Below are 124,436 nucleotides of genomic sequence, written 5' to 3' on the forward strand. Positions count from 1 at the left end.
TAACAGCAGTGAGCACATATGTCAATGAATACACGAAAGGACACATTTGTTGAATAATAAAGTCTCACTCTTATTATCACTTTTCATATGTTAAATACAGACACAGAACTTACAGGGGTTTCCACTGAAAGTCAACCTTGGCAGACACTGAAGCTGAAGGATGTGGTTACAAATTCAAAGTCAGGACATACAGGACAAAGGAATAATCTGGGGCTTTTAGATCTAAACCCAAAGTAAAACCTCCCTTTTCATATTTCTCTTTCATCTGTACCTTTTATTTGTGGTTTCCCTTATAAATGAGTGCCACTAAAAGACCGTTAGCCCTCAGTATGGAAATATTCTGGATAGGCCATAGAATTATATTCAATTCTCTTTCTCCACAGCATGTCCCCATTACAGAAACATAACAGTAAAAAATGAAAAACAGCCTTCTGGAAAAGGGCTAATACATAAAGGAATGACCAGTAAAACTAGAAAAGGTCATCTATGCTGACAGAATGAGACTATATCAGTAAAATGTGCGGCAATAAATCAATGGCAGGTGCTGCAAATGGATTAAAAACCCAACGCTCTATGCAATCTGTCAAGAACCAGAAAGCCAAAGTTGGCAGCTGTGGCATGAGGAACCTCATAAATGTGGCAGTTCCTTATCAAAGTACCAAATCTTACACATCAGGCAAACATTAAGAGAAATACTTCCTACTGTGAAGGTCCTATTTAGTGTTTCCTCTTCTTAACTACTTCAATCTGCAGTTTGCCCGTAGTTCTAATTGTGAAGATTTTAGACTTCATATCTTTAGTGTTTGTAATAATGAAAAGGTTTAGCCATTGTACAAGAAGAATAACAAGGAAAGCAACTGGGTTCAGGTAGAGTCAAATAACCTGTTTTTGAAAACTACAGACAACTATATGCAGTGACTAGAAGATTACACATGATGCTGGTCAGCTTACTTTCTACAACACAGAACACATTGGTCAGCACTAAGGACAATTTAAAGGCTATTTTCTTATTCACTGCCACCTTAATGAAATCTACAGAGAGATTACAGTACATGTGCATGCATTTTCTGGAGGAAAAAAAAAGAACAAAAAACAATTAGGAATTTATAGCACTCAGCAATTTCTGTCCCCCAAGATTTTTAACACTTCATTGGCTGACAGTGCACACCAGTCTCACAGTATAAATAGGAAAGTGCAAAAGGAAGCTTACGTATAGTCCAAGCTACCAGAAATGTCCTCATTTCTTCATTTGTTTCACATGTAAGCAGATAAGAAGGTAAAAAAGAAACAATTAAGTGACTTTATGATTTACCAATTCACAGCTACCAAAATCATAAGATTTAATTGGAGACCCTTTACATGATTCTTGTAGTCAGAAGACAAATGACACTGAGTGGCTACTAAGGTTCTTGTTCCTAATCAGGTAAAGCAAGAATGCTTTGAGCCTGAAAAAAATATTGTGTGTACCAGATAAACAAAAATAAATTACTGCATAAGGTGGGAGAAGTTCATTATTGCCTTCCACTAATATTACAGAGAGAGAAGGAAAGAGTTTATCATGTAACATTATCAGTAGCTTTTTCTTCTTCTGTACATGCCAAAAACAAAAAAGAAAATAATCAACTGAGCTTTTGAAACCATCAGAATGGCTATAGCTGCTAGAAGCATAGCTATCTGACTTGCTGGTAAAGCCCATATGTTATTGTCATGCAAGGAAGGAGGCATAATTAACTGCCTCTTGAAGATCCATGGAGTAACTTGTACCTTGCACCTTGCACACCTTCATATCTAACAGCAAACCTCAGCTGGTAGCAAGATGCTGCTATCAGTAGTGATACATAAAAGTACCTCATAAAATGTACATTTCCTATGTGAAAGGGCACACAGGGAATGTTGTCCCTGCTCTTATCCATTTGGTACCCCCAGCTTCTTCCACTAGAGGATTTCAGGTGGACTTAGTGCAGTATCATTCCCACCAAGCATATGTGCATTGGTAAGGCAGTCTTCAGTCTCAGCAAAAATCAACAGCTTATAGCTGGGACATTAGGAAAGCTGCTTGTATGAAGCCCCAAGAATAATTTGAAAGAAATTACTTGTTCCCTGGTTTTAGGTTAGTGCAAATAATTTGAATGTCACACAAAGTTGCTGTATACACTTCCTTTAAACTGTAGTTTACTCAGAATTGGAAAAAAAAAATCACAAGGATCAATTAAGCTTTAAATATATTTAGATTAATTCCCTTAACACCTAAACTCCCTTAACTGATTCAGAGAAAAGTAGAATTTAGGAAAGGAAAACAATTCTTACTACAGATTAAATGGGGTTAGAGACAGCAAAATTCTAATAAAAGTGTGGTAGAAATAAAATAGAATCTCTTCCACTGCAAATCTACCAAGCATAAAATCAACTGAGAAGTACTATGACAATGCAGCTCCCCTCCTGTAATTGTATATTTTGAAGATATTTTCACTGATATAAAGTAGGAATTATAATATTTCCTAAATGAATGCTATTATGTCACGAGATACGATCATTTCATCTTAAAGCTGACTTTTTCTGTAACACTCACTTTTATCAGTATTACTGTGTGTATATGTGAATACATCACCATCCATACTAAATAAACTGTTAGATTAAAAATGTGAAAGAAAAAAAAAAGCTGAAATATTCACAATTCTATGCTTAGAATCCTTAAGAATGGTGCTTTCAAAGATCTTCATTTTAGAAAGAAAATTTTGTTACAAATAAAATATCTTTCCTTATCTGTGAAGATAATCAAAACAATTGATATTGCATCATATTTGGAACATATGAAAGAAAATAAGTATGCCATTTGAACCCATTTTCCATAGGGTCTCAACTTTTTCTGCCAGGAGATTTTAAGGTGTTTTTCTGTATGACAAAGGATGGACTCCGTTTGCAGCTAAAGTTTGGTATTAAAATCCTAGAAAGAACTTGGGGTATTTGCATGCCCATGTTCTTAAGGGTCCCTATTCAGGGGCTGGGGGGGATTTTTGTGTTTGGCACAAATTTCATTCAAATAGGAAAAGTCAAGTGTTCCTGAATTTATTCTAGTAAATTCCTCCACAAACTTTTACTTGCCTATTTTACCACATATTAGAATTTCTGTAAAATTTGAAACTAATTAAAGTCAGCCTTGTTACAATCAGAGCTGACTGGCAAAATCTGTTTATCCAGACAACTCACAGAGTTCCTACTTCCAAGAGCCTTCCATTTCAATAAACAAAACAAAACAAAACAAGACCCAACAAGTAACTAAACCAAAAAAACCTTTCTTATATTTTGTTGCATTTTGCCACTTTCCATGATCACAACTTGGGAGCCTTTGTCATTAGCTTCTTTTTTAAATAAACATAATAAAATAAATAACAAATACATATTTTATGTAGAAATGACTATGGATAAAATATACCAAATTATAATTTAAACAGAGATTATGAGAATTTAATACAATTGTCAAGAGAATTCAGTAGCCATTTAAGTAGATATCCCATTTCCCTAAAAGAGTTGATCTATCTCTCAGAGCAGAGGGCAACCCCTAGTGTCTTGGGAGAAGAAAGAGAAGAATATTTCCCAACACAATAAATTTTACTCATGCTGAAATTTTAGAATCCACCCCTACAGACTTTGGATTTTCTTTCCCATTTATTTACATGTAAAACTGAAATGAAAATATTTCCCTTTTATATCTTTACCAAATTTGTGCACCACACTGGAAATTCAGTGATGTCAGCCATAACTTGAAGAAAGTTTATTTTTCCATTGTTCTGTATAAATAGTTTAAATCACTGTCCACCAATATTCCTCAAATGGAATAAAATCTGTCATTGCTACAGAATATCACTGCTGTGTTTCTGTTCAAAATCACCACCCTCCATATAAGAAAGGAGCAAGGAGATTATGTATGGAAAAGGAAAAAAAAAAGTCAGAAAAGTAGAGACTAAAGAAGCAAACTAGAATAAAAGGATAATTTAATATACAAAATGATATAACAGTCAGTTGCAAAGAGCAATTGTCAGTATCAATAATTCAATAATAAAATTATTGGATTTTTTAATAGTGAATTTTATTGAAAGGAATTACTTAGTAAGGATACAGTGATTGCTACTAAAAGTTTTTAATATGTCAACAGCTATCATACTTTTCCAAGGAAGAAGTTACTGTGCCATGGATGCAGATGAATTAACAGCAACTCAGTGATTTCATACCATCAGCAACATGGAGTCATAGAATAGTTAGGGTTGGAAAGGACTTTCTAGTTCCAGCCCAGCTGCCATGGTGTCGTGGTTTAAGCCCAGCCGGCAACCCAGAACCACGCAGGCGCTCTCTCACTCCCTCCCCTTCCCATCTCCTCTACTGGAGGGATGGGGAGGAGAATCAAAAGAATGTAACTCCCGCAGGTTGAGCTAAGACAGTCCAGTAACTAAGGTATAACACAAACCACTGCTGCTACCACCAATAATAACAATGATAAGGGAAATAACAAGGGAAGAGAATAAAACTGCTCACCACCCGCTGACCGATACCCAGCCCGACTCGAGCAGTGATCTAACCCTTCCAGGTAACTCTCCCCACTTTATATACTGGGTATGAGGTGCTGTGGTATGGAATACCTCTTTGGCCCATTTGGGTCAGGTGTCCTGTCTCTGCTTCCTCCTGGCTTCCCCTCCTCCCTGACAGAGCATAACACTCAGAAAGTCCTTCGTCAGAGTAAACATTACTGAGCAGTAACTAAAAACATCGGTGCTATCAGTGCTGTTCCCAGGCTGAAAGTCAAAACCACAGCACTGTACCAGCTACTAAGAAGGAGAAAAATGACTGCTACTGCTGAACCCAAGACACATGGGGAGGGACAATACTTATGACCGATAATGTTCTTTGCTCCCACACTGTAAACTTTTCTGACTCTGCATGTATATTTGGAGTATTTACAAAATTCACATTTTCATGAAACAGCAATATGCTTTCTGTACAGGCATACCACAACTGCTGTAAATTACTGTTGCACGTCAGCTGCTACTGCACTTCCAAGTGGCAAACTGAAGATGGTAATAAGATCATAATTGTTTCTGTGTTGCTTTCAATATTCATTGTGCAAACAGACTATGTAAAAACCTCCAATAGAGACTAGCAAATTCCAAAGACATAACTGAGGTATTTTTTCATATGTTTTCTTCAGTTCTGTAAATGAGTAACTGGAGAAAATAATAACTATAATACTATAGAAAAAGACGTGTTTTTCATATCAAAGGAATAGTGAAAAGGTGAAGTACTGATAATTTAGAGCAAGTTGCCAACATATAAATTATACAATGACATTTTTCTGCTAAGAGGTGTATCTTTAACTGCAACAATTAGCTTCATATTGTTGTCATATAACTACAACAGCCTGGGAAAAAAAAAGAAAAAAAAAAAAGAAAGCCAACAAAGTCAAAATGTTAAGATAGTAACAACAAAGGTTCAAGACTCAGCAAAAAAAATTAAATAAACATACAGTAAAAAGGTCATTTCACTCATCAAAGAGGAATGGAATCTTAAAGAGAAAATACAGAAAGTATTAAGATATAAGATGCTTTATGTACTTATTTACTTAGTTAGTTATTTCTGTCTGTCTGTCCATCCATCTGACTGTCTTTCATCTTTTCCTTCCAGTAAAGAAGTGAATTGAAGCCTGGTCTTTTGCAAACAAAAGTCAAGTTTACAATAATGAAAGCTGAGTGCTTAGGACACATTGACATCAAACCTATGAATGTTTTTGAAAGGTTAGAGAACATAACACGTTATAAGGTTTCAAAAGCAGGCAAGGTAAAATAAGGAGTGTTAAATGCCACCGGAGTTGTATGGACATTAACAGCTATTTCATTACATATTAGGTGTGGGATATCTTTGGTAGTGAGATCTCCAAGGAGTACCACTTGCCTTTGCTTCTTCTGCCCTCTAAACCCCACTGCTCCAAGAAATAAGACTTAGGAATTTAGCCAAAATGTATTGATTAATCAGTCAGTTTTAAGATCAGTTCAAAAATCATGATTGAGAGAGCAAAAAAAAAGGCTTGAGGAAAATGGAATTGATAACAAAAACTAGTTCCACAAAAAGTCACACTTTCAACCAATCAGGTATATCCTGTGGGCACTTAAGTAATTATAAAACAAAATTCTACATTTTTTGGTGACATGGCATACAGATTGTCATTATGTTTACTTTATAAATTATATAAGAATTTGGCAAATGTCCTCTTTTACATTTCCTAACACAGTGTTAGGAAAACCCAACCTATATGAGGAAGATTAAAATTAAAAACTAATAATTTACCACACCACAAGCAAATTAGGAGAGACATAATCCTGGGTAGATTAGGAGAGACATAATCCTGGCTATTCTACCTTCGTTTAGAGCAAGAATATCCTAACACTACTCTACCCAAGCTGAAATCAATAATTAGCTGGAGAAGAGTTTTGTCCAGGCTTCACTGCACTGAATACATTTCTAGGTAAACAGGCAAAGCTTAACAGCACAGCTATGCACAGACATCAGAATATTGTTCAGTATTTAAGAAATATGAGCAAGAAAATAAGGGTTTGGATGCTGATATATTTCCCTATATCTGAAAGATTAACAGACTGTATGACAGAGTTATCAAGTATCACAAACTCAGAAAAAAACTTATTTGTTATTTCTGCAGAAGATTTAGGGGTCTAAAACCATTTTGCTCTCTACCTGTCTCTGGGATATCACCTGGGATAACATGAACATCCTTTATGCTTTCGGGCTTCTTCATGAGCACTAGCTGAGCTGGTTGGATTTTATAAATCATCAGCTGACAATGTCCTTCCACTTTTCATCCTGCACTAACAAAAATGTGCTCAAGCACTTTCCAAGATATAGAAATTTTCCAGCCTAACAGCAACAAAGACGTGGTTAACAGTAGTCAAGGCTACGCTGGGGGGCAACTGCTGCAAACTGCCTCACAAATGAAAGTGGAAGAAACACACTTGACTGCTTCAAGCAAGTCTCAGCAGAGAAGCCAACCCACTTGCTAAGAACACAAGTTTACCAAGAAGCACTTCAGTTTGATGCAGATGAATCATCATCAGAGATTTAAGTGTGTTAGAGTTACAGCTAACTGGGGATGCTTTTTCAGGGAAGTCTGAAATTAATTAAATGATCTCAGGGACAGGACAGCCAAAATGCCAGTCTGTTCTACCAACAGCAGTATGTTCTCAGCTTAGCCTGAATTGTCTCAAAATTACAGAAATTAAGGAAAAATATCAGTGTGACATGGCTTTCTCTGGAATGGGGAGAAGGGGAGAGAGAGAGTCAAAGGACAGGACACATGCTAATGTAAAAAATAACAGTACTAAGTTATAATGAGAGGTTAACCTGGCTATATACCTTAAAAGCCAAAATGGGTTTGGTTTGATTTTTGTGGGCTTGTTTGTTCTTTAGGAATGATAAAATTCAAATCTCCAAAGAAAATACCTTTTACAGAATTGTGAACAAAAACAAAATTATGACTAAAATTACTGAGTCATCAGTATCTTATTTGCAAAGAACAATAGATAACAGTTTTTAAATTAAATTTCCACTGGAAGGAAAGGGGAAGAAAAGGGCAAATATGCCATTAAGAGGTAAAGTGGCCAGTACTGAATAACTTACACAATTCAGACGTGAATTCTCTCTTAATATAACCATCAAACCATAGAACAGAGAATTCATTTACTTCAGAACTAAGTACAGAAGCTGTAAGCTAATGTAAGCTGCCTTGAGGACAGCAGCAATGCAACCCAGCTCAGCCTCTTATGCAAAAGAAAGAGTAAGGATGGATAGAAGACTGATACTTGAGGACACAAAGCAAGATAAATGACCTGCAGAGAGTGTGGGCTGCGTCACCCTGCAGTCTTATTGAAGTCAAAGAGGGCATCCTTTAGGGATCAGGACCAGAGTCTGCCACACAGTCTTCAGACACTGACTACAGTTAGGATTTTCTCTCTCAGTTTATGTATATAATTTCTTTACTCCGGTCACTGATGGCAGACTTTCTCAGTAAGCCTGCCTACTGCTCATAGCACAGGCTTACATTATGTATAGATCATCTGTAGAAATTACAGTGCAAGTATTTTTGTATAAATTGCTTATTTCTTCATAATATGCTTTAAAAATATAGCCTATTATTAGAATGAGAAAAAGATAGCACAGTATAAAAGTGATAAATGAAGAAGTGAACAGGTTTGCTTTTTCAGTAAATTTAAAAGAATGTTAAAAAAAATAAAGCTCTGCATAGTATTCAAAGGCCAGGCAGTAAGAAATGGAAAGCTCTGCCTACCTGTCTTTACCTTTGAAAGCAATAGTAAAGGATATAAAATAGCATGTCGTGTTATTATACCTTACAAACTGGAAGGAGATAGTTCTCTCAATACCTGTGATATCTTCTTTTCATGGCAACAGTATGACACAGAAGTGGATGACAGAAGAACTAGATTGTGCCCTCTGTACCCTTCACATATTTCACTGGGTTATAGAAAGCATATAATCTTCTCCTCACCAGTTATGTGAGGAAATGGTCCATCTGAGGAACACTCATTCAATCAGTATATAAGAAATAAGACGGAATAATCTGATAACTTCATGTCCTGAAAAGTCTTAGAGGAAAAAATAATTCTATTGTTCTAACAGCACCTGCTTCATCTGGCTCCAAACCAGTCACAGATTTACTATCTCTTTGACTTATTGAAATGCACAAGTAAAAATGAAGCATTTAATTTTACAATAAATAAAATACTTCTTAATACTTCTTTTAACTTCTGTCTAATGATATCAGTAGGACTTTTCCTTTTTTTTTTTTTCCTTCTATGGAATAAAAGCTTATTTTAGCTTATTTACCCTCCTTTTTTGGCTTCATTGCCAATGGAAAAGCTCACTTTTCCACTTCATTGAAAAGTCAGGTCTTCATGTTTTCCTTAAGGATTGATTTGATGAACAGGTTGTTTTTGCACAGTAGCTTCTGCCCTTCTTGGGTTTGCTCTGTTACAGTCTGTAGCACAGCCACATTTTCAGCCTGGATAAGAAAAGAACCCACTATTATTACTTCATGCAAAGGTAACTCCTGCCAAAGAAATTCAAAGTATAACTTTCAATCATTTTTGGACAATACAAAGTCGGTTATATTCCTTTCAAACTATGCCCCTCTTAGGGTCATGGTTTTTATAAATATCTCATTTATTTTAATAATCATCAAAAGCTTGAATTTTAATAACTATGATTCAACAGCACATGTTGATGGTTATCAATAGTCATACTAATAGTCATAGTATCTAATAGAGTATTTTTACAGATTTTCATAGAAGTTTTATTAAAAAAAAATATTAAAAATTTAAACTCTTATAGCCAGTGCAGGTAAGAATGACAGGTAATGAAAGTACCTGGCCTTACCTTAGTTTTCCTAAAATCTAAATACTTGAGTAATCATCTAGTACAGGTTTTATTTTTTTATGTCAATATAAAAGAAAAACCATTGTGAAGGATCTGGAAACAATTTCTTAGTGCTAGAAATAAAAATACCATGTGTTAGAGTTATCAAAACCATTAAATATGATCAACAGATGATTTGTTTCAACTGTGAGCCACTTCATATAACATGTGTTTCATTGACATTTATAATTCAAAGCAACAGAAGATTGTTGGAAACTTTCTAAGTGGGGTGTTTTTTTAAATCCTTTATTTTCTTTTAAACAGCTACAAGGGAAAATCAGCAAAGAAACAGCTCAATAAATACTTCTAAAAAAGACACAACAAAGTCAAGAAAAGCTGTACATCCATTCTTTTTATAATATACATAACGGTAAATTTCACTTAGGTCTTGGTATAAGGAAAAGATAATGAGCATGCCAATTATTTTCTCAGGCTGTAGAGGATAGGGTGAAGATTTATTGTTATTTTCAGAAGTGATAAAGGTGGTCTGAACTGCCCAAAGTGTTCATACTCAGGCCGTCTTCTTGAATCTAGTTATTCTCTGCCAGAAAAATACAACTCCATTAGAGAAATCCCATGTAATCACAGGTGAGAAATTCTAGGCTGCACCCTGGAGCATATATATAACATCTTCATTCCAGCTCAGAGGTAGTAGAGTGAAATCAAATTGGTTATAAATTCTATAGCATGTTAAGTACCTTTACCACAATAAGAAACCTTTTGATTGCATGATGGCTGTATATTTGATCTTTGGTCACAAAACCATGAACAATTTCAGATCCAAGTAGCAGGATACACTACAGATATTTGTTCCTTACATTCATGTAAAGCCATTCTTAGCTGAGTTGCCAAAAACTAAATTAGATCTCAGTGCATGGATGTTAATATATTCCTTGTTTTCCTGGGACAGTTTTTAAACTCATACACACTAAATAAAATTGTTTCTAGTAAGTACTGTGTTAAATAGACTGGGCTTTTCAGTATTTCAAAAATATGAGCTAGCATGCTGCAGCATGTTAGTTTTTTAGGCTAGACACTTTTGACATAAAATAATGGAATACAATTACTTAATTCTATCAATTAAGCATAAATAGCTGTATCTATCAGCATAATAAAATTATGAGTCTTTTTATGATGCAAATGAGTCAGCTCCTTTTAAACACAACAGTACAATTTTGTTTGAAAGACATGACAGTGACCCAACATAAAGCTTATGGTTATATGCAGTTCCCCAAAGGCAAATGCTAGAAAACCGAGCATTGATAGGCTAGCTTTGGCAAATTCTTTCACTGTGTTGAAACTTTTTGCTCATATACAAATGTATCTTCTCTGGGGCTGAGTATTTCTTCAAAAGGCACAGTAGCAGACAGTTATCAAAACATTTAATAGCTTTTGACTGAGTTTTATTTTTTAAATTTTTCTGGGTTCTGTGAAGTTATAGGCTGTGTGGGTTCTAGATTGTGCTGTATATATTGGCTGCGCAGTGGCCAAAGGAAAAGGAGACTAGAATAAAGAAGTTGAAAACAAAAAGAAACAGCTGTAGACACAGACACACCAAAAAATTGTTAATTTCTATATTACTTTTCAATCTGACAGAAAGGTTTATATGATGTGGCTTTCTCAGGAAAGTCACCATTATTCTTTGCCAAGAATAAGACGCTGCAACAAAAATCTTTATTCTTTTATCAATTTGGTCTATATTTGATATCCTGAAAAACAGGATGACAGACTGACATTTCTCCAGGACTTAGAGTCAGCATTTTACCAAGTGAAGTATACTTTACCAAGTATAGCTATTCTGAAATATTCGGATCTTTGAAAAACAATAGGACACGATCCAAGTACAGCTACGTCAGCAATGGTCATCCCACAAATGTGGCATTTCTGATGCAGATATTGACTGTAATCAATATATATTAGCTCAATCAGCTAAGCAAGAATTTACACGTGGTTTGGTTTTTTTTTTAGTTACAGCACATTTGTTTTTTCAGCAGTTTCTCAAGTTATAGCCTGTCCTTTCCTCCAGGTGACCATATTACACATTTACATTGTCTGTTACTGAATTTGCTTTTTCCTTCAGTTAATGGCTCTTTGTTTCCAAGCCATCATTTTTCTTCAGACGTTACAGAATTTGTTAGCATGGTTCTGTCTCTCAGCAAGACTGTAGGACTGTCACTAGCAAGTATTTTCATGACTTTTCCATTATTTTTCACCTGAACACCCAAAATGTTAACAAAATGAGCGTTTTCAATGACATTCAGGAGGAGAATATAAAATACAAGTAATGCTACATCAAATTTTCAATAGTTGGTGATGTTAGGGGATAGGAGACAGGCTTGTCATAATCAATATTCTGCCTAACCCTGAAGAATACTGTGACAATATGAAGAGTCCCCCATATTTACTGCACTGGACATACTGCACAGGAAACACTTCCAGCATTTTCCACACATCAAGAGTAGTCTTGGTCATTTTTTATCAGCAAAATGAAAATTAATCAGCTCTAGTTTTATATCTGTAATTTCACACCCCTTGGAGATATGTATGCGTTGTTGTTTATTGTAGTACCTAATAAACTTTTCTTCCTTAGGTACGACACCTAGGCAACATGTACACATATAACCAGCTATGCCAGAGTCTTTCAAATATTAATGGAATGACAAGCCATGGTGACAATGTTGGTGCATTTGGCTCCTGCAAGTCATCCTAACAGTGAGTCAAGAAAGTAATCCAGTGCTATGGTGTCAGCTCTCCCTCTAACCTGTATGGTTTTATTTCTCTTACAGCCCTCTCACCTGCTGGAAAAATAATTGTAACCAGTCTTTTAATTTCCCTAAAACTGTTGAAAGATAATTGGGTTATAAAGAGAAGTTTCCTAACCCAGGCAACTTACTGGTATCTCATCCCATGAAGTAAAATATTTTTTTATGTGTTAAGGAAAAAAAAAAAATAAAGCTGCAAGATTACTATGCTGATAAATACATTAAAAAAAAAACCACAACAAAACAAAAAAAAACCCTTCTCAATTCTTATGTATAACAATATCTTATAGTAAATAATTTCAAATGTTACATAAAATTAAACCAAAATTTATTTTCTTCTTCCTGTCTTATTTTTACTTCATGCCAATATACAAAGTATAGTAGACCAAGGAATCTATCAATATGTGATTCTCTTTCCAGGATTTAAGCAGAGTCAACATCTCACATAAATTAAGGTCAAAATTGAGCCAAGTGACATCAATAGTGTGGCATTTTTTTGAAGCATAACTGAAGTCAGCCTGCTTGCTTTGTTTATGTTAACAAATTCAAAACTGTATTCAAGAAGAGCAACGCATGTATACAGATGACTGAGATAAAAAAATGAAAATCCAAACATCCGAATCCTAGATTTTGAAAGCTCATCACATGTTCATAACGAAAACTGCAGTTTTTATAAGCAAAGCTATAAACCTTTAGGTGTCTATCAAATTACATAGCTCTCATCTCAGATCATTTTCCTGTGACAGAAACCTACTTCAAGAGATAAATCTGACCTTACCTGCGTGACAAACTGTATCCCACCAAAACCCGAGGCATGATAGATTAATTAGCACAGGATTCCATTTGTAGATTCATGCTAATAAAGGATGGCCAGGCAATAAAGCATCCCTAAGATGAATTTCCTCCTCTACAAAAGCCTCATGGGCCACTGTACATGAGTTTAGCAAAAGATACATAATCATGCTATACAGAACTATTCAAGACAGCCCAAGACTTGCTAACTCAAAACTGAGTTAGTTATAGCACCAAATATAGCACAGTGTCTTGCCAAGACATGATTTACCAACCTCTGCTTTGAGCAAACTAGCTCAAGTACCATATACACTTGGACACACGGCTTGGACATCTGCCCAGAGAAATTTGTCCTGTGTTTCAGATCTCTTCCTAAACACAGCAACCACAAGCAATATCTCGTCCTCCATTCCATCATACCATTGCCAGGATCTGTCTGCATCCCTGGCAATGTAGAATCATAAAATCATAGAAAAGTTAGGGTTGGAAAGGACCTTAAGATCATCTAGTTCCAAACCCCCTGCCATGGACAGGGTCATCTCACACCAGACCATGCCACCCAAGTCTATGTCAAACCTGGCCTTGACCACCACCAGGGATGGAGCATTCACAACATCCTTGGGCAAGCTATTCCAGTGCTTCACCACCCTCACAGGAAAGAGCTTCCTCCTTATAGCTAACCTGCACTTCCCTTGTCTTAGTTTGAACCCATTACCCCTTGTCCTACCACTACAGTCCCTGATGAAGAGTCCCTCCCCAGCATCCCTATAGGCCCCCTTCAGATACTGGAAGGCTGCTATGAGGTCTCCATGCAGCCTTCTCTTCTCCAGGCTGAACAGCCCCAACTTCCTCAGCCAATCTACATACAGGAGGTGCTCCAGTCCCCTGATCATCCTCATGGCCCTCCTCTGGACTTGTTCCAACAGCTCTATGTCCTGTTTATGTTGAGAACACCAGAAATATATGCAATGCTCCATCCCAAACATGCCTAGATTTCCCTCCACTCGACATCCCACAGCCAAATAGTCATAACCTGTTTTTCCCTGCCAAAGACATTCCCAGAAATCCCTGGCTTGCTGCTTTTCCTAATCATCCTAAGTATTCTTTGATTAAAGGAAGATTTTTCTGTTCTTCCCATAACAGTCCACATTGCCCTGGCTTGTTTTCCCTAACCTGCTGCTTTCTAATATTGTTCCTAAATTTTGTTCGCTTTCCTTCCCTCCAGTATAAAAAGGGCTGTGTTTAAGTAGCCAGCTTCATCCTCACAGTCATTCCAAAGAATACCATTTTAGCCACACTCAGTCACTGTGATAACAGTACATGGATGATCTGGAAGACACTAAGAGCTAGGAAAAATTTTGGTGAACAAAATTTTTGTGTCTTTCTTGAAAATGCCCATTTGTGGCACTTAAAAGACAAACCTGAACAGATGTTTACAGTTATGGCAAATATCAAATGACTGACAAAGCCATGAAGACACAGATCATGTTCCCAGACAGTGCTGCTGCAGTGCCACAAGCACACCCCAGCATAGCTTTCAAGCTCACCACCAAACTCGGAAACATATTTCTATGCTCTGAAGGTTATTACTGAGACAAAATTAACATTTTTCCCAAGTGCTTAAGAGGCTGTAGGCAGACAGGCATGTTATATTAGCCTGCCAGTGGTGATCCTCCTGGCCTGGTCATGAAAGACTAGAAATCCACCCCTCTCGTGGTCAATCAACTGCTCTCCACCACCATGTGTGTCCTTTATCATAGAATCATAGAATGGTTTGAGTTGCAAAGAACCTTAATATCATCTAATTCCAACCCCTTGCCATGGGCAGAGACACAACACACTAGACCATGTCATCCGAGGCTCTGTCCAACCTGGCCTTGAGCACCACCAGGGATGGAGCATTCACAGCTTCCCTGGGCAAGCTATTCCAGTGCCTCACCACCCTCACAGGAAAGAATTTCCTCCTTATATCCAACCTAAACTTCCACTGTTTAATTAACCCACTACCCCTTGTCCTGTCACTACAGTCCCTAACGAAGAGTCCTTCTTCAGTGTCCTTATAGGCCCCCTTCAGATACTGAAGGCTGCTATGAGGTCTCCACGCAGCCTTCTCTTCTCCAGGCTGAACAGCCCCAACTTTCTCAGCCTGTCTTCATATGGGAGGTGCTCCAGTCCCCTGATCATCCTTGTGGCTCTCCTCTGGGCTTGTTCCAACAGCTCCATGTCCTTTTTATGTTGAGGACACCAGAACTGCACACAATACTCCAGGTGAGGTCTCACAAGAGCAGAGCAGAGGGGCAGGATCACTTCCTTCGACCTGCTCGTCATGCTCTTTTGATGCAGCCCAGCACACAGTTGGTTTCTGGGCTGCAAGTACACACTGCAGCTGGTTCATGTTCATTTTCTCATCAACTGACACCGCCAAGTCCTCCTCCACAGGGCTGCTCTGAATCTCTTCTCCATTCAATCCGTATTAGTCAAGTTTTTTCATAACTAGTGTTCTTCCCATTTTTCAGCCTGTGTATTCCCATGAAACAGCTCTCAAACCCATCCCTCATGATGTTTACAAGCTCAGACTTTCTCCCAGTACCACGACCTCAAAGTACCATGTGAGGGAATGAGTGCTCCAAGCTCCAGAAAGCCTAAGTCAGAGCCAGCCTACTCTGGTTGGCAGGGTCTTTCAAGCCCATCTGTCACTGGTGATACCAATAGAAGAGCAGAAAAACTTTGTCCATAAATCATTCTGCCTTCACAATTTAAATTTTTATACAAGTCTGCTGAGATTTGTTTCCCAAATTTTGTGCATATACCAGAAAATCTGTGATTTGAAGTATAAAGCTAGACTTACTTCTATTACTAAGAAAAAATAGTAATAAAATAGTAATAAAACAGGGTTTTTAAATGTTTTGTTATTAATGAGCACCAAAGCAATTATAAAAGAGAATCAGGCAACAGTTTAAAGCAGTACATTATGCTAATTTAAGTTCTTAGACAATAATGTAAATTAATGTCAACTTGACGTTTTAGGGATTTTTTTAAAGTAACTTTCTTAGGGCTTTAAAGGACAGTAAAATGGTTGTCTTAGTAGCATCCTTATTAAAAAACTTATTTAAGAAAAATTGCTAGCAGCAAAAATATGCAATCTCATACTATTTTAAAGGTGTGCAACACATTCTCACAGCCCCCCCAAGACACTCTGTTCTTCATACCATGCCTCCTAGTCCTTTTGAAAATAAAGGAAGTGTGTTTGTAAAGTTATCCTGGTTGTATTTTTCTATTAATTAGGATGAAGTGCTGTGGCTACTGTGTAGTCTCTGTTAAACTTACTTAAGCACAGCACAGTTTGTAATGGGTGCGTTATCCATAGGGAGTACAAACTAACCTACAACTGCCCACTTTATAAAAATATTTTCAGCATACAATTAATTATGAAGAGACGCTTCTATCAGGGAAAATAATAGAGAAATAACACACTTTACACAAACTCTTCCAGGGTGAAGTAAAAATTATTTCTCACATACACTGTTATGATTGCTGCTTGAATGCTCAGTAAACACATAAAATATCAGGTGTCATTTGGAGAACCTAATTTAGCACTCATAAAATTTCCTACTTCATATATAGAAGAACCATACGCTATAATTAGAATTCAACTTGTGCAGAACTACCATGTAGCACCAATAATACTAAGTGTGTATATGGAGTTTAACAGAAAATTTTTAGCAAGGAGCATTCAGTCTAATTCACCTATTATGACTCTTGGACTAACAGCTAAGCCTTCATAGTTTTCCTACTAAATAAAATATTTTTTTTTCTTCTTGGTTTATTCCTCTGAAGCTTGGGAAATCCATAAAGACTACAAAGTGGTTTCCCCTTTTTCCTTTTTAAAAACCTAGCACATACATTTCCTTGCTTTGTTCTTCCCACAACATTTGTATAATTAACACTGACAGCTCAATTCTCAATCTTCAATTTTATAAAGTATTGAAAATAAGAATGTTGTTATGGTGTGGGAGAAACTACGCTGAAACTGGTAAGCAGAAACACCTTTCATCTGAAGTCGAGGGGAACAGTGAAATGTCCTTTTGATTAGAGATGGTGAAACAATAAAGGCCATCACACAAGCCTCATACGACACTAGAAGTCCTTCTGGAATTTGAATTATAGAGGCTGATGTTAAATGCCAAGGTAAGAGGATTCACTTGATTGCAGTTTTCACATTTGTGCACATGTCCAGAGAAACTGAAAGAGATGCGGTAAGAAAAGAATAATGCACAAAACATGTCAGAAAAGACGGAGTAACTGAAGAAAGCGAGACAAGAGTTCTGGTGCTGAATACTGGTTGCCGTAGACATGGAAGTATGAGAAAAATAGAACTATTAAGTAACTGGTTCAGAGTGTTTCATTCCTACCTGTTTAGAGGCACGAAACTGCACTTCTTTTTTCATATGAACAGGAATGCACCTAATATCAGTTCCTCTTAGCCAAGAAAGTATTTGAGAATGTATTTTAGGCTTTGTGTGAGATCAGATTTTAAAAAGCCTATTCTCCTCATTACTTTTAAAACTTTCCCTGGAACAAAGTGAAGGTCAAGTCACATAAAGCAACAGCTGCCAAGCAGTTTCCCAACTCTTTGATGTCCCTGAGCCAGAAGTAATGGTGTGAAGAACACAGAAGTGCAAATGCAGAAAGAGGAACCCCTCCAGAGAGCAGCGTTCTGGTCTGTAAGAGATGACCAGAATTAATAAGCCAGAAATAACAGGACACAGGTTTTCACCTTTTCATATTTTCACAAATCCAGAGTATGAAATTATCCCATTACAGAAAACATTGCAATATAACCCAAGCAGAGTGAAAATCAAACAAATCCATTTTGGTATTACCTGGAAAGACACTATAACTCTGAAGTGTTATGCAGAATCTTTTAGGAATTTGAAATACTAGTTGGGGTATCAAATCTGTGCATTAGAAAGACATTGTGAATTTTCAAGTTTTTACAACATTTGAGATTTAAGTCAGGTTTTCCTTACACAGGCACAATGGAGTACTATCAATAGAGTGTATTTTTTTATTAGAAATCTCCAAACTTTCTGCAAAGTATCTTCTGTCATGATACAAGGAATTGCTGCCAAGTAAGCAAAGGCATTCATGTACTCAATCTCCATCTTTCTGTCTCCTTCAAAGTTCAATATATCTTACCCCTCAAAAAAAGAGAAAGGCTGTTTTGCATATAGTCTCCTTCCTTACAGTCACTTTTTGTGTCCAGTGTTTCCAACAGGGAAAAGAGCACGGACAGTAATAGGAGGCTCCATGGCTTGGTCTGAATATTGTAAACTGCCACCAGTTTACTTTGTGGCACTTGCTCCTTGTGGTCTATATCTAATCTCTCCTGTCAGATTCAGTGCTCAAATCCTCTTCAGCACATTTTTGCTCAAATCCCCTCCATCATAATTTCTCCAACACTGTAATTTTTTGCTAGCCCATCTTTTCCACATGCAATTGTCACTCCAGTATGCCCCAAAATGTCTTCTTTACTTTTTTTTTCCTTTTTGCCTGTTTCTTTCCTTCACTAAGAACTCCTACACCCTGCTGATGATTTCCAAGCATCTTTCTCCCACAAGACAGCATATACTTTTCCAGAAAATGACAGTGATATGATTCAAATAGACTCCTGGACAGTGGTTCTCTTTAAGAAAACCTGCTCAATACTTCTGCTAAAAAGCCCAAAGAAGCCTAAACATTTAGCTCTTAACTATATGAAAAAAAAAAAAAACAGTTATAGAAATGTCTGCTTGGTTTTCTACAAGTTATGACCATGCCTAAGACTAAAAGTTAATCATTGGTGATCCTGTGGGTCTGTTTTAACAAAGACATTATTTCACAAAAGGCTAAAACCACTAACCTAGGTAGCCCAAATTAAGTGATCAATCAGTATAATCTCACTATGGTTTCACTCTATACTAGTTTAAAACATTTTGAAAAGATTTCGATGAAATGCTTGCCTGACAAGTACTTCCTTCGAGCACATGTTGCCTATTCTCCCACAAGCTTCATGGTGTTACTTGCATTTTTGCACAACTCATAGGAATGTGGCCACGAGCTTATGGCTGATATAAACCTCATAGTGCAGTCAGGTGACCTAATAATGCACAAAGCTGATATTAATAAGCATGGAATCATGGCCTGTATTACCACCCTTACACCAAAATGCAGTGGCAAAACATTGTACACTATTGTGTATTGCAACACAAGCAAACATGAATTAAATTAGAGAAAGAAACTCTCTGTGTCATTAACTAATCCCAGAGCAGTTTTACATCAATACAAGTCTGTGTCATTACTTTTCCTGTTTACAGCTTGAGACAGTTCTTGAAAGGCCATTTTTGAAACAACAGTAAGAAGAAACATTCCTTGTATATTGCTTTTATTAGTATGTCTGTATAAAACACATATTTCTAATTTTTTTCTTATGTCATCATACAATAAACATTACACAATAAACATCATACAATCATTAAAGTCTACCAGAAGAAGTTCCCCAAAGGCAAAAATAGACAACAGCTGAAGATTAAATTCTACTTTGATTTTGCACACTAAATGTAACAACTAAATATTTCCTGAAAGGTTAGAAAAATGTGCTGATAGTAAAAGCATACCTAGAAAACAGAAATGGATTCAAGAGAGAAACAAACAGGTAATTAAAGGAATTCACAGTATACTGCTAAAAGGAAGCCAAAAGAACAAATTGTTCTAGTAGTGCAACAAATGCAAATAGTATCCCATTAATTGCTAGCTGTATTATAATATGGTAGCTTTCTGTGTTTCCGTATAAATAGATCCTAGTGATATTAGCATCTTTTACAGAGCTCAGATAAAATAGTGTGGAAAATGGAGGGCTGTAAAAATGATAATGTGTTAATTCAAAGCATCTGTGACTAAAGATGCATAAACAGAAAAATGGCTTAGAAACATGGGCTGCCAAGCAGATCTGAAGCCAAGAGAGAAGAGAGGAGGAAAAGTCTCAAAATTATGCCAGTGTCTTTTTTTTCTTCCCTGTAGTAGGGACTGAAATGTTCTGATTATAGCTATACACCTACAAGTCTAAGAGCACATTATACTTTCAGCAAGTGAGAAATGTCACTGAAGTCAAAATAATGGAGCTCCCAACCTAGGCATCACTTAATCAAGGGGGAAAAGAATGAACCGCAAGTCTATTATGAGTCTATCCAAAACCAACTCTGTCCAACTAAAATTATCTTTAAATATTACTTATACGGTTAATACAAGATGTATTGGGTTTATGTTGCAAGGTTTTGGTAGTGGGAGAGCTGCAGGGGTGGCTTCTGTGAGATGACAGAAGCTGCTGCCACTGGCCAAACCTAAGCCCTTCAGAAATGTTGATAGTGCCTCTGTAATCACATATTTAAGGAAGGGTAAAAAACTCTACAACAGCAGCTAGAGAGAGGAGACAAACAGTGAGAACAGCAGCTCTGAAGACACGAAGGCCAATAGAGAAGGAGTGGAGGAGGTGCTCCAGGCATCTGAGCAAACATTCGCTTGCAGTCTGTGGTGCAGCCCACGGTGAGGCAGCTGTGTCCCTGCAGCCCATGGAGGTCCATGCTGGAGCAGATTCCACCTGCAGCCCATGGAGGATCCCCACACCAGAGCAGGGGGATGCCCAAAGGAGGCTGTGACTCCATGAGCAGCCCATGCTGGAGCAGGGTCCTGGCAGGAGCTGTGGCTCCATGGAAAGAGGAGCCCGCACTGGAGCAGGTTTGCTGCAGGACTTGTGACCTCACAGGGACCCACACTGGACCTGCTTGCTCCTGAAGAGCTGCATCCCATGGAAGGGACCCACACTGGAGCAGTTCATGAAGAGCTATAGCCTATGGCAAGCATTTCACCTCGCAGAAGACTGTCTCCTGTGGGAGAGACCCCACACTGGAGCAGGGGAAGACTGAGAGGAGTCCTCCCCTGAGGAGGAAGGAGCAGCAGAAACAACATGTGATGAACTGACCGGAATCCCCCTATAGCCATCCTTCTGCCATCCTTTTAGAGGGAGGAGGTAGAGAAACTGGGAGTAAAGCTGAGCCTGGGGAGAATGGAGTGGTGGAGGGAAGGTGTGTGTTAGATTTGTCCTTGTACCTCATTATCCTGTTCTGATTTTGACTACCAATAAATTAAATTGATTCCTCCATATAAGGTCCGTTTTGACTGTGACGGTAATAGGTAAGTGGCTTCCCTGTCCTTATATCAATCCATGAGATTTTTGTCACACTTTTCTCCCCTGTGCTGTTGATGAAAGGGAAGTGATAGAATGGCTTGTTAGACCCCTGGCAGCCAGCCAAGGTCAACCCCCACAAAGGTAGTATCAATGCAGTATAATTAGACCTTTGTAAAAAACCTAACATAACAACACAAAAAATTCCAAATTAAGAGAATAGAGGGCTATAAAATAGCATAACAAAAATTAAAATAGATGAAAAAACAAATGATAGCTTGTAACATCACGGAGAATACATCATCATTAAGGAATACTTCATCATGGATTTCATGAAATCACAGTTTGTCTGATGCCACAGATACCACTGCTAAACTGTGTGTTTTATTTTAGCCAAAACTGAAGCAGTACAAGAACACAGTAAATCTTTAAACAATGGGGAATCATCCTGGGAAGCTGGAACTCCAAACAAGACTTGGGAGTCATGGCAGGTAAAAAGCTGAACATCAGTTGCTAGATCAAGAGGACAAGTGCGTTTTCTGACTGGATTAACAAACAAACCCCAAAGACTTCAGTTACCCACCACAAGAACACTGCAATTAACAGTACATAAACATAACACCATCAAGTGGATGGAAGATGAAGCTGTTTATAATCAGATCACAGACTATGAAACTACACTACAGATCATAACAGTCCCCCTGATAGGCCATTTTGACTGCATCCTGGGCTGCATCAAAAGGAGCATAATCAGCAGGCTGAGGGAGGTGGTCCTCTCTTTTTTACTCTGCTCTCATGAGACCCTAGCTGCAGTCCTTTGTTCAGCTCTGGAGACAACACAAAAGGGATGTGGACTTGCTCAAGTGCATCCAGAGGAAAGCCACAAAGCTGATCAGAGGGCTAGAGCACCTCTCCTACAAGGAAAGGAGAGAGAGTTCAGCCTGGAAAAGAGAAGGCTCAGGGGAGACTATATAACAGTCTTTCAATACCTAAAGGGACCTACAAGAAAGCTGGAGAGAAACATTTTACACGGGCATGTAGTGACAGGGAAAGGGGGAATGGCCTTAACTTGAAAGAAGGTAGATTTATATCAGACATTACTAAGAAATTCTTTACTAAGAAGGCAGTAAAGCACTGGAGAAGCCTGAGAAGCTGTGGCTGCCCCGTTCCTGGCAGTGCAGTATTCAAGGCCAGGTTGGATGGGGCTTTGAGCAACCTACTCTAGTGGAAGGTGTCTAGTGGCAGGGGGTTGGAACTGGATAAGCTTAAGGTCCCTTCCAACTCAAACCATTCTATGATTCTATGTTTCTATTATTTTAACTAGGATCAGGTCTTTTCCCCTAATATTTAAATTCTAATTCAGAAAATTACTTTGGTCTACACTGAAGACTGTTCAATCTAGATGAACAAATTTCCCAAGGTCTTACAGGCTGTAAATCTACAAAATTAACCATGTGTCAGTGTGGGCAGATTTGAGCTTTCAATATGCTAACATTTAGGATCCCCCTAGAAGTGAACGAATGTGCAAAGAAAACAGCTATTTATTTCAAGACATTTCCATATAACCTTTTCTCATGGATGTTACATGCACATCTGACAAAATATGTGCTCTTCCTTGACTTACAGGCAAACTTAACATAGGCTTTCACAATACTAAATGGGTTTTGTTTATTTTGCAGTTCTTGCTCACCTTAAAGCATAAAAGATTTTGGTTCTAGAAAGCAGCCTATTAAATTTTCAGTGTGGAATATTGTACTCTCTTTTTTTTTTCTTTGCTTTTTTCCCCTCCTATAGTTATTGCCCCATGAACACAGGAAGAACAGTCGGAGTGAAGATTTGAGGGTGACTGTTTCTATACTGGCAAGAGGCAGGGAGCAAAGACTGGAAATGAGACGGAAACAGGCCAGCTTCAAGTTGCTCTGACATTAGACAAGAAAGAGTAGAGATAGACAAAACTCTTCCTGGGACTGCCTAGGTGCTGCTTGGCACACCCTGCTGCTCTGGATGGACAGAATTTGGCATTGGCAAAAAGATTGAAATGCTAAAAGCACAAAAAATGCATTCAGTTCAGCTGAAAAGGGACACAATTTAATAATATTCTCCTCTAGATTCAATCTATGTATGACTGACTATTTTCTGCCAGGCAAGTATCTTCATTGCTTCTTAAAGAAAACTTGACAGAATAATGTTTCCTTTTCTATGTTTTTAAATGTGTTCAAATCTACATCATCAGCTTGGAATTTTCTTTTTAAAGTTACAAAATCAAGTATAAAGCAGAAAAATAAACCTGCATAGTACAAGAGAATTATTACAGGAAGTTGGTGACAGCCAAGCAGTTAACTAAAAAGCAAACCTATAATGGCTCTCCCACTGTTAAAGTTAATATACGAAGTAAATCAGGCTCTGCTTAGTTTTAGGAGTTGAAAAGAGAAATCTGGCAGAGATAAAAGCAGCTGTAGGTCAGATCTCTTCTGTTCAACTTCAATCCCCTTTTGCCTTTAGATAGACCATCTTAAAACTCTGCTATGGCTTTAGAAGACAATATGTTGTGGGGCAGAGAAGCATAAACAAATTTTTTTCCAGCCTTATTATATTGATGGGGAATATCATCTGGGAGTAGCACTTATAATCCCACTAAAACTAATAAATCAACACTGATTAAGCTATTTACATGAGTGAGAATATTCACAAGCACTACCTGCAAGATAAGATGATAGAGAATCAATGCTGATACAGAGAAGCCAGATCAAGGTGGCCAGGGAGACAATTTTTTAAAGACAAGCCAGAAGATTGTAAAGATTACAGACAGAGAACAAAAGATGTAAACTAAAGAAAACTTAACATCTACCAAGAAACTTGTGGTAATTTTTTAAGTCCCTCACAAGCCATACACACAAACTTATTTGGAATGAGATCAATTTTCATTTATAAGTCAAGGAGGCCAAAATAAAAAAGACAAAAGGATGGAGTCTCTAGACTCCTAAAATATTTTCCATAGCTCAGGAAGGTTATCCTTTCTGAAGCAGCCCACTCTGTAATTGATCAAAAGCTACTCCTTCAGATTAATCTGCTATTAAGCTGGAGGAGTAAAGGGTTACTGGGCTACAGCTGATTAATATTCTTCACTCTGTCCTGAAAAAATCCAATCTCCCCAGAAAAATATGTCTGACATTTAAAGTACACGCATACTGTGGTATTTGCTAAGGTTTTATACAGTTATGAGTCTCAAATTCTTAGAAGGTGGGTTTTGTGTTTTGGCGTGTTCTTTTTTCCTGAGTGCCTGATTAGCAGAGAGATGAAAAGCCAAATTCTGTAAACTTCTGGAGACACTGAACATATTCTATGTGCCACCTATTATACAGAGGAAAACTGATTGCTGCAGCATTGAAGTTCAGAGCTACATCGTTTCCCTTCTGCACAGCAGTCTAAAAGGGTAGGTGTTGAGAAGTACTTTTCACCCTGAGACTTGACTGTCAAATCTGAGACTTGGAAAGGAGCCAGTTGTAAAGTGGGAAGACACTGCATGGCCCCTCTTTAAGTTTCAGGAGTTTTATCTTTTCTCTCATGTGGCTTTGGGCAACTTCCCCGTTAGAGGCCAGCAGTGGAAAGGTCAGGTTTTTTCCTACAGCATTGACATTCAAAAAGGAATAGTCAGGCACCTAGATTAATTTTTCTTCAGTAGATGTAAAGTTAAGCTATCGAGCTATGCAGCATAGGAAGCTTTTAAAAGTGTTTAAAGGAAGCTTTTAATCAGGAGATCTCTTAAACTTCACAAATTGTTACACAGTGTTGTTAACTTAAGCCTCATGAGACTAAAGGCATTGAACAGTAAATCTGTAATGTCCAGAACTGGAATAACAACCAGTGTGAAACAGGCACGCATGCAAAGTGGGCTTCCCTAAGTGTGGATGGTGGGAGGTACTGTACCTTCTGTTTTGCTCGCAATCATATTTCTCCAAGCATGGTCCCACAGGGAGCATTAATTACAGTGTATTCCTCACAGCCGACAGAGAGGAAGCCTGTCATGAAGCATCAGGTTTGAGACAGAAGGGGAAAAAGAGAGAAAACAGATGTATAACAGTGGCCATGGGTTTTAAGTCTTTATTGAAGAATGTTCATGCTATAACTAAGTGCAAACATGATTTTTCTTCAAACTGCTCCTCAGAATTTGATCACACACCTCACCAGTTTTCCCCTCCTTGTCCCCTTGTTTTCTACTATTCTTTTTAGACACTTTTTTGGACTCTAGTGCCTTCAATATTTTTTCCTGTTTCTTACTCTGGTTGCTTTATTTTGGTTTATTTAAACAAAAGTCTGTTGTTGCAGCATAAATATAGAAGTCACCATTATGAAAGTACAGACTAAAATCAGGTTCCCAAATAGTTATGTAACAATTTCAGGGAGTAAGACACAAATTATATAAGCCTTCTGCTAATTTATCAAAACTGATCAAGAGATTATTAAAACCTGAAGGTTCTTTCTGCTTTCTTAAGTTTCACTTATGAAAGTGAAATTTCCTCTCTTAAGGAAATTTCCTCTCTTAAGTTTCACTTAAGAAAGTGAATTTCCTCTCTTACAGATGTGACTTTACAATATAGCATGATCATTTATAAGGGATGCAAGGACAGAGACATCTTGTGGCAATAACAAGAGGTATGCAAACAAACGCACTTTCATATACTGAAAATAGATACATGAAATAAGCTGGGTTTACTACAACTTTTCAATGTAATTTCTAAACAAAGACTTTCAAATTAAAATATCAAAGTACTCCACTAATAAAAAAATTTTTTATTTTAAAGAATTGTTTGAAGGTTTTATCTACCCAAGTAACATTATTGAAATTGTGCGCATGCTGAAGAGAAAAGAAAAAACAAACAAACAAACAAACAGGTTAAAAAAAGGTTCAGCTCTAATTGCAGTAAATACAAGGAGCTTCTGTAATTTCAAATTACTAAGAAATTTAACCAAACAAATATAAATGAAGTCATTGTCTCCTTACAAGAGAATATTTCTGAATATCCCTTGTAGAGGAGAAATAAAATGGTGCCTCTAAACTGCAGCAAGGATAAGTCAGGACAGATTTTGTTTCTCCCTGTGGTGGTCTCTGAAAATTACTAGGTCAGCATTAGAAGGAATGGCTAGAAACGAGGTGGGTACACCAGAACAGTGCAGACTCTCCTCCTGTGATTGCTGTCCATGCTGGTTTTCTGTCAATCAGTTTCTTCATCTTAAAAAGCGCTTCTTAGCGCTTTTCTGTGTGAAATACCTGGTGTTTCTAGTAGCAGCATTACCCTCTCTTTTCATCACAAATGGGATCCAGAGCATTATGAAAAATACCTTTTCACTGCTAAGAGGTTCCAGTGAGGTTTATTAGGTAAAAATGGATAAGTTAAGAAAGGCATTATTTATACCGATCTGTGACAAAACTGAATAACATAGAAATGGGAATGGTTACAGCATCTGTAAATCTCCAAGAATCTCCATGAGCCTGTGTTGTTGGTAAATAAATACCATGGATCAATATTCATTGAAGTGAAAAAAAATATAATAAATTTTGAATATTACAGGAAAATATTTCAGTGCTACAAAACATTGCTCAGTGCTGAATGACTGAGGGGTCATGAGGTTCAGGGAGGTTAAACACTTCAGCTGTGACCACAGATCAAGGTCAGATACCACCTTTGGAAAAACATCTCATAGCCCAAGCTGCAGATTTTAACAGCAGCTGACATAGTCTTGTATAGGCATATTATCCCTTAGTTTACTGATATAAAAGCATCCATGCATGAGATGTTAATTGTTACAAGTTACCAAAAAAATAGACAGGACTATCTCAAAAAATATCTGAAACAGATGTTGAGAGCAATGTATGACATAGGACTATATTGCCCTCTGGAACATGAGAAAGAAAAAAGAAAACCAAAACCAAAAGCCCTCTAGTATTTTAAAATAGAGCACTAAATTCCTGTGAGTGAATTTACCACCTTATCAAAACAAGATCTCCAGCATGATACCAGATTAAAGAACAATATTGGCTCTGAAATGCTGAATGAGGATGCTGAGTGATGAGGGAGCAGATTGTTGTTAACTGACCTGGAAAGACATCACAGACTATTTTGCCAGACATCTAGAGAGCCATTATTTTCTATTAATACTATTTTCTGTCTTCTGGAGATGAAAAATTTTGGCCTAATGCATCTTTTCAAAGATTGCAGAGGAGAGAGAAAACAGATATGGTCAAGATCACCCATTTCTGTTTTCATGAAGTTTTACCACAGCTATTTGTATTTTTTAAAATACTTTTAATGGAAACATTTTGGTTCACCTTTAACCAGGAGATAGTCATTTTTCATATCAACTGCTTGATAGCTTGATTGTTTAACCAATTCCCAATTATGAGTACAGCTTCAAGTCATAACATGCATATTGATTTTTTTAAAATCAGATATAACAGGTTTTCGAAAAGATGGAAGTTTGTAAAGAGGTGGCAGTCATTCTGTCACCTACTTCAGGCTGTAAACTATGATAGCATGGAAAAATGAAGCATAACAAAAAGTTCTGAGATCCACCATTGAGAGGAAACAAAGCCAAGTTAAACACTGCACTTGTGACACAAGCAGGTTTTGGAGTCATGTTCTCTTTCACAACTGTTTGCAGCTAAACTACAGCTCTCACATTAATCATATTTCACATTAATCATAAACCAAAAGAATAGTGCCTAGAAAAAAAAATGGATATGGAATAAGAAGGAAAATAACTAATTAATGAAGGGGTTAGGGAAGTCAAAAGTTCCTGAGGAGCTTTGATTGCCAGTGCTGCCTGCAGCCAAGAAAGCTAGAAGAATTCAAAGGTTTATCCAAGAAACACTGCAGGCATGGATGGCAATAATGAACTTCTCACCTAGCATGAATCCAAGTAAATGCAAAGTTTCAGTTTAACAGGGTAAAAATAATGATGCTGCTGATACAGATAGAAACACTACATGCCTGCAAATTTGAAAACTCAGAATATAGTATATATGTCCTGCAACAGACTTAAAATAGTGACTAGCAAATCAGCCACATTTAGATGTTGTAAAATTGATGAAAATGGAGGTTTCAGGTTTTCTATTTTTCTACTACAGAGATAATCAAGGAAAGAAAACTAATTCACCACTATTCCACTCTTTCAAGGTGACAGAATTATTTATTTGTGTAACTGAAACACAATACAAACAGTATACATAGTGCAAGATAGCATAACTCATACCACCAGTGAGATCCAGATGTGCACACTGCACACGAGGATACACACCCAGCTGGTCACTCTTTTCAGTCATATGTGACTATGACCTTTAACTGGCAGCATGACAGCATGTAAGTTATGGAACAGCCTCTCTTGCCCCACCTTGCTCATTGAAATAGCTGTTGTCTTTGCCTTCAACAACAAAAAAAAATCTTTCTTAGGATGGCAGAAAATAACCCAAGGAATAGATGCCCACTTACTGTTCTTTGGACTAGTTTCTTGTTACTGCCTGTGCTGCATGTCACATTCAAAACACCATAGTCCATCAAGCACTTTCCCCCTCTGCCTCATGGAAATGTTGGGTCTGAGTTTGCTTGGGAATCACCTTCTTCAATGGCTGTGTTGCAGATTATCAGTCTCTCTCTTGCCCTTGCACCAACAGAAATCCAGAGGGACTTGCTTCTTGCTCCTACTTGAACACAGATTAAAGAACGGATGATCTGTGTCCTTTCACTGCTCTATCCAAAAGAAATAATGCTCATAATAACAGTCCAGCTACCTCGCATATTTTTCAGAACAGTATTGTGCTCCAAGAACTGGACTTGCCCATGATTCAGAAGGCAGCCAACTTCAGACAGCAGACCGTTCAATCAGAATTGATTATATTTACATTTTACTGTAGATAAGAAAAACCTCCTTTTATGTACTCTCTCAGGAATAACTGAAGCATAAGGGGAAAAAAACAAATCAAAATAAAACAAAACACTGAAAGAGTGAAATCGGGTCATCCATACACTTCCACAGATTTACCCTTGAAAATCTACGGTTAAACCTACATTAAAAGAAAGTTTTCGATGCTGATATTTTCTGCTGTCACAGACATTCTTCTAAAAAAATATTTTGACAGAAAGTACAGATGTTATTCCATGTCAGCTTCCTTAAGTATAACTAATAAAACATTTGCAAATATTTGAAATATTATTGTGGACCTCAACAGTGAAATGCATATGTAAGTGCTAATAGTGCTCACTCTCTCACAACTGGTACCCAGATGTGTTCAGAAAAATAAATCTACCAGCATTTCAACAGATGTATGCATGGAAGAACATCATAGCATTGTCAAGGCTAGAGGGGAAAAATATAAAGTGAGGGGAAAAAATGGTTCAGACAAGAGAGGAAAGCAGGAGATACGAAGAAGAAAAATACAGAGGTTGAAAAAACAACCCCAACAAGAGAAAATACCTCCCTGCAAATGTACTCATGGCTATTGGCCTTCAGGCAATGTATCGATACTAAAATTAACCTCTACCAATACCTTTTTGTCCTCAAAGCAGTATTTTATCGTTAATATACCTGCTGCAAATATTGTTTGATTTTTATAATCTGTTCACCTTTACAAGAAAATACTGTCCTCTCTGGGTGGAATGAGTTGTAAATAAATTTTGTTACAGCTATCACAGTTTGTATACAGTTATCACAGTAATTCTACAATGAGAAAAACGTACACATCACCCCTATTGAGGTCTTACAAAGGCTGAGATAAGACAACTGTGCATTGGCTAGCAGTCCTGCTTACTTATCCCAGGTACCTAATCACCTTTTTACAGCAGCATCTTGTTGTTGGCTGGTATCTAGTTAACAGCCTATTATATTCAACCCCTTTACTACCATACAGCTTTCTGATGCTGAGTTTAGAAAAAAACAAAGCAAAGGACTGATGGCTGTGTCTAGGGATGATGAAATAGCTCCTCTCACCTGTTGCCTAGATTGCCTTGCAAAGGAAAGGATGACTGCATGTTCCAATTCTCCCAGGTAAAACAGGGATTTAGGATGACTGTATACAAAATCAACCCTAGCCATCCAGAAGTATTTTAAAGGCTGAAAAATTATCCACAAATATTTTAAAGGCATTCATTTGCATGAGATGCGCAACTGGAGACAACAGTGAATGCAGCAGCTGGCAACAGTTACTGTCCACGGAGAATCACTTGTACAGCCCCCATAATTGCATAAGAGCGTTCAGGAAAAAGTGCTTAACCCTAAGCTTTTACAGAAGATACACTGTAAGTGTCTATAAGTTCTATGAGTCATTCCAAGTACCAGAAAAGGTAAAGTGATGCCTCAGGAAAGAATCTCTTATCCAGCCCTGTACTCAGATTCTTCCTCCAGGCTGAAACATTCTGCTTCACTGCTGGCTGGACAAACCGTGCAAGATTTGGCATAGAAATGAACTAGCACCACCACCTCTCTGTTGTGAATAAAGTGAAACACCGGCCATGCACACTTAGTAAGCAGACATTGCTCCACTAATAGGTCAGAGTACCCACATGTTTTTCCTGCCACTAGACACCGAGTCTTTCACATTGACTACTGAAGTACTGCTCATTAAAAAAATTATCATCTACAGATAGCCACAATTACAAAAACTGCCTATCTTATTGTACAAACAACATTTTATAGAAATTTAAAGGATCCCAGCACAATTTTTCCTAAGCATTTAAGTTGTTGTTGAGCAACTCACATTACCCAGCATCGCTTAAATACCAGTTTTTAGTATCTATTACACCGAACTCCTTTTTAAAGTGTTTTGAAACCTTCAATTGTTTAACATGTGCTTCTGCTTTGTAAACACTTACTACAGTCTGAGTAATTTCTAAGTATTTCTGACAGCCAGAGCAGCAAAATATCTGTATCAATCTACATGCTTTTACAGACTGTTTGTAATCAAGAACCTATATTTAACTGCTGTTTAAAGCTTAGGCTGTCAAAAAGCATGAGCTCACTGTGGTAGGCATGGGACACATATACAATGAATTACAACCCCTGCACAAATGCATTTAATTTATCTCAGTCACATATGTTAGATAAATGATTTACTTCTTCTCACTTCCTCTCTCAGAAGCTATTCAAATTGTTCTACATATGCCATTGACAGAGCTGCTACATAATGTTACACTTGATTTCATCAGGTAAACAGTTGCACAGGACTACTCAAACAAATGCAGTTAACTCACAAGACTTGAATTTTCATGTATTATTGTCCTGGGTTCAGCAGCAGCAGTCTTTTTTTTTTTTTCTCCTTCTTAGTAGCTGGTGCAGCACTGTGATTTTGACTTTTGGCCTGGGAACAGTGCTGATAACACTGACGTTTTTAGTTACTGCTTAAATGTTTAGACTGACCAAGGACTTTGTGAGTCTCATGCTCTGCCAGGGAGGAGGGGAAATGGGGAGGAAGCAGAGACAGGACACCTGACCCAAAATAACCAAAGAGGTATTCCATACCACAGAGCATCATGCCCAGCATATAAACTGGGGGTAGTTACCCAGAAGGGCTAGGGCACTGCGGGGTTGGACTAGGTATCAGTCACTGCTCGGTCAGGCTGGGGGGGGCGAGTTATCAGTCAGCGGGTGGTGAGGTGTTGTATTCTCTTCCCTTGTTATTTCCTTTATCATTGTTATCATTGGTGGTAGCAGTAGTGATTTGTGTTATACCTTAGTTACTAAATTGTTCTTATCTCAGCCCGTGGGAGTTGTATTCTTTTGATTCTCTTCCCCATCCCTCCGGGAGCAGGGGGAGGGCAAGAAGGGGGGGAGGGAGTGAACGAGCTGCATGGCTGGGTTTAAACCATGACAATTATTCTAAACAATTTTGATGTACTCAAGAGCAAAGGTCTCCGCTCTAATGTATCCATACCTTCTGCCCCCAAATAATAAAACAAAAAAAAAATTTAAAAAAAAGGCATTTTTGGAGAAAACTGTTTTGGAAGATATAAAAAAAAAAAAAATTAATCATAGTAGAAATTCCAGCATGGAACAGGAGATGCCTTTAATTTCATTCATTTTGGATTATGTTTGGCTTGACTCAACACCCAGGCATGGGTGGCTGTTGCTTTATGCAGAGATGTACAGATATCTCTGCAGCACAAGACTGAAACCAACAGCAACAGGAAGCAGTCAGAAAAGACCTAATACTATAGCCACACCTAGTACTTAGTCATAGCTGGGCTTAGTTTAGCTGGACTAACCTGGAAGTAAGGTGGGGTGACACAGACCTGGGTAACAAACAAGGGAAAAGCAAGTGGAAAGGAGCTGGCAGTCCTTGTGAGGAGAAGGGGTGGCACTAGCTGCAGCTGACAGCACTCTACTCTGTTTCACCAGGGTAGAAGAGGCAAAGCTTGTCAAGCAGCGTACATTCTCAGGACAGCAGTCTGCTCATAAATTAAGATACTACTTCGCATCTTAGTTTACTCTTTGGCTACCTGAGAAGTATAATGTGGCTCAGTTTGCTGATGATGCATATCAATTAACCACTAGAAAATATGCTGTTTAATCTTGGCACTACCGTATGAAATCAAATATGCCACTGCTATTTCTAAATCAAAAGACATTGTCTAGGTCTGCAACAAAGCAACAGTAATACATGCTATTTGTTATTATTAAGTACCTATAATTACATTGAACTCAACGTGCTACCACTCTTTTAATTTAGAGGAAAAATACTACCAACATAGTTGTCACCAAACTGCAATAATCATAGTAATATTCAAGGGCCGATGACCACTATGTGACCAACGTGAGCTAGTTATTATGTTTATTGGGTCTGCCCCAGTGTTTTGACAATTATATCAACATTTCCCAGAGTACAATGCCAAGATTAGCCACTTCCTTTCTTGGCACTGCTCAAGGTTTGTACAACTTACTTCAGCAGCAATGCTGCTGGAACATTTTACACCTAATCTTCTTTAAGAAGTGGTGTTTTCAAATCCACCATTTAAAGATGAAAAGACAAAATGAGACCTTTACATTCACCTGGTTGCAAAAATGCAGGTAGGAAATTCCACTCAGTAGAACAGTCCTACCAAAGGCTTCCTCCTTAATGGTTAACATCGAGGAAATCACAAATAAGAAAATTGGAAAGTTAAATGTTATGACAAATAACAAAATTAGCACCATGAAACAAGCTGTTCTTCACATTTCCAGGTCTCTGGAAAAATCCCTGACTGTGAGATGTCAAGTTGACCATTCTGTCCTCCAAGTAGCAAGTAGGAAGCTTAGCACAGTTATCAGGTTAAAGCCTTGTGTTCACAGACACATGTGTAGTAACTCAGACTCACATGTATTAATGCTGAATGAATCAAACTGCAGTTACTGTAGTCAAGCATAAGGGCAGCACCAAAACACACATCTAACACATGTAAATCTGATCCTGCATTCTCAGGCACCACAGAGCCAAGTTTCATAAGTGTGAGTGTCCAGGTCCTGCTCCTAAATCTAACATGTTAGTTCAAAACCAAATAACTGGGCATGTGCCCCACACAGTGCACTCCAAAAGAGTGCCACCAACTTGGATATTCCCACTTACTTACACAACTACAAGTCCATCTCTGTAAAGCCACATAGGACACCAGTCTCCAGTAATCGAGACACCAGCTCCCTAAGGGCGAGTGTCCAGGTCCTGCTCCTAAGCCTCATGTGTTGACACAGTAACAAATAGGTGGACATGTTATAAACAGTGTGTCCTGCGGAACAGTACCAGCAACATGGATACCCTCACTTACTTGCCTTACACCTAAAATCCTGTAAAGCCTCACTGCACACCACATTCCGGTGACCAAGACACCAGCTCCCTAAGTGCAAATGTCCAGAACCTGTTCCTAAGCCTAATGTCTTAGGACAGAAACCAGGAGCTGGACATGTACTACACAGGGAGCCCTCAGGAACAGTGCCAACAACATGGATATCCTCACTTACTTACACACCTATACCTCCATCTCTGGAAAGCATAGCTGGACACCAGTATCTGGTGACCAAGACACCACGCCATAAATGCCTATGTCCAGACCCTGCTCCTAAGCCTAATTAATGTCTTAGGGCAGAAACTAGGAGCTGGGCAGGTCCAACATATAGCGCCTTCCAGAACAGCCCCTCCAACATGGCTATTCTCACTTACTTATGCATTTAAAACTCCATCTCTCTAAAGCCTCACTGGGCACCACTCTCTGGTGACCAAGACACCAGCTTCCTAAGGGCAAATGTCCAGACCCTGCTTCTGAGCCTAATGTTTTAGGACAGAAACCAGGAGTTGGACATGGCCTTCACAAGGAGCCCTCTGGGACAGTGCCAACAACATGGATATCCTCATTTACTTACACACCTAAATCTCCATCTCCATAAAGCCTCACTGGACACCACTCTCCAGTGACCAAGACACGAGATCCCTAAATGCCAATGTCCAGACCCTCCTCCTAAGCCTAATGAGTTGGAACAGAAAGGTATAGCTGGGCATGTTCTACAAAGGGATCCCTCCAGAACACTGGTGCCAACATCTATATGCTCACTTACTTACCCACCTCACTCTCCATCTTTTAAAGCCTGAGTAGACACCGCACTCTGGTGACTGAGACACCAGCTCCCCAAGTGCCAGTGTCCAGACCCTGCTCCTAAGCCTATTGTGTTAGGACAGAAAAAAGTAGCTGAGCACGTTCTATGCAGGAGAAAAGAAGGCTGCGTGGAGACCTCATAGAAGCCTTCCAGTACCTACAGGGGACCTATAAGGACACTGGAGATGGACTTCAGTAGGGACCGTATTGACAAGACAAGGGGTAATGGGTTAAAACTTAAACAGGGGAAGCTTAGACTAGATATAAGGAAGAAGTTCTTTACTGTGAGGGTGGTGAGGCACTGAAATGGCTTGCCCAACGAAGCTGTGAATGCTCCATCCCTAGCAGTTTTCATGGCCAGGTTGAAGAGAGCCTTGGGTGACAAGGTGTAGTGGGAGGTGTCCCTGCCCATGGCAGAGGGGTTGGAACTAGATGATCTTTTCCAACCCTAACTATTCTGTGGTTCCATGATTCTATGCGTCTGCAGATTTAGACTAAAGAACCAGCATAGTTGAAAGCTATTCAAAATAGACAGCTAAGGAGGACAGTGCCAGGTAAGCAAGAAAAGATAGGCACAAATAAATTCTGAATGTAGAGGACCAAGCTGAACAAGAATCTTGAAACTCAAGAGGTTCATGCTACATCCTGAAATGAGTGCCTTGGAAAAAGACCACTTCAGATTGCTAGCAATTGCTACTGTATATCAGACTTCATTGCCACACGGCTGTCATTATGCAGGCTAGCATTAAAGGCTTATGGAATTTCACTTCAATGATGAGACCATATGGGTGTACGTAAGAAACAATTTTTTAAATTGACTCTGAGCTGTTTTTAGTTAGGCTTTTCCACATACAGAAAATGTAATGAGGAGGAAAGAAAGACTGCCAATGACAGACTATTTGTCCTTGTTGGCTTACAAACTTGTGAACTTCTGACTTCTATGATGTCATCCAGAGAGAGCTTGACATGCTTGAGAGGTGGCCAGTGCCAACCTCATGAAGTTCAGCAAGGCTAAGTGCAAAGTCCTACACCTGGGTCGGAGCAACCCCAGGCACAGCTACAGGTTGGGCAGAGAAGTGATCCAGAGCAGTACTTCGGAGAAGGACTTGGGGGTGAAGGAACTGGGGTTGTACAGCCTAAAGGAAAGGAGACTGAGAGGAGATGGTTATGTCTTTCTCCAACTACATGAAAGGAATTTATAGCAAAATGGGAGTCAGTCTCTTCTCCCAAGTAACAAGTGATAGGACAAGACAAAATGGCCTCAAGCTGCTCCAGGGGAAGTTTAGATTGGATATTAGGAAAAAATTCTTCACTGAAAGTGTGGTCAAGCATTGGAACAGGCTGCTCAGGGAAATGATGGAGTTACTGTCCCTGCAGTTATTTAAAAGACATGTAGATGTGCTGCTTAGGGACATGATTTTGTGGTGGACTTAACAGTGTTAGGTTAACAGTTAGACTTCATGATCTTAAAGTTTTTTTCCAACCTAAACTATTATATAATTCTATGATTTTGTTCATATAAAGAATGAGCATACATTAATGAAATGCTGAAAAAGTCAGTTAAATATTGATTTATAATCCAAATCAGTATGTTAAATAAACAGTTCTAACATCTTCCTATTTTTTTATCAAACTAGTCAAGAGACACTGGAAATACCTCATTTGGAAAAGATTCATTCATAAAAGATCATCATTTTACATGATGTTTTTCAAAATTCCTGTCCTGAATGCAGTAGATCTATTACACAAATGTTTTGAAAAGACAGAGTAGAAAGGCATACATAATACTGCAATAAAAACACTCCTATCATCTAAATACTTCAAGGTCTTCTTCATGGCTGCTTGGATTTTCACAGGACTGGTGAATCATACACATTCTCCAAAACCAAAAGCAAAAGATTTTCCCTTAGTTGTTAGGAGCTCGGACAAGTATATTTTAATCATAGCACCCTGTCTGTGACACACAGTAGAGCAAATCTGACCTTGTCCAATCAAGAAATGTTCATCATGACCAGCCAGGGTTCATGCTCAATAATATTTTACGTGAAAAATGCAGTTCCCTAATGGAAGTATTTCAGATATGAAGGGAAAAGGCCTCAAAGTAGAGAATATAATTTTCATGGTTTCTTACTCCTCCAGATAAGCATCTTTTCTTTCAAGCAATAATGACTCAAGTCTTTTTAGTTAAAATAAAAGTAATGTTCTACGTATCACTTTACATAAAAGATGGCAAAATATAACTTTTTCTCTATCCTCTGATACGGTTAGCTATAGGAACTGCAGTGCCTTTTGGAAATGTGATTACAGCAAAAGAGAGGATGATAATAGCACAGATACTGTTACCACAAAGCCACAAATAGTTTTAACATGATTGTTTCCATTTGCTGAATACGTAAGTCAATTAAATGGATGTTACTGAAGTCAGGGAATATTAATACTTGTCACGTTAGAATAGCACTGTACAGATAAAACCAGTATTATATGCTGCACGTGGCAACTAAACACCACCTTATGGCAGCTCATATTGTTATATTCTCATTTAGATTATTTTTGGAGTTTACTAATTTGATCCAAATTTGGGTTTCTTTCTCCTTAAGTTATTGATGGCTCACTACAAACCTTTGGAAGCCATGAACTTTCAATGCCTTTAAAAGGCATTGACCATGTTTCTTAATCCTTGGTTTTTATCATGATGACAGAAGTCTTCTATCAAGATACATCAATGAGAAAATAATTATTTAAAAGGTTACTTGCAGCTTCATAAATTTGAGAATTACTAATCTAGATTTTGCTTTGAAACACCTCAGCAAGTCTAGAACTGAATCATCTCCTTTATTACAAAGAATAAACACCACCTCAAAAGGGCAGTGTTACAGAGCATATCTTCTGAGATTGTTAAGATAGCTTCCTGGGGACAGGCAAAATACCAGATCACATCATTTGCAGTGCTCACTCTAGGAATAACAGGGGCATATCTCAGGTCATCCTAGTCAGGAAATAAAAGTGAAGAGAAAACCCAGTCCCAGGAATAGTGAGAAAGGTTGGATATCCTGCTGATATGCAGGGGGACTTGCCAAGATGCAGGTAAAATTCACGTAATGTGCACATCTCAGTGCATCATTTTAACATTCTGGGTTCAGCTGAAAAATGGAAGAAGGAAAAAACAATCAATGGCTGCTTCAGTGAGCAATGGAAAAGGTGGAAAAAGTTGTCATTATCAACTATGCATGGCACCCATGATACCACCTGGGAGAGGAGAATCCAACAATTATATATGCAGCAGGAAGAAATCCTGACACACTTTAGCACCAAGATAAAACAGTCACCTCAACTGATACATGTAGATTTTTGCAAATTGATTTATCCCATAAATTACTCCAGAATTGTTAACAAATTAGTCTTTCCAACAATGTAGTTATCATCTTTGCCTTTGCTAAATAAACACTATATTCACACCTAACAAGGGAATTCCCATTTTGGATCTTAGAGGAGATTTAATATATTCATGTTATTAATGATTTATAACACTTTCCCTCAGATTTCACTCATTCTGCTGCTGAAGAATCGTTTTTTACATTAGATCTTCTGTGACAAATGTCTATGCATAATATTCATGCAGGGACTGCCATCAGCATACTGAGAAAATATTTTAAATATTTAAGAGAGCATTATTAATGCAACAAAGCATATCATAGCAATGAATGAAGAATCACAGCATTGGAACCAAGGTCTATTTTTTCATTATAACAAAGAAATTTCTATTTGGACAGGGCTTTGAGCAACCTGGATTGGAAGGTGTCCCTGCCCATGACAGGAGGGTTGGAACTAGATGATCTTTAAGGTCCTTTAAAAACCTTTAAACCATCTAACCCAAACTATTCTACGATTCTGTGAAATTCTAGTCCACTCATTCCTGGTATTTACTGATGCTCTAGACACAATTTTATAGAAGTCCTTACATACCATTGGAATCATAAAAGACTGAAATTCTTACACAGTTCTGGCTTGAGTCTCTTTAGACTATCAATTTCCTGAGAAAGAGTAAAATTCCCCAGTTTTTTTGCACAGTACTGTAGGACTTTGGAAACTTAGTTTAAGAATCTGTTCTACTTATCTGTTACACGGTCATGAGAATGTCAGGTAGCTTCCATGTGCCAAATTTGTCCAAATTTGTTATTCTGATGAGTTTAAAAGCTATGAAAATGGTGGCTACATAAATAATACCAGCAGGAAAGTAAGTACTCTCCAAGGAAGGTATGAGTACCAAATTAAAACCAGAATCCCCATTCAAGGTCTTTTACGAAAAACTCACCAAAAATCCCTAGACATCACTCCTTTTTAAGATCTTCTGAAACAAAATACTGTAGAAAATTTAGTATGCAAAATAACTGTTTTAACTAGTAGTAACTTTAGCCTAGAATAATAGCTCATATTGTAGGGTTAATTAAGAGGTAAGCATCAGCACCTTCTGAATCGTGAACCTTTTTCTTGCTGTGTTTGGATGCAAATTAAACATAGCATAATCACATATAGAAGTACTGGAGAAAGGTACTGATATTTGAGCTTCCAAAGGACAGCATTCCACCTGACTGTATTGCCAGAGTGGGGTTAATATTCACCTACCAATCGATACGAAGCACTTTACAGCACTGCTGCTGATTTCATTCTTCTTCCTGTCTGGCTGGATTTTTAATTAAACAAAAACTTTCAAGAAACGTATTATCAGAGCCTATTCTACAGGTTCTCTGAAATGATTGATTAGCATCATTCCACTTACTTTGCAATAGTACCAGCAATCAATGAAAGCAATTACACTCAGAGTGCACAGAGAAACACAAGATTTGATGACCCTTTAAAACTTCAATTATCCCTGTAGCTAAATAATACTGCTAAAACACCCATATTAATGATTTATGCTCCTGACCAGTCCTACTGCACTTAACTACTTGCTGTACTGATTAGACAGGCTACCTGGAGTTTCTGATTTCCCTCACTTTGGATTACAGAACATGGCCTTCATGTAACAGTTTTTGGATGGGTAGCAACAGGTTACAGGCACAACAATATGCCTCTAATTTTGGTTTTAGCAGAACTTTGTTTTCATTATCTGGCCATAAAGAATGCCATAAGAACAATATTGATATTCAAACAGCAACAAAACATAAACTACATTTCTGGACAAGCAACACATCTTCCATCTTCATTTGAATGCAAACGAGCAGTTGCACAGCAGAAAGAAAGTATTAGATGTATTTTCATCTGAAAAATCTACATCTTAGAATACCCTTGTGGTGGTTGTTACCACATGGATCTTGAAAGTTTAAGCAATATATTTGTTGCTTTCCACACGTCACAAACCTGTGACAGAACCATAGCAGAGGCACTTATTTCCCACAAACAATAGATCTGTGTTTGAAAAAACTCAGACTCCAGTTTCATTTGTTGGAAGAGCACACCCTCCTTCTCACCAGCTCCTTCCTCTTGCCTCATATTCCCAGAGGAGCTCCCAGAAGACTGAACAGATGAAGCAGAATGGGTTTTAACTGACAGTTTACATTGAAGATCACCATCTAAGATTATCAGAACTCTCTCTATATATATATTTGAATGCCACTTCTTTGTACTGTAAGCTTCAAAGGAGGAATCAGCACTTTCAAGATGCAGGGTGCACACAAAGTTAATGTAGTGTTTAATTAATTCCATTCTACATAACAATGCTTGCTAATCAAATCAGAATTTCAAACTGTGCACACATTTGCATATTCCTTCATGACCACAAAAAAAAAAGCAAAATAATAGATTGTTTAATGGTGCATTGTTGCTTGGAGTTAAAAGAGTGATGATAGAGTATTAGTGATGAGCAAACTGAGCATTATTTATAGCACTGAATTTATTATTTACTGATAACATCCATGCCCATCTTTGTTATCAGCAGAATTCACTAAAACCTAATTACCTTGCAGAATCTTTGCCAATTGAGAAGTTTCGGTGTTTCCCAAAGTGCAGTTTGCACTAACATGGTGACTTCAGCTACTTGATACAATGTCTTGCTTCAAAATAACCTTAAAAAACCCACATAAACGCTGAAGATCCAAGCAGGAAGCATTGTAAATTTCAAGCTACCATTATGAATTAAAATCCAAATGGAACAACTTCTATATCTGCTAAAATCAATGATTACAGGCAGGAAACTGGCATAACCAAGCTAATCTAGGGAAGACGCAGTTTACTGATAGCAAAACCAAAGAGGCTGGAATGCCTTTGCAGCATGTCTGAGAACACAGCATGAGCTCCAAACACCAAGTCACAACCAAGAACAAAGGGACTAGTGTACAGCTATGTTGATACAGTGTATGCATCACATCTTTTTTTTCCCCCAAGAATTTCAGTTTTTATAAAAGTCACGTGCTGCGGTCTGTTGCAAAATGCGGTTAGAATTGTTAAAATTCATAAATTACTGTTCCCTAACCATAGGATTTTTTTATTAGTTGCATGTAACATAGAAGATCTACACTTTGTGTAAAAGGACATCAAAATAGTGCAGTAATACCACTAATACAACTCCTTCTATTTTGAAACAAATGAACCCGAAGAGATCAAAATAGGAAATTAATGAGCATTTAGCAGCTAAGGTTACTAGAAACCTCACATTAGGAATCATAGAATCATAGAATCGTTAGGGTTGGAAAGGACCTTAAGATTATCTAGTTCCAACCCCTCTGCCGTGGGCAGGGACACCTTACGCTAAATCATATCACCCAAGGCCTCGTCCAGCCTGGCCTTGAACACTGCCAGGGATGGAGCATTCACAACCTCCCTGGGCAACCCATTCCAGTGCCTCACCACCCTAACAGGAAACAATTTCCTTCTTATATCCAACCTAAACTTCCCCTGTTTAAGTTTTAACCCGTTACGCCTTGTCCTGTCACTACAGTCTCTAATGAAGAGTCCCTATCCAGCATAACTATAGTAAAAAGCCAGAAATACGTCCAAGTACATATTGCTATTTCATGTAGTAGCAATTATGTGTACAAACCAGGAGTAATTTTGAGCTACATGCAGAACATGAATAATTATTCTGAGTTAATGCAAACATGATAATTAAAGCACTTGAAACAGAATGGTGATTGGAACTACCAGAGCATAAAGGGGTGCTAGTAACAGACATGGCAAGTCATTATCTCTGGTGGGAGGGAGATAGATACATAAGTAATAGCTACCTGCAGACCACTGAGGAGTTCGTTGAGATATGAAATATAAGGGAAATAGCAGTGTGTTAAGAAAATGGTGTCATTATTGAATCTATAATTTCAGTATCCAGGGTTACACTCTTGGCTGGCTTGAGCCAGGCTCTGGGCTCTCAAGCATGCCTATGGGCTGTACTGCCTGTGCAAGGTCCTCTAGGGGAGCAGGACCCAGAGGCCAGGAACTGCACAGATGGCTTTGAGGGAGAGGTTTCTTCAGTCCATTATCAGTTGTGTGCAAATTCATTAGAGTTGTTAACATATTTTGTGGTCTGCTTTTATTTACTCTTCGTAAAACAACCCTAAGGAAAACAAACCAGTGACTACACCAAAGTACAGCTTGGTCCCATCAGAAATTACTTAAAAATAGCAAAAAAGCCATTAAGGTAGCATGTCTTTTGGTTGTTGATTCTGTCAATCACCTAGCAACAAAGCGACAGAGTGGTCCATTAAATATACATGTTAAAATCTTGAAGCACAGAGAATAGTAAAGATGTTTACAGCCAGACTCTGTTTTCATGATGGTTAAATTCATATGTAAATAACCTGGTGTACCTATCACCCATCAGTGCTTCAAAACCCAGGGCCCCACTGCCACTTTAATTTTTGGCCTCTTCTGACAGGGGATAACTTGGCAAGAGCAAACAGCACAGAAGTACTGCTCTCCCCAGCTCAGTATGGGTTAATGTCTCCATTCAGTTCCACTTACAAATACTATTGTATCAGCCAAAGAAAATAATGTTTTATGTAATTTCCCCCCTAGCTACAAAATCTCAGGAGCTGCAAAGGCTCCTTAAATATTTCTGACATTGAGAAGACACTAAAAAAAGATGACTTTCTAACTAGCTGTAGCAACATGCTTTCTGGCAGTGCCTTGCAAACAGCTCTGAAGAGTTCAAGCGTGCTTTTATATACTTTATTACAAGCTGCAGATTCCAAAGCTACCTGATGGCTCTGTTTTATGAGAGCTATTAAGTATCAGATACATTACAGCCTCTGGTGTCTAAGCCACTGGAAAGAAAAAAAAAAAAAAAGAAAATTAACTTTTCTTAGGTGTCCTTGACCTTCCTTTGAAAGTTTCCCCAAATACATGTGTGCTGCAGGCTCTCAAAGCCTGGATTAGTAAACCTGGCTACTACGGTTACAGGAACTGCCATAAACAATCACAAAAACCCTTCACTAATCACAATCCTGCTAGGAAATAGCAAGAGGCCATTGTATGATCTCATGCCACAAGCAGGCACTTCTCCAACAGAGCGCTTGACTTCTGAAACGCAGTTTCACCAGTCCTTTGTGATAGTGAAAAATTAAATAAATGCATGCCATTCTGACTGTAAATGGGTATTCCCTTAGATATCTGGATAATGAAGATTCTGGATAATAAACAACCTCAGCTCCAGATTTTAGGCTGACCATGAAAACGACAGAAATCACAGACTCATTAAGTGGCTTGGAATTAATCACCAAGCTTGAAGTCGCAAAAAGTCACGCCAATAAACACATCTTTTGAAAACACAACAACCCTTCTTCCCCAAAACCCCAGGCTAACTTTGAATGAACACAATTGATCAGACATTTGATTTTACTTCAGATGTGAATGAGATTATAAGAAGAATTTCCTAAACCCGAAGTGGAGCTTTGTCAGTGTTGACTGTTACCAGCCTCCCTGAAACATAACTTGCGGGCATTTGCTTAACCCAGCTGAACTGGTGAAGTTGCTCACAAACACACAAGGAGCATACTTCTTCATTTAAAACTTTTGTTTTTATCCTCAGAAAATGAATATCAGAAAGGTCTGATAGATTCTTTTTTTCCCCCTTCTTTCTTATATTTATAGTTTACCCTGCTGGGCTTGGTCACATATGTGAAAAACAGCACTGAAGAACCAAGTAATCAAAAATTCATTTAAAATACATTTTGAGCTAGGAAGGTTATATTTTCCCTGACGTAGTCCTCAAGCGGCCTCATTTTATCCTTATGAAAAAAGAAACAGCTAAAACACCACACATACTACATTCAGTCAGAAACTCTGTCACCTTTTATCATCATTTCTAACAGGATTACGATGCTCTCAGCACCATAGCTATTATGAACCCTGATAAGGTTGCAGCAGATACACAGGATTGCATTGACCATTGTTCACAAGAATCAGGCTGAGCTTCACACAGCAGAGGCTGAACCGTGCAGAGCACAGACCAGTTTAGACCACGAAAGAAACCCCATAAGGGAGCAGAAAACAGAAGGGTCAGACAACTTCATGAAAAGGTTGGGCAGCTTCATGAATTTCATGCATTTCATCTAAATGGAAAGTATAGTACAAGTACACAAAAAAGCAACAGCGACTGTTGTGATAGGACAAGGGGTGACGGGTTAAATCTTAAACAGGGGAAGTTTAGATTGGAAATAAGGAAGAAGTTCTTTACTGTTAGGGTGGTGAGGCACTGGAATGGGTTGCTCAGGGAAGTTGTGAATGCTCCATCCCTGGCAGTGTTCAAGGCCAGGTTGGACAGAGACTTGGGTGACATGGTTTAGTGCAAGGTGTCCCTGCCCATGGCAGGGGGGTTGGAACTAGATGATCTTAAGGTCCTTTCCAACCCTAATTATTCTATGATTCTAACATAAGAGAAAAATACTTGTACAGTGTTTAGAGATTTAAACTAGGCATGTTGATTGATACAAGGAGCAATTCATTTTCTATTTCATAAGGGAACCTACTGTCCTAATAACACTGGAAACACAAACCAGACTGCAGACACTTAGACTCTAGTATGAAATTAATGTTTGGTTTGTTTTTTTTTTCTCCTAATCCTGTAGGAACAGGAAACTATTTGTGTAAAATTAGAGGATGCAATCACACCTCAGCAATTCACTGTGTTTTTTTAGCATTTATAGGAACATGCTTTTTTGTGTGGGCTACGTAAAGAATCTTGAAAGAAACTTGAAACACAAACTTACATCTACTTATTCATTTTTTACTTAATTCACAAAAGTACTGGAATCTCAACTGCAAGCTTCTTTTAAGGCAGCTTCATTTCTGTCCTGACTGTTGAGTAAGATCCAGACAAAATCTAGGTGCCACAGTAGACAGCTCATTTGAAATCCAAGCCTTCGTAAACTATTGATTTGCTATGCTAACCTATGCTTGTGCTCCTTATGACATGCCTTCACAAAGGAACTGGCAAAATAGGAGTCCTGATTTCAGCTGGGATAGAGTTAGTTTTCTTCCTAGTAGTTGGTGCAGTGCTGTTTCAGCTTTAGTTTGGGAGCAATGCTATTAACCCACTGATGTTTCAGTTGTTGCTGAGCAGTGCTTACCCTGATCAAGGACTTTTCAGTCTCTCACGTTCTGCCAGTGAGGAGGGGCACAAGAAGCCAGGAGGAAGCAGAGACAGGACACCTGACCCAAACTAGCCAAAGGGGTATTCCATACCACAGCACGTCATGCCCAGTATATAAACTGGGTGAGTTACCTGGAAGGTAACCTCAGGCCAAGCTGGGTATCGGTCAGCAGGAGCATCACTGTTGTGGGTTTTATTGAGTTTTATCTATCACTTTGTTATCTCCCTCTTCATTATTACTTAGTATTATATTGTACTTCAATTATTAAACTGTTCTCACAGGTTTTAGCTTTTTTTTCACATCCTCCTTCCCATCCCACTGGCACAGGAGGGGATGGTGAGTGAGTGGCTGCATCATGCTTAGTTGCCAGCTGAGCTTAAACCATGACAGACTCTTCTGGTGCCCAGCACAGGGCACCAAAGGATTGCTGTGGTTTAACACCAGCTGGCAACTAAGCCCCACAGAGCCACTCACTCACTTCCCTACCAGTGGGGAGAGAATCAGAAGGGTAAAAGCGAGAAAACCCATGGGTCAAGATAAATACCCATGGGTAAATCAAAAGCCACTTGTGTAAGCAGAGCAGAACAAGGAATTCATTCACCACTTCCCATGGGCAGGCAGGTGTTCAGTCATCTCCAGGACAGCACAGCTCCATCACACACAACAGTTAACTTGGGAAGACAAACGGCTTAACTCTGAACATCCCCTCCTTCTTTCTTCTTCCCCAGCTTTCTATGCTGCTCATGACACCATATGGTGTGGGATATTCCCTGGGTCAGTTTGGGTCAGCTGTCCTGGCTGTGTCCCTTCAACTCCTTGTGCACCCCCAGCCTCTTGGCCTGTAGGGTGGGTGAGAGGCAGAAAAGGCCTTGGCTCTGTGTAAGCACTGATCAGCAGTAACGAAAACGTTCCAGCACAGATCCAGAACATAGCCCCTTACCAGTTACTATGAAGAAAATTAACTCTACCCTAGCCAAAACCAGCACAATGGGAGAGAGCCTAGGTAGGGAAAGGGAAAAAGGAAGCATTGGTTAAAAAATATGATGGATTCAATACACCGTTTTGCTGAAACTTTAAAAAAATGGCTTAAGATTGTACAAGATTATATACTTCTACAATAACTGGAAACTCAAAAAAGTTTAATCTTAAATGAAATACTACTTTAAATTTGGGTACTCTCTATTCTTTAAGCTCACATGATTCCCATTTTTCCTTAAAATAGTATTAATTCCAGTGGGAAAAAAAAAATACTTTACAACTTCCTTATGTAGCATAGGCAAACATAAGAGGAATACTGTTCTAAAATAGCCCTTAGCAAGATGCATATGCCTTACACGATATAATTTGGACAACTTTACATATTACTGTAGCTTGCTTGATCCTATCATTAAGACACATTGACCTTGGAACATGCTATTTAAAGCTTGCAGACTATGGGAAGTTCAGTAGTATGCAGTGAGAGGCTCAAAGAAATCCATCTCTTACAGAGCTCACTCAGCCTATCCACTGGGCTAAGATCCTATCATGCTAGCCCAATGCACTCATTTTTAGAGAGGTGAAATGCTTGAATTGTATCATGAGGGTAATCTAGAAGTCATATACATGCAATCATGTTCATAGTCTAATATGCTTTTCCTAATTGACTTCAGACCTGTTGATGTCCAGTGCTGTCCAGGTCAGTCTGCTGGAGGTACAGACCATGGCCTAAAGGATGGAATTTCTTACTGCAGATGAACCATTGTGGAAAACTCAATGTCACATGAGAGGAAAAATATCCCCACCAAAGAAGTAGAAGGAAAAAAATCAACATACTGCAGGAATTGAAAGACATCAGTATTTCCTTTCCCCATTTGCCCTTTCAAAGATCATGATCAGAAAGAAAACATTTCAATGAGACTCATCCTTTCTTTACACAAATCTTTCTTAATGCTAGAAGGAGTCAATGTTATGTAAAGACAAATTCAGCACCTTCCAGATACTGCTTTAACCCCAAGACTTGTGGACGACAATAGAAGTGACACTGACCTCACTCAGGGTATATTACATTATATTAAAACACCCTTATGAAAAAAGTGCATTAACTACTAAAAAATGCTTATTTATTCAGCTTAGAATACCTTGTTATATCACTGTTATTCCTCCATTTTACAAAGCATCTTAATTTATCATGGTGACTCTTGTGTGATGGACAGATGCTTTTGCAAGTAGCACAGCCAATGGCTAGAATATAAATAACCCTTAGGAGTGTGGTACTTGTAGGGAGGTGCAAATAAGCCTTAGAGGAGATGGCATGCAAGTTTCTCTGTATGAAGCTGCTCAAGTTTACCTCTCTCTCATCTCCACTCCTCCCCTCATTTTAATATTCTCTGGCTATGAATGCACCTGTCAACATTTAAAGAGCTGTTACCTATAGTTATTGATCACAGCTGAAAGGTGTATTGAACTCCTCTGAAATAAACTAATTAAGAACAATTCCAGTGACTAGAAAGCATAAAATTCATCACAGACTTTTCTGAAGCCAATACAGAAAGCTTATGTCTGAAGCCAGACAGAAAGCTTACATAGCTTTCCCCACGGTTTTTACTGTTCTCCTGCTTTAATTTGAGGACCCGTAAGTGGCTGAAGAGGATGTATGTCTGTGGAACTATAATTTACTTTTTGGAGGATGGACATAATTTCAATCATGCAGGAAGACTGTAATAAATGTAAGGAGAAGGAAAAAGAAATAATACTATGCCACAATTAAAAAACGCACCAATTTCCATGACCAGGTTTAGTACTAACTCTATTATTCCAGAAACAGAAACAACTCAATTCTTACCTCCAACTGCTACAAAGTCTGATGCCCAGACTTCACACTGATGTTCCAACAGCACCTTAGTTACATGTATAAAAAAATCAACCAAAACACTATAAAACACACATTGCAATAAACAGCAGACAATCTTGCTTTCCTCTGCATTAGAGTATATGCACCATTAAGGATTTTACTGTGAAGGTGCTTGAAAAAGCCTCCTTATTTGCTAGAGAATTCAGCAATTTCACTAAAGAGCTATCTGATATGTTTGGCAATGCAAAGTAAAGGCGCTAATCCCTGGCAGAGAAAAAAAATATTCAAAAAAGTACTCACCCCCTCAAAAAAAGCGATGTGTTGCTGTTGCATGCCTCTAGCTCCTCTGTGGAAATGGATGCAACACTATACTGTTACAGGTGCGATGGGATGACAATAAATGTCCCCAAAAATGCTTCAGATGAAAGATACAAAATTGAGATGAAGGCACCCAAAACAGAATACCATTCTAGTAGCTAAGAATCATTAAGAATGAACAACCACCCTCCAAACTGGCTAATACTCCCTTGCATGAATTCTCCTAAAGATACTTGGGTTTATCCCTTACTTCTGAGAACGCTACTCTTAAGCGTTAACTACTATGAAGAGAAGGTTTTCACATACTAGGAAGAAAACAAAACCCAAAACTTCCAAATCACTTCAGGTATATATTCAACGCAACAAAGTGACCTTACCTTCAACAGTAACAGGGGAAGTTACTAGTTAGTGTGAGCTAAACAGAACATTCTGAAGGTTAGGATGGAGATGAAACTAAGATGCCAAATCATTAATAATGGCTATTCAGGACAGAAAGCAGATGCAAGAATTAATAATCTGAATTTTGCTCCTGGGAAGAGTCTGCTACAACACTAAGAGGTGTGCTCCATTAGCCTCAGTAAGGAGAGCAAAAGGAAGATTCTTTTAATTAAGGCTGGTATTTGGGATGCAACTGAAGCATGTGGATTTTGTGTCCAACTGAAACCTTGCAAGATAGAAATCATCGCAAGATCGCAAGAGTACCTATAATTGACATGGTTCTTGGTATATTCTTTGATTCTCACACATCTACTAAACTGATGTTATTTAGTAGACTGAACTCCAGCACCTAAATCACAATAGGTTTGAACAGTACCAGCTTCCCTTCCTGAGTATTTTTGATTCTCAATTCCAAAAGCTAGGGGAAAAAAACCTTATTAACAGTCTGTTTCCTCCTTGCAGAGCACTGCTTTGAGACAATCTCTGGGGCTGCAAAAAAAAAATCACCTGTTGTGAATTTTGAAGGCCATGTGGTCTCAAGTAATTACCATATTCTTAAATGGATGTATTGATAATTGCTTTCCTAGACTCAAAGTTAGTTCCTCATGGTTACTTTTCCTTAATACACAATTTTTCTGGCATTATATATAGACTTATAGACAGGTACGAGATACTTGGTCTAGCATGTGCAACCATAAACACACAAAGCTACAATTAATGTTTCTCATACAATTTCTTAAGAGAAAGTAATAGAAGAGAACTTCATGTATTTGTCACAAAGTTGCTTGGTGAATAGAAGCTGAGTAGTAAAGGCAACTATTAGGTCCTACTTATATACAGAATTGACTGCTGTGAAAAAGCTAAATGTTACGCAGGTAAAGGACATTTTCAAATAGTTGCTGACATAGTTCAGATTCATATTTCTCTGTCTGAATCATGGCAGATAGTACAGATGTGAAGAAATAAATTTATGGAGAATGTGACTCAGTATTACAACATGTAGAATTTATCCTCAAGCTATCAAACCCCTCGGCAGCCGCAGATGTCTCTTTTAATGGCTACAGTCTACTCACACAGTCAGGGCAGTGATGTACCTCACAGGGTTATTTTGGGGGGAGGAAGAGAGCGAATCCATCCTCTAAGATAAAACAAAATGACTCTATCATTCTGACTAGGAGACAAGCTTTGTATGGCCTGAATTTTCAAAAGGTACCAACAAGAGAACAAGACTGAATAAGAAAAAAAATTACCGAGCACACCAAATGTTGGTCACATCAGTGAAATAAAATTTCCAGGTGTTCATGTGACAATCAGTGATTAAAAGCACACTTTTTTTCCAGGAAAACATATGGCCACAGCTGCTATCTCAGTTCTGGCCATAGGTACAAAATGACGAATTCACTATTAGATCTTTCCCTGCTGTCAGTGCTGGCCCTCATGAGAATGAATCTACATGAAGAACAACCTGGCTATAGTGACAGCCTTTGGTCAGTGCTAATACCTCTTAGATGAAAAAGCTTTCCTAAGCAATTAATTCTTACAATTTTCCATGTAATTTATAAAAGTAACTTAAAAAATGACTGTCTAACTAAGGTGGGCAGAGGCAATTGAAGAGTTTTTTCCTATACAGAAAAAAAACCATAATGATAAGACATAAATAAATGGAACTGATGGAACTGACTTGGATCTTCCAGTTGTTCTAATGGAATCATGAGAAGTCAAGGCAAAAGGTAATTTTAATAATAAACCAGCCACATTCAAATAAGTTAGTCTACTTAAGACAATATAAATGAAGACTGACAGACACACAGAAGGAGATATCAAAGAGGTGTATTGGTTTAATTTTCTTCATAATTAGTACAGAAATATATGCATCTTTATAAGAATTACATACATTTTATTTAGATTAAGGTATGTAATGAGAAAAGTATGATTCTCTATCATAGCTGGGAAATAAGAAAAGGACAATATTAACAGTTATGTTAATTTTGTAACTTTCTGTCTACAGCAATTAAAACACTGGTGTATTAGCAGTATAATAAATCAGTATATTGATGTTAAGTAGCTTGCAATGTTTCAATCATTGGTTCTGAATTAACTGAAGTTTCTATCTTCTCAAGTTCTTCACTGCTGCGGTAGATGATCAAGCAGTTCAGAGTTTGGCGTAATCTTTCAGGATCATTTCCAGTTTCTGGCTCAGCATGATGTTCCCCTTCACTTTTAGTTTACCAGAAAAGAATGCCTACAAAAAGCAGGGAAAGGAAAAAAAAAAATTAAAAAAAATGTATTCAACTGTTCACCCACAGAACACCAAACAAGAAGACGAAGACAGGTGTGGCTGTTCAGTGCTCAGAAGAAAGCCCTCAGTTCACAATGCTCCCTGGATTTTCAACACAAAACCATCCAAGTTCAATTTTAATAGCATCCAGAATGACAGTTTTCTATCCAGAGTGCAAGACCGAGTCTATCACTTAGGGGAAGAAACCAAGTACAAAGCAACTTCATTGGCCTCCACTTCTTTTGTAAGTATAGCACAGAGGACTTCTGGTATAAAAGAAACTTCTTCACAGAAGCTGATGGCAAAACTTCACAAGGGCAGGATAAAAAGCTCTGATTCCTCCCCTCCCTGTGCTGTATATATCCACATATCCTTATATGAAAGGAGAAAATGGAAAGAAAAGGTCAGTTACTGAAATAAAAGCCCTAATGAAAAGGTCAGCTACTCATTCAAATTCGTAATAAACCCAAATACGTACACACATGTTGCAAATAAATGCACCAGCTTTATATAGGGCATACTGCTACAAACTGGAACTAAAAAAGATTTCATTGTGTTTGCAGAATCAAAGATCAACCAATACTTTCACTGAAATGCTGGTGTATTACATTTTATTGTCCCTACTTCAAAGAGCTGTATACCCTGTTTGAACCTAGTTCAGTATTTTTTAAAAACTAGTTTTGCTTTGCTGTGGCTTTGCAATTTGAAAGCTCTTTGAAAGTTCTGAAACAATGTGCTTTTGCATAGTTCCATTAACTTGAAATACATTCAAATAAGGAATAGAGAGAGCCAGCACAAAAGAATTTGAATAGATGCTTTGAGCTTCTTTAGATGAAGAACTTCACAGGAACTCAGAGGAAATACTAATGCCGAAGAATAGACAATGTTCCTGAATTGCAGTCACTTTTCTTTAGCATTCTGAAGAGTATACATCAACAACTTGTTTGTTTACACTTTATGCCTGGTACATACAGAGGGTCACAAAGGATTTTACTCATGTGGTACGCAGGACTTCTAACAAACATTTGCCATCATTATTAGTCTCAAATTTTACAATCAAAGTCTCTGACAACTTCTGCTTGGGATCAAAGAAAGGGAACTGTTTGATATACAATGAGCTTAATTAACATTTTCATTTTCTCAAGCTTTAATCTATAAGCTGACATTAAATTTATGACAGTTTAATTTACTTTTACACAAGGCAGTTTTATTAGTAAATTAGTATTTTTAAGTAGTTGATTAAGCCAAGAAGCTAGAAGTGCAGACTCAGACTACATAACTTTCTTAAATTGTTCTATCCCTTAAAAATCTACCCAGTTTGGGTGAATTTTGACCATTTTCAATGGATCTACATGCCTGCACTGTCCTAGACTTCTCTTTGCTTCAGTATTAGCAGTAGATCAGAATACTGCAATATCAACTTCCTGCAACTTGACCAATCAAAACAGGCTCAATGATAAAACTGACAAACCCCACCCTTGCAAATCATGTACTGTGAAGTACCAGGAAACAAACAACCAACTAACTTTGTACTGCTGGGCTTTATGTCATTTGAGGTATCTTTGTCTCAAGATGATAAATTCCTCATCATGTCTTCTGCCATATTCAGTAAAAGGTAATGGATGTGGCTTTGAGTAACCCGGACTACTGGAAGGTGTCCGTGACCATGGCAGGGAGTTGGAACTAGATAATCTTTAAGGTTCCTTCCAACCCAAACCACTCTACGATTCTACAAATGATGTGCTTATACCTCATCTGATTCTGCTTTGCACTGCCAAAGAGCACTGCAGATTTCAGAATGCAAACATTCAGAAGCAGAGCTTGATTTAAGGGAAATAGTATGACCCCATGTAAACAAGCATGACTGTGAGGCACAGGTTTTTACCTTCTGGGGGTTCGTCTTTTGTTGTACCACATCCATGAAATCCTCATCTGACAGTGTGAAGGTGGTATCAGCAGAACTTCTTGCAGGTCCTTGATATACTGCTCCAGAGCCATTCTTTAAGTCAATTGCTGAGAAGAAGCAGCAAAGATAGTTTTATTCCAAAACAAAGATAAAATTTTCAGTCTAAAAAACACTACTCTCCTTATCGACTATTATAAAGCATCCAATGTGAACATAAATCTTGAGCTAACAGCCACTTAGTAAATAAAAAGGCTTTTTCTTCATTAATAAAAATAATTGAGATTAGAATAGGAAAAAAAAAAAAAATCCATACTAAGGGAGAGGGGGTTTACAGCAAAGACTGACATTTGAAAAAGATTGCAGAGATGGCAAAAAATTTTTTAAACAAAACTTGGGATGCACAAGATATTAATTGATGTAATTACTGCAAAAATGTCATTTAGTAACAAAGCTCTAATGTTTTAAAACAGCACCCTGTATTCCGAGAAGGCCAATGTGGTGATGTTCAGACATACTGATGCATTTTCTCTGTTCTGCCCTACAGGCAACATAGCCTGTTCTGCTTTATGCAAAGTGCATTTAAAGCCTTGCCAAATAACTGTCTTTCTCTTCTGGAAAGCAAAAAATTCCTCAAAGTGTCTGGAGACTTAAGAGTGTTCTCTTCCTACACTCAAATGACCTGCCAAAATAATCAAAACTAACACTATCAGGTATTGTGTCATTTAATTAGAAGAGTATTAGAAGGATATTTTGACAGGATGTGCTCTGCCGAATCATACTCAGATTTGCAAATTCCCAGTCTTTCCCTTGCCGCTGGATGCAAGTAATATTTATTCAATTATAACAAAACTAGAATCTGGGAATCTCATGTCCCCAGCATAAAAAGTCTTCTAGTATCTGAAGGGGGTCTACAAGGTTATGAGAGAGGGTCTTCATGAGGGAATGTAGTGATAGGACAAGGGGTAATGGGTTCAAACTTAAACAGGGGAGATTTAGGTTAGATATAAGGAAGAATTTTTTTGCTGTGAGAATGGTGAGGCACTGGAACAAGCTGCCTAAGGAAACTGTGGCTGCCCCATTCCTGGCAGTGTTCAAGGCCAGGTTGGACAGGGCTTCTGAGCAACCTGGTCTAGTGGAAGTTGTCCCTGTCCATGGCAGGGAGGTTGGAACTACGTGATCTTTAAGGTCCTTTCAAAGCCAAACTATTCTATGATTCTACAATTCTAATTAAGTGTACAATGATGCTCAGACATACTGGATTATTATCCACTTGATTTTAAGGTAAATTTTCATTTCAGTAGCAGGTTTAACAGACATCACAAACTTGATGCAATAAGAGCAGAAGAAAGAAAAATAAGTACTGATCACCAGATGAACAATCTGCATCTTCTGTGTTTGTGGGTAGGAGCTGTGTAACACTCTTTTTATCCAAGCCAGCTTACTCTATATAGTCTAACATCATAACCTAGTGTTTAAACTTTGCTCCTCTAGGTTATGCAGGCACAGTCTATTACTAAAAAAAAAAAAAATATATATATATATATCTATATAATCTAGTGAATCATAAAATGCAAAATTCACAGTGGATACCAGCTCCTCAGATTAAGTTAACCAAGGTTAATTGTCAATATGCTTTTAAAATATACCTCTACTCAAATGCTAGATATGTTATGAACCATTCTGGCATAGCCAAACTTAGCTCCCTTTAAGCCAAATACCACTGGTCAGAAAGCCCCACATAATGTGACTCGGGCAAATTCTGACAACTCCAATATTTTAATCTAAATATCATAGTACATAGGTAATATTGGTACAATCCCTGTTCTCCTCCTCCATTTCCTATCCCAGTCTCAAAAGTATCGCTCATCAATCCACATCTGTAACTAATGGTAAACTCTCAAAGTGCTAATATGCCTGTAAATATTGCATAATCATGGTACCATGGGCAAAACTTGTGTTTAATCAAATCCTTAACTCATCCGAAATTAAAACTTATTAGAAATTCTACTAAAAAAACAACAGAGGACCAACCTAACAGTATATTCTTTTCACAAATGTATGAGAATACTATTTCCATTTGCTCTTTATTGTTTTCAAAGAGCATTCATATTTTTCTAAGGAAGAAAAAAAGAAAAAAAGAAAAATGAACAGAGCAGCCACAAAAGAGAAGAGCTCTGTGGCAACAAATACTGTCTTTTTCACAAAAACATGACGGACTTTCAACTGTTACTTGACCCACCTTTTTTTTTTTTTTTTTTTCGAGCTTTATCATAAATGTGCTACAAAGAGAAAAAAGACACACAAAGTTCCAAAGGAACTAGGAGGAGGAAATGAAAGAAATAAAACCCCTAAACTTGGTACATAAGCCCAACTGGGTTAATTCTGGTGAATCACAAGGGAAAGTGATCCAAAATATACCATATGTTGGTATGTTCAAGAGGAAAAGGAACTTCCCTTGTTACAGAGAATGGAAAATTTTCCCAAAACATGTTCATTCTTTTTCTTTGCAGGGGGAGTGAGGGGTGGGGATGGGGATGAGAAAGATCAGAAACACATCACTCGATCATTTTTCTTGCCTCCTGATGTATACCTAGCATAAAGTAGTCAAATGACAACTGAAACTAAACTACAGCACTAGCACACAAACAAATATAATCTAGCAATGAAAGAAATGATCCAAGCACCAGAACAGATTCCAACCTTCAGAGAAGAAAACTTCTAGCTTTCCAGAATGATCAGAGAGAGTACCTTCTTGTGAAATACAACTTTACGACATAAACCTATATAACACAGCTGCTTGCTGTAAGAGGAGATGGTCTTGATGCAGGTCTCCTATACCTGTTTTCCACACTTATCTGCCAGATACACACCTCTACAGTTACAGCTACTATACACTTACATACTGTATACTTATGTACTATATACTATGATTGCAGCAGCTTGATAACGATTTGGTACTGGCATAGCTATGTCAGTGCTCAGCTAGGCGACTACCTCACACACTATTAGTGCTAGCAGTAACAGATGAGTAGCCTAAAGGTGCCTCTGGTGTTCTTTGCTCCTGAGATCATGTAGCCCTTTGTGGCTGCTACAGATACAGCTCTTCTGCTAGACATTCACATGGCTGATCCACCCCATATGAAAACAGAAGTCTAAAACACAACCATGTGTGCAGCAACACAAAGCTCAAGTTCCTTTTAAAAATCAACTTGTTTCTCAAATATGTAAAATTTCTGCATTACACACCTGGCAGAAAAGCAAAATGAAGCCACTTCAGTGGCTGAAACAGTAAGTATCCTTCAAATTTTTGTTTTTACTTTTATACATAAGTGTTACAATACAGTAATTAAACACCTATGAATTCTTATCATCTGTAAGTATGCTGTTGTCAGAGATAAAAAGGTCAAAAATGATACATATGCAGGCTAAAACACTAGACTTTGACATGCTTAGCCGGTAGCCAAAGAGCCTAAAAATCTAAGATTTGGGCCACAGGTTTTGCTTTGCTTTTGAAGATTGCTTTACAATTTCTAGGAGAGAAATATTAAGAGGTCAGACTATTTTCTGTTTTGGTTTGGGTTTTATCCTGCTTTACAGGGGGTAACTGCAAGACAAGACTCATCCTCAATCAAATGAACAAAGTGTCATTCGCTCTTCATTGCCTGAAGTCATATCCTATTATAAATTATTAAGCAGTTTGGCTGTAATTTGTCAGATGATCACAATCAACTGCACATAACAATTTCTCTCCAGGTCTCCTAACAGAGAATTGTAAAGGAAGAGGAGTATCTTCTTCCTTCAGCAGTATCTTCAGAAGCATGATGAAAAGCAGCAGATGGGTACGGTTCTAGACAGCCATTAACTATCAGGTAACAAATCTCAATGGCCAAGTCTTTTCTCTATGGAAAGAGAAGTTGAAATGAAGTAACATAATCCTGAGGAAAAGATAAATATTTTATAACTATTGAAAACAATGGCATTTCTTTCACAGTAATAAATATGCAGAAGAGAGCAAAGCATGCTTTAGATAGTGAAGCCAACTGGAGAGGTAAAAGCTAGGGGGCTCACAATTAAGAATTTTGTTTACAAATTAAAAAGATAGCTCCAGTACTGCTAAACTTACTCCTTGAGTTTTGATCCTGCCAAAATTTTATTGCTTTATATTCTTAAAAGGATTTTCAGCATCCTCTTAAATTAGAGAATCTTGTTTCTATAAAGAAACACCACTAAATAAAACTAGTTGTTAGTGGCTATAGCTCAACATTGTTCAGACAGCAGATGAGCTGCCCAAAATTTCAGATACTTAGTGCAAGATCAATTGTTCTACACCTCCCCATGGCTTCACACCATCCACACAGAACTACATAAAAGGAAAGGTCATCACTAGTTTAAAAGATTAGCATTACTGATATTCCTACTACCATAAAGAAGTGTCTTTGTAACAAAAACAAAAGCTAAATTCAATTCACAAATCCCACTTCATTTAAGAAACAAATACAAATCTCGGCTTACTGCCAAGATCAAAGGGTTACAGCTGCAATTAAAACAAAACACTAAAAAAATATGAAATAAATAAAAAGAACCACAAACAAAACAAACAAAAATAAACCCCAGCCAAACAAAACCCCCAAATATTCTGGTTCCTGAAAGATTGGGAAGGACAAGAATGACTGCATACATGAGAACAAATTTCACAGCGGCCCTTAATACTGCTGCTTTCTCTTCCAGCCTCCTCCCAGATCTTAAGAAACTCAAGGACATTAGCAGAAGATACTGGAGCTACAATCATTGTGTAAGACACCAATGAGCTGCAGGGCCCAGATTGTTTCTAGGGCTGTCAATTGCTGCAGTTTTCACAACAGCACAAAGCTGTGCAGAAGTGACAAGGCAAAAAATTAAAAGACACATCAGCACAACTATGTAACAAATTTAGTAAGGGAAAGAGGCCTAGCAGGTTACCCAAGAGAATCACAAACACTGCCTGTAAAGGCCTGAGAGGCCCTTAAAAAGAGAGGTCTAAAAAGAAGAGAGATAATAAAATAATTAGCATCAGCTCAAGGCTTTAAAAAAACTGTCCCCAAAATAAATACTTCTTTACATTTCAGTTGTTTCAATGACAACTCATCAAGAATTTTGACCACACATTGAAGGAGTATGTAATATTTATCCACTGGAACTGAATTCTAAGTAAATTTTAATGTCACCTTTTCCTCCTTGCTTTACTATAGGTACGTACAGTATGGAATCTAATTCTCAAAGCAGTAATTTTAAGAAAAAAGATAATTCAAAATTGTTACAATCTAACTTACCATAACATTTAAAAAACTGATTTAAAATTATTCTACCCAGAATATTTGTAACAATCAAGTCACAAATAGTTTAGCAATAAGATCAAGTAATAATCAGTGGGCAAAATTTAAATGTAGTGTAAAGCAGTGCAATTTCAACGTCAGAGTTGACGAACATCAAAATCTGAAGCAGGCTGGAAAACTGGTCAAAACAGTGACACAGAATTAAATTTAAGCTATAGCAAAAGTAACATTACTGTCACACTCAGTTTTTAAAGTAAAAGAAATTTTTTTTAAGTGTACAGAACTTCCTTTAACAACAGAAAGAGTCAAGCTTTCAAGTCAGCAAATGTCAGTGTTACATATCTAAATTGGCTGTCTAAATCTAATTCTAATCTAAATTGTTCATGTGTGTTACAAAAGTCTTGAATATATGAAGATCTGTCAGAAATCTTTTGCAGTTAAGATACTGTCGATAACCCAAGAAAGCTATCTTCCTTTGAACATACAGCCACAAACTACTCTCTTCTTCCACATTCACTATGCAAAATTAATTATGCTAGCATCTGGTAGAAGAGACAGCATACGATGATGCTCTTGAACACTGAATAATAATGTATGCAAATAAGCAAAAAGAATTAAGTTGGCAATTGCTTAAAAATCTTCAATGCTTGCCTCTGGAAGGTCTTTCTTCTGCTTTGTGTTTGTTTTTTTTTGTAATGACTGAAACATGTTCAAGAAAATCCCAAAAATAAAAATTCCATCATGTACATACATATATATATGCACATATATACACACACACCTCATCATGAGAAATTTACCATCAGAGTTAAACAGAAAGCAACAGTAGTATGCTATTAATCAACATAAGGACAAACTGTGAGAGCTGTCACAACTGCTAACACTCTGTTTTTGAATTTACATAACTATTTTAATATTACAATAATTTAGATTGTTATGGCCATCACTTATATTACACTTAGTTACACATTAAACAATAGACATGACTGATGTCATGTACAAAGTGATCTCTAACAAACACAAGTATCCACTTTAAGTGTTTTGGAGTTTAATCTATGTACTTCTAATATATCTGCTAGAAGTGTAAGCAACAACAGAGGAAAGACTACACAAACTTTCTGCCCAAGTTCTAAGCAGGGCCATCACTTAAAGCACTGAGTGTTAAAAATGGAAAACTGCAGACATTAGGAATAATTAAGAGCATTAAGAAGTTTTAAGACAGATGTTCTGAGTTAAATTATGTAGTATTTGGCCTCCTTCTCATTCTGATGTATAGGTACTCAGCCTGCATAATCTGCGCAGGTATATTCAATATATTGATAAACTGCTATCCAAGTGGAAATCACCCTTTATCCCTCAGAAATTGCTTATAACTATCATAAATATTATAAGAATTATTATTATGATTATTACTGTTACAAGACAGGTAGAACTTATCTTGATAAATCTACATAGGGAATTTTCATGAAACGTAGCAGTTTTGCTACTCAGAATCACTGCTAGTTAACAGAAAAAAGAAAGTGGAATTATGTGTTTCTAAAACTCTCTGTAAAAGAAGTAACAGTTTCTTAACCATAATAACCATTTATTGAGAACAGACATTACAAAGACTTAACAAGAGTTAAAAAAAGTCACAGTCAATGGAACAAAACACTATACAGACCTGCTGACTTACCAATGTCAGCCTCTTCCCTTAGCTCATCAAAGGGCAACCCATCTCATCTGCATCTACCCCAAAACTATTCTTTTGACTAGATCCAACCATTTAGACCAATCAAAATGAAGTAGTCTCAGTTACACACCTGACCCCAAGAGTTGCCCTTTTCCACAAATTAAAGGCCTGGTAGTTACAACCTGACTCTATTCCTTTGGAAAAGCTTTACATTCTGCTAAGCTCTTTCAGGACACCTCTGCGGGAAAAAAAATAAATTCCAAAGAAAATTAGATTTATTTCATCACTAAAATTAAACTGCTTTTTTCAAAAATACCTTTCCTTAGAAACTGAGCACAGGAGAATTTAAAAAAAATAATTGAGGAAGTAATTTTGCTCCCATCAGTCCACTTAACTTGTATGATCCATTTCAAAAGGAAACACCATCACCACCACCACCCCATTGCTATTATAAGCTTCATCATCAGTTCATCAACACAGTCGCATGCTTAAATGATGGGTAAGCATCACTATACCTTCATTAACCCTGATCTCAAAAAACTTTATGGGAAGAAGCTGGGCTACATTTTAACTGAAATTAGAAAAACAATGCAGTAAAAATAAACACTTCTTTGTTTAGATTAGTTAGCATGTACATCACCAGCAGACTGATTACTGTAACACAGAGCTCCAAGTAGGTTAATTTCGCCTGCTCATCTAAGTGCAGTGATAATGCATTCTGGAAACTGTAAAGAGAAATGTACTGAAGTTCTAGAGGATGGTTTGACTCTGCCTACATCTAGACAGGCAAGTTACAGAAGAATGTTCCTACCTAGAAAGGTTAGCAACTGCCATTACAGAACTTTATTTACCTCCTTGTCCCTTGTGCTTTCAGTGCGCATTCAGATTTTGAAGTCTTAGTGAATATTCATCCACTATCTTATGCTTATTTTCAAGGTATCAGCTTAATTAGAATGAGCATTATTACTCTCATGTCAATTAAAAAAAAATAAATCATCAGGGTATTATATAAAATCTACAACTTACTCCACTGCATTGCTGTTTTTCCATCTTTAGTGATGTCCCATTGGAATATGGCATTTACTTTCTTTACCAATTCATTTCCAAGCTCTTTTACACGACGACCAATTTCTTCAAACACAAGATCACTCTGCAGTCCTGTAGTCTTTAAAAAGAGAGTGTGAATCATTTAAAATTGAAACTCTGCTTAAATGTACTAAATAGGTTTATTAGTTCAAGTACTGTGTCCAGGAAAGTCTTTACTGCAGAATTACTAAATGCAATTGAGATTTCTTCCACTCTAAATAATCAGCTCTAGCAACTGCCCACATTAAAGAAAACATTCAAGTAGAAAATGCTTCATGGACTCTTCTTGAGAATTACTTCAAATCTTGCAGTTTTTGTCATTTGTCAGTATAATTTAAGATATGTTTAATAATTAGGGCTCTAAGGGCTTCTAAATAGTCATTTATTCCCTCTGGAGGATAACCATTGCCACTTTTTTCCATGGTGGATGCCATGTTAGTTTTTAGAAGACAAAAATGTTTTTATCAGTACATGACTTTAACTTGACATGGAACATGTTCAAAACATACTGCATTATGAACACAGTCAAAACTCCAGTGTAGACACTTACCATTTAAGAGTAGGATTAGCTACAGTTACATTTGCCTTTCCAATGTATTATTTTGCAAGCCTTTCATGTCTTTCTTTAAGAAGTATACGCACTGGGTAAAATGCTACACTTGAAGAAGCTGCTCCAGTAACATTTTTCATCTAATTGGAATTGGACAAAAAAGCTCCCACAGCTTTAGTTGCTCTGCTGCATCTACATATACTCTAACGTGCAATACTCCTCACGCTGCTACCTTGTTACCTCTTTGTTTAAGCCTAACATTTTCCATTACATAACAGAGTTTCCAATGACATCTAAATTTGCCAGTCTTCACTCACTCAGGCTCATCTTCCCTGGTAGATTTCTGTCTCTCTCACCAAACTTTTGCCAAAGCACTTTTTTTCAGAGTAAGCTTGAAGAAAAAAATGCCTGTTCTGCCCATGTTAAAAAAAAAATAAATCTCTGTAACTGTTTCACTGAAAAGCTGTAATGCTTACATGTTTGAACTTCAAATGGAGATCTGGCAACAGTTTAGAATGTTAGAGGACTAAACACAACCAGCAAAAAGAAAAAAAGAGATTCCAGGAATGTATCAGCAGCTTTCTATGAATGTCACTATGTTAGTACCTCATAAACTTCAATGCACTAAAGTTTCATCCTTTGCAGGCAGGAATCAATAGGGGGCAAATGACAGTTTATTAAGGCAATGCATTGAACACCCATGTCTTTTAGACAACATTAAGAACCCAGGACATCCTTGGCATTGCTTGTACCATACTGTCTGTTGTCTCAAAAGCCATACCTGAGGCTTAATGAAGGCATGCAGAGGGGTTTTTTAAATATATACAGCAGAAAGTGTGTATTGTGTGTTAGGCCTATCCCTATGCACGAACAGCTGTCAGAGCCTTCCTTAAAAGTGATTCAATGACAAAACTGTTCTTTTCTATGGGTACACTAGCTCATTTTCATTTGTTCTGTTATTCTAATGGATTCCTGCCACTTCCCCATGTCTCTCTGAAAAAAATTAAAAAAGACCACATGCTGTCGCAAGTTACATTGAGTTTGATACTCAACATCTATAAAATAAAAACAAAACGCTCTTTTTACAGGTAGAACCCCAAATTATAGGGACTAATTTCAGTTTTAAGTTATGCCAGTGCTCAAAACTCTCACCGGTGCATGACCTCATTAATTTTGTCACATACATTACAATGCTTATCCTAACAGTTCAACTGGCATCAAGCACTTCAAACATCAACCAACCTGTGTACCTTAAAACATCTTTATTTTTCCCAAAGGAGATCCTTCACCTTCTGTATATACAACCACATGTGTGTTTACATCTCTGAACTTGTATACTCATTTAATTACTGCAAATGGGACTAGAGAGCTAAGTATTTTTCATGTTTTTTTCACGAAAATAAACCTTAACTATTCTGCTTTGCAAGTCGACTTCTATTGCTTCTCCCTACCTTCAGAGGCTCCTGAGCAGAAGTTTTATTCATAGCTGGTACTATATCCACATAGCCTCCTGCAATAGCAACTTCTCCAGTCTCTTTGACCTGTGGTGGGGGCAAAAATGCCATTAACGTATTTGCAAAAAATCACAACAGAATGACAACCAAGGAGTTTGCCTTACATTTTAAAATCAAAGATGAAGACAAGAGCAAACACAAAAGATCCAGAGTGAAAAAAATCCACACAAATGTGTTTTAGTTTTGAAGCCAGTCAGTCTACTATGCTTTATAACAGTTCTTCAATGTAATTATTTGCTTCATGAGAAATTATACCAAAATATATTTCTGTTGTTATGTTCACAAAATGGTAGAAAAAAAACTTATCTGAAAATTTACCTCCAGTGTAATACGTTACTGTTAACATTATTTCATAAACAGTCTGAGAAAGATATCGTTTTCCTTGAGGTAAATATGCACTTGTCAAGAGTTCATTTAGACAGTTTCACTATCTCCAGGTGCCTTACACTGCAACTTGTACTAGAAACAATTTTTCAAGCATTGTAAAAATAGACTCAAGAAGAAAGATGAAAAATAGCTGAATTAACTTCTGCTTTAGTTTTTTAAAATAGTCAAGTCAGAGGATAAAACAAGTTTCATTTTGGCAGTCATTTTAAAGGGTCTGACAAACCAGTCTGACTTACAGCAGCAAAAAGATGATAGCAAAATGATTCATTCACAACGCATAGTTACATGATAAATAGCCAAAGCAGAGAAATATCCAGCTGACCTTATTGCACAGGTGAAATTAACACAGAAAGACTATATAGTAACGGTTACTCAAATAATGCCTAACAGTTGTCACCGGCTGCCACTGCACTTCAGACAACAGTGAAAATGCTTTTAGACCTGCACATTGAAGTCACATGTCTACCTTTAGTTTAACTTGAGTTTATTGCAACTACAGTGATAGCTTTATTTCAGACTAATCCAACATGCAGTAAGAAACAGGATTCCGAACAATTCATAACTGCTGAAACAAGGCAGTTTTCCATAATCCTGTTTAACATTGCCATTTCTCTCCAAAATTACTCCACCCTTGTGGGAAAAAAAAGTACCAAAATCCTACAGAACTCTACATATTAGCAATTACTAACCAAATCCAGCTTTTAAAAACAACAAAACATCCTACTCTGTTTACAAATACCAAAGGGCTTGGAATTTTGTTAAACTTCACATGCAAAGCCTCTAAAATAAATACCTGAAGGCTAGAAATTTTATTAGGACTGAATATAGATATGCCATCTCCATTATAGTAATCTCCAAATTTCATCTGAGGCACCAAACTGTCTAGTACCGAGAGACAAGAGTTTCTACACAGTAGCCTTGATGTTACTCTCATTCAGAAATTCTATAGCTGCTAACGATCACCAGGTCTGCACACAAAATTTACCTCCTTCAGTCAATTTTATTGCTCAAAGCTGTACTGCCGTGGAAACAGCAACCCCATGTCCTTACAATGAGACTCTCCTCATTTGATTTTGTCTTCCCAATCCTGCCTCCAGCTGCAACTATAGTTGCTGCTGTACTCACTTATCAACATTTTTACAGACATAGGGCTGCAAAACATTGGCACTCCAAAGCAATGTAAATTGCATCTGCATAAGCCCACACATATTGACGAATACCTATAGCAACCATAGTTTAAGAAACTGACAGTTTCAGAGAATGCTATGACTGAAGCAAAGGGTATTTAACTTTTACTCGGCTCAGAGTATTTTACCCTTAGCTTCCAGAAAGTATCCTACTAAATGTAGGAGAGGATTGCAGGATACCCACACAAAACGCTAACAGCAATGCCAAAAAAAACAGAATAATAAAACCCTAAATTTATAAAACTGTAAATTCTGTTTTCTTGTAGTTACTATGTCCAACTGCTATGAAACTTCAGTTTTTACGTAGGTTGTTCTGTATTGAACAGCTTAAGTTTAATTCAAGCTAAGCTAAATATGTAGACGTTAACCTGGGTAAATTAACTGTCAGCAGATATGCAAGATAAACAGATGTTAAAAAATAAGTATATCCATGGTCATGATTAACTGTACAAATCAAGTACAAACTATGCTGACCTACAAATGACTGCTTTTTGCTCGTCCACAGTGGAAAACACAGAAAATGCAATACAGTAAGTAATATGAGAGCTCATTTCATTGTAACGAGTGTGTAAGTTGTAAGTCATATGAGTATAATGGTATTTTTACTGGAATCGCAGTGACACAAAAAATATTTCCTTCTATTCACATAATGTCTTTACAAAACCTTCTTCAATGGTGTCCTTGATAAGCCCCTATTTTTGCTTCCCTTCATGCCCCCAGTCTTTTAACTGGCATAACTTTCCCTTAAACCCACAATGGTGAGTGTATTCTGACCTTGGTCTGAAAATTGATTCTATTTCCTTCCTTCCACATTTCCGTTTGTAAAGTTTGCCCTGGAAAGACTGGTTTCGCAAAGCGAACCTAAAGAAAGGCACAGAAGTGTGGATATGAACAAAACTATAATATGTACATGCAAACCTTAAAAGTACAGGCTCTACTGAAACGAGAAAAAGGAAAGAGAAAAAAATCGGGCAACTAGTCAATGTAGAAAGCCTAAACATTTAAGTAACCATACTAGAAAGAGGCATTAAAATGCAAGCAGCAATAAAAAAAAGCAATTGTGACAGTTAAGACAGTGCAAAAGCCTTTTCCCACCCTGAAGATTTTTTTTTTACACTAAAACCAGAAAAATACAGAAAATTAAGTGCAAAGAATGAACTCAGACCTTGATCGCCTTGAATCTATTCACATCATTATCTGCAAACTGCTTCAAAATGTTTCTAGCAGCAAACCCAAAGGAACATAATCCATGAAGTATAGGCTTCTTAAATCCTATTGAAGAAAACGTAACATTTTGCATTCTTAGTATTAGGAGTTTGCAAGTTGCTTCTCAAATACAGATATTTTATTCATAATATTTTCCTCCAATAATGTTCTTAATACTTTTTAACCTTATTTATCTCACTGGAAAAATATCTGTTACCATTTATTGTCTCCTCTACTTTGTGTCAAAGTAAAGTGCTCACTGAGAACTGGCACCCCAACACCTTGTAAGACTCAGAAGTAGGATTAGTCCCTGTCTGTAGAGGTGACAAAATGAAAAATAAGGAGATTGACCTTTTTAGTATACATGCATAGGCACACCAGATACACAGTTACATGGAAGCATGCATTTCAAGGGTAAGAGGTATGGTAATGATCAGAAAGTGGTGATACTAAGATTATTTGATGCTTCCCATTTTTAATTCCTATTTAAGGTTGCCAAAATTCTTCAAATGTTATGCACACTTCAGGGTTAACTTTATTAAGGAGTAGAAAGCTGGAAAGATTGCAAACATTTTGAACACGTCTAACGACAACAAGAAACCTGCAGTATTTATTTATACTGGCGTTTTTGGTCAGGTTTTGTTGCAGTTCTGTGCTTTGGAACTGGCGCTGAACCTTGGCAGAAGATAGTCTTTGTATTAGTGATGAATCTTTCTCTAGTTCTGTCAAAGTCTGAAATAATAAACCTTTGAAAACTGCTCTGATATTTGCTAAATTGCATGGTTAAATTTTAAAGATTTTGTTGTACAGAGTATGTTCTGATCCCTTAACAGGTTGCTCTGACCTGACAGGGCACATGAACAGTATCTGATCATACTTTCAACAGCTTAGGGATTCAAGACAGGTCTGTTCAGCTTTGGCTCTGAAAGCAGCTCTTTTGCCTGAAACTCATCTGCCACTCTCAGCTGCCAGTACAACTTTTTCTGAGCTCCAAACAGTACCTCACGGCATCTACACAGCATGAAAATTTGTCCCAAGGGACAACAGCTGGGTGAAAAAAAAAGCAGAACCAAAACCACACCCAAAGAAACAAAAAAAGAGGAGACAAGAGAAAGTCCAGCCTGCAGAGATAATCAGAAGACGTAAAAGAAGAAAGCACCTTCAACACAGACCCAGAAAAGCCACTAGACTTCAGAGCCAGAAAAGCTGAGAATTCTGAGACACAGCCCAAAGGGAAGACAAGACTAGTAGTATAGTAAGGATGAGAAACGAGTAAGGAAGAGAAACAGGAATTTTCACTCATTAGGTTAGGATACGCGACAGAAGACAGGCTAAAAGAAACATAACTCTGTATTCTTGCTTTAACTATTCCATTCTGATAATTTTGGCATTTCTCTCCTGCAAAAAATATTTGAATATAGACACTTTTAATAGCACTTTGTTTTCTGAACACTGTGCAGAAAGCATTTCTGAAAGCACAAAGGTACCGTGCAGTCAATCTTAAAACAGCTTAGTGGTATTGCTGTAACAATATCACTACTATCTTTCTTACAGAATGTTATAGAGACGTTCAGTTCTTTAAAAACCTTTGTTCAATTCACCATGAAGAAACCAAAACCCACCACTATTTCCAGAACTCAGAAAAATACATACAGTCCTGTTCTCCCCTTTATTTTCTTTATAAAACTAACGCATACTCAAAGAAAAATCCATAAAGCAATCAAGTTACTTTTATCTAGACTGACCTGAGAACAAAGTGAATGTTGCCTTCACTTTCTAGTATCTCAGAAATACTCAGAAGCTACAGGCATAAAAGCACAAGAATATAAAAAGGTGTTTTCATTCAGCACATCTCCTCTGAAACATTACCCACAAAAAGGCTGAACAGTAATCCGGGAACAACCTGTGTGCATTACACTGACTGGTTGCTTCCAGTCCATGCTGGTGAAAGCCAGTCAAAGAGAACATACACAGAGATTAAAGACAAGAAGGTGTGTGAATATGCCCAAAGAAAACAGCTTTTCTATAACTACAAAATATTTGTGGAATATCCTCATAGTAATATTTGTTGTTTGAACCTACAGTTGGTATAGATATTTGAACAGGATACTGCCAGAGTTCCTATTCCACAAAATCCAGTGCAGCAGTTTTCTGTTCAGGTAGAGACTACCTCATCTACAGAGTTAGCTTCATTTTTCACTGTCTAAGTGCCGGTGCTCCTTGTCTGAACAGGCAGAAGTTTTCTACTTTTCCTCTTTTGTAACATTTTTATAGGATCATTATTTTACACTCTGTGGTTTCAAATATAATCGTATATTTTTCTCCTCTACCATCTTCAAGACTAATTGGGTGATTCCCAATCATCAAAAAATCCCAATCATCAAAATTCCCAAAATCATCAGATGAACAAACAAACAGAAAGGTTTAATAAACCACAGAAATCTCTTTACTGACTGGTATTTGGTTATCATTATTTAGTAACACAAATTTATGTGGAATTATACAAAACAGTTAACCAAACAATTAGTATGTATTCACGAAAGGAGACTATTTGGGGAAGTACATTAAGCATGATATGAATAAAGAAGCGTAACTGCTCTATTTATCTTGGTAAGAACATCATATAGTGATAATTCTGTTTTAAAGTCACTGGAAAACTGCAGACCAATTATTACAGACCAGTATTTTCATGTAAAGATTATGATGATAGCACACTTATTCAGGGAAATTTCTTAAGTAAATAAAATTGCTGTCTGCCTGGAGTAATCACACTATACTACTAGCATGGCCTGAAAAGAACTCTGAAAAATACCTTTACAATAGAAATTTGAGACAACAGACCCTTCTGTAGCAACTAGCAACTCTTCTCTGCAAGAATCGGGTAATGTAGTCTATGGTCAATTGCTCTGGATGTACCGTTACATAAATGAATAAGCTACTGCACTAGCAAGGGAGGCAGTTAAGCAAGCTAAGCATCTAAGACCAACATACTCTCAAAATTATTTACTTAGAATTATCTACCAAAGACCTCATGCAATTCTTTCTGAAGCTTTTAATAGGCAATTATTTCTGCTTATAGGTATTTGAATATTTAAGAAATTAATTTCTTATGAAACAGAGACTGTAAAGATGGGAAAATGGCAACAAGAAAGGTCTAAAAGGAAAATGGGATAGGAGGCTGGTTTTCACTGTAGGTAATGCTTACAGTGAAGTGTCTGCCACACAGAACTCTGAAGACATCTAATGGTGACTCTAAGAATAGCTAAAAAAAAAAACCACTTTTTTTCCAAGCTTGTTAGAAGTCATACAGATTAAGTGGGAAAAAAACCAAACTGTGAATACATTTACACCATACTTCATACAAACATTAATACAGTGGTATCCCTCAGCTCACCTCCAAGAGCAGCAAAACTTGGATCAACATGTAAAGGATTCCAATCCCCACTCAGCCGATATAAGGCAGCCTGCAGAAACAGAGAAATCAAAAATGAGATGCTAGCTGTGTTTGGCAGAAATAAGCAGGAGTCACTCAAAAAATGACAGATTAACAAACATCACAGTTTACTAGCCCTTAGATAACTTACCCTAAACCAAAGCAGGTAAAATAGAAAAATGTTATTGTGTAGCCAAACTGCCAAAACTCCAGGGAAATGTGCCATGAACTGTGTGTGGACTTCGCACGTAAGAAAATAATGCAGCTGCTTAGTGGGAGTTAAAAATCACCTACTCTGCTGGCATACAAATCCAGCTTCACTAAAATTTGGCAACAGCAAAGTACAGCATTTTCTAGAATTTGCCCGTAGATTCTTTAGCTTGAAAGGTAATTTAAAGGAGTCTTTTTCCATGACAGATCCATCCATGGCTTAAATAAAAAAAAACTTTTTTTTTTTAACAAACATGCAACCATCCTTTTTCAACATGTGATTCATCTTACAGAGATCAGAAATATCCTTATCCCTTTGCAGAGTAACATGATTGACTAATATACTTCTCTCTTAGCAGCTTCATTGGTAGCTGGTCCCAATATTACAAACAAACAAATAAAACGTCCAAGTAACAGGCCAAGCTTTCTAGAGAACTTTTGCTTCATGTTAAGTATTCTGTTTCACTAGTAAAAAGTAGAGAAATACAACCTCAGTGTCTTGTATGTACTGTCAATGTGAATAAATCTGAGAAATCATGAAGATTATGACTACTGTACTTCAGTTTTCTTTCTCTGTGTGACGTGAACATTTTCATTATCAAATTACATTTGCTGTACAGTGGTCAACAGACCAATGGTGTGGCAAGCAATCCTGTGTTTGTCTTTCTGGACTAAAAGCTTATTCATCAGATTCCAGTGAAACCCAGTGAATAAATGATTGTAGAGTACTCTCTAGTGCGGCATTCCTAAAAGTACAGAGGAAATCAGTACACATTACTAACACTAGTGAAGATTTAAAGAATTTAGTATTTTTGCATGATGGCATATATAAATTGAATATGAATTTAACCAAAATGAACTTTTAAACCCTTAGTTTAATTGAGTACATTACTGGCCTTTGGAATCACATATTACTAAACATTTTCTTTCAGACTGGGATTGTAAATTATTTTTTATTCTTTGTGAATCACTTTTTCTTTCAAAAAGTAAGATGGCATCACTATATCTGAAATTTCTAACTGTAATTCTACTTTCACCCAAAACTGTTGGTTTTTTTTTTGTAATTATCTTCCAATGGATCCTATACATTCTTAGGAAAATAGTAAAGTCTGGAAATTTTGTATTAATGTATGACTACAGTTCAGATGTGTCCAAGTCTGTTCCTCGAAATGGGACAAAATAGAGGGAAAATAATTGGCTGAAGTAACAGCTAACTTAAATCAATCTTACAACATCATCAAGAAGTAGAAATAGCTAAGGTATCTCACCTGGTGAGAACAACAAAGTCAAAATCTCCTGAAGGCAGTATCCTCCAGTGCTAGGACTCTACAGCTAGCAAACTACAAGTAAAATCAAGAACAAAAAAGCAAGCCAAACTGACTGGCAAACAATCCTGTGCCACAGAGGACATTCTATAAGGGGCACCCAGGTAGTGTGTGGTGAAACACAGCGCTGGTTGAGGGTGGCACAGGAAAGCAAACCGAGATAATGTAAGTATTTACACCCTTGTTACTCCGCTAAGGCAGCCGGAGTGAAATGATGAGTGGGAAGAGACAGCTACCAGTATCAAAGTTATATGAAAGAGACTTTTAGTGAAGAACAGACCCTTAGTTCCTTAGGGAAAAAATAAAAAATAAGTAAACTGACAATTTAAAGAGTTGCTCTTGACAGAATTCTACAAAGTAGAGCCCATTACTGAAGTACTTCATCACTGAAGTTTTCTTCCAAGAGATTCTAAATTTTAACAGCAAATTACCTGTCTTGAGAACGAGAAAAATTGCCATATATGAAAAAAAGAATTAAATGACTTTTTAAGCAAACCAAAATTCTTACGTCTTGCATTCATTCTTAATTTTAACTTTTACAAAAGCTGTCAGCAGGCTATTTTCACAAAGGAGCTGTTGCAATAACTTTTAATTCAAACTAAATATCGTTTAGTTTGAATATCAAAGTTTATTTCTGTATATCAAAAAAAGGCAAATTTCTGTTTTAAGCTCAAATCTCAAATCTAGCTGTTGCTTTACTAACTAGCCACTTCCTTGGGAGACAATACTATCAAATGCTTTTCTAAATTACTGTAGTAAAAAATACTTCTGATTTATTGCTAATAAAATAAACACAGCATTTAGGAAATTATTAAGCTCAGATAACTAAATGTGATCAATGTATTTAACTAAATGTCTGACATTATGAAAATGGGAGACAGTACTTGTCTTTTTGTACTTTCAATACTTAAGAGTGGCACTGGTCACAGCTAGAAAACATGGAGGCTAAACTGAATAAGCAGTTACACAGGACATTATTTCAGATTCAGTGCAGCCAAGTCAGGTCCCCCAACAAGATTCTTTTCATTTACCACAGCCTTTGGTATTATTTCATTATATACATTACATTTCACATGAGAACAGAACTGTTTCAAAGCCTCATTGGCTCTACTTTCTATATTCCTTGAATAATGACATTTCCTGAAGTCCCAAGAGATAGCATTAAACCCCCCAAAAAAAGGGGGTGCATCCTTAGAGGTTGACAAGAGTCAATTAATGTGAGATTGGCCTGGGTTCTGCAGTAGCAGTCATTTTTCCCTTTCTTAGTAGCTGATGCAGTTCTGTGGTTTTGACTTTCAGCCTGGGAACAATGATGATAACAGCGATGATTTTAGTTGTTGCTCAGTAACGTGTACTCTGACCAAGGACTTTCTGAGTCTCATGCTCTGCCAGGGATGAGGGGAAGCTGGGAGGAAGGAGAAACAGGACACTTGACCCAAACTAGCCAAAGGGGTATTCAATACCACAGCATGTCATGCCCAGTATATAAACCGGGGGGTAGTTACCCCAAAGGTGTAGATAGCTGCTCAGGTCTGGCTGGGTATGGGTCAGCAGGTGGTGAGCGGCTGCATTCTCTTATCATCTTTATTATTGGTTGTAGCAGTAGTGGTTCGTGTTATACCTCAGTTACTGGACTGCTCTTATCTCAACCTGTGGGAGTTACATTTTCTCCTCCCCATTCCTCTGGGAGTGGTGGGAGAAAGGAGCAGGGAGAATGAGTGAGCACCTGTGCATGTCTGAGTTACCAGCTGGGCTTAAACCATGACAGAGTTATTACATTGAAGTCAGTCATAATGTGGTTAGATTGTTTTCCAATTAATAACACAAACTGTCAAGTCTCATTTCCTAACAATTTAGGAATTCAGCCAGACCACAAAAGAAAAGGCAAGATCCAACCTGTCCATGCCAATTTTTCAGTCTTGCCTATGGACTGCAATAAAGGTCAGTAGTAAAGCTAATAAAATAGGAAGCCAACTATCCATATATTTCCCCTTCTAATGGGGGAAAAAAGAGCTCTTTTTCAGCTAAGCCCAAGAGCTTATCTTATCAAGTATTTGTATATATATATATATATAAAAATAGGTGTGTCTATATGTATGTGTGTATACTTTACCCAATTTAAGGAAAAGCAAGCAGTCAAGCAATCTTGTGAAGAAACAATAGCCATAAATCTCATCTACACATTTCAATGAGCTCTGGTTTACATTAAGGACAATTAACGTATCCAGTTAAATTGGCAGTGCTGATGCTTCAAAGGCTCAAATATAGCACAGTACTTAAGTAATTCACTGTAGTTAAAATTAAGCAGCTACCCTTTGACTATCTGAAAACTCCATTTGTCATATCTTCTTTTTTAATCATTGATTTCTGTGAGGATAAGGAGACATATTAGGAAAAAGTAACTGGTAAAAAGCAACACATAGAAAGATACAAGGTTTTATCTGTTCCTCCAGATAAGCAACTATTTTTCTCAAAGATGACGTGGAAAATAAACAAAACAGGCAGTTTAAGTTGTTCATAAGGATTTTCGATGGCCTAAACACACTTTGTGGAAATCTGGATCACACATGATTCTATTTTTTAACAAGACTGTAATTAAAAATCATAAGTGTATAGTTTCCTGAATTGCCTCAGGTTTGCAATAACAAAACCTTAGTGGTCTGGACTATACAAACACTACGTTTTTCCCTCCTTATCACTGACTCCCTCAAGAGGAAGAATTACTACAATGCTCAATTAAAATACCTTCACATACACAGCTATAAACAAGAATAGGTATAATAGATATAAAACAGGACTACATCTTTTCTCCTTCCATACCCCACATTATTCATGTCTTTACTGGTTATCCCTACCACATATTTTTTCAAATCAAAATCAACATTTATATTCTGGCACTGGCTTCACAGAACATTAGTCATTTTCAGCAGCAAGGCAAATGTACATATAGCCTTTCTTTTAACAGTGCCTCTCTTAACCACTTAGGTTTAGGGAACTTCAGGTGGAGTAACAATGTCTGTACCCTTTACTAAGACATGCACAGACAAGTAGGAAACAAACTCTTGGTAATGAAGAGTTAAACAAAATGAGTGCCAGACTAGTATTTTTTCATCTTTTACCACATTACCACACAAAATTCTAGTATAATCCAAGACTTCAACTATTTTTCAAAATTGCCATGATCAGAAAATTATATATTGATCTTCTCAACAGGAATAAATATGGAGGGGTAGGGGATTGTGTATAAGTGTTGAAATTAGCATCACGACACCTAACAAACTTTTCATTACTATTACAAATACTATACAATTTCAAGTGCTTTGAAAGCATCACCTCTGCACACTGAAATCTCTAGACAAATTGGGAAAACATTATAAATCCTTGCAATGGCCTCACATCCATTTGCTTTGCTTGTATCATCCTTTGTTGTTAAGCACTTTTTTTTCTGGCATGCTGCCTGTATCTGTGAACCTACTGCAGCACTTCCATCTTCTCTATCAGGAAATAAATTATCTATGCTACAGAAAAAAAAAAACAAACAGAAAAAAAAAATCACCTGAGGCTCTCACTCAGTAAGCTCTCTTGTGCTATTCTCTGAAGTTAATTTAAATTCACATGTTTTCAGGCAATGATGTACTACAGTCTTTACAGAGAAGGACATTAAAACCTCCCATTTGTCCTGTAACCATATTTTCCACACTCCAAATGTAGATGTTGTCATCACCTTCTCTCTCTTGACTATATTGCACTTACTCAAAAAACAATCTTAACACAAAACACTGACCTTCTTATAATATTTTTCTTCTAATCTGTTTAAAATAAGCATAAAATCTCTCCAGGGAAATAACCAATTGTTTTTCCCGTATAATGTTAACATGTAGATATAACTTACTATATCTACACATACAGAATCCTAGAATCATCCAATAGTTAGGTTGAGAAAAACCTTTATGATCATGAAGTCCAACCATAAACCTAGCACTGCCAAATCCACTGGTAAACCACAGAATCACAGAATAGTCTGAGTTGGAAGGGATCTGCTAAGGTCATCTGGTCCAACTGCCTTGCTATGAGCAGGGACATTTCAACTGTAACAGGTTGCACAAAACCACATTCAGTTTGGCCTTGAATCCCCTAATGCAACATCTACATGTCTGTTAAATACCTTCAGAGATGACGACTCCACCACTTCCCTGACCAACCCGTTCGAATGCTTGACAACCCTTTTCATGAAGAGATTTTTCCTAAAATCCAATCTAAACCTGCCCGTTACAACTTGAGATCATTTCTTCTCATCCTATTACTTGTTACTTGGAGAAAGAGACCAACACTCACCTTACTTAAAACCTCCTCTCACATTGTTGTAAAGAGCCATAAAGTTTCTCCGGACTAAACACCTCCAGTTCCCTCAGCCGTTCCTCATCAGACTTGGGCTCCAGGCCCTTCTCCATCTTCACTACCCTTCTCTGGACCCACTCCAGCACCTCAATGTCTCTCTTGCAGTGAGGGGCACAGAACTGAATACAGATTCTAGGTGTAGCCTCACCAGTTCCGAGTACAGGGGGATGATCACTGCCCTGGCCCTGCTGGCCACACTATTGCTGATAAAGGCCAGGATGCTGTTTGCCTTCTTGGCTGCCTGGGCACAAGTTCGCTCATGTTCAGCTCTGTCAATTGGCACCACCAGGTCCTTTTACACTGAGCAGCCTTCCAGACACTCTTCTCCAAGCCTGTACCGTTGCATAGGGTTGTTGTGGCCCAGGGGCAGGACCTTGCCCTTGCTGAACGTCACACCATTGGACATGGCCCATTGATCCAGCCTTTCTAGACCCCTCTGCAGAACCTTCCTATCCTCCAGGAGATCAACACTCCTGCCCAACTGGTGTCACATGAAATCGTATTGAGGGTGCACTCAATCCCTTCATCCAGACCGCTGATAAAAGATACTAAACAGAACTGGCCTCAGTACTAAGACCTGGGGAACATCACTTGTGATGGCTTGCCAACTGAAATTAACTCCATTCACCACCATTCTTTGGGTTCTGTCATCGACCCTGTGAACAGTACACCTATTATAGCTATGAGCAGGCAATTTCTCCAGGATAATGTTGTGTGAAAAATGGTATCAAAAGCTTTATGAAGTACAGGTATGCACTTTAGCAGGTCACCTGGTCATACCAGGAGACTGGGTTGGTTAAGCAGGACCTGCCTTTCATAAACCTGTGCTGACTGGGCCTGATCACTTGGTTGTGCTGCTTGATGGCACTCAAGATGATCTACTCCACAGCTTTCCCAAGCACCAAGGTCAGACTGACAGGCCTGTAGTTCCCCAGATTCCTCTTGTAGATGGGTATCACATTTGCTAACTTCCAGTCAACTGGGACCTCCCTGGTGAGAACTGCTGATAAATGATTGAGTGGCTCAGTGAGCACTTCAGCCAGCTCCCTCAGTGTCCCAGGGTCGAACCTAGCCAGCCCCATAGACTTGTACATGTCTACGTGGTGTAGCAGGTCTCTGCATTTCCCTTGGATTATGGGGGCTTAATTCTACACCCCATCCATGTCTTCCAGAGAACAACTGGTCTTACTATTAAAGACTGAGGCAAAGAAGCCATTAAGTTCCTCAGCCTTTTCCACCATGTTTCCCCCGCATCCAATAAAGTGTAGAGATTCACCTTAGGCCTCCTTCTATTGCTGCTGTATTTACAGAAACATCTTTTATTGTCTTTTACAGCAGTAGGCAGATTAAGTTCTAGTTGGGTTTTGGCCCTTTTAATTTTCTTTCTGTATAACCTCACGACACAGTTTAGTGGTGGATTTGGCACAGTAACAGTTGGACAATGATCTTAAAGATCTTTTCCAACCTCGCTAATTCTATCATTAAGCTTCAGACAATCAAAGCACGCCCTAACATACAGGGCTACCCCACCACCTCTCCTTCCTTGCCTATCTGTTTTGAAGAGTTTATAACCATCCACTGCAGCACTGTTAGTTGTGAGAGTCATCCCAGCATGTTTCTGTGATGGCAACTACATCATAGTTTTCCTGCTACACAGTGGCTTCCAGCTCCTCCTGTTTGGTGCCTATGCTGGGTGCATTTGTGTAGATGCACTTCAGCTGGCCTACTGATAACACAACTTTTTTTTGCAAGGGAAGCCCTGTTCCTACACGACCATTTTCAGGGGCTTCTGTGGTTTCTAACACATCAATAACTCTTGCATCTTGGCTGCTGCATGGATCTCCATCATCTACCTCCACTGAGATTGCAGACCAAAGGTCCTTGCTAGCACAATGTCCCTTAAACATCAGTGTGCTGCCCCTAGGCTTATCTCTAGAGAGGCTGGTTTTATTCCTTTTCCCCTTCAAATCTAGTTTAAAGCTTTTTTTAATGAGCCCTACCAACCCCTGTGTGAAGATCCTTCTCCTCCTTTCAAATAGGTGTACCATGTCTGTTGCAAGCAGTCCTAGTGTTGTGTAAAGCACTCCCTGATCAAAACCTCCAATATTCTGCTAATGACACCAGGCTCAAAGCCAGCTATTGATCTATTGGCTCTTGTTTCTTCCCTCATCATTGCCCATGTTCTTTAAAAAGAGACACAAATATTTACATAAGCTTAAAATGAAAACACAAATGAAACCTGTGTAGAATAAAAGATGAATTTCCATAGAGAAGTATCAACATCCCAACTAGACAGAAGCTTGTCTTATCACACCATCCTCAAAGCAGAGTACTGACAAACAGTACTGAACCCATTGACAACAGGCAGGAAACATTTCACAGTAGGTTTTAGTTTTATAATTCATTAGGTTATGAAATGTTTCTCATGCATCCCTTTCCTCCCACGATGTTGTGAGTTTTTATTCCAGAGTCCACTCTTTCACAACAAACTAAATTTGTGTATAATCGTCTTCACAGTTTTTTCCAGTTACATTAAGAACTGTAGCTTTAACTGAACTTGACACAGTGAAAAAATAAACTCAGGTAGGTAGAAGACAGCAGTATGAGTGAAAGGACTGAAGGACTTGAGAATTACTCAGGAAGGTAAGGATGCCTCTGCAGTCTTAGTCACAGGATGCTGACGACAGGACTTGAAACATGGCAGGCGCCAATTATTTTCTCCTCGTTCAGAGAAAAGAACTGCATTTTAGGAAAACAGAAAACCCAAACCACTAAAAGGCAGCAGTTTCTTCACACCCTGTCAGTAGATCTTGATCTATACCTGGAACAGAAGGCTTTACATAGGATTGAAAATACACAGGCTATCTGATTTATCTAGGTGTGAATTTACTGAATCTCTATAAAAATATCTAAATGAGTAAAGAATCATCATATTCTCTAAACTGTTGTTTGTTTTGTGGTTTTTTTTTCATGCTGCTTACCCTATCACGTTCTCAAAATCAATATTGGATGCTATATGCCAATCCTTTAAACACTGTACAATTAAAACGTCTCAAGTATTTAGAAACTTCCTTACTTTACAGACTGGAAATTATAAGGCAGCAGAAATGGTCATAATTTTCAACAGCACAGACCAATTCTGGCTCTCCAATTTAACATTTGAAGGCTCAATTCTTCAAAGTGCATAACATTTTTGAAGTGCACTGTACAAATTTACAACAGAGCTCTTATGAATTTCAATTTCAGCCTGTGATGCTTACACACCCTCCTGCTAGTCTGACTCCCCAGTTTCACCTCCAAAATTCATTCACCTCATCCTCTCCTATCAGCCATCAAATAAGAAGCACTCACATCTGAGTACTTTGGGATACCTGGGTAACAGCTGCCTGCAGACCATAAGAATTTTATAGACAAAAACATATAGATAAAATCCATTGTCAAAGAACTCCTCCAAGCAGTCCCTAACCAGGAGATCATTTTCCTTCCACTACTGATTCCCAGAATAGAACTTCTTGCAAAAAAATAACATAGGAAAACTGACTTCCTACACTATCTCAGCTTATCCCTCTCTTTGCTTGTGGAAGGAGTTCTTGAAGGAGAAGGAACAAACATTTATGCCTGCATGACTGAAAACTATCATAAAGCATTGTATGCAAAGGGGATTAAACTACAAATAAATAAAGCTTTCTTTGGAATTTTTATCTTTTTAGAGATTTTGCAACATTTAAAACATTACTGTAGTTTACCAAATGAAAGCAACTTAAACATGACAGGATATCAGAAAGCTGCTTCTCCAATGGATCAGTTATGAGTCTGTTTCACCAGCTCTAACAAGGAATTTAAAATTCCTGAAAGCAAGGACAGCCAATTTTCCTGACCTTTAAAATGGCAGAGCAAAAAGTATCATATGCTTGAGATACCCAACTTGATGAAGAAGTAGCTCTGACAGAAATTCAAATGTGACAGCTCACATGACAGTGCTATGCAGAGACCTATAGGGGCACAGCTGAATGTACACAGCTGGTCCCAAAACATGGTAGGCTGAGACATCATGTTTTTCAAAATCTATCTAAAAGGTGTTTCTCCCTATTAATGTAACTAACAAATACACATAGTCAGAACTTAAAGCAGAATGACTTTTGAATGAAATATACAATAGTGTTGCAAGTAAATAGATTTTTTCAATTGGCAACCATTCCTTAAAATTATTAGACATGTTACTGAAATAAGCTGACATTAACAACCAACAAAACTTGGAAGTCCTGCAAATTCGGCTTTAATTTTACTGTATAGGCAAACTGGACAGACAGCTTGCAAGAGGGAAGAAACACAGAACAATAAAATTCTTGAAAAAAATCCATTTTATAGGCTACTGCTGTACTGATTATTTATTGCCACAACATTGTGTATTCTGAGTATTAACTGTGATATTTGAAGATAGAGAACAGTTTATTTCTTGGGAGGCAACCTGCACAGTACCAGGATGCTGTGAGATTTTCCACAAGCAAACAAAAGAAAAAAAAAAAACCCACAAAACCAAGAAAAAACAACAGAAACCCCCTAGAACCTCAAGACTCCATGTTTGCTTCCTTCCTCAAAAGTGACTTGCCTCACTTGGACATCATCCACTTGAAGTACTCACTGCATCTTATTTTGTGTGTCATCAGAAAATTCATTTCCAAGAAATCAACACACATGGGAAGGGAGCATAAAGAAAAGTCTACAGAGATAAAACTCTTCAGAGATAAAACTCTCCAGAGATACATGCAATTTGCTGCTTGTGATTCTTAATTGCATTATGAACCATTCAGCAAAATCTGTTTGATTAACTTAAGGCTGTGGTTTGAAAACTAGCAGGACTAAAGTAGCCTGGTGAAACTAAAGCAGCCTGGTGATACTAAAGCACTGTAACTACATTAAACATTCCCTACAGGGCTGAAATTGAATGATGTATTTCTTGCTAAATGGCTAATAGTCAAACACCCCCTAAACTTCTTGATGTTTTGTCAAAAGGTCTATTTTACTAAAAAGATTTGCGGCAGTGTATCTAGTAAAGCACAGCTCAGGTTACAGAGAGAGAACAAGCTATAAAAATACCACAGCATAGGCACGTCTCTACAGGGCAAAATGGAAAAAATGTCAGCTAGTTCTTTGTGGAATATTAATGAACACAGAAGAAATATTTTATGTCCTTCTTCAGCAGGACACACATTTTAAGCCTTAAAGCCTTTTTAAAAGGTCAGATAACATCTAAATTTTTTTTAACCATTTTTCATCTTTAAGCAGCTTACACCGTGGTACCGCAACTCATTCATAAGCCCTGGCTAGTGTTTAGAAAACTTCTTAGGAATGGGCACAGATTTTAAAAGGATAAACATTTATTAAACTATCTGCTATTCATCTTTGACCACTAACCAAAAGGATTAGTTTTTTATGTAAGTGACTATTGTTCAGTCAATGATCACTGGCATAACATGATCATTTTTCATAGAATTGTAGGTGGCTGTACCCTCTATTCTGCTAAACACTTGATTAAGGGCAAAAATGGTTATTAGCTCTCTGTTCCCAGTATACTCTTCACTAAGAAGTGCTTCCTCCTTTCTGAATGCACATAAAAAACATTCTTTGTCTTGGAAAAAATTTAACCCAGTGTATATGAGTTAGAAGTAAATACAACTTTCAAGATAACCACAGTCATTGACTTCTGTAAAAGACAGGAGTCATCACTAAACATTTTTAAAATATGCATGATGTATACCCTAAGCATACCTTGCCTATCAGGTAGGTTACTACCTGATTATGCTATGACAAGTTATGGGGTAAAATGCTAATTATGAAGAGCAGTTTAACCACATAACTGCGGTAACATAAAAACTGAGTGGAGAATGTCACAACTGTCATTGGAAATTAACAGAGTAACTCAAAAGCCATCTGCAAATTGACTCTTTCAATCTGTCTCATACTCTATACTAATTCAACAGCTGAATGGCAACAGTCATTTCTGCCAGCATCTTTTCCATTTAAACACTTAAGAAAAAAAAAAAAAAACAGATCAGAAACATCAATGTCATTTCTGTGCCAGCTTCCATTTTCAAAAGGGATTTTAGGCAGTTATGTGACACACAAATGTAAAATCTAGGTAACATTTCTCCAAGCTGTCCTTCAGTTGAAAGTCTGTATTCCTGCCCGTAAAGTTCCCAAGTTCTACACATTCCCCCTCCTGTACACAGGCACCATCACTTAAGCTCAGATGTTACTAAATAATTTGGCAGATAAACCTTCTTGCGATTCTCAAATTTCGCTGGCTGTGGCTCCTGCAAGATCTAATTGGAGAAGAATTCTCCTGTCAGAGTAGATCTTAAAAACTGTGGTGGCTACTTTGTCACTTCCTTTATTTCCAAAAAATCAATTTTTGTAGTAGCAAAGTTTCCAAACTTCTGCATTATACAGCTACTATCATATTCTTTTGTCTCATGAACTTAGCACTTTATACACACTAACAATTCTAGACATAAGAGTTTAAGGCTTAGAAGCTAAGATTAGTGCATGAACAAGGGGATCAAAACCGGCATCAGAACATTGATGGATATGGAATCAATTCTGATATAATCACCCAGAGGAGAATCTGAACTAGGGTTCAAACACTGAAAGTAAATTAATAGGCCATTATAGTTGCTGTATCTTATCTAATCAAGAGCCAGTTGCTAGAGTGTACCTTCTTCTACATTTAAACACCCCCAGGAACAAAGCGCTCTTTCAATGTTCCCTTCTCTTTGCTCAACTTGTCACCTTTCAGTGAAGAATTCAACATCTCTACCTCCTAGACCTATGCTGTGAATTTTAGGAAGCAGCAAGTACATCAGTGATAGAAACCAAAATGCTGATCTGAGGCGTCTTTCCTGATTTAAGTGGGTAGGGTTAACTTGGACTTCAAGCATGTAAATCAGATGGATCAGACTTAAGTTTTACTCTGTATATAAACAGAGGCTAAGCAGACATCACAATGCCTACATTTCAGCTGATGCTCAACATTTTTACTGCATCTCCAAAAGCTACAGCCTCCTGACATAACTGAGTTGCTTTTGAAAATATTGCTGAGTGTCTTAATACTGGTAGCTCCAGACTTACTTGCCTGACACCTGCATATGTTTACCTTCAGAGGAGGTTATATATATTTCCTCGGGTTTTTGCCTATGATGCCTGTGAACCAGTGGGACTGTGGCCAGATGGACAGACATCTGTCAGTATTTCAGGTTTCCTGGACTACTACTACATTACAGAAATTTACCTTTTTCAAAACTGTGACTTTTAAGCACTTTAATGTTTTGTGTGTTTGCTTGCATCATTTGTTATAAGTTTTGTAGACTTTGAACCTCTTTTCTTAACCACAACAGAATATAAACGTTCATTTCCTCCTTCGATGTATAATTTTGCAATCGACAATTATAAAATTGCATAAGCCTTACAAAAAGAATGTTTTAGATGGTACACTGAACACACTGTCATAACTCAATACATAAATATATATGCACACATATATAGATATATACACCAAATACACATAAATACCTGAGGTATATAATAAAAATTTAACTATTAGTGAACATCATATAAGACTCTTCTGCCCAAACAAAACAAACATTTCCACACCAAGAGCATACAAAACTTTACCTGATCAGCTGTTGTTTCATCACAAATGACAGCATCAGGGGGTCTCTTGGGAGGATTCACTGTTACCTAAAGCAAAAGTAGTAGTAGTATTATTTCACTGAAAAAATCTTTTATCCATGCCCATAAAAGAATACGTCAGGTATGTATAAAAACAAACAGCACTTTAAAAGCTGCTAAGGTTCCTCCTATATTTTCTATATTTACAGAAAAAACAGAAAAAGATTATTAGGCCTGGAAAAGTCTTTTATCAAGGTTAGCTTTATAAAAATTAGCCAGATTTTATACTAAGATCTGGCTAACAGTTACATGTTGTAGCTGATTAGTTTGATTACATTTATCCCAAATGATTCATAAAAGCTTAAGCAAGAATTATTCACTCAGAAAAAATAACTCTCTCATAAAACATTAGTGTCTTGGAACACAAAGATTAAAATGAAGCTTTTAAAGTAATACTTTAAAAAATGCAATGGAGTACAAAATTATTTACTACCTCACTCATGGACTATATCACTTCTGGCCTTCAAGAGTTTCCAGTTCTTTCTCTGTTTTGCACATTTTTCTTTTGGTTTGGGTTCAGAATTTTTTTTTTTTTTTTTTTTTTGAGGGGGGGTTGTTGGTTGGGTTTTTTTGCATGCTGCATATTAAGCTCCACATTATTGTAAAAAAGCCATTCCTTTTGCCATCCACAGCCTCATCCTTCAGTTTTGAAGATACAAACTTTACCAACTGAATGAATCCTAGATCATGATAAACACTGTCATGGCCTAAACACAAAGAACACCATAACCAGTTAAAATCTATTAAAGTAGCTGAAATCTTTTTTCCCCTCTCCTTCCTGGGTTTCCAAAATAATTAAACAAACAAAAAGGCCAAAGAAAGAGCTGGCATAAGCTCTAAAACAGAAAGAAGAAACTTGACTCTCACTTGTAATAGTTCTACTTAATTTTAGTTTGCGTAAGCTCTTTACCAAACAAAAGAGACAACAAAAGAAATGGAGTGCTGTGTAATTTCACATCTAATAACAGCAAAAGCTCTTTCTTGTTTATTAACAGCAAGGCAAAGCCACCCCCTGAGCAGAAGACTTGGTAATATCCCTTCTACTTTTGTCACTTGAGAACCACAATGGACCTACACATTAATCAGTTTCATAACTACCTAACATGCTTTAAAAACAAGAACAGCTTGACAGTCTATTTCCAGTTGGTTAACAGAAATTCAAGCTGACCTACTGAGCCATGCAGATGTTAAAATTAATGAATAATTAAGGAAACCCTTCTGCCAGTAATGCATGAAAACCCCAATCAAAAGGAGAGACATACACAACGTGTTGCTCATCATAGAGCTCAATTTGGAAATTTGTTCTTAGCTTGCAGCTATAACGTGTCAAGTGACAAAAAGTCACATTATAAAATATGTCTGATTAGCTTGGGATTTCTCTGTGGCACAGAAGGATGTGAAAGTCTTATGATTGGAAAAGTCTGCAAAGATGAAGGAGGAAAATTTATTGTTTAAAATTGGCTTCTGGCATGCAGAGGCCTCTTGAATTTTTATGTCACTGTGTATGTATGTCTTAACTAGACTACATTTTGTTTTCTTCTATCACAGGAAGAACTGCTGCCTGAAACACGTATCTGTCATATTTTAAAATGTAAAACTATTGATATAGTATTCTCATAATTCACTAAACATAGTGAAGAAGTTGCACTTGACTAAAGTGCAGTGTTTAACTAAAAAAAGCCAAACACTACACTGGACTCAGCTATGCCACTGCTTTAGATTAGAAACATTTCCTGTGAACCATTGGTTTGGCCTTTTTTTACATGTACTATTGTAAAAGCTGACTACAGAAGAATTAAGGGTTCCGGCAAAGACCTTTATACACTGTCTGAAATAACATTCTGTGATTTTTTTATACTGCACAGAGGCTTTTCCCATTTCTGTTTGAAGCAGCATGCATTTCAAGATTTGATCTGTAAAGTTACACAGGGGAAAACTTCTATGTGACTGATAGAGATTTAAGTAAAAAAACTTGTAAGTTTATATCCAAAAATCCCATAAAAAATCCTACAGAACATTACCTACAGTATTACAGATATGCTACTTCACGTATCTGGACATACACTAGGTGTTCATGTGACACTGCCTGTCATTTGCTAACTTTCTCCCAAAATGTAGGACTTCTACTTCACTGGAAGTAAGAAGCCATAATGCTTCTTCTCTTTTCCTCGTTATGCTTTCCAAACCTCTTTCTTGCAAACACACAGATTTATGAAGAGCTACACCTAGAGATCTCTCCTAGAAATTGCAAGTTCAAATCTAACATCACACATCTGAGTACTTCTCAGCTTTTTACTAAGCTAGTCTTTTTACTAGAACAAAAACCTGCAACATTAACATATTATTATAGTTATTGGCACAAACTTAACACATGAAAAACAAGGTACTAAACAAATATTCACATAAAATTATCGCTAGTATCAATTTATTTTTAAACATAAACAGACCCCCAATCCCTTAAACATAAGCAAAGAAAATGTCTGAGGTGGAGCAGCAGAACACATTATAATGCTAATCTGATGACACACATATTCTCAACTAAAGATGTAAGCACCGAGACAGAAACTGAAAAGTGATCATGTCAAAAGAGACAAGACAGGTTTAAATCAGGACTCTGCTGAGTGGCCATTCAACAACTCAGCAGTATGCCCCTGCACTAAGCACCGAAAATCTCAACCTGTTTGTCACTGTCCTTGCTGTCTATGATCAAACACGTCCAGCCAAAAAATCTGCTCCTCAAGCTATATATGAGAGTTAAAGCTTCCCAAATCTATTTGAGAAAACCGAGACTTATAAATAAAAGCCAATTCTCTGTTCTTGTTCTGATCTAAAAGGTCTCTAAAAATGTTTCACTTCAAAAGTAGAATGAGGAAATAAAATCTTTCCAAGAAATCAGGAACTTTGCTCATGAGCACATTAATGGAGAGCATGACTTGGAGTAGCTAACTAAATAAAAATCAAAACATGAAAAGTTTCATTTGTTTTCAAAGCTTGTATTTGGGTTTCATAAAACCAAGAGTCAGTAAGACTCTTGCCATAGTATCTTCCATCTGACATAAAGAAGTAGGATTTTAATGAATTTGGCACAGCCCAAAATACAACACGGAACAGATTTTACCTCTTCTATTAAATTAATTTGGTTAGACTATAGCCTGCTACACTGGTGGCTTCAAAAGACCCTTCTAAAAGATGTAATACAAATCCCCTAGAGAAGCACTCTGGCCACATCATAATGCGCTTTATATGAATTTTAATTTTATTTTAACTTCAGACATAATTTTCTGCTTCCAAGTCCACAGAATTTAGATTCTAAACATCTTCCAGAGAATCTCCTTTTCTGTCTTCCGTTAGGATATTCCTTATCTGTAATTTCAAGTATTTCAATGTAGGAATACCTCATCAGCTGCACATTTAGCAATTCATTTTTCTCCCCAGTTGTCAAAACAAAGCCACTAGTTTCCCAGGCCCTTAATAGTACTTTTCACTCAGGGTCTTCAGTGAACAGAAGAATTTAAATTCCATTTGAGGTTGTAGATCCACACTGCCAGCTGATCCTTCCTAGCTGATATAGCAAGTGTTTTTTCTAGCGCTGACAGAAGTTTTTATGTGTGTGTGGGGATTTGATAGGTTGGTTTTTGTGGGTTTGAGTTGGTTTTGTTGTTGTTGTTGTTGTTTTGGGGTGTTTGTTTTTTTCTTTTATACGAATATGCATGAATTTACCTTGGCCTTTTCTGATGTTCGTTTTCCACCAAAACCTCCAGCTCCAACAAAAAACAAAGAGAACTGATTATAACACACTAGGTCCTTTCCACAATAGGTATTCACTGAAAGATAACAAAAGAAGGAGGTCATGTATTACCTTCCATCTCCTTTTTTCATATAGCTAGCATGTGTTGTTACAAGAGAAAAGTTCAGCTTCAAACATAACAAAGCTTATTTTAACAACTAAAGGGACAATGCTTGCACTGTCATGTTTCCCTGTTGCAAGTCACTTCCTGACTACTGACAATTAATAATCTGTTGCAAATAACATTACCATGAATTTTATATATATGAAAGCATCAAAATTAAAAAATGAACTGTCGAAATGTTGATGACATTAAAGGTACTAAAAATACTTCACAACAGAGTGCTGAAGTTAGTATTTCAGCATCTCGCACTACATTAGAATTTAATTAAATATGATAGAACTGTGCCATATAGTACATCAGAAGTTATTAACAATCCCTAGCGTGTAAAGCACATAACCAATTCATACAAAAAATGGTACTAGTAACTTGTAGGAAAAAAGCTTCAGCGTAAGCTTCAGCTTAAGGTCACCTGTTCCTTCTCTTGAAGAACTTCTTACACTGAATCAAGGTTCAGATGTAATTCCTAGTTCATGCCTATCCCACTCCCTTACACCTTTAGACTGAAATTTACAGTACTGTTAATAACATTCATTTCCATCTCTGGAAGAAATTGAAAAACCACTAAGACTTTGCTCACAAAAAGAACTTTTGCGTGTTGCAGAAACAGACAGGCTTAATGTTAGCCCAGTATGGAAGCAAAACACAGATAGGGGAAACACAAGGACAGTGAATACCTTTTTGAAATTTCATCTGTACACTGAAGGAATAAAAGATCAACAGCGTTTATAGATTCACTGCCTATTAAACTACTCTTGCAGTCTAATTCCCTCAGGGACCCTAGAAGATACCAAAAATTCTGAAAACAACTTAATCAACTTCTGGAGGTAATCTGATCTCTTAACTTAGATACAAGAGGAATGAAATGGGGGGTTGTTTTGTTTTGTCTAGAAAAGAATAATGTAGGCTCAAAAAAAGAATGCAGGACATGCTCTTAAAGATGGCTGCTTTGCAGATGAGTCTAAACAATATACACCTATGACTAACTAGCCTTTGTAAAACCACCCCACAAAGCACACACACATGCATACACAATCCCTTGCTGAAGAGTGGCAGAATCTAAAGAGACTGCTTTCAGACAGGACTAAGTATTATTACTAAAGAATTCTGTTCAGATTGCATAGTGCACTACTCTGCCTACACAGGAAAGAAAACAAACTTTCTCTGATATTTTTTTTCCAAGTGTTCTTATTTCAGTACATTAACTGCCCAAGAACAATTACATTATACATTTACACAGCTATTGCTAATTAGCTAATTTCTCCACTCTCATCGAGATTTAATAAGCTAACAGTCCTCACTCTGGAAAGGTTGGCAATTATTGGTACAGCTAGTTAAAAACCGAGCCTGTCAAATTTTAATGCACTCTCCTCCAAAAATTACAAATTTCTTACCATCTATAAGTAAGACTGCTCCTGATCCTTTGTCAAGAATATCAGCAATGGTTGAAACTGAAGTTAGCTGCCCTGTAAAAAAAGAACATCATCTACATGTAAGGTTTTCCTCTGGGAATGAAGCCCACATATCACTCTTTATGTTTCCTTACTAAAATAATAGTCATAGTATTTGTGATTGTAATGATTATAATTAAAGTGCCTGAGAATCTTCGCAAATACTGGTTTGCAGATGTGAGGAATTTTATTTATTTAAGTTTGGGGAGGAAGGGTTAATAGAATCTTGCTACATTTTAGGTATTTAGAGCTGAACACAAATCATATTTCAGACTCAAATACATCTCTAACTTCGAATTTAGCTCAACTCACTTAAGGACTGTTCACAGATTTCAAGAGGGATGAGACAACTACAGTTCTACAGAAGAGAAGCTCAGCTCAGGGCACAGGCCTGCAGGTTTCTGAAGTTTGTGTCTAAAGAGGTTATTGCTCTACAGGGGCACGTAAGCATATAAGTTTACATAAGTAGCCTATGGAATAGAAAAAACAAAAGGCGTTATGAAGTCATGGCAATCTGTTACGGATTATCAGACCTTTGTGAAGTTAACACAACTTGCACACATATTTTTGTTTCAACGAAAATTATGCCATTTAGCTGTAGTTGCAAGACTCTTTTCTCCCTTCTACAGTCTAGAAGAGTTAGTTTTTAAAACTACTAATGAAGAAAAATGGACACATGCATACATATCCTGTATGCATCTAAGGAGCACCTCTCAAGTGTTGCAAACTCAGAAAAAGAGCTTTCTGCTGCCCTAACTATTTTGAGAATTATGACAAATCTTCTCATCGAGATGTCCATTCCTCCTTTACATAATTCTTCTTATCCACTTATAGGCACACAGATGCAATCAATTTTTTTAGGTAAACATCCCAAAAGTTCTATGATACAACCTTATAGAAAGAATTATAGTTTTGCTAGTTAGTACCAAATTATATGGGTAATACACCAGCAATTAGTGTATTTGCTTATTATATCAAAGATCAAAGATTAAGCATGATTTTACAAATTATCATATAGAAAAGCAACACCTGATCACAAGAATGCAGTTTCAGAATTCCCTCTATAATGCAACAGGTTGCCTCTCTTTTCCCTCACCCCTTGTAAAAACAATGTATAAAAAAATCCAGTTGGAAACAGAGCTTCCCTATTACCATTTATAGTATGGCTAGAGAAAAATTTGTCTTACTGGAAATCAAATCTGCAAAATAAAAGGACTAACCTGAGGTTGGCAAGGGTTTATAAAGTTCCAGATATTGCTCACCATGCAGCATCTATGTAAAAAAGGCAGTGCTATAATAACAAATCATTACATTCTATTGATTCCCCCATTGCAGTTGCAAGGAAATACAGTCATTTTAGAAAAAGTTCAGAACAAACAAAAAAAAAATGCATGTTTTTTTGTTTTGTTTTTCCAATTTCACCTCCAACAGAAAATATTTTCAAAGAAAGTGTTAAACTTTCATGGTTTAATAAAAGCATAGCGAACATAAATTAACAAAAAATTGATCACTCATAACATCTTGGGAAGACACAGGTTATACAAGTAAGGAAATTAGTATTTTCTTATAACATAAGAATATAAAACACTGAATTTTTCTGATATACAATAAAGGGAATTTACTAATATTACAAACATACTAATTAAAATCACCTTATAGTTATCTCAAACACAAACAAAACTAGATACTTCACTCTTCCATACCTTAGCAACATCAATATTTAGTCCTGGAAGAGAAGGAATACCATCAAACATTGAAGTCTGAGCAGGAATTACTCCAAAGCTAGGTAAACAGCAGAACTCTTCACTTCCTTCAAAGAGAAATTTTAGATGATCTGGATCCTTAGTTGACATTCCCACACCAAGGGCATACAGAATAGGCTCTAAGTGAGTATATTTGTACACGTTGGTAGCCAATTCCCGGCCAACAATGCTTGTCTGGAAATTGAGTCAGGATAAAATAAAACTTCTTAATACTTAACACTGCACTTGCATTCTTTGTATAATTCTCATAGCAAACAAAATTCATATTTGAGCATTTTCTTTATAGTTACATGTAAACATAAAGTATGAGTAATAAAGGCATCATAAAATATTAATGTATTTGTTGCAGTACAAGCAAACTCAATGTAATTCATTATATCTTACTGCAAGCAATTTACTTCAGGAATAAGTAATGTAACTTCACACATCTCCATTCACAGCAATGCTTAACAACTTTTCTAAAACAAACCATGTAGTAAGATTGAAATGAGGACTTATATGCCTATAGAGAAGGAGCCAGAGCAAAGCCATATTGCCCAACAAGACCCATACCCTGCTCATTTTCTGAACAATACCCTAACTGAAAAGGCTTACAGAACTTACAAGCGCATGCATTCTACATTATTCAGTCTATTTAGCCTCAAGTTTTCCCATCATCAATAAGAGAAAATAAAGAGTGTAGTCAGAAATGCTTCTTATTCTGCTTCCTCACTCAGTTTAAAACTGAACTTTTCTTCTGCAGACAGCAAGCCAGAGTAGAAAGTTGATCAGAAACATAAGTCTCTTTGTTCAAGGCTTTCACCTAACTTTGACTGCACCTGGTACAGAGCTACTTACTGTGTCAACAGACGAAGAGACCACTGATCCAGAGCTTGTTGAATTCATAGTAACATTCCCTTGAGACTCTATCTGACTAAGAGCATCACTCAATACACTTATGGACTCTAGAGAAAGGAATTGAAAAAAAATATCACTCACAAATAGCTGTAAATGAGACACTCCAGTTAGACACACAACAAACATGCCACAAAATGAGATACAGCCTGGTACTTCAGTAAATATACAGCTGCAAGTTGAGGATAATTCTGTATTTTATAGGCATCAATAGCTGATAAGTGATTTCTATACATGTTCCATCAGTTCTGCACCCAGCAGTCAACCATGACATCTACATAATTCAAGTGCCTGAAACATAACTGGTGCTGTACACCACCATTCACGCCACAAAGAATGCATCAGAAAATATTTTTATTCCCTGAAGTTAAGGATAAGTTTGAACTGTCTCAGAAATAAACATTTGAAAATTACTCCTGCCTCACTTATCTGAAAATGATTTGCAAAACAAGTAACAGGTCTCAACTCCTAGGGGTTAACTTCTTTCACAAGTCACATAAACAAACAAATAAATGGAAAAATGACTAAATAGGTAAGTCTGAGGCTTGAACAATGCCAAGATTATGAACAAGATGATGCATGGCAGAGATAAAGAACTCAGCTATGGTAAAGGCAGGCCATCAAGAACAGCTTACTCCTTGAAACTCAATACGGCTAAAATAAACATTAAATATTCATGTGTTAGAAAGACTTTCCTGGGTTTAGTAGTAGCAGCCATTTTTCTCCTTCTTAGTAGCTGGTGCAGTGTTGTGGTTTTGACTTTCAGCCTGAGAACAGCACTGTTAACAACGTTTTTAGTTGTTGCTAAGTAATGCTTACTCTGACCAAGGACTTTCTGAGTCTCATGCTCTGCCAGGGCGGAGGGGAAGCCGGGAGGAAGCAGACAGGACACCTGACCCAAACTGATCAAAGAGGTATTCCATACCACAGAACGTCCTGCCCAGTATATAAACTGGGGGCAGTTACCCGGAAGGGTGACATCACTGCACAGTCAGGCTGAGTATTGGTTGGTGGCTGGTGAGTGGTTGTATTCTCTTCCCTTGTTATTTCCCTTATCATAATTATTATTGGTGGTAGCAGTAGTGGTTTTGTGTTATACCTGAGTCACTGGACTGTTCTTATCTCAACCAGTGGGAGTTACATTCTTTCGATTCTCCTCCCCATCCCTCCATGAGCAGGGGGAGGAAAGGGGGGGGAAGTGAGCAAGGACTGCGTGGCTGATTTACAACTGAGCTTAAACCACAACAAAAGACTGAAACAGAAAGTGGTGACCCAGAGCTGAACACAGTACTCCAGGCAGGGTCTTATGACAGCAGAGGGGAAGAATCACCTTCTTTTGGTGCAGCCCAGCATATGGTCGGCTTTCAGGGATGTGAGCGCACACTGGCAGCTCATTTCCAACTTTACATCAACCAGTACTCTCAAGCCCTTCTCCACAGGGCTGCTCTCAATCACCTCAATCCCCCACCTTGTATAAATACTAGGGGTTGCCCTAACGCATTTGCAGAATCTTGCATTTGGCCTTATTGAACCTCATGAGTTTCGCAGAGGTCTGCTTCTCAAACTTGGCCAGGTCCCTCTGAAAGCATCCCATCCCTTAGATGGGTCACCTGCAAAACTGCTGAGGGTGTGCTCAATCCAACTATGTCCTTGATGAGGATATTAAACAGTACTAGTCTCTGTACAGACCCCTGAGAGATACCACTGATCTCTACATAGACACTGAGCCATTGGCCACTACTGTCCGGATGTGATCATCCAACCAACTGCTCATCCACCAAGCAGTACACCCATCAAATCTCTATCTCTCCAATTTACAGAGAAGGATGTTGTGAAGGACCATGTGAAAGGCCTTACAAAAATATAGACAGATGACATCCATAGCTCTTCCCTTGTCCACTGATACAGTCACTCCACCACAGAAGGCCAGCAGGCTGGTCAGTCAGGGCATGCCCTTGGTGAAGCCATGCTGCTGCCTCAAATCACCTCCCTGCCTTGACACGTCTTCTGGGAGGATCTGTTCCATGATCTTCCCAGGCACAGAGGTGAGGCCTACAGGTTGGCAGTTTGCAGGGTCCTCCTTTATACCTTTTTTATAACATGAGACATGTTGCTGTTCACCCTTAGCATCAACAAAATTGATTTCGGTTTTTGTTTTTCTTTTAAACTGGCCTACTGTTATATTTGTAATCAGCAACAGCTGATTGACTTGCATCAAACCAGAATTTAGTAATACTTTCATTGATGTTCAAAGCATATATAAGAGTAAAAAGCTGTCTTTAAGGACTCCTGTCCCTTACTTTTTTATTTTTTTGCATCTGTGACAGACACTAACCGCATGAGACATGCCAATGGCTACAGGCCCAACTTTCTTGAGAGGTATCAGCAGAAAGTACGTTATGTTTTATGTTTTCAGGTGGTTTTGATGCTTTAATATCAAAGTTACTTTTAAGATGTTGCCCCTTCAGATTACCTGAAAAGCTTAAGCAAGCTAACAGAAAATCACAAAATTCAGGCAGCAGAACTTTTTTTTTTTTTAGTTTTATCTTTTTTTCAGGTTTGTTTTTTTTTTTTAACAAACGGAAAAAAAATGTTAATTTCTCTCACCCGCCCCAACCTAAATCACTAGGTTACAGGACTTTTATAGTTAAGAACCCCAGTGCTAACACATTCCTTTCCTCTTGAGGGCCTGCTAGAACAGCATGCAAATGAAATATATAAACACATTAATTTTTGTCAGTCTTCACCTGTCTTCTGCTGCCTGGCATAAGAAACACCTGGACTAGCATAGCATTAGATTTACAGCAATACTGTAGCAGTTGACTACATATGAATCTTTCACATGACACAGGGCTACATCTTCAAAGAAAGAGTAAATTAGATTACTGCATCACAAGTACAAAGGTTATGGTAAATACACTGCTATGAGCTATCAAAGCGATACGACATTGTCAAAAAAAGAAAGATGAAAACACTACAAAAATCACTGATAAGTGAGATTTGGACACTAATAAGAATGATTTCAACAGTCTTCACTTTGCATTCACTTTGAGTACTGAAAGTAAAAGAGATGGGGAGGGGAGCACAGAGTGGTACCTGAGTTTTCAGTCATGTGAACACACACAGATGTCTGAAATTAACGTTTCAACAGTAGAGTTAACTGCGACAATTTGTACTTTTTAATACATGACCTTAAAAGCTGTAGCAAGGCTCTTTTAAGATCAAAAAAATACCTTACTGGGTATAAATTTGGCAGAAAGAAAAAGTAGGATAACTTTTATTAATACAATTATTTTTAAAAAATACTCCAAACATGTATGAAGTTGTCATATATCTATAACCTTAAATGCCCATTACCACAACATGATATGCTATTACAGAGTAAATGACCAGCAGATGGCTGGGAAAAATGAACCTGAGGAGCAAAGGCTGAAAATAATCATAGCAAAGCCTGTCTCATTCTAAAAGTATTCCTCTCACTTTTCAGTTAGTGAACATTGTATGTGAACCATATTCCTTAACTGTGGAGAAAACAGCACCAATGTTTAAACTCTTTTTAAACTAATATGAAGTAAGTTGAAATGACAGCTGGAAGTTTTCTTCCTATGCAGAATTTTTCTTTATATGCATACATACATGCACATCTTCTATATGTAGTATAAAAACTTGCTCTGTACCAGAGATAAGCTTTTGAAATGTGCCAAAAGTCAGCCAGTGAGAATACTAAGCTGTTTTCTGTACCTTGACATCTGAAATAGTATGCAGTAAGGTAAAACTATTATTCCATCTTAATTATTGGTAAGAAAAAAACATCATAATGCAAATTAGGAAAAAGTTCTAACATAAACCCCTGCAGATTCATTGCCGCCTCACAGGCAGTGAAATTTTCATGTTGCATTAAGTAAATGGTTGCCTTTCACTCCTGGTAAAGAGAATGTAGGAGAATGCATGCAGCAAAACCACTTTTTCAACTTCTAAGGCCTAAATTACCACATAGCTTCTAAAAAAAAAACAAAAACAAACAAACTAAAAGTAGTCTGAGCTCTGCTCACAGATTTTTCTGGTATTAAAATGACATCATGTAGTAAATGCATAAGTAATGGAATCTTTAGCTAGTTAACAGGACTATACCTGAAACTGTACAGGAGTACAGAAGAACTGCAAAAACCTCAAAGTACATTAAGTACTAAGCTTTTAAAGCTTACGGAGTAACTACAGAGAACATTCAGACACCTGAGGCACTAAGAGGGAAGTGAAAAGGCAGAAACAGTTGGTTACTTTGACTGTCAAGTAGCCTTCAGGATAAGGGGATGAATTTGGGCGAAAGACTGTACTACATCTAGAAACATGCAGGACAGCTGACAAGAAAGACTGTTTTACTGAGCACATTTTCTTAATATCTGAGGAACTCCATGAAAACACTGAATCAACATCAACTGCCAAATTAAGTAACAATTAGCTATTTCCTATAAACTAAAATTGCACAAACCTTACAAAGTCAAATTCTGGTATACAAGCAAGAGTTTTTTAGCTTGATTCAGTTTATGTACCAAGCTGAATAAGTGCCTAAAAAACCCCAAACAAACAAACAAACCAACCAACCAAAAAAGTGGATTTTTCTACATAAGCTTGTTTTAAGTAAAACAATTCAATGTTTTTATTTTTTAAAAGACCACCACTAAAACATAAACAAGAGACAGTACTTCCATTTAGTTTTGAAGAGTTCAGCATCCTTACAGAACAACCTTGGCTAAAACAGACAACTATGAACATGCTCTAGTTAAACATCAAATGAGTGCTTTGCTAGGCAGGGCTCTAAACACATGTTCATTCATACATTACATGCAGAGCATTTAATTTATTTCTCTTCAAGAGAATAAACACTCCCTATGCCTATGCATTCAGCATATTCAGTAATGTATAACTGTTATACATGTAAGACCAATCAGTTAAAAAAAACAAACAAAAAAGACCACACCAACAAATGATGCTCATACTTTTTTGTAATCTAGAATGAATAAGTCAAACTGCTCTTATCACTATGCCCAATTATGAAAAAGATTAACATCTCCAATTATCAGATTTCTACTGTATTACAAGCAAATACTTTATCTAATTGTTGGGGTTTTTTTATAATCATACATAATCGTTAGTACATGACTGCTCTTCATAGCATCAAATTACTGAAATTAATGAAATCTTCTGGGAGAATTTTAACTTGCAGATATCGGGTATTGTAGCTTTTCATTTTTAATGCGAGTACTCTAATTAGTTCCCCTTATTTAACAGTTGAATACCTTCAAGCAATACAGTGGAAACTCCAGCAGCAGAGAAAAGACTTAATATAGAAATGAAAATCCTATTCAGCTAACTTCTATATTTTCCACAACCCTTCTGCTGATTCTCATACAACAAATTAATGCAAGAATTTTCATTCAGACTGGCAGTATCTATGGTTTGATGTCACTGAAAGGTCAGCGCTATATTTTGGCTAAATTCATAACAAAACAGAGGCTAAGATATGCACACTGCATGGGAAACTCAGACTAATGTAGTATTTTACAGTTTCCTCACTTCAGAAACCTGCTGTTTTACTGTAAGCACATTTACGCCAGAAATCCAAAATCTTGTGCAGTATTTCCTCATGATAGTGTCAAGAGGCAGATGTAGAATATAATGTGTAATGCTGCAGCAACTTTCAAAATAAATTCCCATCTGCAATTTTTTTCCTGCAACATTTTTCTGCTACCAACCCATAAAAATAATATAGTACATGTTGGAGAACAGGTCAGAAACTATAAGCCTGGAGTTATGTTGTTATAAATACCATTCCATAGCAGGACAGAGAACACTGTTATCAACTGACATACATCTAGAAATAGGATATTTGTAAGCCAAAGACCAGTGAAAACAGTAAGTTAGGAGATACAGAACTACTGCATGGCTGGTTACATTTTTCTACCAAGATCTGAAGAACAGGACAAAGCGTCTCCTATTCTGGATTTGGTTTAGGCATCTAAAATGTACCCCTAATGGATTTCAGAACCAACAGCTTAAACATCTAGTGTGTTTCTAAGTATTTTTGAAATTCAGCTGGCACTGTGCGTAAGGATGCCTCTTACTGTCCTCCACAATGTTGGCATTTCCTAATTTGACAAATTCTCAATCTTTGACTTAATTAACAACATGCATAATTACAAAATATCCGTCAATGTTACTAAGCAAATGTAACTCACACTAACAAACTAAAGGTAACATCTTGAGAACTCTCGGAAAGCAATCGGGAAATGTATGGTTCATCTATGACCTATGACAGCTATGGATCAAAACAGAGATGTAAGACAACAGTGAGAAAGCTTAGAAGATGAAAGAGAAGCAAGTATGGCAGCAGTCAAGATCAAAGTAATTTTGGAAATTATATATTGTGAAGGAACAAAGAAAGTAAACAAAGCATTGGAGAAGACAGCCATCTTGGTCACCAGCCAAGGGGGTCATGTCACCCAGGAACATATGGCAGTAAGGAAGAACTTCTCTGCTGTGCGACTTTACAAGACTTAACCAGAGAGCTTTTTGGTATGGAAATGTTTATGAAAAAACAAGATTCCAGGACTGAAAGGAAAACACAATCTCTCTACTACACTGCTATTATCTGTATGTAGTTGCAATCAAAATAAACAGTACCATTAGCCTGGCTGTGATACATAAAGTGAGCGTTGTCACTTCCCTAGAAAGTCATAAGAAGATAAAACTCTTAATTCTACACAGAATTAATACTTAATTCTATGCAAAAGGCTTATTAACAGGACTTGACCATGCTGAAACAGTATATGCTTAATGCTACATGTTTACAAAAGAATTCACTGGTTCTGCAGACTTGTAAAGTTTCAGCAAATGCCTGACAAGAAAGCATTCTCTCCCAAGCTTTGATTGCCCAAACTACATTATTGCAGCCTCATTTACCTTGGATACTTCTGGGTTTGCTGGCATTATCAAAGTCACAGACCTTCTCCCATTTATCTCTCACTGCTTCAGGTGTCATTGGCTGATTCTTCCCTCTCACAATAGCACCCAAGGATCGCTCCCAGCGCACTAATGGGAAACATGAGCCAGGTTCAAGTAACAAAGAAAGAAACTTTTAGTTTCTTTAGATCATTTTCATCTAGGTCACTACCTTCAAGACAGTGTAAGAAAGGAAAGGTTATAAGTACCCCAATTTAATTCACCAGTAAAATTTCAAGCTGGACTAAAAGTCTCACTGCTAAACTGACATTTAGTAAAGGAATAGCCCAGGGTTTGTATTTCATTAACAAGATGACAGACTAATTGCTCTCTGAAAATATTACATAATTTTTTAATTCTGCCTAGTGAAAAGCTGTAGCTACAGACATTCTCTTCTGACATGATTCTGGCTACTAATGCTTAGGAAACTTATGAAAGCCTTGGAAAATGACAGGGAAAATCTGAAAACTACTTGTTACCTACAAAAGAACGTTAATACTAGTAGCCAGCATCTCCAAATGGTCCCCGACGTTGTAATTCAATACCCCAACTTGAGAGAAGCTGGTAAGGCTAATGTGAAGTGAAATCAGTCCTGGAAGGATACAGACTTCCTGGATTGCAATTAATCCTTAATCTGTCATGTTGGTTTTGCTCTTAATTAGCAATAGACAATGAATAAGGACATACTGCTACCTCATTTTTAAGACTTCAACAGTAGCCATTATAATGACGAAAAGTGGTACTTCATTTTAGCTAGAGAGGAGAAGACACAGATTTTCAGCTGTATTAAAACTCAACTTCTCGTGAAGGGCTTCAAGGTTTTATGCTGCTGCCCCTATTTGTTTAGTCTGTCTAATGGGCTACTTGTGAAAAGCAACCTCAGTGCCCCCAGAACACTTACAGTTAGTTAGAAATGTACAAAACCTTTATGAAGTGGGGGAAAAAAAAAAAAAAAAAATATTTTGGCAGAAGAGGGAACTATTTCTTCAATTAAAGGTCCTACTTCCAACCCATTAGTGCTATTCACCTAGGCTGAAAAGTCGTTGAACAGTTCAGGAAAATAACGCTGGCATTAGTTTCAATATATTTAGAAGTTAAGACACTTCACACACTGAATCCAGTTTCTTTCAGGATTATCTTCGAGTTTTCTTTTTATTCATTTTTAAGCTAGTTACTGGTGTCACCTAACACAAATACTTAGCTAGCATACCTACTGGTTATTAAGAAGGCTAACTGCTTCAATACATCAATGCATATTGCTAGTATTTTTATAGAAGTACAAAGGTGGAAAGCAACTAAAAAGCAGTCTGTTTACCAGCATCTGCTACTTTCATACCATGAAAAACTGAAGTTATCAAAAATTATTCTTCTTGATTTCAATTATTTGGCATCCAAGAGCTAAGGTTACTTAGTTACTATTAGTTAGCTCAAAGACATAACAAAGCACATACCTAGTTTACCAGTTTTCCCCCATGCTTAGTGAAATTTGTGACTTTTACTTAAAAGCAGTCTCCTCAGAACCCTAGGCTTTTGCTAATCATGTCTCTTGATATAAAAATTTCTTGAGCAGAGGTTAACTGAAAAGATTTGCACACTTTTGTTGTCAATTCAAAAGACAAAAATCCGTCCTGCAACACAAAGTACTTACATTTTCCAATCCATCCAGCTCCCACCTGCCAAGAAAAAAAAGAAAACCATCAGCTTACCACATGTCACAAATTGAAGCTTTGATAATGCAGACAAACAAAACTTCAGCACAATAGAAATTTCTGAACTACTGCTGGCTGTCTTGAACAGTTTTGTTAAGCACTGGAATCTGAGCAACATAAAACTCAAAGATAACTGCTTTCATCCAATTTTTAAGCTAGAAGTTTGACAATACTTACAATGTATTCCATAACTAAGTCATTCATCCTTTCTGCAAGTTGCTGTCTGCGTTTGAATGATTTAGAAAACAAGAACTTCTTTCAAAGTACTTGCTTTGGTATGTTTTCAAACTTATAAAGGTACAATAAGAATTCTAACAATCAAATCAGTTGTATTTTCAGCACACACCAGAATTTTACAAGGTTCTTACTGCCTGATGTCACATATAGCGCAAGAGGGTCAGTATTTCTTCTGTCTATGCTGAGTATATGTAGGACCTCACTTGACAATTCAGTTTCAGAAAAAAGGTTAAAACTGGACAGGCTAAAGCAAATTACTGATTTTGGAGTAAGGGAGGGAAAGAGGCGGAAGTAAGGGAAAAAAATTACCTCAAACAGACTTCCATTCTCTGCACAGCTCTCGTGGCAAAGCCAAATAACTAAGGGAGCAACATACTCTGGTTTGAAAGCATCAACAAGATCTAGAGCAAATTGGAGGGAAGAATCAAAATAAAAATACTATATTATTTCACCAAATTAGTCTTACTCTAACACCTTCTGATGAACAGCAGAGCCAGGAAGAATTTAACCAACAGTTTTCTGCCATGAAAAGACAAATTAAGCATTTGAAGATTCATTAAATGCATACAACTCACAAGACACGTGCATGCCTCCAAACCCAACGGCACTGGCTCTCAGCCAGACAGATGAAAGACTGTCTAAATGATGGAGACACCGAAATGTGCAGACTGAAAAGCAGGTACCTTCCTAAACTTGCATCTTACAGGCAGCCTGAAACAAGTACAAGCCAGCTAGACATAATCCTGACGGAGACATACTTGAACAATTTCGCTTTTCGTTTGCTAGTCAGTTATAAAGACAAGACAATATGAAAAGAATTGAAGTTGCTGAGTATTTGAGAAACACCTCATTTTAAAACACTGATATTTCCAGATGTGATATTGGGAACTATCAGCCCTGCAAAATTTATATACCAACAAAATACAAATGGTATATTATAAGTCGTATTTTGTCATCTGGTACAAGAGTTTTCTTGAAGCAGTAACTCAGAACCACACAGCCACTTGCTCACAAACCTCCTTCTTCCTCCCCACTCCTGGAGGGATGGGGGAGAGAATCAAAAGAATTGGAGGGAGGGAGGTAAGAAAGAAATTATCAGTGCTGTAACTATCTTACAGGGAGACCAAAGGATCTCACTCTTCTTAAAATTACTAAGAAAGAAAATTAGGAAGTAGTTGCAATCACTCTAGTAAGTATCTCCAAGAAATCCCAACTATTCCAGGAAATTCCATCTGAACTCCACACCATGCTTCAGGAACTCATGGCTACAAGCTTAATGTATTTGACCCTTCTCTAAGTAAGCACAATAAATCCCTGAAATCTACAACCTACAGAGGTACCAGATTTCCTGATCACTTGGATTTTTTAGATTTAAAACAGGATACTTTAAACAGAACTCAATTAGTCAAACTGTGCATTCAATCCATGCACAACCATACAAAATGTATTACTTTTCAATATCTTGTATATCAATCTGATAAAATTGATGATTCCCCTGGCTTTGAAATCTGCCTATCACTAGGAAAAAAGAAGAGCAAGAAGGAAATGAAACAGGCAGATCACGGAATCATAGAATGGTTTGGGCTGGAAAGGACCTTAAGATCATCCAGTTCCAACCCCCCTGCCATGGGCAGAAGCACTTTTCACTAGACTAGGTTGCTCAAGGCCCTGTCCAACCTGGTTCTGAAAACTGCCAGGGATGGAGCATTCACAGATTCCTTGGCCAGCCTGTTTCACTGCTTCACCATTCTCACAGTAAAGAATTTCTCCCTAGAAGACTTCCTGAGAGCAATTTGCTTTTACAGATTTTTATTTCCAAATCCTTTTTGTTTCTTCTTGTCATTTGCCAAAGTAATTATATTTATCCTACATTTACACTTTATACAAAGCTGTCTCCTGATAAGTTCTTTATACTGACTTCCCAGTGCAGTGCCCTGTTAAAACATTCAAAGATTAGTAAATGTGCAATAAAAGTAAAACATATTAGGAAACTCAGTTTACTGTCATTTCCTTCTGATCATGTAACAAAGAAGTACACACGTAAAATGTTGTGCAAAAAAATAGTATTTTGCAATTAGACAATAGTATAACAACTGTAGAGACCTTATGCACATACCCAATTCCACATCTGATGAAACAAAGAAGTCTTGCCACTACAACAGGAGGATTAAAGAACCTTACCACATGAAACAGTTTTTGTGAAAAACTGCTTCTTACCTTGTGGAACAAAGTAAGAATTCCTTAGACAATGTAAGCTGACAATTCAAAGACAAAAAGACAGTAGATATCACAAATTAACAGTGCATGAAATGTAAAGGATTTGCACTATCTAAGAGACAGGAAAGTTAGCTGTGCTTCAATTCACTGAAAAATATCAGTACATGTAGACCTTAAATGATTCACCTTGTGGCATGACAGTCTGGGTCAGTCTGGATCCAGCAGTAGGAGCAATTGTGTTGCTGTGGATGTTATACTTCCGACCTTCAATTGCAATTGTGTTTGAAAGACCCAAAAGGCCAAGTTTTGCAGCACTGTAGTTTGCCTGACCAAAGTTTCCATATATTCCAGCAGCTGAGGAAGTCATAATGATTCTTAGGGAAGGAAAGGGGAGGACAGGGAGAGGAAGAAAAGTGCTATTATTTATCCAAGTTTTTCAATTCTACGCAACAGCTTTGGCGTCATATTCTCCACATTTCACAAAACAAAACTGTGCAAATAAGAAAACATTACATACTGACTTCGCTAACAAACAGATGCCTTTTTTATGTTTGACTGATAGCAAACATCTGACAAATCCTGAAAGCATTATCACAATAGCAGAAAACTGACAAAGTCATGAGCCTGTTTGCGTTATAGTGCAAAACAAGAACAGGCATTCTGTGACAAGTGCGTATAGCACAGAGAAAAGTATTTCCTTTTCATGTTCTAACTGCACTTCAAGTGGCATTATTCTTATAACTATCAATTGGCTTGAGCAGTTAGAAGAATTTATTTTACTGAAAATTACTTCAGCTTAATATCTACCTGGTAATATGTGAAGACACATACTTACAGAATTCACATTCAAAGAATCCTGATGTGTGTTAAACACATGAAGGAAGCAGATAGCAAAGTCTTGCCATTTGCTGTCCCCTAATGTTATTGCTGTGGAGATGAACTCCTGACAAAGAAGCTCTAAAACTACTGCAGTTCATAGCTGGTTTGAGGCAAGAAAACGTACTGCTTGTCTTCTCATAAATTAGAATTCAAAAGAAAAGCGTCTACACCTTTTTAAGAGAAGGCCTATCAGAATCTGGTCCATTTTACTATAAAAACACTGTATAGCTGGGATAAAAATCTATTTAATTTTTATTCTTATTTGTCTTACTGTCAAAAATCCAATGTTTTTAAACTAAAGAGATGTGCTACAAGCTCAGTATGATTAAGATGAAAAAGTTACAAACTCTATGCAAAGCAAACATTCTGTAGATGGCACACACTTATACATAAACTGCAGAAGAACTTGCAACCATTCATCTGAGCAAATACAAAAAAGAAGCCATTTCCTAAATGGATGCAACTCCTAGACTTGAACCATGTATTCCGCCTGCTGATCTCTTCACCTGTCCTTACAGTTCAGTTCCCTGGATGAGAATGAATGTCAGTTTGGCCACAGAATCACAAAGTTCATATAGCTTTCAACATGTGGGTATGGTTCTTAAGATTAATATAATCATGTCAGTGGTTTAACAAGGAAAACCAGCAAAAAGTGAAAAAACTTAAAGGTCTGAATTCAGTGCACTTTTTTCAGTTAACAGTAACACATAACCAAAATAAAAGTAGGAGTGTTCTTAGTCTAAGTACATTTGTACAAAGGCAGGAAAAAAAAAATAAAACCCCAAGACTCACAAGCAAACACACGTACTTGTCATTTGAATAAAAACAAGAAGGCCACAAATTCCTCAGACTTACAGCAGCATACATTAGTGTATGTGTATTACAATAACATACATTGCAATAATATACACTGTAAACATTTCTAAACACTCCTCATGAGAAGAAATAGTATTCTACAACCCCAGTGCTCCTCTCTGGGATATTTGCATCTACATGGAAAAAGCTTTTAAACATTTGGCTTGGAAAGCAGAAAGGGGAGCAATACTGAAAGGATAAGGCTTACACATTTGGACTGTTTCACCCCAGCAACAGTGAAAGTAAAGGACACAAAACTCCTCCTTCAGTGAGAGGGCATGCATCAGTCTGTTTTACTGAAAAAGTAAAAAAAACCCAATCAACCAACCAAAACCAATTTTTTACCTGCCAAATTTCTGATTTTTCATATGATTCCATGCAGCTCGGGTGACCAGGAAAGATCCTCTCAAATGAATTCTGTGAATTATATCTAGGAACAAATTCATATCAGTTTAATAATTCCAGGAATTTGCCTCCCAACTTGAAATATACCATTTGTTTTTTCTTCATGACAAAAACCGCACTCTCTTGAGTGTCTCAAACTGTTACTAAAAAAGGGGTGGGTGGGCTTTTTTTTTTCCCCCCCTTCATTTTTATAGATCATTTTGAAGTGCTTGCCTGAAATACACTGATTGCTTCTTCTTCCTTTTGGACTCTTGCGTATAGAATTCACATGCATTCATAATTCCTGCACTTAAGCACAGTCAAACAAGGACTACAAAAGGTAGACCATCTTTGCAGAAGTCTGTTCAACAGGCTTATAACTACCTACCATCTCACTGGAAGTTCCCCCTGTTCTTCTGTCCCTTGGCATATCAGCTTACTTTTTTCTCTGTTAACTAGTTTTGGGGGTTTTAAGCCTGTTAGTATTCAGGCAGTCACTAAGAATGTGTTCTGCTCACAAACACTATTGTGTGTGAGTCAGATGGCTCTTTTTTGCATTCCACTCAGCAACAAGGAGTGGCAGCTACAGCCTTTCTTCCCCTTTGGAACTACATACACCTACCATGCATTCCAGTACAGATCTGGTTTGCACGCTGAACACAAGCAGCCTACCACTAAACTGTCAGGGCAAAAGATAATTCTCTAAACTGTCATAAAGAGCCTTCCCCACCTTCTCTTGTTCCTTACATCAATGGGAGGGATGTACCTTTTACCTTTCATACAGAAAGTGCATTTCAAAGTTTATCAACTCACCCCAATCTTCATCACTTATTCGAACAAAGGAACGGTCTCTTAGGATCCTAAAATGCATCATTAGGAGAACAAAACAAACAAACAAAAAGATGAACAGATGTTTACACAAAAGTTGGCAGCCCACAATCAAACAGGAAAAAGTCTTTAAGTTTACTCACCCAGCATTGTTTATAACAATATCTGAAAAAAGAAAAAGAAAAAAAGAAGAAAAAAACCCAGAAACTAAGTGAACACACTGATAAAACACATGCTTGTTTCTTTTTCTCCCACTTCTAAACACACATAGTGTCAAAACCATTGCACACATACATCATATTACTATTCTATAGTTCCTTGTACCTAACAATGGAACTCTACCATTGGACAAGACAAAGTACTTCAGTGCAGGAAAGTCTCATCCTCCCAGTGGATGAAAGCTTGACGGGAAGTATAGCTGAGAAATGCTGGCTACCTAGGAACACAATACTTCCAGGATGCAGCCATCCTGCACAGCTGTGCACCTTGAATTCCAGAGTGCTCTTGATTATGCAGTTTGTGTTACCATCTTTGCTGCAGTAAACCCAAATGATAACTGGCAGAACCACAGAGTCACCAAGCCACTAAAGTAACCTGGATCATAATTTTTTGTCAAATATTTAAGCTTTGATCATGTGTACTTTTAACCATTTAACACCGAGTTAAAATCACATATACTTCACAATTAAGGAGTGGCAATCATATGGTAAAGAGGAACATTCCTTGTTAGACAAAATACCTCAAGGGTTTTTTTTTATTTTTATTAAGGCATTTTAATCTTCACATATGCAAAAGAGCTTCAAAAACGTAACAGAGCATCTCTGACTCTTCACCAACATTATTTATCCTAATTTTATGAAGCTGCTATAATAATTGATGAATTCTATATATTAAGACTTAAAACGTTTACCATTACTTAAGTATAAAATGCTGAAGGGCAGGAAAACAACAATCATATATTGAGCTTTAAACTTCTGCTAAAAACTAGGAGAAAGGCAGTAAAGTTGCCCATGCAGATTAAAAGTGGAAAACCCCTGATTTAGGTTTCACTAAGGGCATCAAGGATTGGTGAGTTCCCATTATCACACTGTACTTCATATACTTGTGAATTGCACTGTTTATAATGGCTCTGCACCTGCAAACAAGTTACAACAAGAATTAAGCAATTGTACCTATCCTCCCAAATGCCTCAAGTGCTGTCTTTACAAGCTTTTCACCATCTTCCACTGAATCTGTAAGAAAAAAGTATGATTTTTCAAGTAAAATTACCTTGATACATTGCACTTCCAGGTTATTAACAACTAATTCCAGGAAGCTAAGAGAAATAAACTGGATACAACCCCAATATAAAATAAATTCAAATTCAGCCACTATTTGCATATGGCCTAAAGCATATCCCACACACTAAGTCTAAATGACACAATGTTTGCCATTGCAAAAAAAAAAAAAAAACCAAGAAGCAAAACTAGTCAGAGTCATCCATTCCCATCTTGCCTCTGACAGCTGCTGAGATACAATTTCTTATTATGTCCATGTTAAGAAAGCATATAAAAGGGTATTACTAGACAAGTATTAATTAAAAATGTAATTGATTAACTTGATTTTAGCATCAATGTCTCCCTACTCCACATCACATTTAACTTATTCAATTTATATACTATTGGCAAGCTGGAAGTAGTTCTACATTAAACAACATCAAAAATTCATTCAACAGGTCCACTATTGCTATAGATAAAGCATTACACTAGTCTGGAAATAACATACCATAATTAGGGACGGCTTTCCCTCCTTTTGCTCTGATTTCATCAACAACTTTGTCAGCAGCTGAGGAGCTCTTCCCATATCCCCTGAAATCACCTCCAAGATCATTCACTGTGCATCACAAAGAAATGTATTTTTCATTGTTAATACTCAGACTTAATGGCCTCTTCTTACCTCATTATCACACTGGAAGTTACAAGGAGTATTACTGAAACCTGCTACATGTGGCTCATACTGAGAATTGCATGTGATTATTAAAAAAACAGTGGGTTGCTTTATTTTTATTTAGTATGACAACACACAGTATCAGTTTCTAAAAGCACCATGGGAAACATGTCTTTATTTTTGCTCTCTCCACCATGCAATCAACTTGCTTGCCCTGCCCCAGCTACCTCTCTAATTGTGTTACTCTAGTTCAGAGATTAAGATTAAGATCAAGATTACACATCAATCACTGGTCTCCTGTCAAACTGCTATAGCTACTTCATGAACCTTAAAGAAGACTGAGAAGACTTTGTTCCTGTTCAACAGCTTAGTTAAAATGTTACTAGTAAACTTCACTAAAGAATAGATTGAGTGGTCTGAACAAAGCGAAAAGATCTTGCTTCAGATCCTGCTCCTGTGGGGTAAGGCCACCTGACACAGCTGCATTGCTCCCAGGCTGCTCTCTGTACTGGGACATGCATCATTAACGGTAGCTGCACAGGACTGATTCACTTTGCTGCAGTGCTGTATTTGCTTGCCCCCCAGTTTCATAGAATCCACAAGGGAAAAAAAAATTCCTCAAAAATCCATGCACACATTACATTTAGACCAAGAATTTTAAAAAAATTCTAAGAAGTATGTTTAAATGGGTGTAAAATGAAGTTGTAAGAAAAATATAATTGACTGTGGGTTTATATATGATACTGGTATTTTGCTAAACAGTCTTTTGCTCTAGTCAGCTCCAGCTTTTTACCTTCCTTTAAGTCTTTAAGAAGCCAGCAACAGCAAAATCCTCAGAAATGTATGAGACATTCTTGCTGGTCCTAACGGTAAACAGCAACTGTAAGTCTTCTGTATCATCACAAAAGGAAATAAATTCATATCATGCCCCCTTTCTCCCCCCCCGCCCCTTTTTTTTCCCTGTTGGTTTTTTGGGGGGGGGGGGTTGCCGTTTTTTTTTCTTTTTACTGTCCATGTTAAGAGGAACATAACTTGCAGGACACATGAAAAAAACTGTTCTGTATTACTTAAACCAAAAAGTCTCATCTGAAATCCTGTATTCAACTTCACGTGGAGCACTGCAAGAGAAATGTAGAAAAACTGCAGAAAATCCGTATCAGTAAATGAAAATGCCAAAGCCCAGAAGTGACCCATGTAAAGAATGCAGAAGGTGTGGGGAGACAGCAACAAAACAAAATCAAGAACCACCTAGCCTGAAGCAGGAAAAATTAAGACAGAATATGATGATACGCTCAAGCACATTAACAGACTGATGCAAAAAAGAAAGAAGGCAAAATCTCCAAGCTAAACAGATTAATACCTAACAGTTTGAACATGCAGGTAGCACAATTCAGGTGAGGCACTAAGGAAAACTTCCAAGTGTAGTGAAGCATTAGAACAGGTGGCATGGGCAGACTACTCCGTTTGCAACATCGAACATGTTCAATACAATATTAAAGAAAAGCAAGTCAGGAAGAGCACCAGGACTTCTAATCTGTCCTGTGAAAGAAGAGTGGACATTTTTGTGGTAAATATTTCTAAAAAAAGCATTCAGTGAAGTCTTGTTAAGCCATTACAGCTCTCTACCAAAGAGATGCTTATATACCTTTATCCTTCAATGGTAATTCGCTGAAAAAAGCTTAATTAAGTATTTGGGAAAATAAGCCAGGCACCTTAGGCTGAGTGCAAGCACTAACAGAGTTGAAGCCAAAGTGAGTATGCAAGAATGAACACAGCCATTCCAGGCTTTGAAAAATATAAAATAACGCTACAAGAATAATTAAAACAAAGAAAAACAAACAAAACAACATAAAAATGACATTATTTTAAGATCAAGATTTACATTATGTAATTTCCCGCTGAAAACATCCAGTAAAAAAGAGCGAGAGACTGCAGCAGTTGTGGTAGAGCACAGTTATAGTCTGAACCATAGACAAGAATTTCTCTAAGTCTATAAGTGCATTACTAACAAGCAGCACAGCATAGCAGAAGCAAACCTGTAGAGTGAAACAGTTGGTGCTGAGGACCTAATATTTACAGTACACAGTTGGGTTTGGTTTTGTTTTTTTTGGTTTGTTTTTATAAACCACCTCATTTCATGCCCTTGCCTGGTGCCAGACACAAACTGTGAACAATCTCGGTGCACTGCTAAACTGTCTCTTCCAGTTCGGTTTTCTAAGGAATACGCACATCAATACCATCCCACAACACAAAAATACAGATGCAAATCAGGAGAGATGCTTCAAAAGTATGCCTCCAAGCTAATCTAAAACAGCAACACAGAAGAGCCTTCAGGCAGACTGAAAAAATAAAAAAATAAAAAAAAAAAAACAGTGAGGTCTGGACATAATACAGGTTGCAATACAAAACCAAAGCATTCCCTTCCTCCTCCTTCCAGCTTTTTCTGATAAAAGGCATGAAAGAGCCAAAGCATGACAAAAAAAAAAAACAAAAACAACAGTGGTAGCAGGCAGCCTTTGGGTGACAAGAAAAGGTGAGTCTAACCACACCCACAGCAATTCATTCAACAAAAGGCTGCACACAGAGATGTGGAACCAGACAGAGAAAGCTCCCTTGTTGGGACGCACTGGTCCCAATTTCAGCTACAGTATTTCATCACTGTTCTTACAATGTACCTTTAAATTCCGTAACTTAAAAAAGGGAGCTTGTTTTTAAGAGATAAGATGCGAGTCTTATATCTGCTTGAGTTAAAAAAAAAAAAAAAAAAAATCATCTTTACACAAGTGTCGTGGTTTAAACCCAGTCAGGCGACTTGTTCACTCACTCCGCCCACCCCACCCCCCCCCCCCTTCTTTTCCTCCCCCTACTCCCGGAAGGACATAGAGGAGAATCAAAAGAATGCAACTCCCACAGGTTGAGAAGAACAGTTTAGTAACTAAGGTATAACACAAATCACTACTGCTACCACCAATAATAACAATGATAAAGGAAATAACAAGCGAAGAGAATACAACACCTCAGCACCAGCCAACCAATAACTCGGCCCCGCAGCCCGACCAAGCACGAACCAATACCTCCTCCAACCCCCCAGTCCCCTAGCCTTTCCAAGTAACTCTCCGTTACCTCCTGGGCATGACATGCTGTGGTATGGATACCTCTTTGGCTAGCTTGGGTCAGGTGTCCTGTCTCTGCTTCCTCCCGGCTTCCCCTCCTCCCTAGGGGAGCATGAGGCTCACAAAGTCCTTGGCCAAACCAAAACATCCTTGTTATCAGCTCTGTTCCCGAGCCGAAAGTCAAAACACTGCACTGCACCAGGTACCAAGGAGAAAAATGACTGCTACTGCTGAACCCAGGACAAGAAGTAACTTCTCAACAGTTTGAAGTCATAACCATAAGAGAACAAGAATAATAAATACAGGCACATAGAGGTAACTGCAAAGCACTACAAGAAGAGGTGAAGTGCAATTTCCAAAGGGAAACAAGAAGTTTCCCTTACCAACAGTCAATTCTTAATTTACCGATTTAACTATTGTGCAATGAGGCCACGAGATAAATAAGTACTAGCTCTGATCACCCCATATATTTTCTTTCAGATCATTCTAGAAAGTCAGAATACCACTAGCTATAGAGAGTCCATAAAATTAAACATTTGGGCTGCTATAGTACCTAATTTTTGTTAAACAAGAACTCAGACAAAGTATTCATTTCCTGGTAAATAAGGCATCAAGGTGGCAACCAGCAGTGTCTTTTTCTCCACAGAGACTTTCATATTTAATCAATAAAGTAAAAGCCTACAATTCTTATGAAATTTTGTACACTGAGATTGAGATTTTTCTTAGAAAGCTACTAAAAATCAAGTAGGTTCTCGTTCACTATTTGTTTGAACGTGTAACTTTGAACTCAAAAACCACACCTGTACAAAGTAATTCATAGCAGTCAAATCATAGAATAATCAAACTGTTTAGGTTGGAAAAGACCTTTGAGATCAAGTCCAACTGTTAACCTACCATTGCCAAGTCCACCACTAAACCACGTCCCTAGAGTGTCACATATACACAGTCTTCTAAACACCTCCAGGGAAGGTTATTCAACAACTTTCCTGGGCAGTCTGTTCCAGCAGTTGACAATGCTCTTGGTGAAGAATCTTTTCCTAACAACCTGTCTAAAAATGGCAATGCTAACTGCTGCAGAGTGCCCAGGAATGTAATTTAACCTTCAAAATTAGCTTGTGGTACAGCATTTTGCACAACTAAGTATTCACTGAAGTAGGTTCAACCAAATGACTACGGAACTATCAGAAATCCTTTACTGAGAGCTATTTGGCACTGTCATTGAGACCAGATGGACCTCCTGCACAATGCACTGCAGAAACAATGCAGTGTACTTTCAGTACATTCTGTGCTTTCTACGTTTCAGTAACTTCTTTCCTGCAGTAAGGTAACAGAAGGTAACATACATTTTAGATGGTGACATTAAAAGTTTCTGAACAGTATTCACCCAAGATAACACACTCTCTGGACACAACCCACAGTAAAGATTGGTATAAACGGATGAAAGTTAAGTCCAGGAAACTGTTTGATTCAGACTGGCTTCCCAGCAAAAATGAGCCCTTGGTCAAACTTGGGCAACTTGTTTCATAAGAAAATAAAGCTTAGAAGCAAAAATAAATGCAAAAGATAAAATAAATATTACATAACAAAGGTTACTGTCTGAAAGGGCATGGACTGTTGAATGCAAAGCAAAAAGGCAAAGGTTATTGTCTAGATCAAGTTAGTTAACATAAATAAAACTTACCAACTACTGAAGCTCCTCTTTCTGCAAAAGCCAGAGCATATGCTCTGCCCAAACCTAGTTCAAAATAAGAAAAAAAAAGAAAGGTTAAAAAAAAAAAAAAAAAGAAAAAAAAGAGTCAATTTGTCTCCTGGATCACAACTCAAGAGAAAACACTACACAAAAATGAACCACTTGAGGAAAAATGCACCAAATCAACACAAACATTGAATGTTCAAAGTAAAACACTGATTGCCCCAGGAGTTAGAAGTTTCACATAAAACATGAAAGTAAAGAAAACAGATAAATTGTACAAAAGCCTCCAGCCAGAATAAGGAAAAAAAAATTCCCCGTGCTTACTCTTTGTTATTGCACTGGACAGAACCATCAGAGAAAGCTGTCTGCTGCTGACTTTGTGGTTGTGATAGAAAAATACATTTGTAAGGCAGAAAATTTAATGTCTTGATGTAACCTTGAAGAAGCAGGGGATGTTTCAAGTTAATTAATTACATTCTAAGTTAATAAGATACATCCCTGGTTAAAGTTTGTCTTCAAGATTTGAAGAAGAAAGTGAACAAAATTTAACTGCCAGTGAAGATGTACTGACAAAACTCCTCCAATTATTCAGATATAAAGGAACCACTTAATACCACAGTTAATCAGATGTACCCACAGTTTACCTATCCTAACAGAAGACTCTCATTTTTGCCCCACATTCAAAAGCAAGACTTGTGCACCTCTACTCCGGCTTAGATTCTAGGCGTGTTATATATTAGTTATTTGTTATGAGAAATAATCTTCCACTGTATCATTCAAAAGTTATTGAAATCAATAATTTTTTCATTCCAAAAGAAACTGAGATTTGATTGATCAAAACATGACTGGTCAGAAAAAAGTTTCTCCAAGTGCAACAGTATCTCTTTGGCTTTCACCAAAACATTCACTGCTAGCTCTTAAAAGAAAAACTGGGGGGAAAAAATCAGAACTATATAGCTTGCATTGAAACACACTAATCTCACACCAACAAACCGGAATTTTCCTTAAGACTCCAAAGAGTTTCTGCAATGGAATGTACCACATGAGGTGCAGCCACTGCCTGATGTTAACTAAGTCCAAGAAATTTTTTTTGTTTTGTAAAGCTACACAACTGAGAAGTGCACAAAACCCAGACGACGTTATATATGCTGGTATTCTCAATTAGCAAGCAAGGAATGAATGCTTAAGAACCGAAATGAATCTTAAAATAAGAATTAGCTTGCAGCAGCAACGCTACATGACAGGCTGCAATACTTCACAGGGGATTTGCCCAAACGGAAAAGAAACACGCATTTTTAGATGCTTGTTTATGTGAAAAAGGGCCTCACTTTGAAACACACTAGTGATCAAGATGTTTCAGATAAATTCCAACTCTGAGCTGCTCACTAGCATCCAATTAAAAAAAAAAAAAGTGTTGACAATGTCTTTGTTTTGCTAATACCTAACGTACTAATCTGTTCTTCAGTGAGACTTGTTCCATAGAAAAGCACATAACTCATAGGGCTGGTAAAAGCTGAAAATCAACATGCAAAGATCTGGCCTCAATCATTTTCTGGTTTGTCAGCTGCAGGTGACCCGAGTCACACAATCTCATATTCATGGTCCTTCTCTGCAAGACATCACATAATCTAGGCCTCCAAAGCGACTTCTCTATAGGCAGCTCCACAAAAATAGAGCAAAACTTCACTGTGGGAAGAAAGAACCTTCCTAAAGAATGGCAGAACAAGCTCCTTTAGCAGCTTATCACAACAACAAATTTTGCCACACTCTTGGCCACACTCAGCTCCTATCATTGCTGGAAGTACCAGAGTAGCCAAAGGTCAAAGCATGCATTCAAAGTAAAAGTGGAAAAATAAATACAATCAAACAAAATATGAGGCGAAAAAAATAATGAAAAAACAAAAGGCACACCACAACAAATACAAACACATTTCCTGGCAAAACTAAGCATTCCACTGCAGAAACACCTTCCCTGTTCCGGGAGAGGCCAGGCCCACAGCCCACCAACAACCCAGCCCAGCCCTCCTGCTGAATGAAACCTCTCCCTATCCCTTGTCCTCTCTGCTGCCTGCTCCCCTGTGCCTCCAGAAGCCCCCCCCCCCCCCCCCCGGAGATGGCTGGGAAGGCAGCGGCAGGCTGGAGGCTGCTTTGTGCACTGGCACAGGTGAAACCCGTCCTGGAACAGCACTGCGTCAGACCCCCCAGGTTGCAAGCGTCAGTCACTGTGTCCAAGGCGAAACTGGAAGGAATTAGGATATCAAAACAGTATGTGCGGCGTGACATCCACTACTGCAAGTGGTGTGACTTCTACCGTGCATTTAAACAGAGAAAACGCACAGCGACAGTGCTGGCAAGCTCATTTTCGGCAGTACGGAGCTCATATTGAGCTGTAACAGCTCAAAGCAAGTTAGACGGTAACCCCTGTACAGCCTTGGCACCGCCGCAGCGACGGCCGACACCTGGCCGGGCCGCCACAGGCCCGGCTGCCTTGCAGCGCGCCCCTCTCCGGCCGACACGCCTCTGCCTTCCCAAGGAAAACACCCCTGGTTGGAAAGTGAGGCCCTCACAGACGGCCCCGGCGGCCATCGCCGGGCATACGGGAGCCTGTCCACACCCCCCGCCTCCCACCGGAAGCCCCACCACGGACTCTGCCGCTGCCCGCCACACCGCACCGCGCCGCGCCCTAGGACAGAAAGGGACGGCGCTCCTCACCTCCTCCGGCGCCGGTCACCAGGACCACCCGCCCGTCAAACCTCAAACCCGCCGCCATGACTCTCCCCTGCCCCGCGACAGTCTATACTCCGCGGCAGCTCAACCTTGCTGTCAGGACACAGCTGGGCAGGACAGGGCAGGGCCGAGAGGCAGAGGCGAGGAGGAGCCTCTCCGCACATGCGCCGCCGCCCTCTGGGAAACGTAGTCCGGGCTAAGGGGAGAGAGCGAAAGGGAAACGCGGCTCTGGGTGGCGGGAGGTGCCTGTCCCGGGGAGGGGACATCCCATTTGCACACTTTTACAGAGCCGCTTGTGAAATACAGGGCTTGAATACTGAGCTCGTCTGTCCTGACTTACCGCGGGCACGTCTTCACGGGTGTCTGAAGGTGCTGCAGCTGGGTTGGGTGGGTTTCAAGGTGAGGCTGCCTGAGTGTAGGCATCACCCCTCCATTTGAAGCTCATCTTTATTTTCTTCATAGAATCACAGAGTAGTTACAGTTGGAAAGGACCTTAAGATCATCTATTTACAACCTCCCTGCCATGGGCAGGGACACCTCACACTGGACCATGTCACCCAAGACTCTCCAACCTGGCCTTCATAGTAATCTTATGGTTTATGTTATGGTAGGTTTTTTCCTTTACTATTTCCCAGTACAACTCACTGCTTCCAGCTGTTGCTTCCCTGGTTGTGGGAGTTCATTAGATGGAACAATTCATGTGAAATATGCTACCTTTTTTTCCCATGCAGATTTTGCCTGTGTTGAAGGCACTGCTGGTGCAGGTGCCCAGGGGCTGGCAGGAGGCTGCAGGAGTTGCCCTGCACCAAATGCAACCACCCACCACAGGGCACAGCTGAGCCCCACAGCCAAGGTGGTAGGGCCTCTGTGAGAAGAAAGGGTAAAACTCCTGTGCAGCAGCTGTGGGAGCCAAAAGTGAGAAATCTGTGAGAGCAGCAGCCCAGCAGACACCAAGGTCAATGAAGGATGGGAGAAGGTGCTCCAGAGGTTCCCCTGCAGCCTGTAGTGCAGACCGTAGTGAGACAGACTGTGCCCCTGCACCCCATTGGGGTCCACAGTGGAGCAGATATCCCCCTGCAGTCCATGGAGGTCCACACTGGAGCAGGGGGATGCCCAAAAGAGGCTGTGACCCCAAGGGCAGCCCATGCTGGAGCTGTGAAGCCATAGAGAGTGGAGCCCATGCTGGAGCAAGTTTGCTGCAGGACTTGTGACTCTGCACGGACTCATGCTGGAGCAGCCTCTTCCTGAAGGGCTGCATCCCATAGAAGGGACCCATTCTGGAGCAGTTAGTGAGGAAATGTGGCTAGTAGTGACACCAGAGTGGAGCAGGGGTACAGTACAGGAAGAAAAAATTTAGCAGAGATGATGTATTTTGTGGAACCACCTGGTGGGTTAAGTAGGAATGAACATGCCTATTCATTGTATTATAATAAGCATGGTGTGATGTGAGACAATGTCATTTACAATGTAACTGTAAGGTATGCCCAAAACTCTAAGCAGCTGAGTAGCTTATTTTGCTGGGGGAAATCATCTATATACTCCTTCTGTACAGCTGAAATTTAATTTACGACTAACCTTTCTTGTACAGTTCATACAGTCTGGATTATTTCTGGAGCTAGTAGAAAGAAAATACAGGTTTGCTGCAGATTATTTTCATGGCTGGTAGTGCTTTACTGTCTATACTAAAAGAGCTGATAGTTACCCAAGCATTGCCTATTTAGAGACTTGCAAATTGGGAGAAATTGGCATTTATGACCTCAACTGGTCTGTAACATGAGAAACAGAACACGAGTCAGCAGTGTGCGCTCACAGCCCAGAAAGCCAACCCTATACTGGGCTGCATCAAAAGGAGCATGACCAGCAGGTCAAAGGAGGTGATCCTGCCCCTCTGCTCTCATGAGACCTCACCTGGAGTATTGTGTACGGTTCTGGTTTCTTCAACATAAAAAGGACATGGAACTGTTGGAACAAGTCAAGAGGAGGGCCGCAAGGATGATCAGGGGACTGGAGCACCTCCTGTATGAAGACAGGCTGAGAAAGTTGGGATGTTCAGCCTGGAGAAGAGAAGGCTGCGTGGAGACCTCATAGCAGCCTTCTAGTTTCTGAAGGGGGCCTATAAGGATGCTGGGGAGGGACTCTTCATTAGGGACTGTAGTAGTAGGACAAGGGGTAATGGGTTAAAACTTAAACAGGGTAAGTTCAGGTTAGATATAAGGAAGAACTTTTTTATTGTGAGGGTGGTGAGGCACTGGAATGGGTTGCCCAAGGAAGTTGTGAATGCTCCATCACTCTTAAGCATTCAAGGCCAGGTTTGACAGAGCCTTGGGTGACATAGTTTAGTGTGAGGTGTCCCTGCCCGTGACAGGGGGGTTGGAACTAGATTATCTTAAGGTCCTTTCCGACCCTAACTATTCTATAATTAGGAACAGAGATGTATTGGCTGTGATTTTATTACATGCAGTTATTTTTTAACAGATAAACGGCATTGAACCCTGTAATTGCAATGGACAGTTTGGACACTAGAGGGAGTACTGTGCTATAATAAAACTGACAACACACCACAAGAAATACGACAAACATGAAAAAAGCTTATCCAAGTCAAGTCAAAGGGACACTGCTTTTAGTACACGCTGGTTTTACTCAGCCAATAGATTCACTGTTGGGGTAGCATTTCTTCTGACTGTATAGGCATGTTATGTGTATGCACTGGAAATGACAAAAAAATGTTCTGCAGTCAGGTAAGAGAACACAGGGCAGATAATTAGTGAAAAAAAGAAGTATGATAGATAATGTTTAATGCATGCAGAAGCAATCCCTTGCACTGGAAGCGTGTGTTATTCTAGCATTCTATTAATTGGCACAAATTACCTTCACAACTAATTACACTTTCAAAGTTTGCCTATTTCATTTGAATGCAACTCAGCACAAGAGCAAATTTCCCAACAGCGAGTCACTGCAGTTGGCTGTGCGTTGCAGAGAGAAGTGATTATGGTTCGTCTGTACCCAGTGTTCTGTAGTAGGAGGAAGCTCTTTCCCGGGAGTGCAGGGCTGTGAGTCAGTTGCGATTGATGTTCCTGAGGAAGTGTCTGTTCAGCCTCCACACTCAGTATTTTCTTTGTTGTTGCTATGCTGTGAGCTAGGGCTTCTGCCCAGGAGAAGACAGGGAGGTCTGCAGGACGAGAGCAGTGCTGGCAGCTGTGAGAGCAGCCTGGCTGGCCCCCCCAGCACCACCCTGGCACATGGTGTACCTCAAAAGGTACAGTGCACAGAAGAGAGCATTGTATGGATGCAGTGTGTAGCCATGGTGCTGTCTGCTGAGGACTACGTACCCTTATTTGTTCCCATGCATTTGTTAGAGGTGTTAGGGTCTTGCTTCTGTACTGTGCAGTAAATTCGGATGTAATTTGTTAGGGTAATTTGTTAGCTCAGTCAGCTGTGCATACACTCCTATAAATATCTAGTTTTGAGTGGAAATACTCACAGGAACTAATGTGGTCAACCCTACACTACCAAACAGATTTTCATGATCCTTTATATAATTGTATCTATCTAAAGCAGCATAATCCTGAGTGCATGGCTATAAAGGAGTCCTAGGAGAACTTGTTTCATTTTCAGTGCTGGTTCCGGCCTCTTACATCATCTTGAACTGGCCATTTCAGCTCTCGCCTGTCAGGTTCCATAGTCTTCTGTGTCCTGGTTTTGGGTTGGAATTTTTTAGATGATGGTCAATTCAAGGAAAGAACTCTACATGCCTCAAGTAAGGTCAGGCCCTGAGGTACTTCTGTAGCGTAATTTGTACTTTAGGTAGCTAACAAACAGGCCTTGTTAACAAGCCTTTTACAGCTTCCACATTGTTGTGGTTTAAACCCAGTCAGGTAACTTGTTCACTCACTTCCCCCCTTCTTTCCCTCCCCCTACTCCCAGAGGGATGGAGAGGAGAATCGAAAAGAATGCAACTCCCACGGGTTGAGATAAGAACAGTTTAGTAACTAAGGTATAACACAAATCACTACTGCTACCACCAATAATAACAATGATAAAGGAAATAGCAAGGGAAGAGAATACATCACCTCACCACCAGCCAACCGATAACTCGCCCCCCAGCCCCGACCAAGCACCGACCCATACCTCCTCCAACCCTGCAGACTCCCAGCCCTTTCCGGCTAGCTCCCTGTTACATCCTGGGCATGACATGCTGTGGTATGGAATACCTCTTTGGCTAGCTTGGGTCAGGTGTCCTGTCTCTGCTTCCTCCTGGCTTCCCCTCCTCCCTGGCAGAGCATGAGGCTCACAAAGTCCTTGGCCAAACCAAAACATCGCTATCAGCTCTGTTCCCAAGCTGAAAGTCAAAACACTGCACTGCACCAGCTACCAAGAAGGAGAAACATGACTGCTACTGCTGAACCCACGACACACATTTTGGTGCATAAACTGGGATTAGAATCAGCAAAAAGCTCACACTTCAAAACAATAAATAAAACCAGAGTTTTCTCAAACAGATTTTCCTCCCTCCCTCCTACCCCTCTGAAAACACAACAGGAAGTGCACTGGAGTGAAAGTATACCGCTTTTATGTTTTTTAAACTGAAACCTGTCTGTATTAAAAAGATCCAAAATACAAAGAACCACTCAGAATGGAAAGGGGTTTGATGGGTTTCATTAACAGTTTGAAGTGATTTGTTCCAAAAGTTATACAGTTATCAGAAAATATTTGCATCAGTCTGAAACAAGGTATGAGGGCAAAACAGTGTCACTTAACCAAAGGGGGGTGACATTAGGCGGAAACTTGGAGTAGGTGTCAAGCCACAAATCCATAGCAGGTGCCAAACTGAGTTTTGAATGAGTGAGCCATTGTGGAAGATTAACAGTAGCACGTCCAGATTCCAAACTGAGCCAAACAGGGTTTAAAGTGGTTGAAACTGATAAATAAATGAGTCAAAAAGGAAGACCAAATATACTTTATTTTGTTTCTTAGTGAGAGACTAGGTGTGAACTAACAGCTATTTATTATTAACCCTTCCTGTTCAGCAGGCTTCTTACACCAGAAAAAATACACCAAAAACCCAAAGCAGTACTGAGTACTGAGTATGATAATGCTTTTTTTTTCTGTTACACTTCAATGCCTACGCCAGTTCTTTTATAAACAGTGTATTTTCATGTTGTGCACTGGACAAATTAGTTGTATGTTCTAAAGGCATTCTTTCAATTGACAGACTAGATAAGTGTTTGTTTGGGAGGGGATTTTCTCTTGTAAACTTGAGGCTGCAGGTGGTGTGGATACTATAGGAGTCTTAATCCCATTTAAAGTGGTTTCTGCCATCTGCTGTAGTAGATGGTGAGCACCTTTGAAACTTTTGCCAGCAGCGGATAAAAGAATTGACTGATTTGCTTTACCCTCCAGTTTTTAATATCACTGTAAGATGTTTGGATCATAAGGTTTATTTTCAAGTGGTTTCTTTGCTTTCTAAATGGTTTTGCTCATGGAGATTTGTAGAGGCCTGTTCACTTGGAACAAAGATTTCTCTACAAATGCAAGTGAAGAGGGCAAGCGGATGGTTTTTTCCATGACCAACAGCTAGATACTGAATCCATATTAAAAACTGTGATGCAATTCACTGAATACTTCATGGCCTGCAACAGATGGTATCTCCCCACAGACTTAGTGCTGGGGAGGGTTTTGAAGGTAGGTGTTTTCTGCCATGACGAAAGAGGCCTCCTTTGCAGCCAGGTCATCGTCCCAGTTTTCCCTCTCTCTCTGCAGGCACACTCTGTCTGCCAGTGCAGAGAGTTCACTGAAACGTCTTGGCCCTGAGCTGGTCACAAATGTTCATTGCATATAAACCAATTGTATGGCCCACCACACTCTACTAGTTACTCCCTTAGTAAAGTAGTTAAAGAACTCTACATAATTTGATTAGGTATACAATTTATGTGGTAGAAACCCTGGCTGAGGAATTCTTCTAGGTAGCATATAGTGTTTATACTGATTTCTTTCATCTGAAGGAACAGCAAATAGTATTACTTACCTTCCAGTTCACATTCCCTTGTGTTCTTTTGTTTTTCTGTGAGCCTACAACAGTTAGTAAGTGGGGTTTTTCTTGCCAGTGAATCCACTGTCACCCTCAGAACTTGAAAAGCAGCTTTCCTGATGTGACGTTGAGGAGCAGCCCACTGTACAGTTAACAGTGAATATCTTCTTGTGAACCAACTGCAAGTGTAAATGCAAACATTTTTATAGCTCTTGTCAACTACCCACATCACAGGAGGTCTCATGTCCCTGTTGTGGCAAGAAACGTTAATTTTGGCATTTGTAGCACATAACACTCAATTAAGTAGAAAATCCATGCTGGGGGCACAAGCAGAGCACAATGGAAGCTCGCCATTTGATTCCATCAGAGACGTAGAGTTTAAGGGAGGCTGAAGCCCTGGGTCAGTCAGGGCTTGGTAGACTGCTGAGCTGGTATGTAGTAACATGTTAGTAGAACAAATTCATTAAGCAGAAACTAGTTGCTTGTGCGCATCTACAGCTTTGAAAATATGTCCTGTGGAGAGATGTTAGGGAGGTGCCAGCAAAGGGTTATGGTGTTGCTCCTATAATACAACCACTCCATTTTATCAAAAAAGAATAAAACCCACATGGACTAACATAAGAAGTAAAAAGACTAACAAATAACCATATGTCACAGTCTGTGGAAATCAGATGCATATTGGCACTACTACCAAGTTATGAGTAAATAGATTTTGCAGATGAGCTGAATCTTTAATTAATAGATGGAAGACTTGAAATATCTCCTGAGAAAACTGATTCAATGCAGTTGCTTTCTGAGTTAACAGCCATATTAAGCTTTCAAACAATCAAAAATTCAAAGAGGTTCTGCTTATACAATAAATGTAGGTGGCTCCTTTAATAAACAGAAACCATGCACAAAAGGTAGATAAGCTACTCTTAAATTGTGCCTCCTAAAATGGCTTCTTCCCTCAAGCTGCCACCAATGGCATTCTATAGTGCTGAATCGTGATGTTACAGCAGCTTTCTCTGCACAACAGCACACATTAATTACCCCAAATAGAGAGCAGACTTCTAGTTGTGTCTCTCAGAAATACCCACTTTGCCAGATTCCATTCCAACCACCCCAAAAAAGCAAAAACAAGGCAAACACCACAGGTTCAGACAGACTGTGGCAAGAATTCCTCCCCAGCCTGCAGTAAAGAGCAATTTTATTCAAGAATACATGCATTATGGAATATCACACTAACTGAGAAGCAAGACGGAGAACAGCTACTTAACTAAGTAACAAGACAGACACTTTTTCCTGTAGGAGGTTGTACTCATCTTCAGCGTTTGCTTTGCTAATCAGGTGGGAAGTCTGAATTCCCCAGTCAAGATTTTTCCATCCTGAAACAGTACCAAAAACTAGTTTTCATCAATACTGTTTTGTACAGGGCCTCCTTCCCTGTTTCCATATTGTCAAACTGATCTTCTCAGTTCTAGCTTTGGAGTAAACTGTAGATTGCAGTGTCATAGGATACTGGAACTGTGATCTTAAATATATTGTCTTAAAGTCAAATGCCTATGCTTACAGTAGGCAGTAGACCTTATCATAGTGAGGATGGCAAAGCAAACTTAATGAGATCTTTGTTTGATCACAGCCCTTTCTCCCAGAAAAGTGCTGAACTTTGCTTGTTTCCCTAATAGTTTCTCGTATGATGGCACATCAAAAACACCTTTGGGAGTGTCCATACCATTGAAATCAAATTAGGCAGCCTGTAACTGAGACAGCTTTTCATTTGGGCAAAGAGTCACTTTAGTTGCAAGGGTGAGATAATTTTTCTGTTGCTGAGTTATCAAGATCCTTGAGATACAGAACCAACTTTCTTTAGAGTAACAGCTGATCTCATGTCATGTCCCAGGTCGCACTCCCCGCACCCCTGCTTAAAGCACTGCCTCAGTCTCTTTTTATTTCTGCAATCTCTTAGCAAGCCCAGCAGATGATACACAATTGTAAGTCTTGACTCTCCACAAAAAGAGACCAAATTCCAAATAAATAAAGAACAAATCCCACAGTATCTCAAGTCCAGTCAGTGAAGTAACCTGAAAGCATCAGCTGAGCACTTCAGGAATGGGGAAAGGCTGGCCTTTCATGTCACAGGAACCCTTAATTAACGATAATCTATCAACAGCCAAGGGACTTTCTTCACAGGACTGAAGCCAAGCCCGGCTACTGAAACAGATTCCTCGAGTAAAAGGAGACTAAATTCTGCTCAAGAAAGCCAAATAATTTTTCAACTGTATTTCATAATGGCATAGAACTGTTGCACTGCCATCCCCATCCAAGAAAAGGGGGGCAGGTGACACAGGCCTCGACTGCTTCCAGCCCAGCACCACTCACTGGGAGTGAGCAAGCTGTCTGGCTGGGTTTAAACCATGACAGTTCTTTTTGGCGCCCAGCGTGGGGCACGAGGGGTTGAGATAACGACAGATCTGACTGGATTAATAGTCACTTGTCACAATGCTGATTTACTGGCTCTCAAGGTCGTTCCTCTTGATCTCACAGTTTCAGTATATCATATCTTACTTCCATCCGGTATTTGCTGTATTAGTGTTTTTCAAGTGTGCGGCTTAGGCTAAGGTTTTTGTCTCACTGTACTTTATGGTAATGACTTGTAATACAATAGAATCATTGATCATGAAACTGATCTGGGTTATGTTCCCAGTGTGGTCACCACCTTTATACTTTGGGAGGTATATGATGGAGGTGCTTAGCAATTACACATCTTTTTTCTCCTTCTCAGGTGCTCAACCTGTGAAGGAGACATCCTTTTACCCTCTCAGTCCTCCCCCCAGACCATTTACATTTGAGAGTTTTGAAGTTTTTGAACGGCCTTTTAATGCTGTTGAGACTTGTTTGCTGATCGTGATGGGAATCACCATGCTAGCACACATACAGAGTGTGTTTTGCCCACAACTGATTTCAAGAGTTAAGCAGAGTCAGGTTTGGGTCTTGTCTGGCGTCAAACGACGATGTAGGAGGACCGAGAGATTTTCCCTAAGGCTGGACAGCCATGAGTGGCAGGGTGTGTGGGATAGTATGGGCAAGTATCTAGGTCAGTGGGGCCCCTCCAGTACTTTGGAATTTCACTACTGAACAACTGCAAAATCCAGAAGAATTAGTAAAAGACTTAAATGAGGTGTGTGGTCATTCTGGCCATACCAGAGACGGACAAATCATGGCAACGTGCTGGGGCTTGGCCTATGCTTACAGGGCCTTGTTCAACACTATCCAGCACCTTCAAAAGGAAAAGAATGTCGGTGGATCTGAGGGCAAAGCAACAGTCAGCGCAGCTACTCCAGCTCCAGGCACAGCAGCTTCACCACCCCCAGCAACAAGTACAGTCGCTACTCAAACCACAGTGATAATCACTGCAGCCAAACCAGAGGACCAACTCGTACCATTATCGGTTGTCCCTGTACGCAAGAGAACAAGCAAAAAAGAGGCAAGAAGGGTAAAGCGAGATGAAGAAACAATGAATTCACCACCCGGTCCAGAATCTGATCAGGAGTCATCATCACATGACGAAGAAGAAGAGGTAACTTCTCGACCTCAGACCTCAACCAAGCTGC

At 38.2% G+C, this 124,436-nt stretch overlaps 1 protein-coding gene across 2 annotated transcripts; it reads right to left on the reverse strand.

The window, feature by feature from the left end:
* Nucleotides 1–50,854: 50,854 nt before the first annotated feature.
* Nucleotides 50,855–114,937, reverse strand: HSD17B4 (hydroxysteroid 17-beta dehydrogenase 4). Of its 2 annotated transcripts, none has more exons than XM_061468698.1 (24): nucleotides 114,801–114,937; nucleotides 112,077–112,130; nucleotides 107,121–107,228; nucleotides 106,529–106,588; nucleotides 105,500–105,521; nucleotides 105,342–105,388; nucleotides 104,490–104,574; nucleotides 102,597–102,784; nucleotides 100,503–100,594; nucleotides 99,896–99,920; nucleotides 98,209–98,337; nucleotides 91,192–91,298; nucleotides 90,295–90,528; nucleotides 89,812–89,863; nucleotides 88,535–88,606; nucleotides 86,953–87,056; nucleotides 83,176–83,241; nucleotides 69,533–69,602; nucleotides 66,098–66,204; nucleotides 65,707–65,793; nucleotides 63,296–63,385; nucleotides 61,235–61,373; nucleotides 53,204–53,331; nucleotides 50,855–51,282 (listed from the first exon to the last, which is right to left on the reverse strand). In XM_061468698.1, the coding sequence occupies exons 1-24, from the start codon at nucleotides 114,856–114,858 to the stop codon at nucleotides 51,193–51,195; spliced, it is 2,214 nt and encodes a 737-aa protein (XP_061324682.1). In that variant the 5' UTR covers nucleotides 114,859–114,937; the 3' UTR covers nucleotides 50,855–51,192. The 2 variants fall into 2 exon arrangements, with proteins under 2 accessions (XP_061324682.1, XP_061324683.1); XM_061468699.1 differs by lacking the exon at nucleotides 114,801–114,937 and adding an exon at nucleotides 112,413–112,546.
* Nucleotides 114,938–124,436: the final 9,499 nt, after the last annotated feature.

Source organism: Pezoporus flaviventris, unplaced genomic scaffold, assembly GCF_033815535.1.
Source record: "Pezoporus flaviventris isolate CSIRO_AGI_PZ_B2104156 unplaced genomic scaffold, CSIRO_AGI_Pfla_v1 ptg000050l, whole genome shotgun sequence".
Classification (NCBI taxonomy): domain Eukaryota; kingdom Metazoa; phylum Chordata; class Aves; order Psittaciformes; family Psittacidae; genus Pezoporus; species Pezoporus flaviventris.

Bases quoted from the DNA above. Each gene is read 5' to 3' on its own strand.
- HSD17B4 (XM_061468698.1), bottom strand. From the start codon at position 114,858: ATGGCGGCGGGTTTGAGGTTTGACGGGCGGGTGGTCCTGGTGACCGGC. The intron at 65,794-66,097 runs GTCTGAGTTCAT...GCCTTTCTTTAG, and splicing joins ATAGATTCAAGGCGATCAAG to GTTCGCTTTGCGAAACCAGT. The intron at 63,386-65,706 runs GTCAGAATACAC...CCCCCACCACAG, and splicing joins GAATCAATTTTCAGACCAAG to GTCAAAGAGACTGGAGAAGT.